We start from the raw sequence: 144,179 nt of genomic DNA, 5'->3' as shown, positions 1-144,179 counted from the left end.
TCTGGGCACGACTGCCCTGAACATACACAAGAAATACAGATTCCCCTGGATTTTACACTCACAGCTCTTATCAGTTAATTGTTTATCGTTTATACAATGCAATTCTATAATCTGTTTGTAAAGATGCAAACATATGATTGCACAATTTATATGCCTTTTCTTTTTGAGATTTTTTTTGGCCTTAGCGCAAAAGTAAGTGTTCTGTTTAAAATTGACCTGTTTATTGGGATTCAAGGGTCAGACACAGCACGTATTTTTCATGGGTTAAGAAACAGAAAGGATTCGAAGACAGTGGCTGTGGAGACTGATGAGGAGTAAAGTGACGTCCCCAATGTCTCCTTGACAGACAGAATAAAATAAAATGCAGTGAAAGAAACAGAATATATTCAGAAGAAGGAATTGCAAGTGACGATGTAAACAAAACAGCATCATTTCAAATGGAATGGCTGAACAGTGATGGTGTGTGTGCATCTGTGTGTCTGTGTGTGTGTGTGTGTCTGTGTGTGAGTATGTAGATAGATAAGATTGTTCATATGTGTGCAAAACATTCAGAATGAACGAGAGACATACTTAACAAAAATGATGCATGTGATGTACAAAATTTATAAAATACTAATATGTTATGTAATCTTCAGCTGAGATGTTATGTTCCCCTACTCTCAACGCACCGTCTGCCTCCTGCCTCCTTCTGGCATTACCTGATCTAATCTTTCATTCTTATCGGATGGATGTTATAAATTCCTGCTTCTGGTGTTCCAACTTGCTTCAGTTAATCCATTTTCTACCAGGAAACATATACTGGGTTCTGTCAACAGTTGGTGCCTGTCATATTGATGGAGATAAAGGTTCTGGCATCAAACCCAGGATTTCAACAGATTAATCTGTTACACATACACTGTACAAAGGACCATAGCACAAAGGAATTATCAAACCAAATACGGAAGCACATCTACTTCTATCAATCATGTAGACTTCCCTATTTTTACCTCTCCACGTCTATATTCTCTCTCTCTGTCTCTATCTTTCCGTCTAGTTAATAAGTCCTCCAATCGTTCTTCGTGTCCCATTTCTCAAACCTCCCTCCTTCAGTTTACATCTATTTCTCACTTTTGGATGAGATGGCTTATAATTGAGTAATGTAACTAAAAAGACATGAGGGTGGCGTTGGCCAGAGTTAGTTGGAAGGGGAGGTGAGCACGGGAATATGGTGAAGCAGCAATGACAGGAGTTTCTGGAAATAATTCAGGAGCACGTCAGAAATTCATCCCAAGTAAGAAGAAAGATATTCAGCGGAAGACAAGTCAGCTGTGCGTGATAATGTACTCTGGGACAGCATAAAAGTAAAAGAAAATGCGCACAATGTGGTGAAGATTATTGGGAATTTAGACGATTACGAAGCCTATAAATTCCAGCGCGGATAACTAAGAACAGCAAATGGGAGGAGAGGGTGAAATACGAAATTACGCTTGTTAATCATGTAAAAGAACATTGAAAGAGATTTTTAGATATATAACAAGGAAGACAAGGAGTAAAGAGCAAACAGAGGAATATTGGAAAATGAAGCTTGAATAGTTACGGGAAGCAATGGAATGGCAGAGGAATTGAATACATTGCAACAGTCTTCACGGTGGAAGACACCAGCAAAATGTCAGAACTTCAAGACAGTCAGAGTTTAGAGGTGAGTATAGTGACCACCAGTAAGGAGAAGGAGCTGGGGAACATGAAGTTGGATCAATCAGTGAGACCAGTTGGAGAACAGCCCGTAGTTGTAAATAGATTCCGAAGGTGATTGTGGATGCATTGCTGGTGATTTTTCAGGAAACATTGGAGTGAGGGAGGACTGGCAAATGTAAGGAGAGACGGACACAGAAGACTAGAAATTACAAATGGCCAGGCAAGTTGAAACTGTTGTATAAAATGACTTAATGAATCCTTACGTTTATGAATAGATGCGTGGAGTATAAGAACAAGGAAGTTCTAAAGTATATTGGACGTGGTGTGATTAAGCTACAGCATAACAATAGTGAAATTTACAATACTATTGCAAACAGCAGACTTGAAAGTACAGTTAAAACAAAGGAAATCATTTCGAAGCGGACAGGAGCATTCGTGACAAAGAGGCTGTTTCCTTGACCCTGTAGTGAGAATGTTGAGATAAGCTTGTCAGTAAGCAGACTAAAATAAAATGTATAGAAAGCACAAAAAAAATCTATTGCTGCAGATATAGCAATACACAGCAGGTCAGACAGCATCCATGGAACAGGAAAGTCAACGTTTCAGGCTGGAAGACTTCATCAGGATTGGTCCGGGGGAAGGGGAGCCGGGAAGAAAATAGAGGGAGAGGCGTGGAGCTGGGGGAATGGTAGATGGGATGACGATAGGGGATGCAATAGGGGGAATAATGTGATTGGTCAGTGGGAAGGGTGCAGCGGATATGCGAATAGAAATATGGACAGCTTAGGTCAGGTAAGGGAAGGGGAACATGGAATAAGGCTGTGGGTGGAGAGTTCTGAAGCCAGTGAAGTCAATATTGAGACCAGTGAACTGTAAGCACTCAAGCTGAAAGATCAGGTTCTGTTCCCTAGTTTCTATTTGGCCTCACTCTGACAGTGGAGGAGGCCAAGGATGGATCTGTCGCTGGATGAGCAAGGTTGAGAGTGGGGGGGGTGTGGTGAGGGAACAATTGAATGGCAACTGGAATGTAGGGTTGGTTAAGCGTGCAGCGAGCAGCTGCTCCATGAATATGTCCCTGAATCTCCCTTTGGTCTCCCTGATAGAGAGGAGACCACATCGGGAGTTGGAGGCGTGCTTGGTGGTGCAGGATCAGGCTCTGTATGGAGCACCAGTGCTCCAAACACAACAACCAACCCGACGTTCTAGTTAACTTCCATTTCAATTCCCCCTTCAACTCTTCCGGGGACATGCCCGTCCTTAGCCTGTCCATTGTCAGAGGAACACCACCTGAGAGTCTACCTTTGAAGCTGATACCCAATGGCCTCAATATTGACTGCAGAAGCTTCAAAATCCCTCCACACGCAGCCTTATCCCCTGTCCCTTCTCCCTGACCAGACCCACCTGTCCATCTTCTCACTCACATATCTGCTCCATCCTTCCCAATGGCCAATCACAGTAACCTCATACCTACATGTATACACCACCATCATACCTACCCTTCACCCTTCCATATCCCATCACTCCTTTTCTGGGCTCCCCTCCCCCTCGCCAGTCCTGACGAAAGGTCCAATATCAAAATATTGCCTTTTTGCTCCTCTCATTCTGTCTGGTCTGCTGTGTTTATCCAGCTCCAAGTTTATTAAATCTGGCCTCTCGCACCTGTAGTACTTACTGTCTCCAAGTTGTGGAACTATGTCGTCTACATGTAAGAAGAAATACATTTGGACATTTGAAAAGATCGCTGACTCATTCCTCATTTCTTAACAACCCAACACACACCTTCCAGATGAAGCAGCATTTCACTTGTAATCTTTCAATCCTGTCTCCTGTCATTGCTGCTCACAATTCAGTCTCCTTTAAATTGGGGAAACCAAACAGAGACTGCATTGAGGAACACTTCCACTCTGTCTGTAGGAAGAGCCCTGACCCTCTCATTGTTTCCCATTTTAATAACCTACCTTGCTCTCATGCTAACATTTCAGTCCAGGGCAGCTGCAATGTTCCAATGAAGCACAACCCAGGCTCGAGTAACACCTCACATTTTACTTTTGTACGTTACAGTCTGTAGGAGTTTGTATTCAATTCCATAACTTCACAACATGACGTCATTATGGCTGTACTCAAATCTTCATACATTTCTTCTCTTGGTCTCCCAATGAACTTGCCCTGTTTGTCAATCTTTTGTCTTGCACTCAATTAAGGAACCCAATTCCCCCCTTTACAATCTAATGTATGCTCATTTCCATAACTGTGTTAAAATGAAGACAGTTGTGGTAACTGGACCCAAAGTGCTCTCCGACTGACACTTCAGTCACTTAGCCGACCTCGTTTTCTGAGGGGAGGTCTCGTGTTGCATCCGCCTGAGTAGCATAGAGCCCTCTACATCTTGATTTAGGAAACCTTCTTAGACATTTGGACAAATTCCACCCCGTATGGTCCTTTTACACTCTGGGTGACCTAGTCAATCCATGGGAAGTTAAAATCTCAATCCAGTACGACTCTATTATTTTTATAGGTACCTGCAATCTCACTACGCATTTTTTCCTCTCGTACCCGCTGGCTATTTGGTGGTCTAGAACACCATCCCAGCAGACTGACCATCCCCTTTTTGTTTCTAACTTTTAAAAATATTGCCTCATTTGAGTACCGCTTAACAATATCGTCTCTTGGCATTGTTTTTAATGTCCTCCCTAATCAAAGGGACAACTCCCCCTCCTCACTTACTTGTCCTTCTGTCATGCCTGTAGCTTTTGTATCCTGGAACTCTGAGCTACAAATCCTGCCCTTCTCTCAGCCATGTTTCTGTTCTGGCTATAATATCCCAGTCCCCAGAGCTAATCCATGGTCTGAACTTGTCTGCCTTACCAGTCAGGCCTCATGAGTTGAAATGAATGCCGTTTAAACCACAAGTATTTTCCTTCCCTATGCAGTGTCCCAGATATCCTGGATAGGAAATTTGCTCTCGATGGCTGATGTATTTTTCCCTGACTAGTTGATAGCCCCTAGCTTATTTAGAGTCTCAACTCCCTGCCAAACTAGCTTAAATCCTGCCAGGTAACACTAGCAAATCTCCTCCCAGGGATACTGGTGCCGCTCTGCTTCCAGTGCAAACCATCTCCCTGGTACAGGTCACCTCTACCCCAGAAGAGATCCCAAAGACCTAAGAACTGGAAACCCTGCACCCTACACCAGCTCCTCAGCCACACATCCATCTGACCGATCATTCTATTTCTAGCCTTACTGGCGCGTGGACTGGGAGTCATCTGGAGATCATTAACGTTAATAACCTTTTTTAAAAGCTTCTTACCTAACTCCCTGTACTTATTTCACAGGGGCCTATCCCTTTGTCTACCTCGGTCACGTGGGCCGATGTGCACAATGTCCTCTGGATGTTCACCCTCCCCCTTCAGAATGTTCAGTAACCGCTCAGAGACATCTTTGACCCTGGTACCTGGGAGGCAGCACACCATCCTGGGGTCCCTTCTGCAGCCACACAGTCTTCTGTCTGTCCCCCTCAAAACTGAGTCTCCCATAAGTATTGCGATCATAAGAGAGGATCTGGTAAACATAGACTGGGAGGAACTCCCTGCAGTTGGTCCATGCTAGGAAAGTGGAGTATTTTAAAGTGATGCAGTGAGAATGCAAGGCCAGTGTGCTCCTTGAAGAGTGAATAGTAAAGGCAGCAAGTCCAGGGAATACTGATCAAGTGATATCGTGAGTTTGATAAAGAAAATACAGTGCAATACAATCAGGTGAAGCCCTTCACAAGTATAGAGAGTGCAAGGGGATTGTGGCAAACGAGGGAAAAACAATAGTCATGAAATATATTTGGCAGACACGATTGTGGAAGAGCCACAAGTATTTTATCAGCATCGTGAGAGTAAGAGGATTCCCAGCGAAAGAGGGAGGCCTGTGAGTAACCAAAAGGACAAACTGTGCATGGAGCCAGAGGAAGTAGGCGAGGTCTTCAATGAATACTTCCAATCTGTATTCACACAGGACGAAGACATTGTAACCAGGGATTTCAGTTGGGATGCTGAGGTTCCAGAATATGTTAAGATCAATAAGGAGGAGGTATTAAATGTTTTCACAGGCATAAAGGTGGAGAAATCCCCAGTACCCAATGAAAAGTATCCCAGGCTGCTATGGGAGGTAAGGGGGGAGATTGCTGGGGTCCCGGCGGATGTATGTAATACTTTGCTGGCCACAGGTGAAGTACTGAATGACTGGAGGATCGCGAATGTGGTTCCTTTGTTCAAGAAGGGAAGCAGGGATAGGCCAGGTAATTACAGAGCAGATAGTCTGACAGCAGGGGGAGGTAAATTATTGGGAACAATTCTGAGGGACAGGTTTAATCAATAACTGGAAAGACAGCGATCGATTAGTGATAGTCAGCATGGATTTGGAAGAGGAAGATAACGTCTGATGAACTCAGCTGAGATTTCTTTGAAATTACGATTGAAGATATTGATGAGGGCTGTGCAGATGATGTGGTTTACATGGAGTTCATTAAGGCCTTTGACAAGGTCCCACGTGGAAGGCTGGTCCAGAAGGGAAGAGTCCATGGCTTCAAAGGCAGGTTGGGAAATTAGATCCAAAATTGTTGGAGGGTTGGTTTTCTGATTGAAAGCCTTTGCCCAGCGGGTGTATCACAGGGATCTGTGCAGTAACCATTGCTGTTCCTTATGGGCATTAATCACTCCGATGTGAAGCAGAAGGTATCATTAGGAGGTTTGTAGATGACATGAAATGTGAGGGCGTTGAACACATTGAGGGGGATGGTCTCAGGCTACAGTCTGAACAGTGAGGCTGGGACAGAATTTCAAGAGAGTCATTTCAATTGACAAGGCAGGGATGAACACAGCAGGCAATGCGGGAAAACGCATCAATTAAGCTGCATCTACTTTAATGTAAAAGGCCTAACAGGTTATACAGATGAACGCACGGCATGGATGGGAGCATGGGATAGGGATATCACAGGAATTACAGATACACAGCTGAGAGTGCAGGGCAGGACAGGCAGCTCAATGTTCCCAGGACAGATGCTACAGGAAGGATAGAAGGGTAGGCAAGAGAGGAGGGGGTTTGGAGTTTTTGATCAGTGAAAACATCACTGCAGCACTGAGAGAGGATATTCCTGGGGATCGCCCAGTGAAGCTGTATTAGTGGAACTGAGAAATTATACTGAATGATCAGTTTGATATGACGGTACTACAGTCAGTGGGAAATTGAGCAGCAAATATGCTGGAGATCTCAGATATCTGTAATAATGATAGGGCTGTAATGGTCGGGGATTTTAACTTTCTAAACCTAGACTGGTATTGCCAGAGTCTTCACAGCTTGGATAGAAGAAATTTGTTCAGTGTGTTCTAGAAAACTGTCTCAGGCAGTATGTAACTGGTCCGACTGGAGGAAAGGATAAAAACTGACCTCCCTTCGGGAAACAAGGGGGGAAGGGGCTGAAGAGTTCTTAGGGGAGCACTTTGGCAAAGTCACCACAATTCTATTAGTTTGAAAATAGCGATGGAAAAGGACTGGCCTGGTCCACAAGTTAAAGATCAAATCTGGCCTTGCCCCAGTCCAGAAGGTATTCGGCAAGACTGTCCAAAAGTTGATTCGTGGAGGCTATTTGAAAGTAAAGAGACGTCGGGCAAGTGGGATTCTTTCAAAAGAGAGATAAATTAAGATTTCAGGGACAGCATATTTCTGTTAGTATGAAGGACAATGCTGACACAAGTGGGAAACACTGGATGACTTGGGATATTGATGTTCTGAGCTGAAAATGTGTTGCTGGAAAAGCGCAGCCGGTCAGGCAGCATCCAAGTAACAGGAGAATCGATGTTTCGGGCATAAGCCCTTCTTCAGGGATATTGAGGTTCTGGTCAAGACAAAAGGGGGCACATGTCCTATATAGCCAGCTGGATTAAGTCAATCCCTTGAAGAACATTGTGGGTGTGGTAATACTCTTAATTGGGAAACCATGAGGGCTTAAAGGGGAACTGACAGCTTTGGCAGATAAGGTTCAGGAAAATCCAAAGAGATTCTACAAGTATATTAACAACAGAAGATTAACTCGAGACAGAATGTGACCCCTGAAAGATCAATGAAGCCACCCGTGTGTGAACCCACAGGAAATGGGTGAGATCCGAAACAAAAATTTCAAGTCAGAACTTACTGTGGAAAAAACACTGGGAAAGCAGGGAACTAAACAGTGATGTTTTCAAAAGAGTCTGCATTGACGAACAGGAGGTGATGAAGGTTTTAAAACGCATTAAAATTAGACAACTCCCAGGGAACTAATCAAATTCATCCCAGGACATTAGGGCAAGTTAGGGAAGAAACTTACAAAGATATTTTTATCACTGACAGCCACGTTTGGTGAGCTGGGAGCCTGGAGGGTGGCTAATGTTATACCAGCATTTAGGAAAGGCTGGGAGGGAAAGCCAGGGACATAAACACCAATTAGCTTGATGTCAGTGATGTCAATGTTGTTGGAAGCGATTCCGCGGGACAGGAGTCACATGCATTTGGAAAGGCAATGATTCATTAGGGATAGTCAGCATAGCTTTTGCCTACAAAGGGGTGTCTCTCAAATTTGGTAGAGTTTGTTGAAGAGGTGACCAAGGAGATGGATGAAGACAGAGCAGTAGATGTTATCTATCCTGACTTCAGCAAGGCCTTAGACAGGGTTTAGCCTCGTGCACTGGTTAGTAAGATTAGATCACATGGGATCAGGGAGAGCAAGCCAAACAAACACAAATGAGCTTGATAGTAGGAGACAGACGATGGTGGGAGAGGGTTGTTGTGCAGACTTGGGGCCTCTGATCAGCGATGTGCCATGAGGATCGGTGCAGGGTCCATACATGTGTATTATTGACATAAACGAGAATATATGAATTAGTGTTAGCATGTTTGTGGATAGTAAAATACGTGTTATAGTGGTCAATGAATATAGTTATCAAAGTTGATCTTAACCAACTGAGCCGTGGGTCAAGAAATGAAAGGTGGAGTTGAATTCAGGTGTTGGAATTTGTTAAGACAAACCAGGGAGGACTGACACAGTTAATGGCAGTGCTCTGTTCAGTGTTGTCTAACGGAGAGAACCCAAGGGGTACAGTTACATTGTTCCTTGGATGTGGCTTCACACGTGGAGAAACAGAGAGGCTGGAGAAGCTGGAAAGCAAAACAGGGCGGTGACATAGCTTTGGCAGATAAAGTTAAGGAGAATTCAAAGAGATTCTACAGCACACAAGTACAAAAAAGCAATTCGAGAGAGACAATAGAGCCCCTCAAAGATCAAGAAGGCCATCCCTGCCTGGAACCACGGGAGATGGGCGCGACCTGAAATGAATATTTCATATCAGAACATACTGTGGACAAAGACCAGGAAACAAAGGGAGAGAAACAATGATGTCTTGAAAAGAGTCCCCATTACAGAAGAGGTGGTGCTGGAGATCTTAGAACACAAAGGTAGAGAATGCCTGAGGTCCTGAACAAGTGTATGCCACAATATTGTGGCAATGTCGCAGCGGGGACCAAGGCAGAGATATTTGTATCATTATCCTTCGTATTTCCCTTGGGCGGAGGTGGCTGAGAGGTGACCTTATAAAGGTTTATAAAACCATGAGGGGTATACTTAATGTGAATAGTAAAGGTTTCTAAACCAGGGTAGGGGAATCAATTACTAGAGGGCAGAAATATGAGGTGAGAGAAGAAATACATAAAAGTGACCAGAGGAGAACATTTCCACATAGAGAATGGTGCATGTGTGGAATGAGCGTCTGGGGAAGGGGTAGAGAAAAGTAAAATTGCAACATGGAAAAGGCATTTGGGCAGATATAGGAGAAGAGAAGTTTGAAGGGATATGGACCAAACACATGCAAATGCGACTCGTTCATGAACAGTAGTCAGCATGGACTAGTTGCATGGAAGGATAATAAATGCAGTACATTTCAAATATGGGGAGGGACAATAGGGAAGGTGGAGGTTAAAGGGACAGGCACTGTTGTAGGAGTTACAAATTATTGAAGACACTGGTCCACGAGACATGGAATATGTACAGTGTTGGAGGGGGAACACAGAACAGAAAGATCCCAGGCAGCTTTCCCACCCACTCATAGGAAGCCTGCTTTCCCCTCTGTTGTCCTGATGCTCACTAAGACGTCACAGGCATGGATTGATAACTGTGACACTCCTGATACTGTCTCAGAACAACAAAACTTTCAATAGACGTGGTGATTGAGCTTGGGGTGTGTCTGTACACTGCTCCCCCTCCAGCACTGTTAGCTGATGTTTGGAGCCCTCTCGCTGCTCTGTGCACTGTGAGTGATCTTACCTCAGTGCAGGGTTTATTGAAGGCTCCAGATCTCCCTGCCCTTTGTCTCTCTGCCTGACCAACCATCTTCAACGTGGTGATGGATGGGACACCCAGCAGCTGGGAAATCTATTGAGTCAGGACCTTCCTGAGTACCTACAGGAGACAGAGAAATAGACGGAATGGGAAATTAGACTGATGCAGTGAGGGTTACACATGGAGAATAGTACTGTATCCCACGGAGATCTGGAAAATCCCAGTCTCCATCCCTGGCCTGTGCAGAATTCTGTTGGCTCAGAATCTGGAGTAGCTGTCAGAGTGAGAGACACTGACAGAGGTAACAATGAGACCCACACAGTGAGGGATACTACATGGAGAGAGACTGAGTGCAGGAAGGTATCAGGAACAAACAATCATGAAGGAAAACAGTTTTAGCTTCATGATACACTGGTATCAGTGTTCAGGGATAAATAGCCTGTGAGCAGACAAAGTAATGGCCTAGTGATATTGTTGCCAGAGCATGTATCCCAAACCTCAGCTAATGTTCAGGAGAGGCAGGTTTGAACCACCTTATCTGAAATGGTGGAATTTGAAATAAATTATTTTTAAAATAGTAATTGACCATCTAGAAATACCAATACTGATGTACAATAAATCCAAACACTTGTCATTCAGAGAAGGACATCTGCCCACCCTCAGATGGTCTGCACGACATAGCCACAGCAAAGTGTTTGCCTCCCAATTGCCCTCTGAAATGGCCGAGCAAGCTACTCAGCTCAAGGGCAGCTAGGGCTGGGCAAGAAAGGCTTGTCAGCCAGAGACACCCACATCCCATACCTGTTTTAATAAATAATCCATTAGGATGGGGTCCCACTGGAACTGAGCTGGGACCAGTGTCCAGGCCAATCATGTCGGTAGGTTTATGGACAGGGCTTTAAACTGAAAGAGGGTTCAGGTGAAAGGAGCTTTCCAAATCCAAATAGAAAAGATGACGCATGTGAACAGCACGGGGATGTGGCTGAAGACAAGCAGAAAGGTACAGGAAGGGACAGATTTTAACTAAAACTGTGTATCAGTGAATCGATTTGTGACAGGAAATTGTGGGAAAGAGTAAATTATCTTTTTTTTGGAATGGACAAAGTCTCTTCAGCAAGGCAGACTGATGTGTGATAAAGAGATAAAAGAGATTTAGACACCAGGGAGACATGGTTACAAGACGAACAACAGTTGGAACATAAATATTCAATGATTCACAACCTTGTGGAAACTCAGGCAAAATGGGTAATGCTAACAATAATGGATAACAAAGGTATTACAGAGAAAGCATTTGGCATCAGATCATGAAGTAGAGTCAGTCTGAATGTAAATTCCGGTTACTACTTGCGACGGACACAAGCGGCAGATCAGTTTTCGGCTACTTAACAACATTTCATTGCTCATCATTTGCATGAAAGAGGAACTCATTGGAATTTTTAATGAAGGCATTGTGATAATTTAGTGAAACTTGAGTATTCATATAATCTTGGCAATCATACTGGCAAGAGTGATATTCGAAGAAGAGATTGTGGAATTTTTTTTCAGTGTTTCTTTGAATAACACATTATGCAACTAGCTAGAGACGTCACAATCTCAGTGCGACCGTTGTGTCATGAAACTTAGTGAGTAATGCCACTTGGGGAGATCCTCTGGGAAATTGTGTAAAGTGCAGTTTAAAGAAATACAAAGTTTTAAAGTGAATCACAGTAAGGACAAGCTACATCTGGAAACAAAAACAGCCAATTACATGAGTTTGAGAGGAGACCTGACCAAGGTAAACAGGCTAAACAGACTGAAATATGTGTCTGTAAATGAACAGTGGAAAACATTTGAAGGAACAGTGTAAAACATTCAACGAAAGGACGTTCCATTGAAATAGAAAATCCTCAGCAAATAATTCCCACCCATCCCTCACTCAGGACAGAATGGATCATATCAGATTATGAGGCTCGACGATTACCACAAAGTACTTAAAATCCTGAAATGAGAGAGAGTTTAAGCAGTAAGTTTTAAAGGGATTGCAAAGGGTCTGCTAGCAGGGAGGAGGGCAATGGGAAAGGGAATCATTGTCAGGGTTTAATGACACAATAGGAACAGGGAGAGGTGACAGTGCTGGAGGTGGTGAGAGAGTGGTCCGGGCCTGAACAGTGTGACAAAGCCAGCTGCAGCAGGAGGAGTTTGCAAAGGTAGGGAGGGACGAATGAATTTTTATTTATTTATTCATGGGATGAGGGTGATTGGACCAGCATTCTTTGCCCTACTGCTAATTACCCAGAGGGTAGCTCAGAGTCAGACATACTGCTGTGGGTCTGGAATCACATGTCAGCCAGACCAGGTTGGAATGTCAGATGCCCTTCCCTAAAAGAAGCTAAGTGAACCAGATGAGTTCTTCCTACTGATCAACAATGCTTTTATGGAGGCCGCACTAATGTCCTGTACAGATACAACATGACATCCTAAATCCTACTCTCAATGCTTTGCCCTATGAAGATAACCATCCCAAACACCTGCTTCACCAGCCTGTCTACCAGTATCGCCCACTCTCAAGAAACTGTCTACCTGCATCCCTGGGTCTCTGATTGACAACACTACCCAGTGCCCGAACATTAACTGTACAAGTCCCGCCCTGGTTTGTTTCACCAAAATGTAACACTTCACATTTATCTAATTAAACTTCATCTGCTATTCTTCAGCCCACTATTCCAGCAGTACTGTTCATCTATTGTTTCATAGATAATCTTGTTCACTGTCCACATCACCAGCAATTTCAGTGTCACCCAAAATCCTTACTTACCAGGAAACCAATATTCCCATCCAAACCATTTATCCAAATGACAAACAACAGGTGACCCACTACACCACTGGTCACATGCCTCCAGTCAGAAACACAACATGTCTCCCATCACCCTCTGTCTCCTACCATCAACCCCAATTTTGTAACCAGTTTCCTCTCTCCTCCTGGATGCCGTATTCTTTTACAATGGTCGAGGCTTATTACCCAGTTTACCACACGGAATGGAGAACACTGAACAGTACAGTACAAAACCCTTCGGCCATGATGCCATGCCAACCTTTTATCCGTGTGTAAGTTCAAACTAACCTACATACCCTTCATTTTACTGCCATCCATGTGCCTATCCAAGAGTCTATTAAATGTCCCTCATGTATCTGACTCTCCTACCACCGCTGGCAGTGCATTCCAACCACGCAACACTCTTTGTAAAGAACCTTCCTCTGAAATTTCTCCTTACCCATCCACCAATCACCTTAAAATTATTTATGCCCACTGACAATAGCCATTTATGCCATGGTATAAAGAAGTCTCTCACTATTCACTCTATGTCTCACATCATCTTGATCACCTCTACCAAGTCGCCCCTCATCCTTCTTCACTTCAATGACAAAAGGCTTACCTCCCTGAACGTTTCTTCGTAAGACATGCTCTCCAGTACAGGCAACATTCTGGTAAATCTCCAATTTACCCTCCATAAAGCTTCCACATCCTTCCTGTAATGAGGGGATCAGAACTGAACACAATATTCCAAGTGGGGTCTAACCATGGCTCTATAGAGGTGCAGCATAACCTCACACTTGAAAACCCAATCCCCCAGCAATTGAAAGGCAATACAACATATTCCTTCTCAACAACCCTATCAGCTTGGATGGCAACTTTGAGGGATAGATGGATGTGGAACCCAAGATCTCTCTGTTCCACAACACTACCAAGCATTCTGCCTTTAACCCTGTATTCTGCATTCAAGTTAGACTTTCCAAAATGAATCATTTCACACATTTCCAAATTAAACTCCATCTGCCACTTCTCAGTCCAGCTCCGCATTCTGGCAATATACTGCTGCAACCTACAACAGACCTCCACACTATCCACCACTCCACCAACCTCCATGTCATTGGCAAAATTACTAACCCATTCTTCCATAACCACATTCAAGTTTTTTATAAAAAGAATCACAAAGAGCAGAGTTCCTGCAACCGATCCCTGCAGAACACCACTGGTCACTGAGCTCCATGCTGAATGCTTCCCATCTATCATTACACTCTGTCTTCTCTGAGGCAGGATTCCATATCCAGACAGACAGGTTTCCTGTATCCCATGCCTCTGTATTTTCTGAATGAGCCTTAAATGTGTTTTGTCACAATCTCGAAGGATTCAATAAGATTTGTGAGGCATGACATGTCCCTTTCAAAGCCATGCTGACTATCTCTAATCAAGCTATGGTTTTCTACGGAGTCATAAAGCCGCTCTCTCAGAGTCCTCTCCAATAAATTGCATACCACAGACATAAGAAAGTGGAGGTCTGTAATTCCCAGGATTAGCCATATTCCCTTTCTTGAACAAGGGAGCAACATGTGCCGCCCTCCAATCATCTGGTATGACTCTGTGGGTGCAAAGTTGAAAAGTGTGGTGGTGGAAAAACACAGCAGGCCAGGCAGCATCCGAGGAGTTGGAGAATCGACGTTTCGGACATAAGCTCTTCTTCAAGCCCTTTCTCCTAGTGTGGGTCCAAAGGTCATCGCCAAATGCAATCCCTTCCCTCGCAGTAACTTTGGGCATATCTGGTCTTGTCCAATAGACTTATCTATCTTTAAGTTTTACACAATCCTCAGCACATCCTCCTTCTCAACATCAACCTGTTCACATATATCAGTCCTTTTCACGCTTCCTCACAAATGACAAAGTCCCTCTTAGTAGTGAATACTGAAGCAAAGTATTCATTAAGGTCCTCCCCTACCTCCTGTGACTCCAGGCACATGTTCCCTCCACTATGCCTGACCGGCCCTACCCTCACGCTGACCATCCTCTTGTTTCTCACATAAGTGGACAATGCCTTACGCTTTTCCTTAATCCTTCCCAAAAAAAAGATTTTTCATGTCCCATTCTAGCTGTCCTAAGTCCATTCTTCAGTTCCTTCCTGGCTACCTTCAGAGAGTCCGCAAAGTGTGGAAACTGGCCATTTGGCCCAACAACTCCATACGGACCTTCTGAAGAACATCCCGCCCAAAACCATTCCCCCACCCTACTATTCTCCATTTACCCTGACTAATGTGTCAATCCTGCACATCCCTGTATACTATGGGTAATTTACCATGGCTGAGTCACATAATCTGCACATCTTTGGGTGGAAACTGGAGCACTTGGAGGAACCCTACACAGACATAGGGAGAACGTGTAAACTCCACACAGACAGTCGCCCGGGACTGGAATCGAAATCGGGTCCCTGCTGCTATAAGGCAGCCGTGCTAACCATTGAGCCATCGTGCCGCCCTCATATAACCCTCTCGAGGTCTAACGATCCTAGCGTCCTCAACCTTAAGTAAGCGTCGTTCTTCCTCTTGACTAGAAGTTCTACATCCCTTTGAACCGTGTTAAATGTTTCGCTAAAATCCACGTGGACAATGTTCACTGCTCTGCCTTCATCTATCTCTTGGCCACCTCCTCGAAGAGTCAATCCAGTTTGTGAAACACGGTTTTCCACTCACAAAGCCATGCTGACTATCTCTAATCAGCCCGAGCCTTTCCAAATATATGTAGCTCCTTTCTCTCAGAATCTCCTCCAACAACTACCCCATCACTGGGCTCACGGGGCTGTAATTTCCTGGCTTTTCCCTGCAATCCTTTAGTGATGGAACAGCATTCGCCGCCCTCCAGTCTTTCGGCACATCACTGCGTCTGTTGATAATATAAATTAAAATATCTCTGTTAGTAATACTACAATCTCTTCCCTAGCTTCCAACAATATTCTCAGATCGACCTCATGAGCTACTAAGAATAGATCTACCTTTACTTGTTTTAATATTCCAGCACTTTCTCTTCTCTGTTGAGGATTCTTTCCAAGACATCACTATTTATTTCCCCAAGTTCCCGAGCTTCCATGTCTTTCGCAACAGTAAATACTGACAAGACTATTTTTTCGTTTCATATCTCACCAACCTACTCTGGTTCCACACATAGGCAACCATATTTAAGGGGCCCTATTCTCTACCAAGTTACTCTTTAACCCTTATTGAAACTTACACAAAGGCTTCTGAAAATTCAAATAAACCATATTCTCCGTACCAACACCATCCCCCCCCCCCAACATACTTATCTATTCTGCCATTTATATTCACACCAACAAATAAATCCAACAAGCTCAATAACAAATTCTCTTTTATAAAATGTGTTTCTAAGGGTCCAGTCATTTTTTTTATTGATATGTCGTTTCTTACTCATTTCAGCATGCTCCTGACTTACTGTCAGGCTAACAGTATTGGTTTTTAGACTGGAAACATAAAGGGTTGTGGGAGTTCTTGTTTATCAATCTGAAAAAATGTAGCTTACAGGGTCATCAAGTAATAGGGAAGGCAAATCAAATGCTGCCATTTATTACAAAGGGACTGGAGTCTAAATATAGGGAGGTCTTACTAAAACGATGCAATGTACAAGTCAGACTACACCGAGAATATTGTGAACAGTGTGTGTACCCGAAGGAAATATATTCTTGTATCAGAGGCAGGCCAGAGAAAGTTCACTCGGGTGATGTTGGAAATGGAGGGATTATATAATAAGAGGTAGAGTAGAATAAGAATGAACCCATTGAAGTTGAGAAAAATTAGAGAGAAACTGAAGGAAACATGCAAGATTCTGAAGTGCTTTGACCGGTTAAATGCTGGGAATGTAGAAAAAAGAACAGTGCAGCAATAGGCCCTTTGGCCCACCTTGATATCATTCTCAACTCACCCCATCTGTATGTACATGGTCCATGTCCCTCTATTCTCTGGCTGTTCATGTTTCTGTCGAAATGTCACTTCAAAACTTTACTCACATTTCTGATTCTCTGACCTCGCTTGGCAACTTCCATTCTCTTCCAACCCCAACCTCACTATCTAACCGGAAGACAAGGGAGGCGCGGTAGTAGTTTGGCACACCGACCTTTAGACCACTGAGGCTGAACGCCAGCTCGCAGACACCTCCTCCTACTTGCCCCTTGACCATGACCCCACCTCCCACCACCAAACCATCATCTCCCAGACCATTCATAACCTCATCACCTCAGGGACTCTCCCATCCACCGGCTCCAACCTCATAGTCCCACAACCCCGCACCGCCCACTTCTACCTCCTGCCCAAAATCCACAAACCTGACTGCCCCGGCCGACCCACTGTCTCCGCTTGCTCCTGCCCCACCGAGCTCATCTCTGCATACCTCGACACGGTCCTGTGCTCCTTAGTCCAATAACTCCCCACCTACGTTCGGGACACCTCACACGCCCTCTACCTCCTCCAGGAATTTCGCTTCCTCGGTACCCAGCACCTTATCTTCACCATGGACATCCAGTCCCTGTACACCTCCATCCCCCATCACGAAGGCCACAAAGCCCTCTGCTTCTTCCTTTCCCGCCGTACCAACCAGTACCCTTCCACTGACACCCTCCTTTGACTGACTGAACTGGACCTCACCCTGAACAACTTCTCTTTCGAATCCTCCCTCTTCCTCCAAACCAAAGGAGTAGCCATGGGCACCCGCATGGATTCCAGCTATGCCTGCCTCTTCGTAGGATATGTGGAACAGTCCACCTTCCGCAGCTACACTGGCACCACCCCCACCTTTTCGTCCACTATATCGATGACTGTATCGGTGCTGCCTCGTGCTCCCACGAGGAGGTTGAACAGTTCATCCACTTTACCAACACCTTCCACCCCGACCTCAAATTCACCTGGACCGTCTCAGATTCCTCCCTCCACTTCCTGGACCTTTCCATTTCTATCTCGGGCGACTGAATCAACACGGACATTTACTATAAACCGACCGACTCCTATACCTATGCAGACTACACCTCCTCCCACCCTGCCCCCTGTAAAAACACCATCCCATATTCCCAATTCCTTTGTCTCCGCCGCATCTGCTCCCAGGAGGACCAGTTCCAATACCGTACAACCCAGATGGCCTCCTTCTTCAAAGACCGCAATTTCCCCCAGACGTGATCGACAATGACCTCCACCGCATCTCCTCCACTTCCCGCTCCTCCGCCCTTGAGCCCCGCCTCTCCAATTGCCACCAGGACAGACCCCCACTGGTCCTCACCTACCACCCCACCAACCTCCACATACATCGTATCATCCGCCGTCATTTCCGCCACTCCAAATGGGCCCCACCACCAGGGATATATTTCCCTCCCCTCCGCTATCAGTGCTCCGAAAAGACCACTCCCTCCGTGACTCCCGCGTCAGGTCCACACACCCCATCAACCCAACCTCCACTCCCGGCACCTTCCCCAGCAACCGCAAGAAATGCAAAACTTGCGCCCACACCTCCCCCTTTACTACTCTCCAAGGCCCCATAGGATCCTTCCATATCCGCCACAAATTCACCTGCACCTCCTTACACATCATTTATAGCCTCCGCTGCACCCGATGTGGCCTCCTCTATATTGGGGAGACAGGCCGCCTACTTGCGGAACGTTTCAGAGAACACCTCTGGGACACCCGGACCAACCAACCCAACCACCCCGTGACACAACACTTCAACTCCCCCTCCCACTCCACCAAGGACATGCAGGTCCTTCGACTCCTCCATCGCCAGACCATAGCAACACGATGGTTGGAGGAAGAGCACCTCATCTTCCACCTAGGAACCCTCCAACCACAAGGGATGAACTCAGATTTCTCCAGTTTCCTCATTTCCCCTCCCTCCACCTTGTCTCAGTCAAATCTCTCGAACACAGCACCGCCTTCCTAACCTGCAATCCTCTTCCTGACCTCTCCGCCCCCACCCCCACTCCGGTCTATCACCCTCACCTTGACCTCCTTCCAACTATCGCAATTCCAACGCCCCTCCCCCAAGTCCCTCCTCCCTACCTTTTATCTTAGCCTGCTTGGCACACTCTCCTCATTCCTGAAGAAGGGCTCATGCCCGAAACGTCGATTCTCGTGCTCCTTGGATGCTGCCTGACCTGCTGCACTTTTCCAGCAACACATTTTCAGCTCTGATCTCCAGCATCTGCAGTCCTCACTTTCTCCTCGAAAACTTCCACTCTCTGTAAAAAAAACTTGCCTCACGCACCTCATTTAAACTTTCTCTTTCTCACCTTAAACATCTGCGCTCTAGTATTTTAAACTTACACATTGGAAAAGAGATTCTGACTATCCACATTATCTGTCCCTGTCCTAACGTTATATCCCTGTACCTGGTCACCTGTCAGCCTCTGATAGTGTCACAAAGCATTCCAACTTTGTTTAATTTCCTCTTAACACCTAACACATCCTTAAAAACATAAAACAGGTAACATGCTGATAAACCCCTTTTGTACCCTCTCCAAAGCCTCCCCATCCTCCCTATTGTGTGGAGATGACAACTGCACCCAGTGCTCCAAATGTGGCCAAACAGAAATTTTGTACAATTCCATCATCAGATGCAACCCACTATACCTAACGTTGTGACCGATGAAGGCCAGTGTTCGATTTGCCTTCTTTCCCATCTGAAACACTTCTGTTGCCATTTTCAGGGAGTTACTGACTTGCACGAAGATCCTTCTGTATATCAATGTCCCTCAGTATCCTAACTTTCTTCTTGACTTTGACATCATCTCACACTTGTCCAGATTAAACTCAATTTGCCATTTCTCTGCACATCTTTCCAACTGATCTGTAACCTCCTGCAACCTTGGATCGCCTTATTAATCCCAACTCCACCAATTTTCATTTCATCTGCAATAATTATATTTGTCACTCCCTTTCATTTCAATTGTGAGAGAATCTGTAACCAGAGGGCAGAAAGCCCCAGCAAGGGCTCACCCATATAAGATGGAGATGAGGAGGAATGTCTTCACTCAGAGGATAGTGACTCTGTGGGAATTCCTGACTGCAGGGGGCTGCCGAGGCTGCGCCCTTAAGAATATTTACAGCAGAGATGGTCAGATTTTAATTAAACAGAGAAACAAGAATTTTGTAGAAAAGGCAGGTAAATAGAGTAGAGGATCATCAGATCAACCATGATCTGACTGAAGGGCAGAGCATACGCAATGGGCCAAATGGCCTAATTGCGCTCCTACATCTCGTGGTCTGAACTCAAACTCAGTATGTCTTGCATAACATTATAGGTCTCTGCTCAGAAAACCCCTTTATAATGGCATTATTGGATATTTATTATTACACAGCATTTGATCTACACAAGACAATTTTTTTGATGGTTTCTTGATATGATGTTACAGAAAACCATCTCGTATACAATTCAGGAATCCATCCATTACAGCCCTGATACTCATTAGTGATCCAGTCGGGATGGAGACCACTGTCACACACAGTCACTGTACTGCCTTTGCTACAAGTACATTCAGTGTCCTGACTGTAACCACATTTGCATTACCATCACTGGTTGGTGCATATAAAAGAATTCCTGCTAATGATTGCTGCTGCTTGCTTATTCTCAGCTCCACTCAACTGGACTCCAACTTTTGATCATCAGATCCACATAATGTCTCATTAATGCATTAACCTCATCCTTTCTTCACAAGTTGTTGATGTTTTGCCTCGTCTACCTCTTACGACTAGATTGGGTGGGGATATCTGGTCGGCATGGATGAGTTGGACTGAAGGATCTGTTTCCATGCTGTACATCTCATTGATTTTATGACTCAACCCCACAACACTTCAATATTCCCTTCCCAGCGATGGTGATTCTGCAGCTACATCTCCGGAATGACAGTTCCATCATATCTGTTCACTGTCATTCCATCTGCCTTATGGCGAATACAGGGAGTCATTCCTCAGTAGTGGGGGGGGGGGGGGTTGAACAGATGGGTAAAGGTTACAGAGATAGGCTTACATGGGATCGAGGCTGTTAGAGTTAAATAGAGTTACATCTGGTCAAGAATGTCAGTGGGACAAACGAGTTTGGAGATTGAAGCAATTCACAGAGATAATGGGAGCTGGATTAGATTCTAGAGATAGGGATGGATGTAGAGAGAGGCAGGCAGTTCGAAAGGCAGAGACAGTGGGTGTTTCAGGGAGAAGTGTATTGTATATACTATCAGAGATATGGAACGTTGTAGTGACGGAAGACATTTACAGTTATAAGGATGCTTCCAGGTTCTGAAGGCTACACAGATAGGAAGGAAATGAAGGATGCCAGGTTACTGGGTTAGGGAGAGTTACACAAATGGGGAAGATTGCACAAACTGAAAGAGGTTCCTGTGGTCAGGAGGGTTGAGGGGTGGGGGGGAGTGGGAGGTTTAAATAGGTTAAGATCGAAGAATTAGAGAAGGATAAGGAGGTTAAAGATGGATGTATGGATTGGGTGAGCTGACATTGAAAGTGAGTCTTATGGGAACTGTAGAGTCACAAAGATTGGGGTTTGTACTAAGATCGGGAAATCGTCAGGGATTCCAAGGGATTACCCAACAAGTGAAGATTAAAGGGGCTGCATAGATTGGGATGTTGTCAGGACTGGAAGAGGTTACACAGAAAGGGAGGGCTTTAAGGGCTGTAGATGTTTATGGAGATAGTGGCAGGGCTGAAGCAGTTTGCAGTGACATAAAAACTTTTAGGACAGTACTAAGATACACTTAGTACTTACGTTAGTGCAATAATGGGAAGCTTAATAGGACTGGAGGAGCGAAGAAAGATACAGACAGCAGTGGTGGCTGCAGATGTTAACGGATTATAGAGAGAGTTCCAGGTTAGAGAGAGTGTGGGCTTCAGATTATGGCAGCCATTGTACGAAGTGGAATAGCCTTGGAAAATGGCGAGTTTGCAACTATAGAAGGTGCTGAAGGAACTGGAAGTGGTAAAAAAATGTAGGGATGGTTGTGGAAGCAGTTGGTGGTTAGAGATAGGGAGCATTGCAGAAACTGCAGGGGATCATACAGACAGGGGATTTCTAAGAGCAGGGGAAAGTTACAGAAATCGACAAAGTACAGTGTCTGAAGAGGGTTCAGCAACCAGGAGGTTTCAAGGTGCAGGACAAAGTTACAAAGACTGGGACAGCTCTAGGGATTGGAGGAGCAAAGATAGGGAGGGCTTTCAACCCTGTAGGATAGTATGTTACAGAGATGGGGAGAATTTCACAACTAAAGGGAGTTAGAAAGATCATGAGGATTTGAGGTTATTGCAGCAGCTTTAACTGTATAGTTTCTCCAGAGGTATGGAGGGTTGTGGAGACTTGAACAGGTGACATAGATGGGGAGGGTTTAAGAATAAGGAGGACATTTCAGACAAACTGAAGGATGTAGGGATGGAACATGGTGAGTGTCACAGTGGCAATTACAGCAGCTCATGAATATAACAAATAACTCGTGTAGTGATAAGGGGAGCACATTAAAGGTATAAAGATTTGTAATGTCTGAAGGAGATTATATGCACAGCAAGGGGATTAGGGACTACTAGAGTTTACAGAGACTGAGTCTGGTTGAGAGGGGAAGAGTTTATTGGCATCATTAGGATTGTAGAGACTAAATCCCATGATAGGGACGGTAGAACTGGATGGTATCCACAGCCATGGAGAATGTTAACAGGTGGAGGAGGTTCCTAAGGTCAGGATTCCTTGGGAGATTTCACATATAGTTAGATTCTCTGGTAGGAGCCTGACATAGTTACAAAGACAGGGAGGCAGTTCAGGTCTGGAAGTGATTACACAGATCTGGACAGCTCCATGGACAGAATAATTTTTCACAGATAAGGAAGGGTTGGAGGAGTTGGCGAAGTTTACCCAGATAGGGACGGATGGAGAAGTTAAAGGCAAATGCATTGACATGGCGGGTGGTATTGGTAGAAGGAGCTTACAGGGATAGACAGGACTGTCAGGGTTTACAGGAATGAAGGAATTTAGTATCTACAGGAGAAGTTTAGGGATTAGGGTGTTAGGGGTTAGAGAAACTGACAGAGACAGAGAGCATTGTGTGGACTGGAGGAGATTCCAAACAGAGGAAGAATTATCGGGACTGGAGGATATTACAAAGGTCACAAATACAGCATGTGCCAGGATTAATGCCTTGGACCTCCTGTGCTGTCTCAATGAGGACCGTACAGCAGAGGGGAAAGCAGGACCCTCACAAGATGGTGGGATTGTAGCCTTGAATGTAGCTGTTCCTTGCCCAGCATTGTGTCTAATACCTCTATCTGTCAGCCATGTTTCTGTTATGCTGGTATATTCCAGTCCACAGAGCCAATCCATGCTCTGAGCTCATCTGCCTTACCAGTCAGGTCTCGTGCGTTGCCAGTCAGCCAACCTTCCCCCCACCCTCAACCAAGGGATGCTGATTTCCCTCTGGTTCAAGTCCAACCCGCGCCCCCCATTGACAGGTCACCTCTACCACAGAAGAGATCTCAATGATCCAAGAACTGCCCCCGACATCTGCTTCTCAGCCACACATCCATCTGGCCTATCTTTCTATGTCTATCCTCACTGGCACATGGCACAGGGAGTAATCTGGAGATCACTACCTTTGAGGTCCGGCTTTTCAACTTTTTACCTAACGCCCGATACTCATTGCACAGGACCCCATCACTTTGTCTACCTCTGTTATGTGGACCGATGTGCACAATGACCTCTGGCTGTTCGCCTCCCCCTTCAGAATGTTCAGTAACCGCGTAGAGACATCCTTGACCCTGGTACCTGGGAGGCAGCACACAATCCTGGGGTCTCTTCTGCAGCCACACAGTCTCCTGTCTGTCCCGCTCACAACTGAGTCTCCAATAATGAGACAGGAAGTGGCAAACAGAGACTGGCTGGAACTATCTGCAGTTACGGCTATATGTGGAAAGTGGAATATGTTAAAGTGAAACAGTGAGAATCCATGGCCAGTTTGTTAATAAAGTGGGAATGACAAAGGCAGCAAGTCCAGTGAATACTGATCAAGTGATATTGTGAGTTTGATAAAGAACAGACAGTGCAATAAAATCAGGTGAAGTCATTCACAAGTATAGAGAGGGCAAGGGGTCCTTAAAAAATAAGGGGCAAGCAATGGCCATGAAATATCCTTGGTAGACAGTATTAAGGAAAAGCTAGCAGATATTTTGTGTCTATAGTCAGAGGAGTCCCAGCTAAAGACTGCATCCTGCTGGAAACCAAAGGGACAATCTGTGTATGGAGCCAAAGGAAGTAGGTGATGTCTTCAATGAATACTTCCCATCTGTGTTCACACAGGAGAAAGGATTGTAGCAGGGGATTTCTGTTGATATGGTGAGGTTCGAGAATATGTTAAAATCAATAAGGAGGAGGTATTAAATGTTTTCACAGGGAATTTCACTGGAGAAATTCCCAGTGCCCAATGAAATGTATCCCAGGCTGTTATGCGAGGAAAGGGAGGAGATTTCTAGGGCCCTGGCGTATATATTTAATACTTTGCTGGCCACAGGTGAAGTGCTGAATGAGTGGAGGATCGCTAATGTGGTTCCTTTGTTCAAGAAGGGCAGCAGGGATAGGCCAGGTAATTACAGAGCAGATAGTCTGGCAGCAATGGGAGGGAAATTATTGGAAACAATTCTGAGGGACAGAATGAATCAATAATTGGAAAGGCAGGAAACAATTAGGGATAGTCAGCACGGATTTGGTAAAGGAAGATTCTGTCTGATAAATTCAGCTGAGTTTTCTTTGAAATCACGAATAACAATATTGAAGATGGCTCTGCAGATGATGTGGATTCATTGGAGTTCACTATGGCCTTTGACAAGGTCCCACATGGAAGGCTGGTCCAACAGACCAATGGGATCCAAGGCAAGTTGGTAAATTGGATTCACAATTGGTGGAGTGTTGATTTTGTGTTTGAAATTCTTTCATCAGTGGGTATACCACAGGGATCTGTGCAGGTGCCATTGCCGTTTGTATGTACATGAATACCTTGGATGTGAAAGCAGAAGGGGTCATTATCCAGTGTGCAGATGACATGAAAAGTGAATGTGTTGCCCACAGTGAAGGGGATAGTTTCAGGCTACTATCTGAAGGTTGAGGCTGGGACAGAATTTCAAGAGAGTCATTTAAATAGACAAGGCAGGCAAGAGCACAGCAGGCAATGAGAGAAAACTGATCAATTAAACAACTTTATTTCAACATAACAGGCCTAACAGGAAAGGCAAATGAACTTGGTGCATGCACGGGTACATGGGACTGAGACACCATAGATATTACAGAAATACAGCTGAGGGAGGGACAGGATTGATAGCTCTATGTTCCAGGGTACAGATTCTACAGGATGGAGAGAACAGGAGTGAGAGAGGAGGAGGATTGGAGTTTTTGATCAGTGAAACATCACTGCAGCACTTAGCGAGGATATTCCTGGGGATCGCCCAGTGATGCTGTAATGGTGGAAATGAGAAATGAGAATTGGTCATCACTTTGATATGACTGCACTACAGGCCGTCAATAGTCAGCGGGAAAAGGAGTAGCAAATATGTCGGGAGATCTCAGATATCTGTAAGAATGATAGCGTTGTAATGGTCGGGGTTTTTAACTTTCTAAACTTAGACTTGGACTGCCAGAGTGTTCAGAGCTTGGATGGGAGGGATTTGTTAGGCATGTTCAACAAAACTGTCCCAGTCAGAATGTCAATGGTCGGACAGCAGGAAGGGGTATAACCTGACCTTCGCTTGGGAAACAAGGGAGGGAAAGGGACTGAGGTGTTCATGGGGAAACACATCGGCAAATTCACAACAGTCGTATTAGTTTGAAAATAGCAATGGAAAAGAACATGGTTGGATCACAAGTTATTGATCAAAACTGGCCCTGCCTGAATCCAGAAGGTACTAGTCAAGAGCAATTAACAATTGATTGTGGAGTCTATTTGCAAGTAAAGGGACGTCAGGCAGATGGGAAGCTTTCAAACTTGAGATAAAATGAGAGTTCAGGCCAGCATATTCCTGTTAGTGTGAAGGACAATGCTGATACAAGTAAGAAACACTGAATGACTGGAGATGTTGAGGTTGACATCAAGAGAAATGGAGCACATGACACATATAGCCAGCTGGGTTAAAGGAATCCATTGAAGAACATTGCGGGTGGAGGAATACATTTAAGTGGGAATTCAGGAGGGCCCAAAGGGAACCACAGAAAGCTCTGGCAGATCAAACTGAGGAAAATATAAGTATATTAAGAACAGAAGATTAAATACGGACAGAATATGGTTCCTTAATGATCAATGGGGCCAACCAAGTGTGGAACCAGAGGAGATGGCTGAGATCCTAAATGAAAATTTCACGTTTCAACTTACTGTAAAGAAAGACTGGCAAAGTCAGGGAAATAAACAGTGATGTCTTCAAAAGAGTCCACATTACAGAACAGGAGGTACTGGAGGTTTTAAAATGCATAAAAGGTAGACGAATCCCTGGGAACCAATCAGGTACATCCCTGGATAATGTGGGAAGCTCAGGAAGAAATTGTGGTGTCCCGGAAAGAGTTTTTTTCTATCACTGACAGCCACGGGTGATGAGCTGGAAGCCTGGAGTGTGGCTGATGTTGTGCCAATATTTAGGAAAGTCTGCAGGGGAAAGCCAGGGACATAAACACCAATTATCTTGATGTCAGTGGTGCGTAAGTTGTTGGGAGTGATTCTGCTGAACAGGAGTTACATGCATTTACAAAGCAAGGATTAATTGGGGATAGTCAGCACAGCTTTGGAGTATTACATAGAATTCTGATCATCCTGATTTAGGAAGCATTATCTGAAATTGTAATTGGAGCAAAGATTGACGAAGATGTTACTGATGCTGGAGAGTTGGCAGAATCCGAGAATCTGGATAAGCTGGAAAGCAACATGAGGTAACGAGATTGCTTTGGCCGATAAGGTTAAGGAGAATGCAAAGAGTTTTCCATAGCATACAAGGACAAAAAAACAAATGGAGAGACAATGGGGCCACTCAAAGATCAGTGAGGCCATCCATATGTGGAACCACAGGAGATGGGCGCGACCCTAAATGAATACTTCATGTCAGAACGCACTGTGGAAAAAGACTAAGAAACAAAGGGAAAGAAATAATGATGTCTTGAAAATAGTTCCCATTACAGAACAGGTAGCGCTGGAGGTCTTAGAACACAAAGATAGAGAAAGCCCCAGGTCCTGAACAAGTGTATCCCAGAACATTGTGGCAAAGTAGTGGCAGGGACAGGAACAGAGATGTTTCTATCATTGTCCTTCGTATTCCATTGGGCGTAGGTGGCTGAGGGGTAATCGTATAAAGGTTTAGAAAACCTTGAGGGATACAGGTAAGTTGATTAGCCAACATCTTTACCTCAGGGTAGTGGAGTCCATAACTAGATGGGATTGAAGTGCATAAGGAGGACGTGTTAGCAATTCTGCAAACTGTAAAGATAGCTAAGTCCCCTGGGCTGGATAGGATTTATCCTCGTATTCTTTGCGAAGCCAGGAAGGAGATTGCTAAGTCATTGGCTTTGATCTTTATGTTGTCATTGTCTACAGGAATAGTGCCAGAAGGCTGGAGGATAGCAAATGTCCCTTTGTCCAAGAAGGGAAGCAGAGAAAACCCTGGTAACTATACGAGCTGTGAGCCTTACTTTGATTCTGGATGAAGTGTTGGAAAGGCTTATAAGAAATAGGATTTATAACCATCTGGAGATGAATAAGTTGATAAGGGATAGTCAACACGGTCGAGCATCGCAAACCGCTGAGATCTTTGAGAAGGTGACCAATGAGGTGGATCAGGGTAAAGCAGTTGATGTAGTGTTTTGGATGACAGTAAGGCTTGTTTGTTAAGTTTGTTAAGGCTCCCCATGGTAAGCTATTGCAGACAATACAGAGGCATGGGATTGTGGGTAATTTCACAGTTGGGATCAGAAATTGGCTCAATGAAAGAAGACAGAGAGTAGTGGTTGATGGGAAATATACATCCTGGAATTCAGTTCCTAGTGGGGTAACGCCACGATGTGTTTTGGATCCACTGTTGCTTGTCATTGAAGGATGAGTGAAGTTGCGGATTACATTAAGGTTGGTAGAGTTGTGCATAGTGATGCAGGATGTTGTAGGTAACAGAGAGGCAGAGATAAACTGCAGAGCTAAACTGAGAGTTCTCAAATGGAGTTTAATATGGAAAAGTGTGAGGTGATTCACTTTGGAAGGAGTAACAAGAACACAGAGTACTGGGCTAATGGTAAGATTCTTGATAGTGTCGGTGAACAGAGAGATCTATGTGTCTATGTACATTGATCCCTGAAAATTGTCACTCAGGTTGATAAGTTTGTTCAGAAGGCATTCGGTGTGTTAGCTTTTATTGGTAGATGGATTGAGTTTCGGATCAATGAGATCATGCTGCAGCTGTACAAAACTGGAGTATTGGTTACAGTTCAGGTCACTACATTTCAGCAAGGATGTGTAAGCTTTGGAAAGGGTTCAGAGGAGATTTACTAGGATGTCACTTGGTCTGGAGGGAAGGTCTTACAAGGAAAGGCTGAGGGACTTGAAGCTGTTTTCGTTCGAGAGAAAACATTTGAGGCAAATTAATTGAGGCATATAGGATAAGCACAGGGTGAGATGGGTTGAGAGGCTTTTTCCTCGGAAGGCAATGCCTTGCATGAGGAGAGATAGCTTTAAATTGAGGGGAGATAATTGTAGGACAGATGTCCGAGGTAGCTTCTTAACTCAGAGAGTAGTAGGGGGCGTGGAACGCACTGTCTGCAACAGTAGTAGACTCACCAACTTTAAGGGTATTTAAATGGTCGTTGTATAGGCATATGGACGATAATGGAATAGTGTTGGTTAGATGGGCTTCAGATTGGTTCCAGAAGTTGGCACAACATTGAGGGCCGAAGGGCCTGTAGTGCGCTTACATGTTCTATGGCCTAGAGGGCATAAATATGAGGTGAGAGAGGAAAGACTTTAAAGCAATTGGAGAACATTTTTAACACAGAGAATGGTGCAGGTGTGGAATGAGCTTCCAGGGGAAGTGGTGGAGAGAAGTCGAATAACAATATGTAAAAGACATTTGGGTAGGCACATGGAGAGGAGAAGGTTTGAAGGGATATGGTTTAAATGTAGAGAAACGTGTCTCATTCAGGGACTCTTGTTAGCATGGAGTGGTTGGATCGAAAGAACTGTTTCCGTGCTGCATGCCTCTGTCTCCAGTTATTGGAGGAGGAGACTACCGAGATAAAGCATGTTGTAGACACTGAAGCAAGTTACAGAGATAGGGATGGTTGGCTGGAATGCAGTATGTTTCAAATATGTGGCGAGACTATCGGGAAGGGAGGAGGTTACAGAGATAGGAAATGTTATAGGAATTAAAAATTATTAAAGACACTGGACCACAAGACATGGCACAGATACAGTGTTGCAGAGTACTGAGTCTTAGTACAACTGAACTTATTGTAGGGGTGGTGATTGAGCCTGGGGTGTGTCTGTACTGTGCTACCCCTCCAGCACTGTATCAATGTCATGTCTTGTTCACAGATGTTTGGAGCCCTCTCATAGTTCTTTCCTCTATGCACTGTGAGCGATCTTACCTCACTACAGGATTTATTGAAGGCTCCAGATCTCTTTTCCCTTTGTCTGTCTCTGGCTGACTAACTGTGTTCAATGTGGTGATGGACGATCCACCCCGCAGCTAGCAAGACTATTGAGTCAGAACGTTCCTGAATACATACAGGAGACAGAGGAATAGACACAATGGGAAATTATACTGATGTAGTGAGGGTTACACAGGGAGAATGGCATTGGGCCCCACAGAGATCTGGAAAATGGAGCGATATTAAGAAAGAGCACCAGATTGCTGGAAGATGTCAGGATCACACAATTGTGTCGGAAGAATGGGTTTAGCTTCATGATGCACTGGTATCAGTGCTCAGGGATGAGCACCCAGTGAGCAGGTGAAGTGATGGCCTAGTGATATTATTGCTACAGAATGTATCCAAAACCTCAGCTAATGTTCAGGGGAGGCAGGTTTGAATCCCACCATCTGAAATTGCGACATTTGAAATCAATAGTTTCAAAAATAATAATAATCCATAAATAAGTATGAGCCCATTGCTGTTGGACAAAAAACCCAAACACTTGTCCTTTCGAGAAGGACATCTGCCCATCCTCACGTGGTCTGCACGACATCCCCACAGCAAAGTGTTTGCCTCTCAAAGACCCTCTGAAATGGCCGAGCACGTTACTCAGTTCAAGGGCAGCTAGGGATGGGCAAGAAATGCTGGTCAGCCAGGGACACCAACATCCCATAACTGATTTAATAAATAATCCATTAGGATGGTCCCACGGGAATATGCTGGGAGCAGTGTACTGGCCAATCATGTCGGCAGGTTTATGGACATGGCTTTCAACTGACAGAGAGGATGCAGGGACAGGGTACAGGTGAAAGGAGCTTTCCAAATCCAAAGAGAAAAGGTGAAGCATCAGAACAGCATGGGGATGTGACTGAACTCAAGCAGAAAGGAACAGGATGGGACAAAGTTTAACTAAAACTGTACATCAGTGAATAGATTTGTGACAGAAAATTGTAGGAAAGAGTAAGTTATGTTTTTTTAATGGATAATGTCGCTGTAATAAGGTAGATGATTTAAGACTCAGAGATAAAAGAGATTTAGACACCAGAGAGACATGCTTCCAGGGCGAACAAAAGTATTCAATGGATCACAACCTTGTGGAAACTCAGGCAAAATGGGTTACACTAACAATAATGGTTAACAAAAAATTACAGAGAAAGCATTTGACCTCAGATCATGAAGTAGAGTCTGCCTGAATGTAAATTCTGGCTACTACTTGCCAAGGACTCAAGCAGCAGAACAGTTTTAGCCACCGAACAGCATTCCATTGTTCATCCCTGCAGTACACAGGAGCTCATTGGAATTTTTGATAAAGGCATAATGATAATTCAGTGAAACTTCAAAATTCGTATAATCTGGGACAATCACCCTGACAAGAGTGATATTGCAAGAGGAGTTTGGAGAATTTTTTTCAATATTTCTTTGAATAAAACATTGTACAACTGGGTCGGGATGTAACTATCTCAGACCCACCGTTGCGCGATGAAACCTCGTGAATGCTTAATTTCACCTGGAGAGATCCTCCGGCAAATTGTGATAAAGTGCAGATTTAAGGAATATAACATCTTAAAGTGAATCACAGAAAGGATAAGCTGCATCTAAAAACAAAAATAGCCAATTACATGAGTTTGAGAGGATAACTGACCAAGATAAACAGGCTAAACAGTCTGAAATATGTGTCTGTAAATGAATAATGGAAATCATTTGAAGGAAAAGTGTAAAACACTGAACAAAAGGACATTCCATTGAAACAGACAAAACCTCAGCAAGAAATCCCCACTGGTCCCTCACTCAGGACAAAATGGATTATATTTGATTATGAGGCTGAGAAGGTCACCAAAACTACTTAAAATCCTGAACTGACAGAGTGTTTTAGGAGTAAGTATTAAAGGGGTTGCAAAGGGTCTGCTAGCAGGAGGAGGACAGTGGGACGGGAAATCATTGTCACGGTTTATTGGCACAATAGGAACAGAGAGAGGTGAAGATGCTGGAGGTGGTGAGAATGTTACAGAGAGTGGTCAGGGCCTAAACAAAGCCAGTACGGTACGTTGCAGCTGGAGGGGTTTGCAGAGGTAGGGATGGACATAAGCATTTTATTTATTCATTCATGGAATGTGGGTGTCACTGCCTGGACCAGCATACATTGCCCCAATGGTAATTATCCAGAGGGTAGCTCAGAGTCAGACATACTGCTGTGGGTCTGGAGTTACATGTTAGCCAGACCAGGTTAGAATGTCACATGTCCTTCCCTAAAGGATGTAAGTGAACCAGATGAGTTCTTCCTACTGATCAACAATGCTTTTATGGTGGCTGCACCAATGTCTTGTACAGCCACACCATGACATCCCAACACCTACTCTCAATGCTCTACCCAATGAAGGTAACCATCCCAAACGTCAGCTTCACCAGCCTGTCTACCTGTGACACCACTTTCAAAGAAATGTGTACCTGCATCCCTGGGTCTCTGACTGACAACATTACCCAGGGTCCGAGCATTAACTGTACAGGTCCCACCCTGTTTTTTTCACCACAAAAGAACACTTCACCTTTATCTAATTAAACTCCATCTGCTATTCTTTATCCCTCTATCCCAACAGTACTGTTCATCCTGTTGTATCGCAGATAACCTTCTTCACTGTCCACTTTACCACCAATATCAGTGTCACCCAAAAAAAGCTTACTTACCACAAAACCAATACTCCCATCCAAACCATTTATCCAAATGTCAAAAAACAGTGGACCCTCTACACCGCTGGTCACATGCCTCCAGTCAGAAAAACAACATGTCTCCCATCACCCTCTATCTCCTACCATCCAGCCAATTTTATATCCAGTTGACTAGCTCCTCCAGAATGTCATATCCTTTTACATTGATCTGAGCTTATTACCCAGTTTACCACATGGAAAGTAGAACACAGAACTGTACAGCACAAGACCCTTCGGCCATGATGCCATGCCAATCTTTTATCCGAATGTAAGATCAAACTCACCTACATATCCTTCATTTTACTGCCATTGATGTGCCTATCCAGAAGTATATTAAATGTTCCAAATGCATCGAATTTTACTGCCACTGCTGGCAGTGAATTCCACTCACCCACCACTCTAAATGTAACAAACCTACCTCTGAAATCTCCCCTTAACTACTGGCTAATCACCTTAACATTAGACCCCCTAGTTATGTCAAGGTAAAAAATGTCTCTCAATATTCACTCTCTCTGTGCCGCTCATCATCTTGTTCACCTCTACCAAGTCACCCCTCTCCCTTCTTCACTCCAATGAGAAAAGCCTTAGCTCCCTCAACCTCTCTTCAGAAGACATGCCCTCCAGTACAGGCAGCATCCTGGTAAATCTCCTCTTTACCCTCTCTAACCTTCCACATCCTTGCTGTAATGAGGGGACCAGAACTGAACACAATATTCCAAGAGTGGTCTAACAAGAGCTCTATAGAGCTGCAGCATAACCTCACAGCTTTAAAACTCAATCCCCACACGAATGAAATCCCACACAATATATTCTTTCTTAACAAGGCTCTCAGCTTGGGTGACAACGTTGAGGGATCGAGGGACTTGGAACCCAAGATCCCTCTGTTCCTCCACACTGCCCAAGGATCATACCTTTAACCCTGCATTCTGCTTTACAAATTCAACCTTCCAAAATGAATGACTTCACACTTTTCCAGATTGAACTCCATCTGCTACTTCTCAGCCCAGCTCTACATCCTGTCATTGTCTGTTGCAACCTATAACAGCCCTCCACACTATCAACCACTCCACCAACCCTCGTTTCATTGGCAAACTTTCTAACCCACTCTTCCACTCACACATCCAAGTCATTCCTAAACACACAAAGAGATCAGCCCCGGTAACCTCTCCCTGCAGAAAGCCACTCGTCACTGAGCTCCAGGGTGAATGCTTTCCATCTATCATCACCATCTGTCTTCTGTGGGCGAGTAATCCTGTATCCAGACAGACAGGTTCCCCTGTATCCCATGCCTCCGTACTTTCTGAATGAGCCATAAAAGTGTTTTGTCACATTCTCAATAGGTTCAATAAGATTTGTGAGGCATGATCTGCCCCTTACAAAACCATACTATCTCTAATCAAACGATGGTTTTCTACGGAGTCATAAATCCGCTCTCTCAGAGTCCTCTCCAATCATCTGCACACCACGGACAGAAGACTGACAGGTCTGTAATTCCCAGGATTATCCCTATTCCCTTTCCTGAACAAGGGAATAACATTTGCCAACCTCGAATCATCTCGTACGACTCCAGTAGACAGTGAAGATGCAAAGATCATCGCTAAGTGTGCAGCAATCTCGCCGCTCGCTTCCTGGAGTAACTTTGGGTTCATCCAGTCTGGTTCAGTGACTTATCTATCCTTGTGTTTTACAAAATTCTCAGCACATCCTCCTTCTTAACATCCACCTGTTCACATATATCAGCCTGTTTCACGCTGTCCTCACAAATAACAAGGTCCCTCTCAGCAGTGAATACTGAGGCATAGTATTCATTAAGGACCTCCCCTACCTCCTGTGACTCCAGGCACAAGTTCCCTCCACTATCCCTACCCTCACTCTTGTCATCCTCGTCTTCCTCCCATAATTGGAGAATGCCTTACGGTTTTCCTTAATCCTTCCCAACAAAGCTTTTTCATGCCCTCTTCTAGTTGTCCTACGTCCATTCCTCAGTTCCTTCCTGGTATCTCCAGGGATTCACTACAGTGTGGAAACGGGCCATTTGGTCGAACACCTCCATATCAACCCTCCAAACAGTGCAGCACCTAGAACCATCCCACCAACCTAATTCTCTCCATTTGCCCTGACTAATGCGCCGAACCTACACATTCGTGAACTCTATGGGTAATGTAGTATGGCTGTGTCACCTAACATGTACATCCTTGGGCTGTGGGGGGAAAATAGAGCACGTGGAGGAAACCAACGCAGAAACAGGGAGAATGTGCAAACTCCACACAGACTGTCGCCTGAGGCTGGAATCGAAATAGAGTCCGTGGTGCTATGAGGTCACAGTGCTAACCACTGAGCCATCGTGCTGCTCCATGTTACCCTCTAGAAACCTGTCTGATTCTTGCATCCTCAACCTTAAATAAGCTTCCTTCTTCCTCATGGCTAGATGTTCTACATCCCTTTGAACCTTGTTAAATGCTTCGCTAAAGTCCACGTGGACAATGTTCACTGCTCTGCCTTCATCTCTCTCTTGGCCACCTCATCGAAGAGTCAATCCGGTTTGTGAAACAAGGTTTCCCACTCACAAAGTCATGCTGACCGTCTTGAATCAGCCCTTGCCTTTCCAAATATACATAGCTCCTTTCTTTCAGAATCTCCTCCAACAACTTCCCCAACACTGGGCTCACGGGGCTGTAATTTCCTGGCTTTTCCATCATATCTGTTCACTATCATTCCACCTGCCTTATGGCGACTGCAGGGAGTCATTCCTCAGTAGTGGGTGTTTGAACGGATGTGGAGAGGTTACAGCGACAGGGAGGCCTACAGGGGCTCAAGAATGTTAGAATTAAACAGATTTACATCTGGACAAGAATGTCAGTGGGCCAAAGATGTTTGGGAATTGGAGGAATTTACAATGATAGAGGGAGCTGGGATAGATTCTGGAGATGGGGTAGGGATGAATGTAGGGAGAGGCAGGCAGATTGAGAGGCACAGACAGGGGATGTTTCGGGAGAAGAGTATTGTATATACTAACAGAGATATGGAAGGTTGTCGTGACTGAAGATGTTTACAGATATAAGAAGGCTTCAAGATTCTGGAGGCTACAGAGATAGGAAGGCAATGGAGAATGCCAGGTTACTGGGTTGGAGACAGTTATACAGATAGGGAAGGTTGCACAAACTGAAAGAGGGTCCTGTGCTCGGGAGGGGTTTGGAGTTGGGAACTAGGGTGAAATTTTAAAAGATTAACATCGAAGAATTGGAGAACGATAAGGAGATTACAAATTTGTCCATAGCTAAGGAAGGGTTGTAGGAGCTGGAGAAGATTACATAGGTAGGGACCGATGGAAAGGTTAAAGACACATACATTGACAGGGAGGGTGGTATTGGTAGGAGGAGCTTACAGGGATAAACAGGACAGTCGGGGTTTACAGGGATGAAGGAATTTAGTATCTACTGGAGAAGTTTAGGAATTAGGTTGTTAGGGATTGGAGAACCTGATAAAGACAGAGACAGAGAGAATGGTGTGGACGAGAGGAGATTCCAAACAGAGGAAGGATTATTGGGACTGGAGGATATTACAGAGATCACGAATACAGCATGGGCCAGGATTGATGCCTGTGATCCCCTGTACTGTCTCAGAGAGGACCAGCACAGCAGAGGTGAAAGCAGGACCCTCACAAGCTGGTGGGAATGAAGCCTAGAATATTGCTGCTCCTTGCCCAGCACTATACCTGTGTCCTGTCTTCCAGGTCTGAATACAGAAGGCCACTAACTCCTCCATGTGCTGTTTACTGTGAGTGATCTTACCAGCTGCAGGATTTACTGAAGGCTGCAGATCTCCCTCTCCATCTCGCTCTGGCTGACGAAGCGTCTTCAATGAGGTGATGGATGAGACAGGAGTTAGGAATATCCTGATTAACTGCATGAGACAGAGAAATAGACAGAATGGGAAATTAGATTGATGCAATGAGGATAACTCGTGCAGAGTGGCACAGAGTTCAGCAGAGATCTGGAAAATCCCAGTCTCCATCCCTGGCCTGTGCTGCTGCGGCTCTCTGGTTTGGAGAATTCTGTTGATTCAGGATCTCAGACCAGCAGTAAGAGGGAGAAACACTGACAGAGGCAGCAAATTGACCTACACATCGAGGGATACTACATGGAGAGATACTGGGTGATACTACCAGAGTGCAGGAAGGTATCAGGATCACACAATCGTGTCAGAAGACGTGGTTCTGATGCAGTGGGAACTGCTCCCAGTCCTCAGGAAGGAGTCAGCCATTATATTGGGATGGGCTCCACTGGAACTGTGCCCTTGTCAATCAAATTGCTTTAAAATGACACAGATGAGGAGGGACAGGGCTTAGGATAAAGGAAATTCCCTAATCCAAAGAGAAAGCTTGAAATATTGGAAAAACATGGAGATGTGGCTAAAGACAAACAGGAAGAAACAGGAAGGGACTGAGTTTAACTGAAATTAGGTTTGTGACAGGAAATTGTGGTAAAAATTACTGTTTCTTAATTTGTGATGTCTATCTACTCGCCATCACGGAGACATGGTCACAGGGTTAACACAAAGATGGTCATCAATATTCACAGCCACACAACATTGTGGAAAACCTGAACCAGAAGGGCACCAATATCCTGGGGGGTAGGTTTGCCAGCACTCTTCGGGGGGGTGTTTAAACTAATTTGGCAGGGGGATGGGATACAGACTTGTAGTCCAGCAAGTAGGCTAGCTGTTTGTCAGGATGTCCAAGAATGTAGGGAGGCTGTGAAGAAGGTAGCACTGACAGGGAATACTTGCGGACACAGAGATGGGTTCAAGTGCGTATACTTCAACGCAAGGAGTATCAGAAATAAGGTGGGTGAACTTAAGGAGTGGATCGGTACCTGGGACTACGATGTTGCGGCCATCACGGAAAGGTGATTAGAAGAGGGACAGGAATGGTTGTTGGAGGTTCCTGGTTACAGATGTTTCAGTAAGATTAGGGAGGGTGGTAAAAAAAGGAGGGGGTGGCTTTGCTAATTAGAAATGGTATAACGGCTGCAGAAAGTCAGTTCGAGGGGGATCTGCCTTTGGAGGTAGTATGGGCTGAAGTCAGAAATAGGAAAGGTGCAGTCACCTTGTTGAGTATTTACTATAGTCCCCCCAATAGTAGCAGAGATGTGGAGAAACAGATTGGGAAACAGATTTTGAAAAGATGCAGAAGCCACAGGGTAGTAGTCATGGGCGATTTCAACTTCCCAAATATTGATTGGAAGCTCTTTAGATCAAGTAGATTGGATGGGGTGGTGTTTGCGCAGTGTGTCCAGGAAGCTTTTCTAACTCAGTATGTAGATTGTCCGAACAGAGGGGAGGCCATATTGGATTTGGTACTCGATAATGAACCGGAACAAGTGATGGGCTTGTTAGTGGGTGAACATTTTGGTGATGGTGACCACAATTCTGTGACTTTCACGTTGGTTAGGGAGAGAGATAGGTGCGTGCAACAGGGTAGGTTTTACAATTTAGGGAAGGGTAATTACGATGCTGTAAGACAGGATCTGAGGAGCGTAAGTTGGGAGCATAGGCTGTCAGGGAAGGATGTCGTGGAAATGTGGAACTTTTTCAAGGAACAGATACGACGTGTCCTTGATATGTATGTACCTGTCAAGCAGGAAATAAATGGTCGTGAGATGGAACCTTGGTTGACGAGGGAGGTTGAATGTCTTATAAAGAGGAAGAAGGAGGCTTACATAAGGTTGAGGAAACAGGGTTCAGACAGAGCAATGGAGGGATACAGGATAGCCAGAAGGGACCTGAAGAAAGGGTTAGGAGAGCTAAGAGAGGGCATGAAATACCTTTGGCGGATAAGATCAAGTATAACTCAAGGCATTTTATGCGTATGTGAGAAGCATGAGAATGACGAGAACGAGGGTGGGTCCGATCAAGGACAGTAGTGGGAGACGGTGTGTTGAGTCGGAAGAGATAGGAGAGGTCTTGATTGAGAACTTTTCTTCAGTATTTACGAACGAGAGTGACCGTATTGTTGAAGAGGAGAGTGTGAAACGGACTGATAAGCTAGAGGAGATACTTGTTAGGAAGGAAGATGTGTTGGACATTTTGAACAACTTGAGGATAGACAAGTCCCCCGGGCCTGACGGGATATATTCTAGGATTATGTGGGAAGCAAGAGAGGAAATTTCAGTACCGTTGGCAATGATCTTTTCGTCTTCACTGTCAACGGGGGTGGTACCAGGGGACTGGAGAGTGGCGAATGTTGTGCCCCTGTTCAAAAAAGGGAATAAGGATAACCCCGGGAATTACAGCCCAGTTAGTCTTACTTCTGTGGTAGGCAAAGTAATGGAAAGGGTACTGAGGGATAGGATTTATGAGTATCTGGAAAGACACTGCTTGATTCTGGACAGCCAGCACGAATTTGTGAAGGGTAGGTCTTGCCTTACAAGTCTTATTGAATTCTTTGAGGAGGTGACCAAGCATGTGGATGAAGGTAGAGCAGTGGATGTAGAATACATGGATTTTAGTAAGGCGTTTGATAAGGTTCCCCGTGGTAGGCTTATGCGGAAATTCAGGAGGCATGGGATAGATGGAAATTTGGCCAATTGGATAGAAAACTGGCTAACCGATCGAAGTCAGAGAGTGGTGGTGGATGGCAAATATTCAGCCTGGAGCCCAGTTACAAGTGGAGTTCCGCAGGGATCAGTTCTGGGTCCTCTGCTGTTTGTAATTTTTATTAATGACTTGGATGAGGGAGTCGAAGGGTGGATCAGTAAATTTGCAGATGATACGAAGATTGGTGCAGTTATGGATAGTGAGGAGGGCTGTTGTCGGCTGCAAAGAGATATGATGCAGAGCTGGGCTGAGGAGTGGCAGATGGAGTTCAACCCTGCCAAGTGTGAGGTTGTCCATTTTGGAAAGACAAATAAGAATGCGGAATACAGGGTTAACGGTAGGGTTCTTAGTGAGGTGGAGGAACAGAGGGATCTTGGGGTCTATGTTCATAGATCTTTGAAAGTTGCCACTCAGGTGGATAGAGCTTGTAAGAAGGCCTATGGTGTATTAGTGTTCATTAGCAGAGGGATTGAATTCAAGAGTCGTGAAGTGATGTTGCAACTGTACAGGACTTTGGTTAGCCCACATTTGGAGTACTGTGTGCAGTTCTGGTCACCTCACTTTAGGAAAGATGTGGAAGCTTTGGAGAGGGTGCAGAGAAGATTTACCAGGATGTTGCCTGGAATGGAGAATAGGTCGTACGAGGATAGGTTGAGAGTGCTAGGCCTTTTCTCGTTGGAACGGCGAAGGATGAGGGGTGACTTGATAGAGGTTTATAAGATGATCAGATGAATAGATAGAGAAGACAGTCAGAAACTTTTTCCCCGGGTGCAACAGAGTTTTACAAAGGGACATAAATTTAAGGTGAATGGTGGAAGGTATAGGGGAGATGTCAGGGGTGGGTTCTTTACCCAGAGAGTGGCGGGGGCATGGAATGCGCTGCCTGTGGGAGTGGTAGAGTCAGAATCCTTGGTGACCTTTATGCGGCAATTGGATAGGTACATGGATGGGTGCTTAAGCTAGGTCCAATGTTCGGCACAACATCGTGGGCCGAAGGGCCTGTTCTGTGCTGTATTGTTCTATGTTCTATGTTCTAAAACCAGACAGAATGGGAAGCAGGATGGGGGAGTCCCACAGTTTGGGATAACAATTGGGATTACCAGGAAAATATGTGGCCTCAGATTATCAAACAATAGGAAACCAAATTCTGAGTAATAAGTGTCAGAACTCAAAACTGGAATGATAGTGTTAAGACCCTTTCACAGCATTCCATTGTTAGACACTGCATTAACAGGGAATAATTGGAATTTGTAAGAAAGGAACTGGGATAATTGTGAGTGAATTCAATCTTCCTATCTCACTATCTCATTGGTGATGGGTCACAGCTGAGGCTGACTCTCTCCCACTCTCAGGGGGAGTCTGTAGGTGGCTGTACAGACTCTGTTACACTTGGGGCAGAAGGTGGCCGTGGGAAGGGGGTGGGTGGGGCGTTGGTGTGACAGCAAGCTTCTTGTGCTGTTTCCTCCTGGGTTCCCATTTTCACCACAGCAAGTCTCAAGGTGCTCGACACCTACCCAATGCTCCTCGCCTACTTTAGAAGATCTTGGCCAAGTAATTCCCAGGATTTACCAGATTTGATTAAGAGATGAAAAAAACGATCAATTCTAAAGTACCCAATGTTTAGAAATGTGGACGCATTTGTTAAAGAGATCGCTAAGGAGTCTCCGAGCAGGAGTGCAGTAGGAAGAGGACACATTGTCAGCGTTTAATCAGGTGATAGTAACAGGGAGAATTAAAGGTGCTGGAGGTGGTGAGAGTGTTGCTGAGAGTGCCCAGGGCCTAAACAGTGTTACAAAACCAGTACGAATTGCTACAGCTGTTTGCTGAGATAGGGAGGGTCATGCATTTCATTGATTCATTCATGACCTGAGAATGTCACCGGTTCGACCAGCATACATTGCCCCACTGCTAATTGCCCAGAGGCAGCTCAGAGTCAGCCATGTTTCTGTGAGTCTGGAGTCACATGTGAGCCAGATCAGGTATGAATGTCAGATGTCCCTCCCTAAAGGACATATGTGAACAAGTTGCGCTTTTCCAGATAATCAACAATGCTTATATGCTGGCATCACTAATGTCCTGTACGAATACAACATGACATCCCAACTCCTGCTCTCAATGCTCTCCCCAATGAAGGTAACCTCCTCAAACGCCTGCATCAACAGCCCGTCTACCTGTGACGCCACTTTCAAAGAACTGTCTACCTGCATCCCTGGGTCACTGATCGACAACACTACTCAGGGCCAGAACATTAACTATACAAGTCCAACCTGGTCTGCTTTACCAGAATGCAACATCGTGCATTTCTCCGCCTGCTATTCCTAACATCATTGGCCCAGCAGTACTGTTGATCCCATTGTACACTTAGATAACCCTCTTTGCTGTCCACTATTCCATCAATTTCAGTGTCACTCACAAACTTGATAACCATGATTCCTCTTTTCTCATCCAAACCATTTATATAAATGATGCACAACAGTGACCCAGCACCGAACCCCATGGCACACCGTTGGTCATAGGCCTGCAGTTTGAGCAGCAACCCTCTATGAACATGTTCTGTCTCCTACAGTCAATCTGTTTTGTATCCAGTTGGTGAGCGCTCCCTGGTTATGTGTGATCTCAACTTATTAATCAGTCTGCCATGCAGAACCTTGTCAAATACCTTGGTAAAGTTCATGTGGACATCGTGTACTGCTCTGCTTTGATCTGTCACTTGTCTACTTCCATTGTCCTTTCTCTCAGAATTTCCTCCATCGACTTACCCACCTCCGCCATCAGTCTCATGGGTCTGTCGTGGCTGTCGATGATAAAAATATCTCTGCGATGAGCCTTGTAATTTCCTCCCTAGCTTCTCACATGACGCTGGGATACATCTGATCATATCCCTTGGTTTAATGAACTTTTTTTTGCATTTTAAGACATCCAACACCTCCTATTCTCCAATGTGAACTTTGTTCAAGACATCACTATGTATTTTCCAAAATTCTCGAGCTTCCATATCTTTCTCCATAATAAATCCTGAAACAAAATATTTGTTTCGGATCTTTCCCGTCAGCAGTGATTCCACACAGACAGCCTCATTGACCTTTCAGGGGCTCTATTCTCTCCGTCGTTATAATTTAGCCCTTGTTGAAACTTGTCAAAATGCTTCTGAAAGTTAAAATATCCCCCTACCGCTACTTGCCTCCCCCACCCTTATCTATTCTGCCATTCATGGTCACACCAATCCAACGGCGTTAAAAATATTCCCCTTTTGTAAAATCACGTGTTGCCCAATGTTTCTGAGAGTCTATTTATTGTTTATTGCTGTATCCTTTACAATACTCTCCAGCATGTTCCCGACTTACTGTCAGGCTAACACCGTTTGGTTTCAGACTGACTGCACAAAGGGTTTTGGGAATCCTTGTGAATCAACCTGAAAACGGTAGCTTACAGGATCAGCAGGTCATAGAGAAGGCAAATCAAATGCTGCCATTTATTACAAAGGGAATGGAGTCTAAAAATAGGGAGGTCTTGCTAAAACGATGCAAGGTACAAGTCAGACCACACCAAGATTATAATGAACAGTATGAGTGCCCTATGGAAAGACATTCTTGTGTTGGAGGCAGGCCAGGGAAGGTTCACTCGGCTGATCCTGGAGATGGCGGGATTTTCCAATGAGAAGAGGTGGAGTAGATTGACCTTGAACCCATTAGGGTTTTGAAGAATGGGAGAGAAATTGAATGAAACATCTAGGATTCTGAGGGGCTTTGACAGGGTGGATGCCGTGAAGTTAGAAACGAGAACAGTACAGCAGAGTAATAGGCCCTTCGGCCCACCATGGCTGTGCTGACCATGTTGCTTTCTGAACTAATATCATCTGCCTGCACATGGTCCATATCCCTCTATTCTCTGCCTGTTCATGTTTCTGTCTAAATGCCACTTCATAACTTTATTCTCACTGCCACCTCTCCCACCTCCTGAGCAGCTTCCACCCTCTCAGTACAGAAAACCAGCTTCATTCATCTCACTTAAAATTTCTCACTCTCACCTTAAACCGATGCGCCCTAGTATTTGATATTTCTACATTGGAAGAAGAATTCCAACTATCCACACTATTCACCTCTCTCCTAATGCTATATAACTGTACCAGGTCACCCCTCAGCCTCCGAGACTCACGCAAAATAATCTAACTATGTCCAAGCTCCTTATAGTGAACACATTCTGATCCAGGCAACATTCTGGTAACCCCCTGTTACACCCTGCCCAAAGTCTCCACATCCTTCCTGTAGTGTGGCGATGAGAACTACATGCAACATTCCAGATATGGCCGAATGAAGTTTCAATCAGTCACAACATGACATGCAAACGTCTGAACTCAATACTGTGACCAATGAAAGGAAGAATACCACACTCTTCCTTTACTACCACATCCTGCTGTGTTTTTATTTGAAGGGAGCTACGGATTTGCATCCAAGGTCATCTGTTTATCAATGTTTATCAATGTTTCCAATTAGTGTTGTTCCCGCTTCCATTTGACTTCATAAATGCATTACTTCACACTTGTCCCGATCAAATTCGGTTTGCCATTTCTGTGCCCAGAGTTCCAGTAGTTCCACTGCTGCAATCTTTAACAATCTTCTTCACTATCTTTAATTCACCTAACTTCCCCTAAACGTTACATGCCTTTCCAAATGTCATCTGCAAAATTCCTTATTAAACTGCTAACCTATTCATCTTAATCACAGAGATAAATTACAAACAGAAATCGCAGCACTGATCCTTGTGAAACTCCATTGGCTACAGACCTCCAATCCGAAATTCACTCCTCCACATTCCTCTGTTTACTATCACCAAGAAAATGTTGTATCCAACTTATCAACCACCATGGATTCCATGGATTGTGGTTTGATCTTCCAGGTCTCCCTTGCTATTTCTCACCTCCACCCAAAGTGACTCTAAATTTTGATTGCCAGATTAAACTGGCTCTCACTGATCCACTGACTGTATCCTTACCTAACAACTGGACCTTGATTGGCGATTTGCTGATGCTGCTGAAACCCTTCAATAATCACATCCTATGCATGGTTATTCGGCAGCCACGTCTCCATAATCATAGTTCGTATCATATCTGTTCACTACACGTAATGCTGTCATTCAATCTGCCTGTTGCAAATGCAGGGCGCGTTTTGCTGAAAGTGGGTCTTTGAGGGATGGAGAGAGATCACAAAGTTAGAGAGACATTTGGGGGCTGGACAGGGTGAAGGATAGTTACAGGTGCTAGAGAAAGTTCGCAGGTAATAAGATTTATTGTTTGGAGGAAATTACAGAATAGAGCCGATTTGAATAGATTCCAGATAGGGATTTGTGTCGAATTGTGGCTCGTTATAGGGATTACGTTGAGCAGGGTGTAGAATCATTCACAGGATACGAGGATGTGGTGCATTTAACAACAGGTAAGAGGGATAGGGATGATGGTATGGACTGGAGAATATTACAGGAATAGGGAAATTGGTATAGCCTCCAGAATATTAAACGGACAGTAAGGATGGTATGCATAGGAGAATGTTACAGGCATAGGGTGGATAATATGGACTGGAGAATGTTACAGGGATAGGGAGTAAGTTGTGGACTGTAGAATTTGACAGAGTTAGGGAGTGTTGTATGGACTAGACAATGTTCCAGGGATAGGGAGGGAGTTATGGACTGGAGAAAGTTAGAGGGAAAGCTGGTTTTAAGCACTGGAAGATATTTCAGTGAGCGTGAGTGTTGTGCATGTACGAAAATATGATAGGGATAGGGAGGTCTGTTGAGACTGGAGGAGGTTACAGTCATAGAAAGGGTTGAGAGAGACTTGAGTCGCTAATGAGCAAAGGATAGGCTGCAGCGTGTGTGGAGCTGTTTACAGGTAGAAAGGAGAATATAATGGCCTCAAAACAGTCACACCAATACATAGGTATGTAGGAAATGAAGGATTTAAAGAGATTACACAGACCAGGAGTGTTGTACACAAAGAACAAAGAAAATTTACAGCCCAGGAACAGACCCTTTGCCATTCAAGCCTGAGCCAGTCCAAATCTACTGTCTAACCTGTCGCCCAATTCCTAAGCATATGTATCCCTTTGCTCCCCACCTACTCATGCATCTGTCCAGACGCATCTTAAATGAATCTACCGTGCCTGCCTCTACCACCTCTGCTAGCAACGCATTCCTGACAACCACCACCCTCTGTGTGAAGTACTTGCCGCGTGTATCCCCCTTAAACTTTCCACCTCTCACCTTGAAATCGTGACCGCTTGTTATTGAATCCTTCACCCTGGGAAAAAGCTTGTCTCTATCCACTGTGTCTACACCCTTCATGATTTTGTGATACACAGTGGAGGAGAACACACTGATAGGGATGGTTTTACAGACTAATTAATGTTACAAAATAATGGGGGTTGCAACGGTGAGAGCAGATTTCAGCAAGTTGGAGGATATAGACCTGAAGAAGGTTACACACATAGCAATAGATTTAGGGTCTGGTGGGGGCTACACAGTAAAGGAGTTGGAGTGACTAGAGACATTTACACAGATAGGGAGAGTACTTGTGGTCGGCAGAACTCACAAAAACAGGGAGGATTGTAGGGTGTGAAGGACATTACAGGAATGAGAAGTGATGTATCAACTTAATGGTGTACACAGGCAGGAAAGTTTGTAAGGTTTGGAGCAGCTCATCATGATAGAGAGGCGCATGGAGAAATGAGATGTTATACAATTTCGGAAGTTTGAATTTACTGCAAGCAGTCCGAGACCATGGCAGTGTTGTAAGGTCTGGTGGAGGTTGCACCGTTTGGGAGGATTACAGGGACTTGATGATGTTGTACATGGAAGTAGGGTTGTCAGGACTGAAGCTGGGAACAGAGATAGAGAGTACAGCAGGTGATTACAGAGATATATAGGGTAGTGGTCTCTGGTGGAGGTTCCATGTTGATGGCTGTTTTGTGGAACTGCAGGACCTTGCAGATATTGACAGATTTGAAGGGGCTGGAGTGGTATACAGAGGCATGGAGAAATGTAGTGACTGGAGAATACAGAGATGGTGAGGGCTGTAGGAGATGGAATGATTTGATTGGACTGTAGAAGCTGGAGGGGTTCATACACACAAGGAGGATTGTAGGAGTGTGAGGAGTTTACAGAGATAGGGAGGTTGGAGCATTCTCAGGACTTATTGGTTTGGAGCACTGTCCAGACTGAGGGAGGTTTCAGAATGAGGGAGGGGTAGAGCAAAAGGAAACAGTCGCAGAGAATAGAGGAACATAATCATGTCACTTCGGTGCTGTGTCACTGACGGTCATCAGGAGGACAGTTGTCATTAAAATGTACAGATCCTCAGGAAAATGGGCAGGGTGGATGCTGAAAGGATGCCCACTTCCCCTTATGGGAGAGAGACAAACAAGCAGAAATGTTTGACCAAAATGGAGAGTGTGGGCGTTATCATATTTCTCAGTGGCCCAAACCTACTTCCATACAGATCAAAGCAAGGCAATGCAATAACAAAGAGCAAGGTCGTTTGGGGCTGCAGGAGATACGAGACGAAGGCCAGGTTGGAAGGGCTGGACAGCGTGAGAGAGAAGGGAGTGTTCAACAGCTGGAAGGGTTTACAGGGTGTGGACACTGTCAGGACTGGAGAACATGACACGCTCACTCATGAGAGGGAGGTAACGATATGGGTACAAGGTCAAACACAGCAGGAGGATCCCAAGCTCCATACCTGTTATTTACTCAGGGAACTGCTCTCACCCAGTCTGGTGCCACGGCCCACATACAAACACCATGAGGTTTCCCAGCTCCTGGTGCTCAGGGCCCAGTGCACTCACCCCCTTACGGGGTCGGTGAGGTTTTTACACAGTTATACATTCTCCTAGCCGACATAAACTGGTAAATACACACTCTCCCATGAAAAGACCATCTGCACTCAGATTCCTTGGTTACACAATCATCTGAGTGGCAGTCTGCAGAAAACAACAGAAAAAAACAAAATCCCATTGCATGGGTCAGGATTAAAGGTAAAAATTTCATTTTCTCAAAATGGAAACTTCCCAATCCTGCATCTCACGCAACTGCCACTTAAAAATATTAAAATAAAGAACATTCCAAATGAAGGCTTCCATGAGGTGAGCTCTGTCAGTTACATAGATCAGGAGGTTACCAGATGCACGGAGAGTGCTGTGTACCAGAGCCGCACCAGGTCAGTGTCAGGCACACAGGCAGAATGGGTAAATAGATTCACATCTTAACTCACATCTCCCAGCCTGGGAATCTAAAACTGTGCCCAGAAATTCTGGTAAAGATGTTCAGAATAAGGACATTACGATCAGTCCAATGGTTCAGTCAAAAAAGATCTGTGGTTCAAATTGTAACATTCTTCAGGTTCCACAACCCATTCTCGATCCCATCCTGCAGGTTCTATGAATCATGCTATCTCTAACCTCCTGCAGGATCCACGTCCCTTCTTACATTAGTACCACCCTCCAGGTTTGGCAGCCCGTCCTACCTCTATAACATGGACTGGACTCTACAAATCTTCCATCCTCTGCGGTGTTCCCCAGAAAGGCACTGGAACAAGTTGGATGTTATGGAGAAAGAGCGATATCAGGACTGGAGGGTTTTGCAGATATTAGGAACATTGCAGTGACTAAAAGAGGCTTCGGTAATTTTGAGGGTTGATGCTCATAAAGGAGGTCAGAGAGCTAAGGAGAATTGGAGGGACTTGAAGAAGTTTCACAGTTTGAGTGTTGTTGGGACTGGAGGAATTTACCAAATAGGGCGGGTTTAAAACTGGAGGATTCTGCAGAAAACCTTCATAGGTTAGAGTAGGACAGAAGATTAGCACAACATCGCGGGCTGAAGTGCCTGCACTCTGCTGTACTGTTCCATGTTCTAAATAGGGAGGGTTACAACGGCAGGAAGAGATTTAAGAAAGCTGGAGAGGATGGGATCTGAAGGAAGAGACACAAATAGGAAGGGTTGCTAGGATTGTCGGAGCCTACAGAGACAGCAATGGTCTGATCTGGAGCAGATGGCCCAGACTGGGAGGGTTGTGGGGACTGGAGGTGGTTTCGCAGGAAGGGAAGGCCATAAAGCCACAGGGTGCTACAAAAATGTGGAGAGCTAGAGGGCCTTCAGCGGTTTCATGGAGATGGGCAAGTTGGGAGGATGGATCACTTTACAGGGATAAGGATGTTGTTAGGTTGGGGAGATTTACACAGATAGGGAGTGCTTAGGGAACGGAGCAGATGACAGAGGTAAAGACGTTTGTACAGACTGGAAGAATATACAGACATATGGAGGGTAGTCGTGACAGTAGATGTTTATAGATACAGGAAGGCTGTGCAGGTTATATCAACATGGAGGATGTGGAATCGGACAGATTTTTCAGGAGATAACGAGCAATTTTGGTTGGAGACAGTTTCACAGATAAAGGAGCATTAGTAATCCCTTACAATTTGGTCAAAGTGGGAAAGGTTGTAGGGGAGGATGACGTTTACACAGATAGGGTTGTAAGAGCTGGAGAAGGTTATAGAGATGGGTGGATAGATAGAGAGACTGGAGGAGCTTGTATTGACAGGGTGTGTGCTGGCGACGGTTGGATGTCACACAGATAGGGAATCTTATAGGAGCTGGATTGGGAGAGTCACAGGCATTGGAGCGGGTTCTACAGATCGGAATGCTGCAGGGACCTGAGAGGATTGTAGGGTCTTCACAGATTGATTGTGTCAATCAGTCTGGTGAGCTAGGTAAGGTAGATTCGGAAAGCTTAAATCCAATGTATACCATCTTCATTTTCCAGACCAGAACTTCAATATCCCTCATAAGTCACGAATCCCTAAACCTGCCAGCTTTTCCCTTCACTCTAACAGGGAAATGTTTGTCCTGGATTCTTAATATCACACTTTTAAAAGGCTCCCATTTGCAATCATTCATTTTCCTTCAAACAGACTCACCCAGTTGACGGTAGCATGATGTGGAGGAGCCGGTGGTGACTGGGATGGACAAAGTTAAAAATCACACAACACCAGCTTCCAGTCCAGCAGGTTTATTCGGAGGCACTAGGTTTCAGAGCGCTGCTTCATCAGGTGGTTGTGGAGCACAATCATAAGGCACAGAATTTATAGCGGGAGAAAGTGAGGGCTGTAGATGCTGGAGATCAGAGCTGAAAATCTGTTGCTGGAAAAGTGCAGCAGGTCAGGCAGCATCCAGGGAACAGGAGAATCGACGTTTCGGGCATAAGCCTGATTCCTGAAGAAGGGCTTATGCCCGAAACGTCGATTCTCCTGTTCCTTGGATGCTGCCTGACCTGCTGCTCTTTTCTAGCAACACATTTTCAGCACAGAATTTATAGCAACAGGTTTGCAGTGTCATGGAATGTAATACCAAACAAATTTAGTTTAAGTTTTCATATTTTAGTATGATCACCTGCACTTTGAAAGCTGGTGCTGTGAGATAAACCTGTTGGACTATAACCGGGTTTTGTGTTATTTTTAGTTCACCCAATCGATGTCTGCTCGATCCTGCCTAATGGCCCCAAACCTGGCCCTACTCCAGTTTCATACCTTAATCTGTGGACCTGTCTGATCCTTTTCCATAACTATGTTAAAACTAAGACAGTTGTGGTCACTGGACCCAAAGTGCTCTCTGACTGACACTTCAGTCACTTGCCCGACCACGTTTTCTGAGGGGACGTTCAGTCTTGCACCCGCCTGAGTAGAGTTAGGCCTTGTTAAAGCTACAATTTGCTTTAGGAAACTTTCTTGGACACATTTGGCAAACTGCACTCCGACCGGGTCTTTTACTCTCTGGGTCGCTCAGTCAATACTGGGAAAATTAAATTCTCCAACCAATACTACTCTATTATTCCGACAAGTATCTCCAATCTCTCTATACATCAGTTCCTCGAGTACCTGCTGGCTATTTGGGGGTCTATAATACCATCCCAACAGAGTGACCACCCCTGTTTTGTTTCTAAATTCTAAGCATGTGGCCTCATTTGATGACTCTTTAAGAATATCCTCTCTAATCACTGTTGTTATGTCCTCCCTTATCAAAAGGACAACTCCCCTCCTCACTTACTTGTCCTTCTGTCACGCCTGTAGTTTCTTAATCCTGGAACACAGAGCTGCCAGTCCGGCCCTTCTCTCAGCCATGTTTCAGTTATGGCTATAATATCCCAGTCCCCAGAGCCAATCCATGCTCTGAGCTCATCTACCTCACCAGTCAAGCCTCATGCATTGAAATAAATGAAATTTAAACCTGAAGTCTTTTCCCTCCCTCGTCTGTGCCCCTGGACGTCCTGAGTAGGAAAGTTGCTCTCGATGGTGAATGTATTTTCCGCTGACTTTTCGATGTTCCCTCTCTTAGTCAGAGTCCCAACCTCCTGCCAACCCAGTTTAAACCTTCCAGGGTAACTTGAGCAAATCTCCCTGCAGTAATACTGGTGCCCCTCTGGTTCAAGTCTAACCCATCCACCCCAATTCCCCCCCCCCTTATACAGGTCACCTCTACCCCAGAAGAGATCCCAATGATTCAAGAACTGAAAACCCTGCCCCCGCCAACAGCTCCTCAGGCATACATCCACCCCCCGGCCTATCTTTCTATGTCTATCCACACTGGGGCATGTGGCACTAGGAGTAATCTAGAGATCACTGCCCTTGAGGTCGTGCTTTTTAACTTCTTACCTAACGCCTGATACTCATTTCATAGGATCCGATCCCATTGTGTTCATGAAGAGGGAGTAGTGAAGGCAGCAAGTCAAGCGAATACAGATCAAGCGATATCGTGAGTTTGATGAAGAAAACATAGTGCAATAAAACCAGGTGAAGCCATTCACAAGGATAGGGAGTGCAACGGGGTCCTTAGAAATGGCTGTGAAAAATCCTTGTCAGATACTATGAAGGAAAAGCCATAAGGTACTTTGTCAGAATAGTTAGAATAAAAGGGTAACTGAGGAAAGGGTGAGGCCGAATAGAAAGCAAAGAAACAATCTGTGCATGGAGCCAGAGGAAGTGGGTGAGGTCTTCAATGAATACTTCCCATCTGTATTCATGCAGGAGAAAGGCATTGTAGCCGGGGATTTCAGACGGGAAGGTGAGGTTCTATAACATGTTAAGACCAATAAGGAGGAGTTACTAAATATTTTCAAAGGCATAAAAAGGTGGAGAACTCCCCAGTGTCCAGTGAATGTATTCCAGGCTGCTATGGGAAGTAAGAGAGGAGATTGATGGGCCCTGGTGGATATGTTTAATGCTTTGCTGGCAACAGGTCAAGTGTCGAATGACTGGAGGATCGCTAATGTGGTTCATTTGTTCAAGAAGGGCAGCAGGGATAGGCCAGGTAATTATAGAGCAGATAGTCTGACAGCAGGAGGGAGGGAAATTATTGGATACCACCCTGAGGATGAATCGATACTTGCAATTGCAAGGATCAACTCGGATTAGTCATCATGGATTTGATAAAGGAAGATACTGTCGGAGGAATTCAGTTTAGTTTTTTTAAAATGGTGTCTAAAAATACCGAAGGGGGCCGTGCAGATGATGTGGGTTACATGGAGTCATTAAGGCCTTTGACAAGTTCCCACATGGAAGGCTGGTCCAAAACGAAAGAGCCCATGGGATCCAAGACAAGTTGGTAATTTGGATACAAAATTGGTGGATAATCTTTTTCGTGTTTTAAATTGTTTCATCAGCGGGTGTACCACAGGGATCTGTGCAGGAACGATCGCTGGTTATTCTGTGGAATAATGACTCTGAAGTGAAAGCAGAAGATATCTTTAGTCGGTTTGCAAATGACATGAAAGGTGAAGATGTTGTTCAGAGTGAGGGGGATGGTCTCAGGCTACAGTCTGATGACGATCAGATGATAATCTGAGCAGAGTTTAGTTCTGATCAATGTGAGGTCATATCCTGTGGGAGGTACGATAAGCGAAGGACAGACATAATGAGTGTTCGGACCTTGTGGAGTGCTGAGGAACACAGGGACCTGAGTGGACAACCCAAAGATCCCTGAAGGTGTCAGCACAGGTGGACCGGGTGGGGAAGACACCTGAACTGGGAGCGGGAGGGACCCACATCCTGATGGGGTGAATTGCTGGAGCTGCTAGATAGGATATAATATAATCTGGCAGGGTGCTGTATCTTAAACAGTCGTAAGGTCAGAAAGAAGACTGAGGCTGGTACACAAGTTAAAGAGAGCCATTTCGAGAGATAAGGCAGGCAAGAATATAGCAGGGAATGGGGGAAAACTGATGATTAAACTGCATTTATTTCAATGCAAGGAGCCTGACAGCTAAGGAAGGTGAAATTAGGGCATGGATTGGAACATGAAACTGGGATATTAGTTATTACAGAAACACAGCTGAGGGAGGAGCAGGACTGGCAGTTCATTGTTTCAAGGTAGAGACACCACAGGAAGCATTGAATAAGAGGCAAGAGAGGACGCGTGGTGATGTGTTTTGATTGCATGACTCATTCCAGCAGTACTTAGAGAGGATATTTCTGTGGGATCAACCATTGAAGCTATGTTAGTGGAACTGAGAAATAAGAATGGGTCATCACTTCGATTTGATTGTCCTACTAATCCCTAATAACTAATCCCTATCCCCTGAGGAACAAATATGTCGGGAAATCTCAAATGTCAATCATAATAATAGGGCTGTTATGGTAGGGGTTTTTTAACTTTCCACCTTAAAACAGGACTGCCAGTGTCCAGCGTTTGCAAGGGAGGAATTTGGTAATTGATTTCCAGAAAACTTGCAATCAATATATAAATGGCCTGAAAACAGAATTGGGCAAAACCTGACCTCCCTTTGGGAAACAAGGTCGGGAAAGGGACTGAGGTGTTAGTGGGAAAGCATTTTGCCAAAGTGACCACAGTTCTAGTAGTTTGGAAACAGCTATGGAAGAGTACAAGCCTGGTCCACAAGTTCAAATTATAAAATGGGGCTAGCCCAATCTTGATCGCATTAACCAGGACCTTTCAAAATGTGATTGCAGAGTCTATTTACAGGGAAAGGGAAGTCTGGCAAGTGAGAATATTTTAAAAGTGAGTTAAATTGAGCGATCAGCGCCAGCATGTTCCTGTTTGTGTGCAGGTCAATGCTGACAGCATTCGGAAACACTGGCTGTCTATTGAGGGTCTGGTCAAGGAAAAGGGGGCACATGTCAGGTATAGCCAGCTGGATCAAGGGAATCCCGGAGGATCACAGGGACTGTAGGATGGACATCAGGAATGTAGAAAGGGGACATGAAATCACCTCGGCAAAGAAGGATGAGTAAAATCCAAAACTGATTTTAGATAATATAGAAACAATAAGAGTAAACGATTAACTCGGGACAAAGTAGGGGCCCTTAAAGATCAATGAAGCCGTCGATGTGCATGACTTTTGGATATGGCTAAGATCCTAAACAACTTGTTCATTCTAGGACTAACTGTGCACCAAGACTGGGGAACTCAGATTACTACGTTTCAACACAATTGGAGTACTCTGTGCAATTCTAGTCTCCCTGCTGTCAGAAGGATGTTGTGAACTTGAAAGGGTTTAGAAAAGATTAATAAGATGTTTCCAGGGTTGTTACTGAAGAGGTTGGGGCTATTTTCCCTGGAGCATCGGAGACTGAGGGGTGAACCTACAGACATTTATATAAACATGTTTATATACATTTACACCTTCACCTAACACTATGGGCAATTTAGCATGGCCAATTCACCTAACCTGCACATTTTAGACTTGGGAGGAAACTGGAACACCCGGAGGAAACCCACACAGATACGGAGAGAATGTGCAAACTCCACACAGACAGTTGGCTGAGGCAAGAATTGAAGCCAGGTCTACTGGTACTCTTAGGCAGCAGTGCTAACCACTGTGCCATCGTGCCAGCCCAAGCAGGGGAGTGGAGAAAATCCTGGTAGTTATAGACTTGTGAGCCTTACTTTGATTCTGGGTAAACTGTTGGAAAGGCTTGTAGGGGATAGGATTTATAATCATCTGGAGATGAGTGAGTTGATTAGGGATAGTCAAAATGGTTTTGTGAGGGGCAGGTCGTGCTCTCACAAACCTTATTGAGTTCTTTAAGAAGGTGAACAAAGAGATAGATGAGAATAAAGCAGTTGATGTGGTGAACATGTATTTCAGTAAGGCGTTTGTTAAGGTTTCCCATGGTAGGCTATTGCCAATAATACGGAGGCATGGGATTGTGGGTGATTTGGCAGTTTGGATCAGAAATTGGTGCACTGAAAGAAGGCAGAGGGTAGTGGTTGATGGGAAATATCGATCCTGGAGTTCTGTTACTGGTGGGTACTTCCAGGATGTGTTTTGGATACACTGTTGCTGTCAATTATATAAATGGCCTGAATGAGGGCATTGAAGGATGGGTTAGTAAATTTGCGGAAGATATCAAGGTCGGTAGAGTTGTGGATAGTGACGAAGGGTGTTGTAGGTTACAGAAAGGCTTAGATAAGCTGCACAGCTGGACTGAAAGTTTGCAAATGGAAAGGTGTGAGGCGATTCACTCTGGAGGGAGTAACAGGAACACAGGGTTCTGAGATAATGGTAAGATTGTTGGTAGTGTAGATGAACAGAGAGATCTCTATGTCCATGTACAGAGATCATTAAAAGTTTCCACTCAGGTTTATGGGTTTTTTAAGAAGGCATTCAGTGTGTGAGCTTGTCTTGGTAGAGGGATTGAGTTTCTGAACCATTAGATCATGCTGCAGCTGTACAAACTTCTGAGTGTGGCCACATTTGTTCACACTGCATTACCGGATGGATGTGTAAGTTTAGAAATGATTCAGAGGAGATTTACTAGGAAGTTACCTGGTATGGAGGGAAGGTCTTATGAGGAAAGGCTGAGGGACTTTAAGGTGTTTTTGTTCAAAAGAATGTGTTTGAGGTCAATTAATTGAGACATATAAGATAATCAGCAGGTGAGAGGAGTTGGACAGTGAGAGCCTTTTCTCTTGGATGGCGATGCCTACCACAAGGGGAGATAGCTTTACATTGAGGTAGATATTAACATGAATAAATAGATATGGGACAGATGCCAGAGGTAGGTTTTTTTACTCAGATTAGTCGTGGCATGGAATGCATTGCCTGCAACAGTGGTAGACTCGCCAACTTTAAGGTCATTTAAACGGTCATTGGATAGACATATGGACAAGAGTTGGAATAGTGTTGGTTACTTGGGCTTCAGATTGGTTCCACACGTTGGTGCAAAATCGAAAGCCGAAGGGTCTGTAATGCGCTGTCATGTTCTGTGTTCCAGTGAGCAAAAATATGAGATGGGAGAGGAAAGACTTAAAAGCGATTTTAGGAGAAAAGTTTCCACACAGAGGATGGTGCAGTTATGGAATAAACTTTCAGGGAAAGTGGTAGAGAAATGTTCAATTTGGGGGGAGGAGAAGTTTGAAGGGATACGGGTCAAATGCAGGGAAACGCGACTCATTCATGGACTCTGGTCAGCATGGACTAGTTTGGTTGAAGGAAAGGTTTCCGTGCTGCATGGCTCGGTCTCCAGTTATTGGAGGAGGAGACTACCGAGATAAGGAATGTTGTGGACACTGAAGCAATTTACAGCGATAGTGACGGTAGTCTGGAATTCAGTACATTTCAAATATGTGGAGGGACAATCGGGCTAGGAGGTTACAGAGATAGGAACTGTTATAGGAGTTACAAATTATTGAAGACACTGGTGAATAAGCCATGCCATAGATACAGTGTTGCAGATTAGTGAGTCTTAGTACAACAGAACTTACAGCAGGAGTAGTGATTGAGCGTGTGGTATGTGTGAACTGTGCTCCCCATCTAGCACTGTATCTGTGTCATGTCCTGTTAGCCGATATTTGGAGCGCTCTCATTGCTCTCTGCTCTGTGCACTGTGAGTGATCTTACCTCACTGCAGGATTTATTGAAGGCTCCAGGTCTCCCTACCCTTTGTCTCTCTGGCTGACCAACCATCTTCAATGTGGTGATGGACGAGACACCCAGCAGCTGGGAAGTCTACTGAGTCAGGACCTTCCTGAGTACCTACAGGAGACAGAGAGATAGACAGAATGGGAAATTACACTGATACATTGACGATTAAAAATGGCACTGTGTACCACCACAGAGACTTGGAGAATCCCAGTCTCCATCCCTGGAGTGGAGAATTCTGTTGGCTCAGGATCTGGTGTAGCTTCAATAGAGAGAGAGCGAGAGAGAGAGCGAGAGAGAGCGAGAGCGAGAGAGAGCGAGAGCGAGCGCGAGCGAGAGCGAGAGCGAGAGAGAAAGTAAGTGAGAGAGAGAGAAAGAAAGAGAGAGCGAGAGAGAGCAAGCGAGAGAGAGCAAGCGAGAGAGAGAGAGCGAGAGAGCGAGAGCGAGAGTGAGAGCGAGAGCGAGAGCGAGAGCGAGCGAGCGAGAGCGAGAGAGAGCGAGCGAGAGAGAGCGAGAGCGAGAGCGAAAGTAAGTGAGAGAGAGAGAAAGAAAGAGAGAGAGCGCGCGAGAGAGAGAGAGAGAGAGAGAGCGCGAGAGAGCGCGCGAGAGAGAGAGAGAGAGAGCGAGAGAGAGAGAGAGAGAGAGAGCGCGAGAGAGCGCGCGAGAGAGAGAGAGAGAGAGCGAGAGAGAGAGCGAGAGAGAGAGAGAGAGAGAAAGAGAGAGAGAGAAAGAGCGAAATACTAAGTGATATCACCAGAGTACTGGAAGATATCAGGATCACATAATTGTGTTGGAAGAACAGGTTTCGCTTCATCATGCACTGGTATAACCGGTCAGGAATGAGCAACCTGTGAGCAGGCGAAGTGATGGCTGAGTGGTATTATTGCTAGAGCATGTATCCCAAACCTCAGCTAATGTTCAAGGAGGACGGTTGGAATCCCACCATCTGAAATGGTGGAATTTGAAATCAATAATTTTAAAAATAGTAATTAACAAACCACAAATAAGTATGAGACCATTGCTGATGTACAAAAAACCCAAGCACTTGTCCTTTCGAGAAAGACATCTGCCCATCGTCACGTGGTCTGCACGACATCCCCACAGCAAAGTGTTTGCCTCTCAAAGACCCTCTGAAATGGCCGAGCAAGCAACTCAGATCAAGGGCAGCTAGGGATGGGCAAGAAAGGCTGGTCAGCCAGAGACACCCACATCCCATGCCTGATTTAATAAATAATCCATTAGGATGGTCCCACTGGAAATGTGCTGGGACCAGTGTCCTGGCCGATTATGTCGGTAGGTTTATGGACAGGGCTGAAAATGTGTTGCTGGAGAAGCGCAGCAGGTCAGGCAGCATCCAGGGAACAGGAGAATCAATGTTTCAGGAATAAGCCCTTCTTCAGGAATCTTATGCCCGAAACGTCGATTCTCCTGTTCCCTGGATGCTGCCTGACCTGCTGCGCTTCTCCAGCAACACATTTTCAGCTCTGATCTCCAGCATCTGCAGACCTCACTTTCTCCTTATGGACAGGGCTTTCAACTGACAGAGAGGATGCAGGGACAGGCTTCAGGTGAAAGGAGCTTTCTAAATCCAGAGAGAAAACGTGGAGCAGTGGAACAGTATGGGAATGTGGCTGAAGACAAACAGAACGGAACAGGATAGGGCAGAGTTTAACTAAAATTGTACATCAGCGAATAGATTTGTGACAGAAAATTGTGGGAAAGAGTAAGTTGTGTTTTTTTCTGAATGGACAATGTCGCTGTAATAAGGAAGATGGATTTGAGACACAGAGATAAAAGAGATTTAGACAGCTGGGAGACATGAATACAGGATGAACAAAAATACTCAGTGATTCACCACCTTGTGCAAACTCAGGCAAAACGGACAACGCAAACAATAATGGATAACAAAGGCATTACAGAGAAAGCATTTGGCCTCAGATCATGAAGTAGATTCAGTCTGAATGTAAATTCTGGCTACTACTTGCCAAGGACACAAGTAACAGAACAGTTTTAGCAACCGAACAGCTTTTAATTGCTCATCACTTCATTACACAGGAACTCATTGACATTTTTTTAAAAAGGGCATTGTGATAATTTTGCAAAACTTCAATACTTGTATAATCGGGGACAATCACACGGACAACATTGATATTGGAAGAGGATTTCGGACAATTTTTTTTTCAGTGTTTCTTTGAAAACCACATTGTGCAACTGTTAAGGGACATAACTATTGCAGAGCGACCGTGTAATGAAACTTAGTGAATGAGTAATGTCACCTGCAGAGATCCTTCGGGAAATTGTGATAAAGAGCAGTTTAAAGAAATATAAAGTTTTAAAGTGAATCACAGAAAGGACAAGCTACAACTAGAAACAAAAAATAGCCAATTACATGAGTTTGAGAGGAGAACTGACCAAGGTAAACAGGCTAAACAGACTGAAATATGTGGCTGGAAACGAACAGTGGAGAACATTTGAAGGAACAGTGTAAATCACAACAGAAGGTCATTCGATTGAAACAGTAAAAACCTCAGCAAGAAATTCCCACTGATCCCTTACTCAGGACAAAAGGAATCATACAAGGTCATGAGGCTGAGAAGATCACCAAAAAGTACTTAAAATCCTGAAATGAGAGTGTGTTTTAGGAGTAAATGTTAATGCATTGCAATGGGTCTGCTCGCAGGAGGAGGGCTGTGGGAAGGGGAGCCACGGTCAGGGTTCATTGACACGATAGGAACAGGGAGAGGTGAAGGTGCTGGAGGTGGTCAGAGTGTTACAGAGAGAGTGGTCAGGGTGTTACAAAGCCAGGACGGATTGCTACCGCTGGAGGGGTTTGCAGAGGTAGGGAGGGACATAGGTATTTTTATTTATTCATTCATGGGATGTGGGTGTCACTGCCTGGAACAACGTTCTTTGACGCCTCTGCTAATTACCCAGAGGGTAGCTCAGAGTCAGCCATATTGCTGTGGGTCTGGAGTCATATGTCGGCCAGACCAGGTTTGAATATTTGATGTCCTTCCCTCAAGGAGGTTAGTGAACTAGATGAGTTCTTCCTACTGATCAACAATGTTTTAATGGTGGCCCCACCAATGTCTTCTACAGCCACAACATGACATCCCAACTCTTACTCTTAATGCCATCCCCAATGAAGGTAACCACCCCAAACGCCTGCTTCACCAGCCTGTCTACCTGTGACACCACATTCAAAGAACTGTGTACCTGGGTCACTGGGTCACTGACTGACAACACGACCCAGGGCCCGAACATTAACGGTACAAGTCCCACCCTGGTTTGTTTCACCAAAATGGAACACCTCACATTTATTTAATTAAACTCCGTCTGCTATTCTTCAGCTCACTATCCCAGCAGGATTGTTCATCCTGTTGTATCACAGATAACCTTCTTCACTGTCCACTTTACCACCAATGTCAGCGTCACCAAAAAACCTTACTTACCAGGAAACCAATATTCCCATCCAATCCATTTATCCAAATAACAAACAACAGGGGACCCACTACACCGCTGGTCACATTCCTCCAGTCAGAAAAACAACATGTATCCCATCACCCTGTGTCTCCTTCCATCAGGCCAATTTTGTATCCAGTTCCCTCGTTCCTCCTGAATGCCATATCCTTTTTGCAATGAACTGAGCTTATTACCCAGTTTACCAGACAGAAGATAGAACACAGAACAGTCCAGCCCAAGACCCTTCGGCCATGATTTCATGCCAACCTGTTATCCAACTGTAAGATCAAACTAACCGACATACCCTTCTTTTTACTATTATCCATCTGTCTATCCAAGAGTCTATTAAATGTTTCGAAAGTATCTAATTTTACTATCACCATTGGCAGTGCATTCCAACCACCTACCATTCTCTATGCTCTTATCCATCCTCCAATCACCTTAAAATTATGCCGCCTTGTAATAGCCATTTATTCCGTAGGAGGAAATGTCTCTGACTATTCACTCACTCTGTGCCCCGCATCACCTTGTTCACGGAACAGGAGAATCGACATTTCGGGCATAAGACCTTCTTCAGGATTCCTGAAGAAGGGCTTATGCCCGAAACGTCGATTCTCCTGTTCCCTGGATGCTGCCTGACCTGCTGCGCTGTTCCAGCAACACATTTTCAGCTCTGATCTCCAGCATCTGCAGACCTCACTTTCTCCATCACCTTGTTCACCTCTACCAGTTCACCTTACCCCCTTCTTCACTCCCATGAGAAAAGCCTTAGCTCCCTCAAACTTTCTTCGTAAGAACTGCCCTCCATTCCAGGCAGCATTCTGGTACATCTCCTGTGTACACTCTCTAAAACTTGCACATCCTTTCTGTAAACAGGGGACCAGAACTGAACACAATATTCCAAGTGTGGTCTCACCAGGACCCTATAAAGATGCAGTAAAACCTTACGGCTCTTAAAATCAATCCCCTTCTAAGGAAAGCCAACACAACATATGCCTTTTTAACAACCCTACCAACGTGCGTGGCGATTTTGGGGGATCTATGGACACGGACCCCATGGTCTCTCTGTTCCTCCGCACTGCCAAGTATTCTGCCTTTCACCCTGTATTCTGTATTCAAATTCGACCTTCCAGAATGAATCACTTCACACTTTTCCAGATTGGACTCCATCTGCCACTTCCAGCCCAGCTCTGCGTCCTGTCAATGTCCCATTGCAACCTACAACAGCCCTCCACATTCCCCACCACTCTACCAACCTTCACGTGATTGGCAAACTTACTAACCCACTCTACAACATTCACATCCAAGTCATTTACAAAAATCACAAAGAGCAGAGTCCCAGAGCCGATTGTTACAGAACACCACTGGTCACTGAGCTCCAGGCTCAATACTGTCCATCTACTGCCACCCTCTGTCTTCTCTGGGCCATCCAATCCTGTATCCAGACAGACAGATTTCCCTGTATCCCAATCATCCTTTTTTGAATGATCCATCAACGTATTCTGTCATATCCTCAAAGAATTCAATAAGATTTGTGAGGCATGACTTGACCCCTCACAAACCCATGCTGACTGTCACTAATTTAACTATGGTTTTCCAAGTAGTCATAAATCCTGTCTTTAGGGTCCTCGTCAATAATCTGCACACCACAGACATTAGACCAAATCTGTAATCCCCAGAATTCTACCTCCGTAACATGGCCTGGACTCTACAAATCTTCTCTCCTCTGCCATGTTCACCAGAAGGGCACTGGAGGGTGGCACCCGTTACAGAGATAGGGAGGGATATCAGGACAGGACGATTTTGCAGACATTAGGAGGGTTGCAGTACCAAAGGGAGGCTTCAGTAGTTGTGAGGTTTCATGGTGATGAAGGCATTTGAGGAGGGAGGGAGGGAGGATTGTAGGGAAATGAGAGGTTTCACAGTTTAGTTGCTTTGTTAGGACTGTAAGAGATTCCTGAGCTGGGGAGGGTGTAAGCATTGGTGGATATTACATAAACATGTGGTTTTAGTTGCAATGCATGAAGAGGATGCAGAAAACTGGAGAGTATGGAGTCTGAACAAGGTTACACAAATGGGAAGAGTTGGCAGGAGTGCAGGTGTTTACAGAGACAGCAATGGTCTGATCTGGAGCAGAGGACCCAGAGTGGGAGGGACGTGGGGACTGGAGGTGGTTTGACAGGGAGGGAGGACCATAGGCCCCTAGGAGGTTACAGAAATGTGGAGAGCTGTAGGGCTGACGGGTTCATGGAGTTGGGAATGTTGGGAGGGATAGAGAAGTTTACAGGGCTAAGGATGTTTGTAGGACAGGGCTGGATTACACAGACAGTGACTGTTTCAGGGAACTGACCAGATTACAGAGATAAAGAGGTTTGCATCATCTGGCGGAACAAACAGAGATATGGAGGGTTATCGTGACTGAAGATGTTTACAGATATAGGGAGGCTTAGGTTCTAGGGGTTATTTAAACATGGAGGCTGTGGAATCTGGATTGGTTTTTGAGAGATTGGGGTAGCAAGTTTGGTTGGAGACAGTTTCACAGATAAGAGAGCATTGCACAAACAGGAGGAAGTTCCTGCGGTAGGGGAGGTTCGAGTGGAGAGTGATGTTTAAACAGATAGGGGTAAGAGCTGGAGAAGGTTATGGAGATGGGTAAATGGATGGAGATACAGGAGGAGCTCACATTGACAGGGTGGGTGATAGTGTTTCAAGGTGGAGATGCTACAGGAAGGATCGAAGGGGAGGCAAGAGAGGACGTGTGGTGGTGGGGTTTTCATTGCATGAATCATTTCATCAGTACCTAGAGAGGATATTCCTGTAGGATCACCCAGTGACGCTATGTTAGTGGAACTGAGAAATAAGAATGGGTCATCACTCTGACACGATTGTCCTACTGACCACGAATACTCCGTGGCAGACTGAGGAACAAACATATCAGGAGATCTCAAATATCAATCATATTAATAGGGCTGTTATGGTTGGGGTTTTTAAACTTTCCAAACCTAGACTGGGACTGCCAGTGTTCAGTGTTTGCAAGGGAGGAATTTGGTAATTGTGTTCCAGAAAACTCCCAATCAATATGTAAATGGCCTGAAAAGAGAAAGGGGCAAAACCTGACCTCCCCTTGGGAAACAAGGTAGGAAAAGGGACTGAGGTGTGAGTGGGAAAGCATTTTGCCAAAGTGACTCAAGTCTATTAGTTTGAAAATAGCCATGGAAAAGGACAGGGCTGGTCCACAGGTTCAAGTTATAAAATGGGGCCAGACTAATCTTGATAATATTAGCCAGGAACTCTCAAAAGGTGATTGGGAGTCTATTTGCAGGGAAAGGGAAGTCTGGCAAGTGAGAATATTTTAAAACTGAGATAAATTGAGCGATCACCACCAGCATGTTCCTGTTTATGTGCAGGCCAATGCTGACAGCACTAGAAAACATTGGCTGTCTCTTGAGGATCTGGTCAAGGAAAAGGGGGCTCATGTCAGGTATAGCCCGCTGGATCAAGGGAATCCCTAAGGATCACAGGGACTTCAGGAATATACTTTGGGTAGAAATCAGGAATGCAGAAAGGGTACATGAAATAGTCTCAGCAGAGAATGATAAGGAGAATCCAAAAGTGATTGTATAAATATATTAAGAGTAAAAGAGTAACTCGAGACAAAATAGTGTCCCTTAAAGATCAAGGAGACTATTGGTGTGTGGAACCGCAGGATATGGCTAAGACCTTAAACACATTTTTTACTCCAGAACTTATTGTGGACAAAGACTGGGGAACTCAGGGAACAAGAGTAATACGTTAGACCACATTTGGAGTTCTCTGCAATTCCAGTATCCCCGCTATAGGAAGGATGTTGTGAAAGTTGAAAATGTTCAGAAAAGATTAACAAGATGTTGCCAGGATTGTTGCTGAATAAGCTGGGGTTATTTTCCCTGGAGCATCGGAGACTGAGTGGTGATCTGACAGAGGTTTATATAAACATGAGGGGTATGGATTGGGTAAACAGTCAAGGTCTTTTCCCAAGAGTTGGAGAGTCTAAATCTAGAGGACATAGGTTTAAGGTTGAAGGGGAAAGGTTTAAATGGCACTGAAGGGACAGCTCTTTTATGCACACGCTGATGTATGTATGGAATGAGCTGAGAGAGAAAGTAGCAGATACTGATACTATGACAACATTTAAAATGTATCTGGATGGGTATATGAATAATAAGGGTTTAGAGGTACATGGGCCAAATGCTGGTAAATGGGATGGATTTATTTAGATCTTCTGGTCAGCATTGATGAGTTGGACCAAAGGGTCTGTTTCCATGCTGCCCATCTCTAAAAAGAGTGCATGTTATAGAAGAGGTGGTGCTGGAGATTTTACAGGAATGGAAAGCCCCAGGACCTGATTAAGTGTATCACAGGACATTGTGGGATGGTAGGGAAGAAATTGTGGAGCAGCGAGCAAAGCGATTTGTACCATTGATAGCCATGTGTGATGTGCTGGACAGACTGGAGGGTAGTATAGTGGGCAGTGAAGGAGGGTTTTTGAGATTACAAAGCGATCTTGATGAAATGGGTGAATGGGCTGAAAAACTGTAGATGGTATTCAATCTGAATAAATGCGAGGTAGTGCACTTGGTAAAACAAACAAGGGTAGAGCTTATACAATTAATGTTCGGGCCTCGGTTAGTGTTTTAGTGCAGAGGGACCTCCGGGTTCAGGTACATAAATCGTGAAGCTTGCATCACAGGATGGATAAGCCAGTGCTTCGCACGCCTGACTATTGCTCAGTCCATTGAGTGGAGGATTTGGGACGTCATGCTGAGATTGTGCAGACATTTTTGAGGCCTCTTCTGCAATACTCTGTCCAGTTCTGGTCGCCCAGTTATAGGGAGGATATTATAAAGCTGCAGGATGTTCAGCAGAGATTTACCAGGACATTGTTGGACATGATTGGCTTGAGTTCTGAAAAATAGCTGGATAGGCTGAGTCTTTTTTCACTGGAGCCTGGAGTTTGAGATGTGATGTTATAAAAGTTTATTTTAAAAAATGAGATATAGATCGATTGAATGGTAGTTGCCTTTTCCGTAGGATGGGGGAGTCTCAAGAGGAGGGACCACATTTTTAAGGTTAGAAGAGAGAGATGTTAAAAAAAAGACATGGGGTGTTTTGGTTGTGGAATGATCTTCCTGAGGAATGGTGGACGTGGTTACAATTACAAAGTTGAAAAGACAGAGATAGTAAACAAATATTTTGCATCAGTTTTTGCTGGGGAAAATGATATGGAAGATATAGAATGTAGGGAAATAGATGGTGAAACCTTGCAAAATGTCCATATTACAGAGGAGCAGGTGCTGGATGTCTTGAAATGCATAAAGGTGGATACATTCCCAGGACCTGATCAGGTGTACCCTCGAACTCTGTGGGAAGTTAGAGAAGTGATTGCTGGGCCTCTTGCTGAGATATTTGTATCATCGATAGTCACAGTTGAGGTGTCGGAAGACTGGAAGAAGTATCAAAGAGGATTGAAGAGGGCTGACCGGTAGATGTGATCTATATGGACTTCAGTAAGGCATTCGACAAGGTTCCCCATGGGAGACTGATTAACAAGATTCTATCTCATGGAATACAGGGAGAACTAGCTATTTGGATACAGAACTGGCTCAAAGGTAGAAGACAGAGGGTGGTGTTGGAGGTTTGCTTATCAGACTGGAGGTCTGTTTCCAGTGGAGTGCCACAAGGATTGGGCCTAAGAATGGTGAATAGCGAAGGGTAAGGGAGTCCAAAACTCGAGAGTACAAACGGGACGTGAGAGAGCAAAGATTTAAAGAGGGAGCTGAGGGGCAACATTATCCACAGAGGATGGTGCACAGACAGAGCAGACTGCCAGGGGAACATGGGAGAAACAAGAACAATTACAGCATGGAAAAGACATTTGGGCAGGTACATGGAGGGGAGAAGGTTTGAAGAGCTAAGGGCCAAACGCAGGCAAATGAGACTCATTCATTATAGGAAACATGGAGAGCATTGATGAGTTGTACCACAGGTTCTGTTTCTGTGCTGTATCACTCTGTATCCAGTTAAAGAGGATTACAGTACCGAAATAAAGCATGTTGTAGACGCTGAAGCAATTTATAGCGATAAGGAGGGTAGTCTGGAATGCAGTACATTTCAAATATGTGGAGGACTATCGGGAAGGGAGGTAGTTACAGGGACAGGAACTGTTATAGGAGTTAAAAATTACTGAAGACACTGTTGCACAAGCCATGCCATAGGCACAGAGTTGCAGAGTAGTGAGTCTTAGCACAGTGATGGAGGGAGGACACAGAACAGAAAGATCCCAGGCAGCATTCCCAACCTCTCGTCAGAGGCCTGCTTGCCCCTCTGTTGTCCTGATGCTCACTAAGACAGCACAGGCCTGGATTGATAACTATGCACTCCCCATCCTGTCTCAGTGCAACATAAAATAAAGTAGAGGTGGTGATTGAGTCTGGGGTGTGTCTGTACTGTACTGCGCTCCCCCTCCAGCACTGTATCTATGTCATGTCCTGTTAGCGATGTTTGGAGCCCTCTCATTACTCCCTGCTCTGTGCACTGTGAGTGATCTTACCTCACTGCAGGATTTATTGAAGACTCCACATCGCCCTTCCGTTTGCCTCTCGGGCTGACCAATCATCTTCAATGAGGTGTTGGACGAGACCCCCAGAACTTCCTAAATACCTACAGGAGACAGAGAGATAGACAGAATAGAAAATTAGACTGATGCAGTGAGGGTTACACATGGAGAATGGAAATGAACCCCACAGCTATCTGGAAAGTCCCACTCCATCCCTGGGTTGTGCTGTTGCATTTCTCTGGAGTGGAGAATTCTGTTGGCTCAGGATCTGGAGTAACTGGAAGAGCGGGAGGCGCTGACAGAGGCAGCAATTCGACCCACACAGTGAGGGATACCACATGGACAGAGACTGAGTGATATCACCAGAGTGCTGCAAGACTTCAGGATCACACAGTCATGTTGGAAGAATGGGTTTAGCTTCATGATGCTCTAGTATCAGTGCTCAGGGATGAGCAACCAGTGAGCAGGTGAAGTCATGGCCAAGTGGTATTATTGCTAGAACATGTATCCAAAACCTCAGCTAATGTTCAGGGGAAGAGGGTTTGAATCCCACCATCAGAAATGGTGGAGTTTGAAATTAATAATTTTAAAAATAGTAATTAACAATCCATAAATAAATACGAAACCATTGCTGATGTGCAAAAAAACCAAATACTTGTCCTTTAGATAAGGACATCTCCTCACGTGGTCTACACGATGTACTCACAGCAAAGTGTTTGCCTCTCAATTACCCTCTGAAATGGCCGAGCAAGTTACTTAGCTCGAAGGCAGCTAGGGCTGGAAAAGAAAGGCTGGTCAGCCAGAGGCACCCACATCCCATACCCGATTTAATAAATAGTCCATTAGGATGGTCCCACTGGAACTGTACTGGAACCGTACTGGAACCAGTGTCCTGGCCAATCATGTCGGTAGGTTTATGGGACAGGGCTTTAAACTGACACAGAGGATGCTGGGACAGGGTTCAGGTGAAACGAGCTTTCCAAATGCAAAGAGAAAAGGTGAAGTGTGGGAGCAGCGTGGGAATATGACTGAAGACAAGCAGAAAGGAACAGGATGGGACAGAGTTTAACTACACCAGGGAATGTACATCAGGGAATAGGGCTGTGACAGGAAATTATGGAAAATAGTAAATTATGTTTTTTTTGGAATGGATAATGTCTCTTCAATAAGGTAGATTCATTTGTGACACAGAGATAAAAGGGATTTAGACACCAGAGAGACATGCGTACAGGGCGAACAAAAGGTGGGCATAAATATTCAATGGTTCACCACCTTGTGCAAACTCAGGCAAAATGGGCAACGCTAACAATAATGGATAACAAAGGCATTACAGAGAAATCATTTGGCCTCAGATCATGAAGTAGAGTCAGTCTGAATGTAAATTCTGGCTACTACTTTCCAAGGACACAAGCAGCAGAACCGTTTTAGGCCAGCGAACTGCATTCCATTGCTCATCACTGCATTACACAGGAACTCACTGGAATTTTTTAACAAAGGCATTGTGATAATTTTGGAAAACTTCAATATTTCCATAATCTGGGACAGTCACACTGACAATAGTGATATTGGAAGAGGAGTTCAGAAAAAGTTTTTGTCGGTTTTTTTTTGAATAACAAATTGTGCAACTGGCTAGGGACATAGCTATCTCAGAGTGACCGATGTGTGATGAAACTTAGTGGATGAGTAATGTCACCTGGAGAGATCCTCAGGGAAATGGTGATAAAGTGCAGTTTAAAGAAATATAAAGTTTTAAAGTGAACCACAGAAAGGACAAGCTACAACTAGAAACAAAAACAGCCAATTACACGGGTTTGAGATGAGACCTGACCAAGGTAAAGAGGCGAAACAGACTGAAATATGGGCCTGTAAATGAACAGTTTGAAGGAAGAGTAAATCACTCAACAAAAGAACATTCCATCGAAACAGAAAATCTCAGCAAGAAATTCCCTCCGGCCCCTCACTCAGGACAAAATGGATCATATTAGATTATGAGGCTTAGAAGATCACCAAAAAGTACTTAAAATCCTGAAGCGAGAAAATGTTTTTGGAGTAAGTGTTAAAGGGATTGCAAAGGGTCTGCTCGCAGGAGTTGGGCAGTGGGAAGGGGAATCAGTGTAAGGGTTTAATGTCACAAAAGGAACAGGGAGAGGTGAAGGTGCTGGAGGTGGTGAGAGTGTTACAGAGAGTGGACAGGATCTGAACGGTGTTACAAAGCTAGTACGGATTGCTGCAGCCGGAGGTGTTTGCAGAGATAGGGAGGGATACATGTATTTTTATTTATTCATTCATGAGATGTGGGTGTCACTGCTAATTACACAGAGGACAGCTCAGAGTCAGTCATACTGCAATGGGTCTGGAGTCACATATTAGCCAGGCCAGGTTAGAATGTCAGATTTTCTACACAAAAGGAGGTCAGTGAACCAGATGAGTTCTTCCCACTGATCAACAATGCTTTTATGGTGGCCTCACCAATGTCTTGTACAGATACAATATGTCGTCCCAACTCCTACTCTTAATGCTCTGCCCAGTGAAGGAAACCATCCCAAACGCCTTCTTCACCAGCCTGTCTGTGACACCACTTTTAAAGAACTGTTTACCTGGGTCACTGGGTCACTTACTGACAACACGACCCAGGGCTCTAACATTAACTGTACAAGTCCCACCCTGGTTTGTTTCACCAAAATGGAACACTTCACCTTTATCTAATTAAACTCCATCAGCTATTCTTCAGCCCACTATCCCAGCAGTACTGTTCATCCTGTTGTATCATAGATAACCTTCATCACTGTCCAGTTTACCACCAATTTCAGTGTCACCCAAAAAACTTAACTTACTTAACAATATTCCCATCCAAACCATTTATCCAAATAACAAACAACAGGGGACCCACCCCACTGCTGGTCACATGTCGCCAGTCAGAAAGACAATATGTCTCCCATCACCCTCAGTCTCCTACCATCTAGCCCAATTTTCTGTCCAGTTGACTACCTCCTCCTGAACGTCATAACCTTTTACACTGATCTGAGCTTATTACCCAGCTTTCCATACGACACGTAGAACACAGAACAGTACGGAACAAGACCCTTCGGTCATGATGAAATGCCAATCTTTTATCCGACCGTAAGATTAAAAAAAAGTGGCAGATAGAGTTTAATTCAGATAAATGCGAGCTGCGGCATTTTGGGAAAGTAAATTTTAGCAAGACTTACACACTTAATGGTAAGGTCCTAGGGAGTGTTGCTGAACCATGCGACCTTGGGGTTCAGGTTCATACCACCTTGAAAGTGGAGTCGCAGGTAGATAGGATAGTGAAGAAGGTGTTTGGTATGCTTTCGTTTATTGGTCTGAGTATTGAGTACAGGAGTTGGGAGGTCATGCTGCAACTGTACAGCACATTGGTTAGGCCACTGTTGTAATATTGCGTGCAATTCTGGTCTCCTTACTTTTGGAAAGATGTTGGGAAACTTGAAAGCGTTCAGAAAAGATTTACAAGTATGTTGCCAGGGTTGGAGGAGTTGAGCTATAGGGAGGGGCTGAACTGGCTGGGGCGTTTTTCATTGGAGTGTCGGAGGCTGAGGGGTGACCTTACAGAGGTTTACAAAATTATGAAGGGCATGGATAGGGTAAATAGACAAAGTATTTTCCCTGTGGTTGGGAAGTCCATAGGTTTAGGATAAGAGGGGAAAGACATAAAAGAGACCAAAGGGGCAACTTTTTCCACACAGTGTGTGGTACGTGTATGGAATGAGCTGCCAGAAGAAGTGGTGAAGGCTGGTACAATTGCAACATTTAAGAGGTATATGAATATGAAAGGTTTGGAGGGATATGGACCAGGTGCTGGCAGGTGGGATTTGATTGGTTTGGGATATCTGGTCGGCTTGGACGGGTTGGACTGAAGTGTCTGTTTCCATGCTGTACACCTCTATGACTCGAACTTCCGTTCCCTTCATTTTTTTTATCATCCATGTGCCTATCCAGAAGTATATTAAATGTCCCGAATGCATCTAATTTTACTGCCACCGCTGGCAGTGCATTCCACATACACCACTCTATATGTAATGAACCTACCTCTGAGATCTCCCCTTAACCATCTGCTAATCACCGGAAAATTATAACCCCTTGTAATAGCTATTTATGTCAAGGTAAAAAAATCTCTCTATTCACTCTATCTATGACTTTCATCACCTTGTTCACCTCTGCCAAGTCACCCCTCATCCTTCTTCACTTCAACGAGAAAAGCCTTAGCTCCCTCAACCTTTCTTCATAAGACATGCTCTCCAGTACAGGCAGCATCCTGGTAAATCTCCTCTTTACCCTCTCTAAAACTTACACATCCTTCCTGTAATGAAGGGACCAGAACTGAACACAATATTCCAACTGAGGTCTAACCAGGGCTCTATAGAGCTGCAACATAACCTCTCGGCTTTAAAACTCAATCCCCAAACTAATGAAATCCCATACAATATATTCCTTCTTAACAAGCCGATTAGCTTGGGTGGCAACTTTGAGGGAACTATGGATCTGTTCCTCCACACTGCCAAGGATCCTACCATTAACCAGGAATTCTGCATTCAAATTCAATCTTCTAAAATTAACGACTTCACACTTTTCCAGATTGAACTCCATCTGCTACTTCTCAGCGTCTTGTCAATGCCCCATTGCAACCTACAACAGCCCCACACACTATCAACCACTCCACCAACCTTTGTGTCATTGGGAAACTTACGAACCGACTCTTCCATTCACATATTCAACTTATTCATAAAATCACAAAGAGCAGAGGTCCTGTAACCACTCCCTGCAGAAAACCACTGGTCACTGAGCTCCAGGATGAATGGTTTTCTATCTATCATCGCCCTCTGTCTTCTGTGGGCCAGTAATCCCGTATCCAGACAGACAGGTTTCCCTGTATCCCATGCCTCCATATTTTCTGAATGAGCCATAAAGGTGTTTCATCACATTCTAAAAAGATTCAATAAGACTTGTAAGGCATGACCTGCCCCTGACAAAACCATGCTGACTATCTCCAATCAAACTATGGTTTCCCAAAGAATAATAAATCCTATCTCTCAGAGTCCTCTCCAATAATCTGCACACCACAGACATAAGACTGACAGGTGTGCAATTCCCAGGATTATCCCTATTCCCTTTCCTGAACAAGGGAATCATAGTTTCCTGCCTCCAATCATCTGGTCCGACTCCAGTGGACATTGAGGGTGCAAAGGTCATCACCCAGGTGTGCAGCAATCCATTCCCTCGCTTCGTGTAGTAACTTTGGACACATCCAGTCTGGCTCAGTGACTTATATTTTACAAAATTCTCAGTACATTCTCCTTCTTAACATCCACCTGTTCACGTACATCAGCCTGTTTCACACGGCTCTCACAAACGACAAGACCCTTCTCAGCCGTGAATACTGAGACATAGTATTCATTAAGGACCTCCCCTACCTCCTGTGACTCCAGGCACAAGTTCCTTCCACTACCCCAGATTGGCCTTATCCTCACTCATGCCTTGCTCTTGTTCCTCCCATAAGTGGAGAATACCTTATGGTTTTCCTTAATCCTTCCCAACAATGCTTTTTCACATTCCCTTCTAGTTGCCCTAAGTCCATTCCACGGTTCCTTCCTGGTATCTTGAGAGAATCCCTACTGTGTGGAAATGGGCCATTTTGCCCAACACCTCCATACCAACCTTCCAAACAGTATCCAACCCAGCCCCATTCCCCACCCTATTACTCTCCATTTGCCCTGACTAATGCACCACACCTGCACATCCGTGAACACTATGGTTAATTTAGCATGGCTGAGCCACATAATCTGCACATTTTTGGGCTGTGGGGGGAAACCAGAGCACCTGGAGGAAAACCACGCAGACACTGGAAGAATGTGCAAACACCCCACAGACAGTCGCCTGAGGCTGTAATCGAAATGGAGTCCATGGTGCTATGAGGTAGCAGTGCTAACCACTGAGACACCTTGCCACCCAATGCAACTCTCTGGAGCCCTGTCTGATCCTTGCTTCCTCGAACTTAAGTAAACTTCCTCCTTCCTCTTGACTCGATGCTAAAGTCCATGTGGACAACGTTGACTGCTCTGCCTTCATCTATCTTTGGCCACCTCCTCGAAGAGTCAATCCGGTTTGTGCAACATAGTTTTCCACTCACAAAGCCCTGCTGACCATCTCGAATCAGCCCTTGCCTTTGTAAATTTAAGGAGCACCTTTCTCACAGAATCTCCTCCAACAACTTCCCTATCACTGGGGTCACTGAGCTGTAATTTCCTGGCTTTTCCCTGCAGCCCTTAAGTGATGGAACAGCATTAGCCGCCCTCCAGTCTTCCAACACCTCACTGTGTCTGTTGATAATATAAATATTTCTGTTAGAAACACTGCAATCTCTTCCCTCGCTTCTCACAATATTCTAGCACAGATCTAATGAGCTGCTGAGGATTGATCTACCTTGATTTGTTTTAAGATTCCAGCACTTTCTCTTCTCTGTTGAGGATTCTTTCCAAGACATCACTATTTATTTCCCCACGTTCCCGAGCTTCCATGTCTTTCGCCACAGTAAATACTGACAAAACTATTTTGTCTAATATCTGACTCATCTCCTCTGGTTCCACACATGGGTGACCTTATTTATCTTTAAGGGGGCCTATTCTCTACCAAGTGACTCTTTAGCCCTTATTGAAACTTGCGTAAAGGCTTCTGATAATTCAAATACACCATATCCCCCGTACCACCACACCCTCCTACACCATTACAATTCTGCCACTTATATTCACACCAACAAATTAAATGCAACAGGCTCAAAAACAAATTCTCTTTTAATCAATTGGCTTTCTAAGTGGCCAGTTATTGTATATTGACATAGCCTTTCTAACAATTTCAGTATGTTCCCGACTTACTGTCAGGCTAACACTATTTGGTTTCAGACTGACAGCAGAAAGGGTTGTGGGAGATCTTGTTTATCAATCTGAAAAAGGTAGCTCACAGGGTCAGCAGGTAATAGAGATGGCAAATAAAATGCTGACATTTATTACAGAGGGAATGGAGTCTAAAATTAGGCAGGTCTAGCTAAAACTATGCAAGGTACAAGTCAGACCCACCTCGAATATCATGAACAGTGTGAGTGCCCGCAGGAAAGATATTTTTGAATTGGAGGCAGGTCAGAGAAGGTTCACTCGGCTGATCCTGGGAATGGAGGGACTTTCTAATGAGAAGAGGTGGAGTAGGTTGAGGTTGAACCCATTGAAGTTTAGATAATGAGAGAGAAATGGAATGAAACATCCAAAATTCTGAGGGGGTCTGATCAGGCAGATGCTGGGAAGTTAGTAAATAGAACAGTAGAGCACAGCAACAGGCCCTTCGGCCCACCATGTCTATGCTGTCCAAGATACTATTCTAACTCATACCATCTGCTTGCACATGGTCCATATCCCTCTATTCTCTGCCTGTTCATGTTTCTGTCTAAATCCCACTTCAAAACTTTACTTGCATTTCTGCTTCTACGATCTCAATCAGTAACATCCACTCCACGTAAAAAAAACTTGCTTCACACATCTCGTTTAAACTTCCTCTTTCTCACCTTAAACTTATGCGCTCCAGTATTTGAAACTTACACATTGGAAAAGAGATACTGACTATCTACATTATTTATCCCTGTCCTAACGTTATATCCCTATACTTGGTCACCTGTCAGCCTCTGATACTCTCACGAAACTATCCAACTTTGTTTAATTTCCTCTTAAACCTAACACACCCTTAAAAACCCTAAAACACAGGTAACGTGCTGATAAATCCCTTTTGCACCCCTTCCAAAGCCTCCCCATCCTCCCTATTGTGTGGAGGTGAGAACTGCACACAATACTCCAAATGTGGCCAAACAAACGTCTTATAGAATCACAGCATCAGATGCAAACCACTATACCCAACATTGTGACTGATGAAGGCCAGTGCTCCATTTGCTTTCTTTCCCATCTGAAATACTTCTGTTGCCATTTTCTGGGAGTTACTGACTTGCACCAAGATCCTCCTGTATATCAATATCCCTCAGTATGCTAACGTTCTTATTGAATTTGACATCATCTCACGCTTGTCCAGATTAAACTCAATTTGCCATTTCTGTCTATCTCTCCAACTGTTCTGTAACCTCCTGCAGATGTTAATGAATCAGGGAAACAAGGGTTTTGTGGAAAAGGCAGGAAAGTAGAGTTGAACAGTATCAGATCAACCATGATCTGATTGAAGGACAGAGCATAGTCAATGGGCCAAATGGCTTCATTCCCCTCCTACATCTCATGATCTGAGCACAAATTCATTATATCTTGCATAATATTATGGGTCTCTGCTCACAAAACTCCTTTATAATGGAATTATTGGATATTTATTAGTACACAGCATTTGATCTACAAATATGATGATGTTATAGAAAACCACCTCACATACAATCCAGGATTCTATCCGTTACAGCACTGATACTCATTGCTGTATCAGTCGGCATGGAGACCATGTCACACACAGTTACTGTACTGCCCTTGCCATTAGTACATACAGTCCTGACTGTAACCATATTGACATTCCCATCACTGTCTGGTGCTTACAAAAGAATTCCTGCTAATGGTTGCTGCTGCTTGCTTATTCTCAGCTCCACTTTTGATATTCAGATCCACATGACTGTCTCATTAATACATTAACCTCATCCTTCCTTCACAAGTTGTTGGCTTTTTGCCTAGTCTGCCTATTGGGACTAGATTGGGTTGGGATATCTGCTCAGCATGAATGGATTGGACCGAAGGGTTGGTTACCATGCTGCACTCTATAACTCTATCCCAACAACCCTTCAGTATTCACCTCCCAGTCATGGTCATTCTGCAGCTAAATCTCCGGATGACAGTTCCATCATATCTGTTCACTGTCATTCCATCTGCCTTATGGCGAATACAGGGAGTCATTCCTCAGTAGTGGGGGGTTAAACAGATTGGTAGAGGTTACAGAGACAGGGAGGCTTCCAGGGACTCGAGGCTGTTCGAGTTAAACAGAGTTACATCTGGTCAAGAATGTCAGTGGGACAAAGGGGTTTGGGGATTGGAGGAATTTACAGAGATAGAGGGAGCTGGATTAGATTCTGGAGATAGGGATAGGGATGGATGTAGGGAGAGGCAGACAGTCGGAGAGGCACAGACGGGGTGTGTTTCCGGGAGAAGTGTATTGTGAATACTAACAGACATATGGAAGATTGTAGTGACTGAAACGTTTACAGTTATAACAAGGCTTCTCGGTTCTGAAGGTTACAGAGATCGGAAGGCAATGGAGAATGCCAGTGTGCTGGGATGGAGACAGTTATACAGATGGGGAGGGTTGCACAAACTGAAGGAGGTTCCTGTGGTCGCGAGGGGTATGGTGTCGGGAATGAGGGTGAAATTTAACAAGATAAAGATCAAAGAATTGGAGAAGGATAAGGAGATTACAAATTTTTCACAGCAAAGGAAGGGTTGTAGGAGCTGGAGAAGATTACATAGATAGGGACCGATGGAGAGGTTAAAGACAAATACATTGACATGGAGGGTGGCATTGGTGGGAGGATCTTACAGGGATAGACAGGACTGTCAGGGTTTACCAGGATGAAGGAATTTAGTATCTACTGCAGAAGTTTAGGAATTAGGGTGTTAGGGATTGGAGAACCTGACAGAGACAGAGAGAATGGTGTGGACTAGAGGAGATTCCAGACAGAGGTAGGATTATCGGGACTGGAGGATATTACAGTGATCACGAACACAGAATGGGCCAGGATTGATGCCTGCGATCCCCTGTGCTGTCGCATCGAGGACCAGTACAGCAGAGGTGAAAGCAGGACCCTCACAAGATGGTGGGAATGAAGCCTAGAATGTTGCTGTTCCTTGCCCAGATCTGTGTCTAAGTCCTGTCTTCCAGGTCTTAATAAAGACATCTCCTCCTTCCACCCTGTGCTGTATACTGTGAGCGATCTTACCGGCTGCAGGATTTACTGAAGGCTCCAGATGTCCCTCTCCATCCCTCTCTGGCTGACCAACCAGCTTTAATGAGGTGATGGATGAGACAGGAGTTAGGAAGATCCTGATTACCTGCATGAGACAGAAATAGACAGAATGGGAAATTAGACTGATGCAGTGAGGATAACACATGCAGAGTTGCACAGAGTCCAGCAGCGATCTCGAAAATCCCAATCTCCATCCCTTGCCCGTACTGCTGCATCTCTCTGCAGTGGACAATTCTGTTGACTCAGGGTCTCAGACCATCTGTAAGAGGGAGAAATGCTGACAAAGGCAGCAAATAGACTGACACAGCGAGGGATGCCACATGGAGAGATACTGAGTGATATCACATAATTAGACACTACATTAACAGGGAATTGTTTGAATTTGTAACAAAGGCACTGGGATAATTGTGAGGGGATTCAACCTTCCTATCTCATCATCTCTTTGGCGGTGGGTCACAGACGAGGCTGACTCTCTCCCACTCCTGGGCGGTGCGGGTCCTGAGTTGACTGTACAGAACGATGTTGCCTTTCACAGGTTCTGTTACACTTGGAGCAGAAGGTGGCCATGGGAAGGGGGAGTGGAGCGTTGGTGTGGCAGCGTGCTCCTTGTGTTATTTTCTCCTGGATTCTCATTTTCCCCACTGAAAGTCTCGAGGTGCTCGACACCTTCCCAATGCTCATTCCCCACTTCGGACGGTCTTGGCCCAGGACTTAAAGGATTTGATTAAGAGATGAAAAAAAACCTATCAATTCTGAAGAAGCCAACGTTTAGAAGTGTGGACGCATTGGTTAAAGAGATCGCTAGGTAGTCTCCAAACAGGAGTGCAGTAGGAAGAGGAAACATCAGCGTTTAATCAGATGGTCAGAACAGGGAGAATTGAAGGTGCTGGAGGTGGTGAGAGTGTTACAGAGAGGGGCAAAGGCCTGAACAATGTTACAAAGCCAGTACGAATTGCTGCAGCTAGAGCTGTTTGCAGAGGTAGGGATGGACATCTGTATTTTCATTGATTCATTCATGGCCTGAGGAAGTCACCGGATGGACCAGCATACATTACCCCACTGCTAATTGCCCAGAGGCAGCTCAGAGTCAGCTATATTGCTGTGGGACTGGAGTCACATGTGAGCCAGACCAGGTAAGAATGCCAGGTGTCCCTCTCTGAAGGACATACGTGAACAAGTTGATTTTTACCAGATAATCAACAATGCTTATACAGTGGCCTCACTAATGTCCTGTACAGATACACCATGACATCCCAATTCCTACTCTCAATGCTCTGCCCAATGAAGGGTAACCATCTCAAACGCCTCCTTCACCAGCCTGTCTACCTGTGACGCTACTTTCAAAAAACTGTGTACCTGCGTCCCTGGGTCACTGACAACAGTATCCAGGGCCCGAACATTAATTGTACAAGTCCAGCCTGGTCTGCTTTATCACAATACAACATCTTGCATTTCTCCACCTGTTATTTCTAACCTCACTGGCCCAGCAGTATTGTTGCTCCCTTTGTACTCTTCGATAACCCTCTTCACTGTCCACATTATCACCAATTTCAGTCTCACTCACAAACTTGCTAACCATGGCTTCTGTATTATCATCCAAACTGTTTACATAAATGATGCACAACAGTGACACAGCACCGAACCCCACGGCACACTGTTAGTTACATGCCTGCAGTTTAAGCAGTAACCCTCTATGATCATGCTCCGTCTCCTACCGTCAATCCTGTTTTGCATCCAGTTGGTGAGCGCTCCCTGGCTATGTCTGATCTCAACTTACTAACCAGTCTGCCATGCAGAACCTTGCCAAAGGCCTTGATAAAGTTCATGTGGACATCGTGTACTGCTCTGCTTTGATCTCTCACTTGTCTACCTCCACACTCACATTTGAGGCATGATTTCCCGTGCACAAAGCCATGCTGACGATCGTAAATCTGTCCTTACCTTTCCAAAGGCATGATGATCATTCCCCTCAGAATCTCCTCCAACAACTTACCACCCCTGCATCAGTCTGCCTGGCCTGTAGTGGCTGTTGATGATGCAAATATCTCTGCAAGGGGCCCTGCAATTTTCTCCCTCGCTTCTCACAAGGCGCTGGGATACATCTGATCATGTCCCAAGGTTTTATCTAACTTATTGCATTTTAAGACATCCAGCACCTCCTGTTCTCCTGCACTCTTTTCAAGACATCCCTATGTATTTTCCTAAGTTCCCGAGCTTCCATATCTTTCTCCGTAGTAAATCCGAACACAAAATATTTGTTCAGTATCCCACCCATCAGCAGTGATTCCACACAGACAGCCTCATTGACATTTCAGGGGCCCTATTCTCTCCCGAGATAATTTTTAGCCTTGGTTGGAACTTGTCAAAATGCTTCTAAAATTTCAAATATACCTCTACCGCAACTAGCCTCCCTCAACCTTATCTATTTTGCCATTTAAGGTCACACCAAAATATAGAATCCAACAGATTTAAATATATTCCCCTTTTATAAAATCATACATCTCCCATTGTTTCTACACATCCAGTTATCATTTATTGTCATATCCTTTATAACACATTCCAGCACGTTCCCGACTCACTGTCAGGCTAACACCGTTTGGTTTCAGACTGACTGCACAAAGGGTTTTGGGAATCCTTGTGAATCAATCTGAAACAGGTAGCTTACATGGTCAGCAGGTCATAGAGAAGGCAAATCAAATGCTGCCATTTATTACAAAGGGAATGGATTCTAAAAATAAGGAGGTCTTGCTAAAACGATGCAAGGTACATATCAGACCACACCTAGATGATAATGAACAGTATGTGATCTGTAAGGAAAGACATTCTTGTATTGGGGGCAGGCCAGGGAAGGTTCACTCGGCTGATCCTGGAGATGGCGGGATTTTCCAATGAGAAGAGGTGGAGTAGATTGCCCTTGAAACTATTGGGGTTTTGAAGAATGGGAGAGAAATTCAATGAAACGTCCAGGATTCGGAGGGGCTTTGACAGGTTAGATGTCGTTAAGTTAGAAAATCGAAAAGTACAGCAGAGTAATAGGCCCTTCGGCCCACCATGGCTGTGCTGACCATGATGCTATTCTAAACTAATCCCATCTGCCTGCACATGGGCGATATCCCTCTATTCTCTGCCTGTTCATGTTTCTGTCTAAATGCCCTTCAAATGTTTGCTCTCGTTGCCACCTCTCCCACCTCCTGAGCAGCTTCTACCCTCTTGATAAAGACAACTGGCCTCATTCATCTCACTTAAAACTTCTCACTCTCACCTTAAACCGAGGCGCCCTAGTATTTGACATTTCTACATTGGAAGGAGGATTCCGACTATCCACACTATTCACGCCTCTCCTAATGCAATATACCTGTACCCGGTCACACCTTAGTCTCTGATACTCACGCAAAACAATCCAACTGCGTCCAACCTCCTTACAGTAAACACATTCTCATCCAGGCAATATTCTGCCAACCCTCTGTTGCAACCTCCCCAAAACCTCCACATCCTTGTTGTGGTGTGTCGATGAGAACAACACGCAACCTTCCAAACATGGCCGAATGAAGTTTCATTCAGTCACAACATGACATGCAAACCTCTGTACTCAATACTGTGACCAATAAAGGTAAGCCTACCATACTCCTCCTTTACCACCACATCCTACTGTGTTGTTATATTTCGGGTGCTATGGATTTGGATCCAATGTCTCTCTGTTTATCAATGTTTCCAATTAGTCAATTAGTGCACTTCTCTCTTCCATTTGACTTCATAGATGCATCACTTCACACTTGTCCCGATGAAATTCAATTTGCCACATCTCTGCCCAACGTTCCAGCTGATCAACACACTGCTGCAACCTTGAACACTCTTCCTCACTATCCACAATTCCCCTAACTATCCCTAATCATTACATGCCTTTCCAAATGCCGTCTGCAAAATTACCAATCAAACTGCTGACCTTTCCATCTGAATCTCCGATATAAATTACACACAGACACCGCAGCACTGATCCTTGTGAAACACCATTGACCACAGACGTCCAATCAGAATTCACCACTCCACATGCCTCTGTCTACTATCACCAAGAAAATATTGTATCCAACTTACAAACGAGCATGGATTGTGATTTGATCTTCCAGATCCCCCTTGCTATTTGGAAGCTGTCCATTCAAAATGACTAAATTTTGATTCCCAGATTAAATTGGCTGTCTCACTAATGCACTGACTGCATCCTTTCTTCACAACAAAACGGGACCTTGTTTGGTTGTTTGCTGCCCCTGCCTAAATCCCTATAATCCCTCAATAATCACATTGCTGTCATGATCATTCTGCAGCCACCCCTCCACAATAACAGTTCGATCATATCTGTTCCCTTCAGTTAATGCTGTCATTCCATCTGCCTTGTTGCAAATGCATGGCGCGTGTCACCGAGAGAGGGCCTTTGAGGGATGGATAGAGGTCACAGAGTGGGAGAGATGTTTGGGGGTGCGACAATGTTGCAGGGTTAAACATAGTTACAGTTGCTACAGAGTGTCCACAGGAGAAAACATTTTATTGTTTGGAGGAAGTTAGAGAGATAAAGCGTCTTTGATTAGATTCCAGAGATAGGGATGTATGTAGGGTTGTGGCTCGTTACATGGGCTATGTTGAGCAGGGCGTAGAAACATTCACAGCATTCCAGGATGTGGCACATCTAACAACAGTTATGGGATCTGGAGAATATCACAGTGATAGGGAGGATGGTATGGACTGGAGAATATTACAGGGAAAGGGAGGGTATGGACTGGAGAATGTTGCAAGCACATGGAAGATGATATAAGCTGGAGAATGCTGCAGCAATAGAGAGGAGTATATGGACTGGAGGATGTTGCACGGACAGGGATGAAGTTGTAGACTGGCTACAGTTAGAAGGAGAGATAAATTTATGCACTGGAAGGTATGTCAGAGAGAGTGAGTGGTGTGCATGCTGCAAGATACGACAGGGGTAGGGAAGCTTGTAGAGACTAGAGGAGAGAGTGATAGAGAGTCTTGTGAGAGACCAGATTCACTTATGAGCATAGGATGTGCTACAGTGAGCAAAGCCTTTTGCAGATATAAATGAGGATGCAATGGCCACAAAGCAGTCATACCTATAGATAGGTAAATAGGAACTGAAGGAAATGAAGAGATTACACAGGCTAGGAGTGTTGTATGCAGTGGAGGAGATTAACCTGAAAGGAAAGTTTTAGACACTCAACAATGTTAGGAAATAATGGGAGTTCCAATGGTGATAGCAGGTTTCAACAATTCGGAGGATATAGACCTGAAGGAGCGTTGACAGATAGCGATGGTACAGTAAAAAGAATTGTAGTGGCTTCTGTTTCATAAGCAATCCATAAGCACTTACAATAGCCTATTTGACATGTGCATTATCTCTCGACCATTTATCAGACAGCGCTGCAAATATTTCACTGGCTCTGCCTACCAGCTTAGACTGAACTAGCATTACCCAGAAGACCTCGGGCCACTCTACCTGTCTATGCAATTTTTCAAATGAAATACAGAGTTCCTTGACAGTAGAGTCACAGGTAGTTAGGATAGCGAAGAAGGCGCTTGGTGTGCATTCATTTATTGGTCAGAGTATTGAGTACAGAAGTTGGGAGGTCATGTTGCGGCTGTACAAGACAGTGGTTAGGCTACTTTTGGAATGCTGTATGCAACTCTGCTCTACTTCCGATCGGATGGATTTTGTGAAACTTGAAAGGGATCAGAAAAGATTTACATCAATGTTGCCAGGGATGAGCTATAGGGAGAGTTTGAACAGGTGATGTTTGTTTTTCCTGGAGAGTTGGAGGCGGAGGGTGACCTCATAGAGGTTTATAAAATCAAGAGGGGCATGGAAAGGGTAAATAGACAAAGTCTTTCTCCTGGGGTGTGCGAGTCCAGAATTATAGGGTGAGGTTTAGGGTGAGAGTAGAAAATATAAAAGATAAAAAGGGGCAACTTTTTCACACAGAGGATAGTACGTGTTTGGAATGAGCTGCCAGAGGAAGTGGTGGAGGCAAGTACAACTGCAACCGTTAAAAGGCATCTGGATAGGTATATGAATAGGAAGGGTTTCGAGGGAGATGGGCCGGGTGCTAGCAGGTGGGACTGATCTGCAGAATGTGACCATGAATGGGTTATGGAACCTGGAGGATGTTATGATTTGAACCACAGGTAATGTTTGATTGGATCTTTCAGCCAATCTTACAGATGGTCCAATTGCAACACTTAAGAAGCATTTGGATGGATATATGAATAGAAAGGATTTGGAGGGATATAGACCAGGTACTGGCAGGTTGGACTAGATTGGGTTGGAATATCCTGTCGACATGGCTCAGTTGGAATGAAGGGTCTGTTTCCATGCTGTACATCTCTATGACTGTAAGATCGGCTGAATTGTCCAATCAAAAACTACCTGTGGTTCAAATCATAATATCCTCCAGGTTCCACAAGCCATCCCCGTCCCATCCTGCAGGTTCAATGAATCCCGGAACCTCTAACCTTCTGCAAGTCCCACGTCCCTTTCGAAATTTGTACCATCCTCCAGGTTCTGCAGCCCTTCATACCTTGTAACATGGCCCAGACTCTCCAACTCCTCCTTCCTTTGCAATGTTCCCCAGAAGGGCACTGGAGGATGGTGGGGGTTACAGAGATATGGAGCGACATCAGGATGGGAGGATTTTGCAGACATTAGGAATATATGGACTTGAGGAGGTTTCACAATTTATGAGTGTTGTAGGGACTGGAGGAACTTACAAAGATAGGGAGAGTTTTAGTTTGGAGGATTCTGCAGAAAACATTTACGTGGTTAAAGGCAGAATTCCTAGCAGCGTGCAGGAACAAAGGGATCCTGTATCCCTCAGGTTACCACCCAAGGTGACAGGCTGTTAAGAAGGCGGATGGTGTGTTGGCTTTCATTAACAGGGGGATTGAGTTTAAGAGATGTGAGATTTTGCTGCAGCTGTACAGAACCCCAGTTAGACCACACTTCGAATACTGTGAACAGTTCTGTTCGCTTCATTATAGGGAGGACGTGGAAGCTTTAAAGACAGTGCAGAGGAGATTGCGCAGGATGCTGCCTGGACTGGATGGCATGCCCATAGAAGGTAGTTTGTGGAAGCTAGGGCTTTTCTGATCACAGCGAAGGAGGAAGAATGGTGACATGATAGAGGTGTACAAGGGAATGAGAGGCATAGATAGAGTGGATAACCAGAGACTACTTCCCATGGCGAAATGGCTATCACAAGGGGACATAAGTTTAAGGTAATTGGCAGAAGGTTTAGCTTAGATATCAGAGGGATATGGGCCAGGTGCTGGCAGGTAGGACTAGATTGGGTTGTGATATCCTGTCGGCATGGAAGGGACTGGTACGTTATTTACACAGAGTGTGGTGCGTGCTTGGAATGGACTGCCAGCCATGGTAGTAGATTCAGACACGTTACAGACATCTAAGCAACTCTTGGATAGGCACATTAATGATAGTAATGTGTAAGGTATGTAGGTTCGTTTCATCTTCAGAGTAGGATAATAGGTCAGCACAATATTGAGGGCTGAAGGGCTTGTACTGGAATGTGCTATTCCATGTTCTAATAGCAAGAGTTATGGTGGCAGCAAGAGGTTTCGGGAAGCGGGAGAGGATGCGATCTGAATGAAGTGACACAAACAGGAGGCAGATGACCAGACTGCAAGAATTGTGGGGACTGGAGGTGCTTTCACAGGGAGGGAGGAGCATAGAGCCACAGGAGGTTACAGAAATGAGGAGAGCTATCGGGCCTACAGGAGTTCATGGAGATGGGGAGGTTGGGAGGAATGGAGCAGTTTACAGGGATAAGGATGTTGGTAGGATGGGGTGTTTTACACAGACAGGAATGTTTCAGGTGAATGGAGCTGAGTACAGAGATAAAGTGGGTTGTACAGATTGGAAAAACAAATAGACGTATGGAGGGTAGTCGTGACTGAAGATGTTTATAGACACAGGAAGGCTTAGGTTCTGCAGGTTATTTAGATAAAGGGGGTGTGGAATCAGACAAATTCTCCAAGTGATAAAGACAGCAACTTTGATTGGAGACAGTTTCACAGATTAGGGAGCATTAGTAACCTCCTCCAGTTTGGTCAGAGTGGGAAGGGTTGTAGGGGAGGGTGATGTTTACACATGTAAGAACTGGAGAATATTATGGAAATGAGTAGATGGATGGAGACACTGGAGGAGCTTACATTGACAGGGTGGGTGCTGGCAATGAAAAGATATCACATAGATAGTGGGTCTTGTAGGAAATGTATTGAAAGAGTCACAGGCATTGGAATTACTTCTGCAGATTGGGAGTATTACAGGGACTGAGAGGGTCTCCACAGATTGATCATGTCTTTAAGAATATGTAGATACGGAAATCTTAAACCCAACGCATGCAGTCTTCATTTCAAGACCAGAGCCTTATTATACCTCATCAGCCAAGGATCCCTAAACCTGCCAGCTTTTCCCTTTATCCCAATGGGGCATACGGGTCCTGGATTCTTGATACCACACTTTGAAAAGCCTCCCATTTGCCAGTTGTTCCTTTTCCTTCAAACAGACTCACCCTCGATTGGAATCATAATATGGAGGTGCCGGTGTCGGACTGGGGGTGGACAAAGTTAAAAATCACCCAACACTCGGTTCCAGTCCAAAAGGTTTATTTGAAAGCCCGAGCTGTCAGAGCACTGCTTCTTCATCAGGTGGTTGTGGAGCACAATCCTAAGGTACAGAATTTATAGCAACATGATGGCAGTGTCATGGAATAGAATATCAAACAAATTTAGTTTAAGCCTTTCATCTGTTACAGTGATGACCAGCGCTTCCAAAGCGAGTTGGATTATAGCTGGGCATTGTGCAATTTTAAATTCACGGCATTGACGCTGGCCAGACCCTGCAGAATGCCCCCAAACCTGGCCCTGTTCCAGTTTTCCTCTTCAATCTGTGGACCTGCTGATCTTTTTCCATAACTATGTTAAAATGAAGACAGTTGTGGGCACTGGACCCGAAGTGCTCTCCGAATGACACTTAGTCACTTGCCCGACCTCGTTTTCTGAGGGGAGGTCCAGTGTTTCACCTGCCTGGGTAGAGTAGGGCCCTCTGCATATTGATTTAGGAACCTTCCTTGGACACATTTGAAAAATTGCCCTCCGTCCAGTTGTTTTTTATACTCGAGGTGGCCCAGTCAATACAGGGAATATTAAAATCTCCAGCCTGCACTCCTCTATTATTCCTATAGTTATCTGCAATCTCTCTACACATCTGCTCCTCTGGTATCTGTTGGGTCTACAACAGTCTACAATACAGTCCCAACAAAGTGACCACCCCTCTCTTTTTTCTAACTTCTAACCATGTGGAATTTTAAATGAATATATGTTTTAAAAATTGGTATTAACAATCCATAAATAAGTATTGATAAAAATCCAAACACTTGACCTTCAGAGAAAGACAACAGTTCACTCTCATGTGGTCTGCACAACATACCCACAGCAAAGTGTTTGTCTCTCAATTACCCTGTGAATTGGATGAGCCAGCTGCTTAGCTCAAGGGCAGCAAGGGATGGGCAAGAAAGGCTAGTCAGCCACAGACACCCACATCCCATACCTGATTTTTAAAAAATTCCATTCAGATTGGTCCCAGCACAGTTCCAGTGGAACAATGTCCTGGCCAATTACGTTGGTAGATTTATGGACATGGTTTTAAACTGACAGAGAGGATGCAGGGACAGGCTTCAGGTGAAAGGAGCTTTCCAAATCCAAAGAGAAAACGTGAAGCATCAGAGCAGCATGGGAATGTGACCGAAGACACAGAAAGGAACAGGATGGGACAAAGTTTAACTAAAACTGTACATCAGCAAATCCATTTGTGACAGGAAATTGTGGGAACGAGTAAATTATGTTTTTTATTAATGGACAAAGTCTCTGCAACAAGGTAGATGGATTTGTGACACAGAGATAAAAGAGATTTAGACACCCGAGAGATGTGGTTACTGGGCGAACAAAAGGTGGAACATAAATATTCAATGTGTCACAGCCTTATGCAAACTCAGGCAAAATTGGCAACGCTAACAATAATGGGTAAGAAAGACAGTATAGAGAAAGTATTTGGTCTCAGATCATGAAGTAGAGTCAGCCTGAATGTAAATTCTGGCTACTACTTGCCAAGGACACAAGCAGCAGAACAGTTTTAGACCACCAAACAGCATTTCATGGCTCGTCACTGCAATAAATAGGAATTCATTGGAATTTTTAATACAGGCATGGTGAACTTTTAGTGAAATGTCAATATTTGCAAAGTCTGGGACAATCACACTGACAACAGTGATATTGGAAGAGGAGTTCAGAGAATTTTTTTCAGTGTTTCTTAGAATAACACATTGTGCAACTGGCGAGGGACGTAACTGTCTCAGAGCGACTGTTGTGTGATAAAACATAGTGAATGAGTAATGTCACCTGGAGAGATCCTCTGGGAAATTGTAATAAAGTGCAGTTTAAAGAAATATAAAGTTTTAAAGTGAATCACAGAAAGGACAACTAGAAACAAAAATAGCCAATTACATGGGTTTGAGAGGAGAACTGACCAAGGTAAACAGGCTAAACAGACTGAAATATGTGTCTGGAAATGTACAGTGGAAAACATTTGAAGGAAGAGTGTAAAACACTCAACAAAAGGACATTCCACAGAAAGAGATTAAAACTCAGCAAGAAATCCCCACCAGTCCTTCACTCGGGACAAAATGGATCATATTAGATTATGAGGCTGAGAAGATCAGCACAAAGTACTTAAAATCCTGAAGTGAGAGAGAGTTTTAGGAGTAAGTTTTAAAGGGATTGCAATGGGTCTGCTCGCAGGAGGAGGGCAGTGGGAAGGGGAATCGTTGTCAAGGTTTATTGACACGATAGGAACAGGGAAAGATGAAGGTGCTGGAGGTAGTGAGAGAGTTACAGAGAGTGGTCAGGGCCTGAACAGTGTTACAAAGCCAGTACGAATTGCTGCAGCTGGAGGGGTTTGCAGAGGTAGGGAGAGACATATGTATTTTTATTTATTCATTCATGGGATGTGGGTGTCACTGCCTGAACCAGCATTCTTGACCCCATGCTAATTATCCAGAGATTGTTGGGGGCCTGGTGGATATATTTAATACTTTGCTGGACATAGGTGAAGTGCTGAATGACTGGAGGATCGCTAGTGTGGTTCCTTTGTTCAAGAAGGGCAGCAGGGGAAGGCCAGGTAATTACAGAGCAGATAGTCTGACAGCAGGGGGAGGGATATTATTGGAAACAATTGTGAGGATGAATCAACACTTGCAAAGGTAAGGATCAACTCGGTTTAGTCATCACGGATTTGGCAGAGGAAGATACTGTCTGAGGAATTCAGTTCAGTTTTTTCGAAATTGTGCTTAAGTATATTGATGAGGGCTGTGCAGATGATGTGGTTTACACGGACTTGAATAAGTCCTTTGACAAGATGCAAAATGGAAGGCTGGTCCAAAAGGACTGGGTTCCAAGGCAAGTTGGCAAATTGTATGCAAAATTGGTGGATAGAATACTTTCACCAGCTGGTGTACCACAGAGATCTGAGCAGGAACCATTGAACATTAATAACTTCGATGTGAAAGCAGAAGGTATCAAGAGTAGGTTTGCAGATGACATGAAAGGTGAGGGTGTTGTTCACAGTGAGGAGGATGGTCTCTGTCTGCAGTCCGATGTCGATCGGATGATAATATGAGCAGAGTTTAGTTCTGATTGAAGTGAGGTAATACTCTGTGGGAGGTACGATAAACGAAAGACAGACATAATGAACGGTAGGTCCTTGCGGAGTACTGAGGAATACAGGGACCTTGGTGGACAAGTCCATAGATCCCTGAAGGTGTCAGCACAGGGAGACAGGGTGGAAAAGGCACCTCAACTGGGAGTGGGAGAAGGACCCATATCCTTATGGGGTGAATTGCTAGAGATGCTTGAGAGGATATAACCTAGTCTGGCAGGGTGTTGGACCTTAAACAGTCGTAAGGCCAGAAAGAAGATAGAGGCTGGTACACGAGTTAAAGACAGCAATTTCAGCAGACAAGGCAGGCAAGAACATAGCATGGAATGGGGGAAAACTGATGATTAAACTGCATTTATTTCAATACAAGGGGCCAGACAGCTAAGGAAGATGAAGTCAGGGCATGAATTGGAACATGGGACTGGGATATTATAGTTATTACAGAAACACAGCTGAGGGAGGGGTAGGACTGGCAGTTCATTGTTTCAAGGTGGAGATGCTACAGGAAGGGGAGGCAAGAGAGGACGTGTGGTGGTGGGTTTTGATTGCATGAATCATCACAGCAGTACTTCGAGAGGATATTCCTGTGGGATCGCCCAGTGAAGCTATGTTAGTGGAACAGAGAAATAAGAATGGGTCATCACTTTGACACGACCGTAATGCTGACCCAGAATAATCTGTGGCAGACTGAGGAACAAATATCTCACGACATCTTAAATATCAACCATAATAATAGGGCTGTTATGGTAGGGGTTTTTAAACTTTCCAAACTGAGACTGGGACTGCCAGTGTTCAGCGTTTGCAAGGGAGGAATTTGGTAATTGTGTTCCAGAAAACTCCCAATCAATATGTAAATGGCCTGAAAAGAGAAAGGGGCAAAACCTGACCTCCCCTTGAGAATTAAGGTAGGGAAAGGGACTGAGATGTGAGTGGGAAAGCGTTTTGCCCAAGGGACCACAGTTCTAGTAGTTTGAAAACAGCTTTGGAAAAGGACAGGCCTGGCCCACAAGTGCAAGTTATAAAATGGGGCCTGACCAATCTTGATCGTATTCGCCAGGTACTTTCAAAATGGGATTGGGGAAGGGAATTATTTACAGGGAAAGGGAAGTTTGGCAAGTGAGAATATTTTAAAAGTGAGATAAACTGATCGATCAGCGCCAGCATGTTCCTGTTTGTGTGTACGTCAATGCTGACAGCATTCAGAAACACTGGCTGTCTATTGAGGGGCTGGTCAAGGAAAAGGGGGCAACATGTCAGGTATAGCCAGCTGGATCTAGGGAATCCCTGAGGATATACAGGGGCTGTAGGAATACACTTTGAGTAGAAAACAGGAATGGAGAAAGGCTAAATGAAACAGCCTCAGCAGGGAAGGAAGGGGGAATTCAAAAGTGATTGTATCAGTATATTAAGAGTGCATAAGTAACTCAGGACAAAATAGTGTCCATTAAAGATCAATGAGGCCATCGATGTTTGGAACTGCAGGATATTTGCTGAGATCGTAAACTATTTTGTCACTCCAGAACTTACTGTGGAGAAAGACGGGGGAACTCAGGGAACAAGAGTAATACGTTAGACCACAATTGGAGTACTCTGCAATTCCAGTCTCTCTGCTACAGGAAGGATGTTGTGAAACTTGAAAGGGCTCAGAAAAGATTAACAGGATATTGCCCGGGTTGTTGCTGAATAAGCTGGGGTTACTGTCACTGCAGAATCGGAGACTGAGGGATGACCTTATAGAGGTTTATATAAACATGAGGGGCATGGATAGGGTAAGCATTCAAGGCCTTTTCCCAGAAGTTGGGGAGTCCAAACCTAGAGGGCATAAGTTTAAGGTTAGAGGTGAACGGTTTACAGAGGGACTGAAGGGACAGCTTCTTCACATACATGATGATGTGTGTATGGAAGGAGCTGAGAGAGAAAGTAATGGAGACTGATACAATTACAACATTTAAAAGGTATCTGGATGGGCATCTGAATAGTAAGGGTGTAGACGTATATGGGCCAAATGCTGGAAAAGGGAATGGATTTAATTAGATCTTCTGGTAAGCCTGGACGAGTTGGGGACCGAAGGGTCCGTTTCTATGCTGCATATCGCTATGACTTGAAAACAGCGCATGTTATAAAAGAGGTGGTGCTGGAGGTTTTAAAACACAAAGCTATGGCAAGTTCCAGAACCTGATTAAGTGTATCACAGGTCACTGTGGGATGTTAGGGAAGAAATGGTGGAGCCTCAAGCAAAGGTATATGTACTACTGACAGCCATGTGTGATGGGCTGGCAGGCTGGAGGGTGGCATCATGGACAGTGAAGGATGTTTTCTGAGATTACAAAGGGATCTTGATGAAGAGAGTGAATGGGCTGAAAAACTAGAGATGGAATTCAATACGAGGTAATGCATTTTGTAAAACAAACAAGGGTAGAGCTTATACAATTAATGTTAAGGCTTCGGTTAGTGTTTTAGAGCAGAGGGACATCCGGGTTCAGGTACATAATTCTTGAAGCTTCAATCACAGGATGGATAAGACAGTGCTTTGCATGCCTGACTATTGCTTAGTCCATTGAGTGGAGGATTTGGGACGTCATGTTGAGATTGCACAGATATTTGTTAGGCCTGTTCTGCACTACTCTGTCCATTTCTGGTTGCCCAGTTAACAGGGAGGATATTATTAAGCTGCAGGGCATTCAGAAGAAATTTACCAGAATATTGCTGGGTATGGAAGGCTTGAGTTCTGAAAAATGGCTGGACAGGCTGAGTCTTTTTTCACTGGAGCCTGGAGGTTCAGACATGATGCTATAAAGTTTATGAAAAAATGAGGTATATAGATCAATTTAATGGTAGTTGCCTTTCCCTCAGGATGGGGGAGTCTCAAGAGGAGGGGCCACATTTTTAAGGTTAGAGGAGAGAGATGTTCAAAGAAAAAGATATGGGGCAATTTGCTACACAGAGGATGGTTTGAGTGTGGAATGGACTTCCTGAGAAAGGGGTTGATGTGGGTGCAATTACAACATTTAAAAGATATTTGGATAAACAGGTGAATAGGGAAGGGTTGGAGTGAAGTGGGCCAGCAACAGGCAGCTGGGAAGAGTTTAGTTGTAGATTATGGTGGGTATCAGCTGAAGGGTCAGTTTCCATGCTGTATGGCTCTATGACAAGAATATGGTTTTATTCCATTATTGAAGAAAGGATCAGGGCTGGGTCCACTGATGTGCATCATCTACATAAACAATTTGGTTGAAAATATAAGAGTGATTGTGCGACAGCTTGTTGATGATCAAATGAATGGTGTCGTGGGCAGTAAATACGGTTATCAAAGGGGATCGTGACCAACTGGGCCAGTGGGCCAAGGAATGAAAGATGGAGTTTAATTCAGCTGTTGGAGTTTGTTAAGACAAACACAGTTAATGGAAGGGCTCTGGCCAGGGTTGAACAGAGAGAGAAAGACCAGGGTGTGCACGTTACATTGTTCCTCGGAAGTGGCGTACCAGGTGGACAGGGTGGGGAAAGTGACATTTGGCACATTTGCCAACATTGGCCTGCACTTTATTACATACATTGGAGATATTTGTAATATTGTCCTAAATATTTCCCTTGGGCAGAGGAGGCCACAGGGTGACCCTAAGAATTGTGAATAATGAAGCGTAGGTGAGTCCAAACTAGAGGGTATAAACAGGAGGTGAGAGAGCAAGGATTTAAAGAGGGAGCTGAGGGAGAACATTATCCACAGAGGATGGTGCACAGACGGAACGGACAGCCAAGGGCACATGGGAGAAACAAGAACAATTGCAGCATGGAAAAGGGGAGGTATATTGAGAGGAGAAGGATTGATGAGATAAGGGCCAAACGCAGGCAAATGAGACACGTTCAGTTTGGGTAACATGGGCAGCATTGAGGAGTTGGAGAAAGTGAGGTCTGCAGATGCTGGAGATCAGAGCTGAAAATGTGTTGCTGGAAAAGCGCAGCAGGTCAGGCAGCATCCGGGGAACAGGAGAATTGACGTTTCGGGCATACGCCCTTCTTCAGGAATGAGGAAAGATGGTCCAGCAGGCTAAGATAAAAAGTAGGGAGGAGGGACTTGGGGGAGGGGCGTCGGAAATGTGATAGGTGGAAAGAGGTAAAGGTGAGGGTGATAGGTCAGACTGGGGTGGGGTCGGAGAGGACAGGAAGAAGATTGCAAGTTAGGAAGGTGGTGCTGAGTTCGATGGATTTGACTGAGACAAGGTGGGGGGAGGGGAAATGAGGAAACTGGTGAAATCCGAGTTCATCCCTTGTGGTTGGAGGGTTCCTAGGCGGAAGATGAGGCGCTCTTCCTCCAACCGTCGTGTTGTTGTGGTCTGGCGATGGAGGAGTCCAAAGACCTGCATATCCTTGGTGGTGTGGGAGGGGGAGTTGAAGTGTTGAGCCACAGGGTGGTTGGGTTGGTTGGTCCAGGTGTCCCAGAGGTGTTCTCTGAAATGCTCCGCAAGTAGGCGGCCTGTCTCCCCAATATAGAGGAGGCCACATCGGGTGCAGAGGATGCAATAGATGATATGTGTGGAGGTGCAGGTGAATCTGTGGCGGATATGGAAGTTTCCTTTGGGGCCTTGGAGGGAGGTGAGGGGGGAGGTGTGGGCGCAAGTCTTGTACCTCCTGCGGTTGCAGGGGAAGGTGCCGGTGGTAGGTGAGGACCAGTGGGGTTCTGTCCTGGTGGCGGTTGGAGGGGCAGGGTTCAAGGGCGGAGCCCCCTGCCCCCTGTACTACACCTCCTCCCACCCTGCCCCCTGTAAAAATGCCATCCCATTCTCCCAATTCCTTCGTCTCCACCGCATCTGCTCCCAGGAGGACCCGTTCCAAAAACGTACAAACCAGATGGCCTCCTTCTTCAAGGACCGCAATTTCCCTCCCCCCCCCGACGTGGTCGACGATGCTCTCCACCGCATGTCTTCCACTTCCCGCTCCTCCGCCCTTGAGCCACGCCCCTCCAACCGCCTTCAGGACAGAACCCCACTGGTCCTCACCTACCACCGGCACCTTCCCCTGCAACCGCAGGAGGTACAAGACTTGCGCCCATACCTCCCCCCTCACCTCCCTCCAAGGCCCCAAAGGAAATTTCCATATCCGCCACAGATTCACCTGCACCTCCACACACATCATCTATTGCATCCTCTGCACCCGATGTGGCCTCCTCTATATTGGGGAGACAGGCCGCCTACTTGCGGAGCGTTTCAGAGAACACCTCGGGGACACCCGGACCAACGAACCCAACCACCCTGTGGCTCAACACTTCAACTCCCCCTCCCACTCCACCAAGGATATGCAGGTCTTTGGACTCCTCCATCGCCAGACCATAACAACACGACGGTTGGAGGAAGAGCGCCTCATCTTCCGCCTAGGAACCCTCCAACCACAAGGGATGAACTCGGATTTCACCAGTTTCCTCATTTCCCCTCCCCAGACCTTGTCTCAGTCAAATCCATCGAATTCAGCACCGCCTTCCTAACCTGCAATCTTCTTCCTGACCTCTCCACCCCCACCCCAGTCTGACCTATCACCCTCACCTTTACCTCTTTCCACCTATCACATTTCCGACGCCCCTCTCCCAAGTCCCTCCTCCCTATCTTTTATCTTAGCCTGCTGGACAAACTTTCCTCATTCCTGAAGAAGGGCTTATGCCCGAAACGTCGATTCTCCTGTTCCCTGAATGCTGCCTGACCTGCTGCGCTTTTCCAGCAACACATTTTCAGCATTGAGGAGTTGGACCCCAGGTTCTGTTTCCGTTCTGTATCACTCTGTATCCAGTTAAAGAGGATTACAGTACCGAAATAAAGCATGTTGTAGACACTGAAGCAAGTAACAGCGATAGGGATGGTAATCTGGAATACAGTGTGTTTCAAATATGTGGAGGAACTATCGGGAATGGAGCAGGTTACAGGGACAATTACTGTTATACGAGTTAAAAATGACTGAAGACACTGGTGCAGAAGCCATGCCATAGATACAGTGTTGCAGAGTAAGGGTCTTAGTACAGTATTGGAGGGAGAACAGAGAACAGAAATATCCCAGGCAGCATTCCCAACTTCTCGTCGGAGGCCTGCTTTAACCACTGTTGTACTCATGCTCACTACGGCAGCGCAGGCCTGGATTGATAACACTGAACTCCCGATGCTGTCTCAGTGCAACATAAGTTAAAGTAGATGTGGTGATTGAGCATGGCGTGTGTCTATACTGTGTTCCCCATCCAGCACTGTATCTATATCATGTCTTGTTAGCCAATGTTTGGAGCGCTCTCATTGCTCTCTGCTCTGTGCACTGTGAGTGATCTTACCTCACTGCAGGATTTATTGAAGGCTCCAGATCTCCCTGCCCTTTGTCTCTCTGGCTGACCAACCATCTTCAATGGGGTGATGGATGAGACACACAGAAGTTGGGAAGTCTATTGAGTCAGCAACTTCCTGAGTACCTACAGGAGACAGTGAAATAGACGGAATGGGAAATTAGATTGATGCAGTGAGGGTTACACAAGGAGAATGGAAATGAGCCCCACAGAGATCTGAAAAATCCCAGTCTCCATCCCTGGCCTGTGCTGTTGCGTCTCTTTGGAGTGGAGAATTCTGTTGGCTCAGGATCTGGAGTAACTGCAAGAGACAGACAGTGACAGAGGCAGCAATTGGACGCACATAGTGAGGGATACCACATGGAGAGAGACTAAGTGATATCACTGGAGTGCTGGAAGACTTCAGGATCACACAGTCATGTTGAAAGAATGGTTTAGCTTCATGTGTCAGTGGTCAGGGATGAGCAACCAGTGAGCAGGTGAAGTGATGGCCTAGTAACATTATTGTTAGGGCATTTATCCAAAACCTCAGCTAACGTTCAGGGGAGGCAGGTTTGAATCCCATCATAAGATAAGGTGGAATTTAAAATCAATAATTTTTAAAATAGCAATTAACAATCCATAAACAAATACGAAATCATTGCTGATGTACAAAAATCCCAATCCCTTAGATTAGATTCCATACAGTGTGGAAACAGGCCTTTCGGCCCAAGAGTAACCCACTCAGACCATCTCCCTCGACCTAATGCACCTAACATTATGGGCAATTTAGCATGGCCAATTCGCCTGACCTGCTCGTCGTGGGACTGTGGGAGGAAACCGGAGCATCCGGAGGCAATTCACGCAGACACGGGGAGAATGTGCAAACTCCACACAGTCGCCCGGAGCTGGAATCGAACTTGGGACCCTGGTGTTGTGAGGCAGGAGTGCTAATCACTGAGCCACTGTACTGCCCACTTGTCCTTTCGACAACAAGATCTGATCATCCTCACATGGTCTGCACGACATACCCACAGCAAAGTGTTTGCCTCTCAATTGCTCTCTGAAATGGCCAAGCATGCTACTCAGCTCATGGGCTGCTAGGGCTGGGCAATAAAGGCTGGTCAACCAGAGACACCCACATCCCCTACCTGATTTATAAAAATATCCAATAGGATGGTCCCACTGGAGCCGTGCTGGGACCAGTGTCCTGGCCAATCATGTCAGTAGGTTTAAGGACAGGGCTTTAAACTGACAGAGAGGATGCTGGGACAGGGTCCAGGTGAAAGCAGCTTTCCAAATCCAAAGAGAAAAGGTGAAGCATCGGAACAGTAAGGGGATGTGACTAAAGGCAAACAGAAAGGAACAGGATGGGACAGCGATTAACTAAAACTGTACATCAGTGAATAGGTTTGTGACAGGAAATTGTGGGAAAGAGGAAATTATGTTCTTTTTTGAATGGACGAAGTCTTATCAATAAGGCAAATGGATTTGTGACACTGAGATAGAAGAGGTTTAGACACCAGAGAGATATGGTTACAGGGTGAACAAAAGGTGGACATAAATACTCAATGGATCACAACCTTGCGGAAACTCAGGCAAAATGGGTAAAACTAAGAAAGGCATCGCACGGAAAGCATTTGACCTCAGATCATGAAGTAGAATCAGTCCGAATGTAAATTCTGGCTACTACACAAGCAGCAGAACAGTTTTAGCCACCAAACAGCATTCCGTTGCTCATAACTGCATGACACAGGAACTCATTGGAATTTTTTTTAACAAACACATTGTGATAATTTTGGGGAACATCAATATTCACAAAATGTGGGACAGTCACACTGGCAAGAGTGATATTGGAAGAGGAGTTCAGAGAATTAGTTTTCAGTGTTTCTTTGAATAACACATTGTGCAACTGGCTAAGGACAGAACTATCTCAGAGCGACCATTGTGTGATGAAACTTCGTGAATGAGTAATGTCACCTGGAGAGATCCTCTGGGAAATTGTGATAAAGTGCAATTTAAAGAAATATAAAGTTTTGAAGTGAATCACAGAAAGGACAAGCTACAACTAGAAACAAAAATAACCAATAACCATGGGTTTGAGAGGAGAACTGACCAAGGCAAACAGGCTAAACAGACTGAAATATGTGCCTGTCAATGAACAGTGGAAAACATTTGAAGGAGCAGTGTGAAACACTCAACAAAAGGACATTCCACTGAAACTGACAAATCCTCAGCAAGAAATCCCCATCGGTCCCACACTCAAGTAAAAATGATCATATTAGATTATTGGGCTGAGAGGATCACCAAAAAGTACTTAAAATCCTGAAGTGAGAGAATGTTTTAGGAGTAAGTTTTAAAGAGATTGCAAAGGGTCTGCTCGCAGGAGGAGGTCAGATGGAAGAGGGAATAATTGTCAAGGTTTTATGTCACAAAAGGAACCGGGAGAGGTGAAGGTGCTGGAGGTGGTAAGAGTGTTACAGAGAGGGGTCAGGGCCTGAACGGTGTTACAAAGCCAGTCTGAATTTCTGCAGCTGGAGGGGTTTGCAGAGGTAGGGAGGGACATGTGTATTTTTATTTATTCATTCATGGGATGAGGATGTCACTGATTGGACCAACATTCTTTGCCCCACTGCTAATGACCCAGAGTATAGCACAGAGTCAGCCATATTGCTGTGGGTCTGGTGTCACGTGCAGGCCAGACCAGGTTAGAATGTCAGATGTTCTTCTCTAAAGGACATAAGTGAACCAGATGAGTACTTCCTCTACTGGTCAACAATGCTTTTATGGTGGCCTCACCAATGTCTTGTACAGATACAACATGACATCCCAACTCTTACTCTCAATGCTCTGCCCAAAGAAGGTAACCATCCCAAACGCCTGCTTCACCAACCTGTCAACCTGTGAGACCACTTACAACAAACTGTGTACCTGCATTCCTGGGTCTCTGACTGACAACACTACCCAGGGCCTGAACATTAACTGTACAAGTCCCACCCTGGTTTGTTTCACCAAAATGGAACACCTCACATTTATCTAATTAAACTCCATCTGCTATTCTTCAGCTCACTATCCCAGTGTACTATTCGTCCTGTTGTATCATAGATAACTTTCTTCACTGTTCACTTTACCAACAATTTCAGTGTCACTCAAAAAACTTATTTACCACAAAACCAATATTCCCATCCAAACCATTAATCCAAATGACAAACAACAGGGGACCCACTTCACCGCTGGTCACATGTCTCCAGTCAGAAAGGCAACATGCCTCCCATCACCCACTGTCTCCTACCATCAAGCAAATTTTGTATCCAGTTGACTAGCTCCTCCTGAATGCCATATCCTTTTTACACTGATCTGAACTTATTACCCAGTTTACCATACAGAACGTAGAACACAGAACAGTACAGCACAAGACCCTTCGGCCATGATGCCATGCCCATCTTTTACCCAACTAAGATCAAACTAACTTACATACCCTTCATTTTGCTATCATCCATGTGCCTATCTAAGAGTCTGTTAAAATGTCCCATTACACCCACCCACCACTCTCTATGTAAAGAACCTACATCTGAAATCTCCCCTTACCCATCCTCCAATCACCTTATAATTATGCCCCCCTTGTACCATGTATGCCATGGGATAAAGAGGTCTCTCACTGTTCACTCTATCTTTGCCTCACACCATCTTGTTCACTTCTACCAAATCACACAACACTCTTCTTCACTCCAATGAGAAAAGCCTCAGCTCTCTCAACCTTTCTTCATAAGACATGCCCTCCAGACCCAGGTCGTATCCTGGTAAATCTCCTCTTTACCCTCTCTAAAGCTTCCACATCCATCCTGTAATGAAGGGATCAAAACTGAACACAATATTCTAATCGGGATCTAAACAGGGCTGTATAGAACTGCAGCATGACCTCATGGCTTTAAAACTCAATCCCCCAGCTAATGAAAGCCAATACAACATATTCTTTCTTAACAACACTACCAGCTTAGTGGCAAATTTGACGGATCTCTGTTCATGAAATCCAAGATCCATCTGTTCCTCCACACTATTCAGTATTCTGCCTTTACCCCTGTATTCTGCATTCAAGTCTCACCTTCCAAAATGCATCACTTCACACTTTTCCAGATTTGACTTCATCTGCCACTTCTCAGCCCAGCTCTACATCCTGTCAATGTCCCATTGCAACCTCCAGCAGACATCCAAACTATTCACACTCCACCAACCTTCGTGTCATTGGCAAACTTACTTACCCGCTCTTCCACTCACACATCCAAGTCATTCATAAAATCACAAAGAACAGAGATTTTTTGACCTCTCCCTGCAGAAAACCACTGGTCACTGAGCTCCAGGCTGAATGATTTCAATCTGTCATCACCCTGTCTTCTATGGGCCAGGAATTCTGTATCCAGACATGCAGTTTCCCTGTATCCCATGCTCTGTACTTTCTCAATGAGCCATAAATGTGTTTTGTCACATTCTCAAAGGATTCAACAAGATTTGTGAGGCATGACCTGTCCCTTACAAAGTCATGTTGACTTTCTCTAATCAAACTATGGTTTTCTAAGGAATCATAAACCCTGTATCTCAGAGTCTCCAATAATCTGCACATCACAGACAGAAGACTGACAGGTCTGTGATTCCCAGGATTATCTCTATTCCCTTTCTTGAACAAGGCATGGCTGATTCACATAACCTGCACATCTTTGGGCTGTGGGTGGAAACCGGAGCACCTGTCGGAAACCCACACAGACATGGAGAGAATGTGCAAACTCCACGCAGACAGTGGCCTGGGGCTGGATTTGAAATCGCGTCCCTAGTGCTGTGAGGCAGCAGTGCTAACCACTGAGCCACCGTGCTGCCCCATGTAACTCTCTAGAGCCCTGCTTCTGATCCTTGGTTCCTCAAACTTAAGTTAGCTTCCTTCTTCCTCTTGACTAGATGTTCTACATCCCTTGGAACCTTGTCAAATGCTTTGCTGAAGTTCATGTGGACAACGCTGACTGCTCTGCCTTCATCTATCTCTTGGTCAACTCCTCGAAGAGTCAATCCGGTTTGTGAAACACGGTTTCCCACTCACAAAGCCATGCTGACTATCTCTAATCAGCCCTTGCCTTTCCAAATGTACGTAGCTCCTTTCTCTCAGAATCGCCTCCAACAACTTCCCAGCACTGGCTCACGGGGCTGTGATTTCCTGGCTTTTCCCTGCAGACCTTAAGTGATGGAATAGCATTAGCCACCCTCCAGTCTTCCGGTAACTCATTGTGTCTGTTGATAATATAAATATCTCTGTTAGGGACACTGCAATCTCTTCCCTAGCTTCCCATGAATATTCAAGGATAGACCTAATAAGCGACTGAGGATTGATCTACCTTTATTTGTTTTAAGATTCCAGCACTTATTCTTCTCTGTTGAGGATTCTTTCCAAGACATCGCTATTTATTTCCCCAAGTTCCTGAGCTTCCATGTCTTTCTCCACAGTAAATTCTGACAACACGATTTTGTCTAATATCTCACCTACCTCCTGATAGTTAAGGTGCCCTATTCTCTACCAAGTTACTCTTTATCCCTTATTGAAACTTGTGTAAAGGTTTCTGAAAATTCAAATAAACCGTATCCTCGGTACAACCACTCCTACATCCGTATCTATTCTGCTATTTATATTCACACCAATAAAAATAAAATCCAACAGGCTCAAAAACACATTCTCTTTTTCTTAAAAGTGTTTCTAAGGGTCCAGTTCATTGACATATCCTTTCAAACATATTTCAGCTCCCGACTTACTATCAGGCTAACACTGTTTGGTTTCAGACTGGCAGCAGAAAGGGTTATGGGAGTTCGTGTTTATCAATATGGAAAAGGTAGCTTACAGTTTCAACAGGAAATAGATGTTTTGGAAATAAGGAGGGTCGTGGGGACTGAAGGACATTATGGAGAAAGGGAGTGATGTGGGGATTGTATGAGGTTATGCATGTAGAGAATGCAGTGGTGATTGAAGAACATTATGGAGATAGGGAGTGCTGTGGGGCCTGAAAGGGGCCAAAGAGATCTGCAGGGCTGTTGGGCCTGAAGGAGGTTGCAAAGATCAGGATTAGATTAGATTACTTACAGTGTGAAAACAGGCCCTTCGGCCCAACAAGTCCACACCAACACGCCGAAGCGCAACCCACCCATTCCCCTACATTTACCCCTTCACCTAACACTATGGGCAATTTAGCATGGCCAATTCACCTGACCTGCACATCTTTGGACTGTGGGAGGAAACCGGTGCACCCGGAGGAAACCCACGCAGACACGGGGAGAATGTGCAAACTCCATACAGTCAGTCGCCTGAGTTGGGAATTGAACCCGGGTCTCTGGCGCTGTGAAGCAGGAGGATCATGGGGATTGAAGGAGGTTGCTCTGAATGGTAAGTCCGTTGGGTCAGGATGAGATTATGGAGATAGGGAGGGGGGGTGGGGCCTTTTGGAGGTTGTGGAGTTAGGGAGGTTTATGGGGAATGATTCAGGTTACATGGATAGGAAGAGTCGTGGGGACTGAAGGAGTTTATGGAGATGGGGAGGACTGTGGGGACTGAAGGAGGTTATATAGATTGTAAGTTTATAGAGAAGCACAGGAAAGAAGAGCAGGTATCGGCCATTTGACCAGAGTCGGTCCCACCATTCAATATGATCACTACTGATCATCTCACCCAGTACAGTATTCCTGCTTTCACACCTTACTCTGATATTATAGTGACTACTGGCATTTCGTGATACAGCGGGCTGTAGTAACTGGGACGGGGGTGGGGGTGTGGGTGGGGGGTGTCTTACAGAGATAGGGAGGGTTGTGAAAGCTGGGACAGGTGACAGATACTGGATAGGTTTTAGGAATAGGAGGACTTTACAGGGATTTGGAGGAATGCAGGGATGGGACGTGATAACAATCACAGGGAGGATTTTGGGAGCTCGATCGAGACGGGTACAGCTGAGAACAGAAGTGAGTCAAACATTCAGGACAGGCAGGGACGAGGTAGGACTAATAAATTAAACTAATAAATTAAATTTATTTCAATGCAAGGGGCCTAACAGGGAAGGCAGATTAACTCAGGGCATGGTTAGGAACATGGGACTGGGTTATCATCGTAATTACAGAAACATGGCTCAGTGATGGGCAGGACTGGCAGCTTAATGTTCCAGGATACAAATGCTACAGGAAGGATAGAAAGGGAGGCAAGAGAGGAGGGGGAGTGACATTTTTGATAAGGGATAGCATTACAGCTGTGCTGAGGGATAATATTCCCAGAAATACATCCAGGGAAGTTATTTGTGTGGAACTGAGAAATAAGAAAGGAAAGATCATCTTATTGGGATTGTATTATAGACCCCCCAATAGTCAGAGGGAAATTGAGAAACAAACTTGTAAGGAGATCTCAACCATCTGTAAGAATAATCGGGTAGGTATGGTAGGGGCTTTTAACTTTCCAAACATTGACTGGGACTGCCATAGTGTAAAAGGTTTAGATGGAGAGGAATTTCTTAAGTGTGTACAAGACAATTTTCTTATTTAGTATGTGGATGGACCTACTAGAGAAGGTGCAAAACTTGACCAACTCTTAGGAAATAAGGCAGGGCAGGTCAGTGAGGTGTCAGTGGGGGAGCACTTTGGGGCCAGCGACCATAATTCTATTTGTTTTTAAATAGTGATGGAAAAGGATAGACCAGATCTAAAAGTTCTAAATTGGAGAAAAGCCAATTTTGACGGTATTAGGCAAGAACTTTTGAAAGCTGATTGGAGGCAGATGTTCGCAGCTAAAGGGAGGGCTGGAAAATGGGAAGCCTTCAGAAATGAGATAACAAGAATCCAGAGAAAGTATATTCCTGTCAGGGTGAAAGGGAAGGCTGGTAAGTATTGGGAATTCTGGATGACTAAATAAATTGAGTGTTTGGTTCAGAAAAAGGAGGAAACATATGGCAGGTATAGACAGGATAGATCGAGTGAATCCTTAGAAGAGTATAAAGGAAGTAGGAGTATACTTAAGAAGGAAATCAGGAGGGCAAAACGCAGACATGAGATAGGTCTGACAAAGAGAATTAAGGAGAATGCAAAGGGTTTTTACAAATATATTAAGGAAAAAAGGGTAACTAGGGAGAGAATAGGGCCCCACAAAGATCAACAAGGCGGCCTTTGTGTGGAGCCGCAGAAAATGGGGGAGATACTAAATGAATATTTTGCATCAGCATTTACTGTGGAAAAAGCATATGGAAGATATAGACTGTAGGGAAATAGATGGTGACATTGTGCAAAATGTCCAGATATACAGAGGAAGTAGACTGGATGTCTTGAAATGGTTAAAGGTGAATAAACCCCCAGGAACTGATCAGGTTTTCCCCAAGAACTCTGTGGGAAACTTGAAAAGTGATTGCTGGGCCTCTTGCTGAGGTATTTGTATCATCGATCGTCACAGGTGAGATGCCGGAAGACTGGAGGTTGGCAAATGTGGTGCCACTGTTTAAGAAGGGCGGTAAAGACAAGCCAGGGAACTATAGACCGGTGAGCCTGAACTCAGTGGTGGGCAAGTTGTTGGAGGGAATCCTGAGGGACAAGATGTACATGTATTTGGAAAGGCAAGGACTGATTAGTAATAGTCGACATGGCTTTGTGTGTGGGAAAACATGTCTCACAAACTTGATTGAGTTTTTTGAAGAAGTAACAAAGAAGATTGAGGAGGGCAGAATGATAGATGTGATCCATATGGACTTCAGTAAGGCGTTCGACAAGGTTCCCCATGGGAGACTGATTAGCAAGGTTAGAACTCATGGAATACAGGGAGAACTGACCATTTGGATACAGAACTGGCTCAAAGGTAAAAGACAGAGGGTGGTGGTGGAGGGTTGTTTTTCAGACTGGAGGCCTGTGAGCAGTGCAGTGCCACAAGGATCGGTGCTGGGCCCTCTACTTTTTGTCATTTACATAAATGATTTGGATGCGAGCATAAGAGGTATAGTTAGTAAGTTTACAGATGACACCAACATTGGAGGTGTAGTGGACAGCGAAGAGGATTAGAACAGGATCTGGACCAGATGGGCCAATGGGCTAACTTGCAGATGGAGTTTAATTCAGATAAATGCGATGTGCTGCATTTTGGGAAAGCAAATCTTAGCAGGACTTATACACGTAATGGTAAGGTCCTAGGGAGTATTGCTGATCAAAGAGACTTTGGAGTGAAAGTTCATAGCTCCTTGAAAGTAGAGTCGCAGGAAGATAGGATAGTGAAGGCGGCATTTGGTATGCTTTCCTTTATTGGTCAGAGTATTCAGTACAGGAGATGGGAGGTCATGTTGCGGCTGTACAGGACATTGGTTTGGCCACTGTTGGAATATTTTATGCAATTCCGGTCTCCTTGCTATCGGAAGAATTGTTGTGAAACTTGAAAGGGTTCAGAAAAGATTTACAAGGATGTTGCCAGGATTGGAGGACTTGAGCTACAGGGGGAGGCCGAACAGGCTGGGGCGGTTTTCCTTGGAGTGTCAGAGGCTGAGGGGTGACCTTATAGAGGTTTACAAAATTATGAGGGGCATGGATAGGATAAATAGACAAAGTCTTTTCCCTGGGGTCGGGGAGTCCAGAACTCGAGGGCATAGGTTGAGTTTGAGAGAGGAAAGATATAAAAGAGACCTAAGTGGCAACGTTTTCACGCAGAGGGTGGTACGTGTATGGAATGAGCTGCCAGAGGATGTGGTGGAGGATGGTACAATTGCAACATTTAAGAGGCATTTTGATGGGCAAATGAATGGAAAGGGATTGGAGGAATATGGGTTGGGTGCTGGCAGGTGGGACTAGATTGGGTTGGGATATCTGGTTGGCATGGACGGGTTGGACCGAAGGGTCTGTTTCCGTGCTGTACATCTCTATGACTCTATCACTCAGGTTATAGAAATAAACTGTGTGGTCGCGTCTGGAGGAGGTTAAAGGTATAAAGGTTTGTATTTACCGAAGGAAATGACATCAATCGGGACCAGCAGAGTTTACAGTGACTGAGTGCGTTTTAGAGACAGGAAGAGTTCATAGTCATCATTAGAAATGCAGAAACTAATTTATGAGAGAAGCAGAGTCACTCTGCTTTTTGCCCAGAGACAAGGAGGAGTCCAACAGCTGGAGGAGGTTACTAAGGTACAGAGCTTTTTTGTTGTCGTGACGGGAAGGTTACAGAGATCATGAAGGTAGTAGGAGTTCAAAAAAGTCACAAAGACAGGGAGGTTTTTCAGGTCTGCAAAGGACGACCCTGACGAGGATGGCTTAAGGAACTGAAGAGTTGTTTTTCTTCAGTTAAGGAGAGATGTGACAGAACCCGGGATTAAAGGCAAAGGCAGAAACTTGGAGAGTTTTACTGATATGAGGAGCTTACAGGGATAAGCAGGATTGCAGGGGCTGATAGAGATAGGGGAAGTGGTATCGATGAAACAGACAATGGAGAAACTGACAGACAGAGGGAGGGTTCTGTGGAAGAGATTAATTTACAGACAAGATGGTGATAATGAAGCCTGAAATTTTTCTCATGTTCCTTGCCCAGCATTGTTCCTACATCATGCCCTCAGGGTCTGAATTAAAGTCCACTAACTCCTCCCTGTGCTGTTTACTGTGAGTGATCTTACCGGCTGCAGGATTTACTGAAGGCTCCAGATCTCACTCTCCATCTCTCTGGCTGACCCACTGTCTTCAATGTGGTGATGGACGAGACAGGAATTGAGAATTCTGCTGAGCCAGGGACATCAGGAATACCGACTGGAGACAGAGAAGTAGACAGAATGGGAAATTAGACTAATGCAATGAAGGTTACACATGGAGAATGGCACTGAGTCCCACAGAGATCTGGAAATTCCCAGTCTCCATCCATGGCTTGTGCAGTTGCTTCCCTCTGGAATGGAGAATGCTATTGGCTCAGGATCTGGAATAGCTGGAAGAGTGAGAGACACCGACAGAGGCAGCAATTAGACTGTCGCAGTGAGGGATACCACAAGGAGAGAGACAATGATATCAGCAGAGTGCAGGAATGTATCAGGATCACACAATGGTATTATCAGAAGTGGTTCTGACCAGTGAGCACTGCTACCAGTACTCAGGGAGGACTGAGCTCTTTTCTTGGGATAGGCTCCCCTGGTACCAGATTATGCAGTGTGTTATAAATGGACACAGATGAGGAGGGGGACAGGTCTCAGGTGAATGGAAATTCCCAAGTCCAAAGAGAAAGGTTGAAATATTGGAACATCATGGAGATGTGAATGAAGACCAAAAGAAAGAAACAGTAAGGGACTGAGTTTAATTAAAATACGACATTGTCAAACAGATTTGTGACAGGAAATTATTGGTTAAAATAAAGTAAATGCCATTTCCGCCCCTCACAATTCCTCACACAACACAAGTGACATCACTTCCGACCCTCACATCATCGCTGATGTCACTCACTCAGTGACTCCCACCCCACTGCCACCACTTCTGCCCCCACCAACGCCACTCATCTGCATTCTGCTGACACCACCCCCAGGTCCCACCGTCACCATCCCTGCCCCCAGAACCCTGAGGGGAATACTACCCCTGCTCATGACTCCATCCCCATTCCCCCTAACACCACACCCACTCCAGTTACAGGCTCATCGCCTCTCCTCCCTCTACACCTACGCCTCGTCCCAGCTCCCAGTCCTGCCGAGATTTCACCATTCCCTCTGACCTCCCCCTCACTGGGGACGAATGATCAGTCATCAGCAAAGGACTCACCTTTATCCCCCTCCGTCCAGACATCAATGAATTTAATACACGCCGTGACATCGAACACTTCTTCCACAACCTCCGCCTCAGAGCTTACTTTTACAATGAAGACTCCCGCCTATTTTCTGAGGACCCCTTTGCCGGCCTCCAATACACTCCACCCACCTGGACACCTCGCGCTGGCCTATTATCTGCCTTCGATTTCTTCATTTCCAACTTCCACCGAGACATTAACCGCCTCAACCTATCTACCCCCTCCCCCACTCCAACCTCTCACCCTCACAACGTGCAGCTCTCCACTTCCTCTGCTCCAATACCGACCTCACCATCAAACCAGCAGGTAAAGGGGGTGCTGTGGTAGTCTGGACACTGACCTTTACACCGCTGAAGCCATGATGCCAACTCGAAGATACCTCCTCCTACCACCCCCTCTACCATGACCCACCTCCCATCACCAAACCGTCATCTCCCAGAGCATACATAACCTCATCACCTCAGGAGGAGATCTCCCACCCACAGCTTCCAACCTCATTGTCCGGGATGCCCCACTGCCCGGTTCTACCTCCTTCCCAAGATCCACAAGCCTGAACACCCTGGCCGACCCATTGTCTCAGCATGCTCCTACCCCACCGAACTCATGTCTACCTACCTCGACATTGTCCTATCCCCAGTCCAGGAACTACCCACATTCGTTCGAGACACCACTCACACCCTCCACTCCTCCAAGACTTCTGTTTCCCTGGCCCCCAACGCCTCATCTTCACAATAGATATCCAATCCCTCTACACCTCCCTCCACCATGACCAGGACCTTCTTCATCTCCAGACGTCCCCAACAGTACCCTTCCACCGATACTCTCATTCGTTTAGCTGAACTTGTCCTCACCCTTAACAAATTTTCATTCAAATCCTCCCACTTCCTCCAGACCAAAGGGGTAGCCAGGGGTAGTATGGGTCCCAGCTGTGCCTGTCTCTTTGTTGGCTACACAGAACAGTCCATATTCCGTAGTTACAATGGCACCACTCCCCACGTCTTCCTCCGCAACATTGATGACTGCATTGGCGCCACCTCGTGCTCCCGCGAGGAGGTTGAGCAATTCATCAACTTCACCAACACATTCCACCCTGACCTTAAATTTACCTGGACCATCTCTGATACCTCCCTCTCCTTCCTGGACCTCTCCATCCCCATTAATGATAACCGACTTGACACTGACATTTTTTACAAACCTATCGATTCCCACAGCTACCTAGATTACACATGTTCCCACCCTACCGCCTGCAAAATTCCCAACTCCTGTTCCCAATTCTTCCGCCTCCGCCGTACCTGCTCCCAGGAGGGCCAGTTCCACCACAGAACACACAAGATGGCCCCCTTCTTTAGAGACCGCAATTTCCCTTCCCACGTGGTTAAAGATGCCCTCCAACGCATCTCGTCCACATCCCGCACCTCCACCCTCAGACCCCAGCCCTCCAACCATAACAAGGACAGAACGCCCCTGGTGCTCACCTTCCACCCCACCAACCTTCGCATAAAACAAATCATCCGCCGATATTTCCGCCACCTCCACACGGACCCCACCACCAGGGATAGATTTCCCTCCCCACCCCTCTCCACTTTCCGCAAAGACCATTCCCTCCGTGACTACCTGGTCAGTTCCACGCCCCCAAAATACCACCCTCCCTCCAGGCACCTTCTGCCACTGCAGGAATTGCAAAACCTGCGCGCACACCTTCTCCCTCACCACCATCCAAGGCCGCAAAGGAGCCTTCCACATCCAAAGTTTTACCTGCACATCCACCAATATCATTTATTGTATCCGTTGCTCCCGATGTGATCTCCTCTACACTGGGGAGACTGGACACCTCCTAGCAGAGCACTTTAGGGAACATCTCTGCTACACCCGCACCAATCAACCCCACCGCCCTGTGCCCCAACATTTCAACTCCCCCTCCCACTCTGCCGAGGACATGCAGGTCCTGTGCTTCCTCCACCACCACTTCCTCACCACCCAACGTCTGGAGGAAGAACGCCTCACCTTCCGGCTCGGAACACTTCAACCCCAGGGCATCAATGTGGTCTTCACCAGTTTCCTCAATTCCCCTTCCCCCATCTCACCCCCCCTCCAGCCTTCCAGCTCAGCACCACACTCATGACCTATCTCCCTTCCCACCTATCCATTCCACCCTCCTCTCTGACCTATCACCCCCATCCGCACTCACCCATTGTACTCTTTGCAACCTTCCTCCATCCTCCACTTTGACCTATCACCTTCTTCCCCACCCCATTCACCTATTGTGCTCTATGCTACTTTCTCCCCATCTCCACTCCCCTCTCATTTATCTCCCCACTCTGCTGGCTCCCGGCATCTGTTCCTGATAAAGGAAATGTCAATTTTCCTGCTCCTGGGATGCTGCCTCACTTGCTGAGCTTTTCCAGCACCACTCTAATCTAGACTCTGGTTTCCAGCATCTGTAGTCCTTGTTTTTACCTTATTGGAGGAGCAGACTACCGAGGTAAGGCATGTTGCAGACACTGAAGCAAGTTACAGCGATAGGGCTGGTAGTCTGGAATGCAGTACATTTCAAGTATGTGGAGGGAGTATCGGGAAGGGAGGAGGTTACAGCGATAGGACCTGTTATAGGAATTAAATATTATTGAAGACACTGGACCACAAGACATGCCATAGATACACTGTTGCAGAGTAGTGAGTTTTAATATGACAGAACTTACATTGGGGTGGTGATTGAGCCTGGGGTCTGTGTGTGTGTGTACTGTGCTCCCCTCCAGCACTGTATCTATGTCATGTTGTGTTAACAGAGGTTTGGAGCCCTCTCATTGTTCTTTGCTCTGTGCACTGTGGGTGACCTTACTTCACGACAGGATTTATTGAAGGATCCAGATCTCCTTTCCCTTTGTCTCTCTCTGGCAGACCAACTGCGTTCCATGTGGTGATGGACGATCCACCCAGCAGCTGGGAAGGCTATTGAGTCAGGACTTTCCTGAGTAACTACAGGAGACAGAGAAATAGACAGAATGGGAAATAAAACAGATGCAGTGAGGGTTACACATGGAGAATGGCACTGATTTCCATAGAGGTCTGGAAAATGGAGCGATATTAAGTAATAGTCCCAGATTGCTGGAAGGTGTCAGGATCACACAATTGTGTCGGAAGAATGGGTTTAGCTTCATGATGCCCTGGTATCAGTGCTCAGGGATGAGCACCCAGTGAGCAGGCGAAGTGATGGTTGAGTGGTATTATTGCGAGAGAATGTATCCAAAACCTCAGCTCATGTTCAGGGGAGGCAGGATTGAATCCCGCCATCTGAAAAGGAGACATTTGAAATCAATAATTTTAAAAATAATAATTAACAATCCACAAATAAGTATGAAACCATTACTGATGTACAACAAATCCAAACACTTCTCCTTTAGAGAAGGACATCTGCCCATTGTGACGTGGCCTGCCCGACATCCCCAGAGCAAAGTGTTTGCCTCTCAATAACCATCTGAAATGGCCGAGCACGTTACTCAGTTCAAGGGCTTCTAGGACTGGGCAAGAAAGGCTGGTCAGCCAGAGACTCACATCCCATACCTGATTTTTTTAAAAAAATCTATTAGGATAGTCCCCCTGGAACTGTGCTGGGACCAATGTCATGACCAATCATGTCCCTAGGTTTATGGACAGGGCATTAAACTGACAGAGAGGATGCAGGTGAAAGGAGCTTTCCAAATCCAAAGGGAAAAGGTGAAGCAATGAAACTGAATGGGAATGTGACTGAAGACAAGCAGAAAGGAACAGAATGGGACAGAGTTGAACTAAAATTGTACATCAGCAAATAGATTTGTGACAGAAAATTGTGGTAGAGAGTATATAATGTTTTTTTTTTAATGGACAACGTTGCTGCAAAAAGCTCAATGGATTTGTGACACAGAGATAAAAGAGATTTAGACACCAGGGAGACATGGATACAGGGTGAACAAAAATATTCAGTGGTTCGTAATCTTGTGCAAACTCAGGCAAAATGGGCAACACTAACAATAATGGTTAACAAAGGCATTACAGAGAAAGCATTTGGCCTCAGATCATGAAGTAGCGTCAGTCTGAATGTGAATACTTGCTACTACTTGCCAAGGAAACAAGCAGCAGAACAGTTTTAGCCACTGAACAGCATTTCATTGCTCATCACTGCATTACACAGTAACTCATTGGATTTTTTTAACAAAGGCATTGTGATAAGTTTGGAAAACTTCAATATTTGTATAATCTGGGACAATCACACGGTCAATATTAATATTGGAAGAGGATCTTGGTTAATTTTTTTCTCAGTGTTTCTTTGAAAAACACATTGTGCAACTGTTAAGGGACATAACTATCGCAGAGCGACCGTGTAATGAAACTTAGTGAATGAGTAATGTCACCTGCAGAGATCCTTCGGGAAATTGTGATAAAGTGCAGTTTAAATAAATTTAAAGTATTAAAGTGAATCACAGAAAGGACAAGCTACAACTAGAAACAAAAATAGCCAATGACATGAGTTTGAGATGAAAACTGACCAAGGGAAACAGGCGAAACAGACTGAAAAATGGACAGTGGAAAACATTTGAAGGGACAATGCAACATACTCAACAAAAGGACAATCAATTGAAACAGTAAAAACCTCAGCAAGAAATTCCCACTGGTCCCTCACTCAGGACAAAAGGAATCATACTAGGTCATGAGGCTGAGAAGATCACCAAAAAGTACTTAAAATCCTGAAGTGAGAGAATGTTTTAGGAGTAAATGTTAATGGATTGCAATGGGTCTGCTCGCAGGAGGAGGGTTGTGGGAAGGGGAGCCACGGTCAGGGTTCATTGACACAATAGGAACAGGGAGAGGTGAAGGTGCTGGAGGTGGTGAGAGTGTTACAGAGAGTGGTCAGGGTGTTACAAAGCCAGGACGGATTGCTACAGCTGGAGGGGTTTGCAGAGGTAGGGAGGGACATAGGTATTTTTATTTATTCATTCATGGGATGTGGGTGTCACTGCCTGGAACAACGTTCTTTGACCCCACTGCTAATTACCCAGAGGGCAGCTCAGAGTCAGCCATATTGCTATGGGTGTGTAGTCAAATGTCGGCCAGACCAGGTTAGAATATTTGATGTCCTTCCCCAATGGAGGTTAGTGAACTAGATGAGTTCTTCCTACTAATCAACAATGTTTTAATGGTGGCCTCACCAATGTCTTTTCCAGCCACAACATGACATCCCAACTCTTACTCTTAACGCTCTCCCGAATGAAGGTAACCATCCCAAAGACCTGCTTCACCAGCCTGTCTACCTGTGACACCACTTTCAAAGAACTGTCTACCTGCATCCCTGGGTCACTGACTGACAACACGACCCAGGGCCCGAACATTAACTGTACAAGTCCCACCCTGGTTTGTTTCACCAAAATGGAACACCTCACCTTTATCTAATTAAACTCCATCTGCTATTCTTCAGCTCACTATCCCAGCAGGACTGTTCATCCTGTTGTATCATAGATAACCTTCTTCACTGTCCACATTGCCACCAATTTCAGTGTCACCCAAAACAATTACTTACCAGGAAACCAATATTCCCATCCAAACCATTTATCCAAATGACAACCACCAGTGGACCCCCTACACCGCTGGTCACATACCTCCAGTCGGAAAAACAACATGTCTCCCACCACTCTCTGTCTACAACCATCAAGCAAATGTTGTATCCTGTTCACTAGCTTCTCCTGAATGCCATATCCTTTTTGCAATGATCTGAGCTTATTACCCAGTTTACCAGGCAGAACATAGAACACAGAACAGTTCAGCCCAAGAACCTTCAGCAATGATTTCATGCCAACCTTTTACCCGACTGTAAGATCAAACTAACCTACATACCCTTCGTTTTACTATTATCCATGTGTCTGTCCAAGAGTCTATTAAATGTCCCAGATGTCTCTAATGTTACTATCACCATTGGCAGTCCATCCAACCACCTACCATTCTCTATCCTCTTATCCATCCTCTATTCACCTTAAAATTACACCCCCTTGTAATAGCCATTTATGCCATAGGAGGAAAAGTCTCTGACTATTCACTCACTCTGTGCCTCTCATCATCTTGTTCACCTCCACAAAGTCACCCCGCCCCCTTCTTCACTCCAATGAAAAAGGCCTTAGCTCCCTCAACCTTTCCTCGTAAGAACTGCCCTCCATTCCAGGCAGCATCCTGGTAAATCTCATGGGTACGCTCTCTAAAACGTGCACAGCCTTCCTGTAAACAGGGGACCAGAACTGAACACAATATTCCAAGTGTGGTTTCACCAGGACGCTATAAAGATGCAGTAAAACCTCACGGCTCTTACAGTCAATCCCCTTTCTAAGGGGAGCTAACACAACATATGCCTTTTTAACAACCCTACCAACGTGTGTGGCAATTTTGAGGGATCGATGGATAAGGACCCCATGATCTCTCTGTTCCTCCGCACTGCCAAGTATTCTGCCTTTCACCCTGTATTCAAATTTGACCTTCCAGAATGAATCACTTCACACTTTTCCAGATTGGACTCCATCTGCCACTTCCAGCCCATCTCTGCGTCCTGTCAATGTCTCATTGCAACCTACAACAGCCCTCCACATTACCCATCACTCCACCAACCTTCATGTTATTGGCAAACTTACTAACCCACTCTCCAACATTCACATCCAAGTCATTTACAAAAATCACAAAGAGCAGAGTCCCAGAGCCGATTGTTACAGAACACCACTGGTCACTGAGCTCCAGGCTCAATACTGTCCATCTGCTGCCACCCTCTGTCTTCTCTAGGCCATCTAATCCTGTATCCAGACAGACAGACTTCCCTGTATCCCAATTTTCCTTCTTTTCTGAATGAGCCATCAACATATTCTGCCATAGCCTCAAAGAATTCAATAAGGTTTGTGAGGCATGACCTGACCCCTCACAAACCCATGCTGACTGTCTCTAATTTAACTATGCTTTTCCAGGTAGTCATAAATCCTGTCTTTAGTGTCCTCGCCAATAATCTGCACTTCACAGACATTCGACCAAATCTGTAATTCCCAGAATTCTCCCTCCGTAACATGGCTCTGACTTTACAAATCTTCCCTCCTCTGCCATGTTCCCCAGAGGGCACTGCAGGGTGGTGGGGGTTACAAAGTCAGGGAGGGATATCAGGACAGGAGGATGTTGCAGACATTAGGAGGAGGGTTGCAGTACCAAAAGGAGGCTTCAGTAATTGTGAGGTTTCATGGTGATGAAGACATTTGAGGAGGGAGGGAGAGAGGGAGTATTGTAGGGAAATGAGAGGTTTCACAGTTTAGGTGTTTTGTTAGGGCTGCAAGTGGTTACTGAGTTGGGGAGGGTGTAAGCACTGGTGAATATTACATAAACATGTGGTTTTGGTTGCAATGCAGAAAGAGGATTCAGGAAGCTGGAGAGTATGGGGTCTGAACGAGGTTACACAAATGGGAAGAGTTGTCAGGAGTGGAGGTGTTTACAGAGACAGCAATGGTCTGATCTGGAGCAGAGGACCCAGATTGGGAGGGATGTGGGGACTGGAGGTGGTTCCACAGGGAGGGAGGACCATAGACCCACAGGAGGTTACAGAAATGTAGAGAGCTGTAGGGCTGACGGGCTCATGGAGATGGGAATGTTGGGAGGGATGGAGATGTTTACAGGGATCACGATGTTTGTGTTTTTGGAGAAGGTTACAATGATACAGACAGTGTTAGGGAGTGTTTAGTGGACTACAGAGGAGGTCAGAGAGAATGTATTATAGGGAGTGGAGGAGATTACAGACACAGAGATGACTGTCGGGTTGAAAAGAGCTTCTACAGGTCCTCTGTGCTGTAAGGCTGGAGGGAGGTTATAACAGTGAGTGTTGCCAAGACTTAATTACTTCACTGATATAGAGCAGGTCTCAGCACGTAACTGTCAAAGGGAAGATTTAGATTAGATTAGATTACTTACAGTGTGGAAACAGGCCCTTTGGCCCAACAAGTCCACACCGCCCCACCGAAGCGCAACCCACCCATGCCCCTACATTTACCCCTTACCTAACACTACGGGCAATTTAGCATGGCCAATTCACCTGACCTGCACATCTTTGGACTGTGGGAGGAAACCGGAGCACCCGGAGGAAACCCACGCAGACACGGGGAGAACGTGCAAACTCCACACAGTCAGTCGCCTGAGGCGGTGTATTGAACCCGGGTCTCTGGCGCTGTGAAGCAGCAGTGCTAACCACTGTGCCACCGTGCCGCCCACAAAGTTGAGACAGTCCAGATGAGTTTTCACATGTTTATGGGAGTTTCAAGAGGGAACAATGATTGGGAGTGCTGTACCAAATGGTAATAGTTATAGGGAGGGTTCGAAAAGCAGGAAGAGGTGACAGACATATCGATCTTTGCAAGGACTGGAGAAGCTTACATCGCCAAGGAGTGTTTTAGAGTCTGGAGGAGATGACAGTGTTAAGGAGAATATTGGGGATAAGGCCAGGTGTAGGAGACGGGGATGGATGACAGGGCTGGACAATAACCTGAACAGAATCGCCATCGTGTGGAGCCAGGCCATTCGGCCCAACCAGTACATTCCAAACCTCTGAAGAGCATCTGACCCAGATCCACCCCTTGACCTGTACATTAAACCCTGCATTTCTCGTGGTGAACTTACTTAAACCACACATTCCTGAAAACCACAGTCAATTTATGATGGCCAATCCACTGATAGTGCAAATATTGGACACACACACACACACACAGCAAGGGAGCGACACACAAACACACATAGTGAGGGAGATACCCACAGACACACAGCGAGGGAAGGACATGCACTCACACACAGTGAGGGGGATACACGCAGACACACAGAGAGGAAGGGACACACACGCAAATCGGGGAGGGACTCACGCAGTGAGGGAGGGACACGCACACATAAAGCAAGGGAGGGACACGCACACACGTAGCAAGGCTGGGTAACACACACATACAGCGAGGGAGGGACAAACACACACACACACACACACACACACAGAGCGAGGGAGGGACACGCACTCACACAGCGAGGGAGGGACACGCACTCACACAGCGAGGGAGGGACACGCACTCACACAGCGAGGGAGGGACACGCACTCACACAGCGAGGGAGGGACACGGACACACATAGCAAAGGGGGGGCATGCATACGCACACAGTGAGGGGGATACACGCAGACACACAGTGAGGGAAGGACATACACACACACACACACACACACACACACACAGCGAGGGAGGGACACACACACAGCGAGGGAGGGATACACACAGACACGCAGCGAAGGGGAACACATAGACACAGCGAGGGAGGGACACGCGCACACACAGCGAGGGAGGGACACGCACAGACACGCAGCGAAGACACACACACACACACACACACACCCACACACACTGAGGGAAGGACATGCACACAGCGAGGGAGGGACAAACACACACACTTACGGGGAGGGGAATACACGCAGACACACAGTGAGGGAGGGACACGCACATACACTGCAAGGGAGGGACATGTACACACTGTGAAGGAGGGACAAACACACACATGTCGAGGGGGAGGGCATGTGTACAGAAATTGAGAGGGGGCACACACACACAGCGAGAGGGGACACACAGACATGGCAAGGGTGGGACACACGCACACAGCAAGGTGGTCACGCAATCACACACTCAAGGGACGGACACACACACAAAGCGAGGGAGGGATATACACAAACACACAGAGCGAGAGAGGGCCACGCACATAAACAGCAAGGGAGGGATATGCACACACACAGGGAAGGAGTGACACGCAGACACACGGCGAGGGGGAGGGCATGTGCACAGAAATTGAGAGGGGGCACACACACACAGCGAGAGGGGACACGCACAGACATGGCGAGGGAGGGGCACACGCACACACAGCAAGGGGGGACAGGCACTCACACAGCGAGGGGCGATGTGGACACACAATGGTGGGGATATGCACAAAGAGTAAGGGAGGGACACACACACAAGGTACGGACACACACTCACAGAGCGACGGAGTGACACGCGCACACACATGCACAAAGCGAGGGAGGGACACGCACACATACACGCAGACACACAGCAAGGGAGGGACACACACACAATGTGGGAGTGACACACATATACACACACACGCAGCGAAGGAAGGACACTCACATACACTGTAAAAGGGTCACACAAACTCACAGCAAGAGGGGACACGCACACACAGCGAGGGAGGGACACGCACATGCTCAAGCACACAAACACAGACACACAGCGAGGGAGGGACACGCACACACATAGCCAGGGAGGGACATGGACACACGCAAAAACACACACACACACACAGAGCAAGAGAGGGACACGGGCACAAACAGCGAGAGGGAGACACATGCACACAGAGTGAGGGAGGGCCACACACACACACGCACAGCAAGACTAGCACACATACACACACACACACACATACAGGGAAGGAAACTGACACATAAACAGTGAGGGAGGGACACACATGCATACACACACACACAGCACGAAGGAAGGACACTCACATACACTGCAAGAGGGACACACATACTCACAGCAAGAGGGGGACACGTACACACAGCGAGGGAAGAACACGCACATGCGCAAGCACACAAACACAGACACACAGCGAGAGAGGGGGACGCACACACACAGCCAGTGAGGGACATGGACACACACACACACACACACACACAGACAGCAAGACAGGGACACGCGCACACACAGCGAGGAGGAGACACATGCGCACACAGCGAGGGAAGGCCACACACACACGCACAGCAAGAGGGGGACACACACACATAGAGCAAGGGGGTAACGTACACATACACAGCGAGGGAAGAACACGCACACACACAGCAAGGGAGGGACACGCACACACAGACAGCGAGGGAGGGACACGCACACACAACAGAGCGAGGGAGGGACACACATGCACACAGACAGAGCGAGGGAGGGACACACATGCACACAGACAGAGCGAGGGAGGGACACACATGCACACACCGACAGCGAGGGAGGGACACGCGCATGAGGAAGCACACAAACACAGACACACACAGTGAGAGGGACACACACACACACAGATACAGCGAGGGGTGACACGCACACACACACCGAGGGAGGGGGACACACACACAGCAAGGAGGGAGACACACACACAGCGAGGAGGGACACACACGCGCGCGCACACACACACACACAAACACACACACTCACTCACTGAGGAAAGAACACGCACACACAGCGAGGAAGGGACATACACACACATACAAACACTCAGAACAAGGGAGGGACACGCAAACACAGCGAGGGAAGGACATGCACACACAGCAAGGGAGGAACATACACAAACACACAAAGCGAGGGAGGGACACGCTCATACACAGCAGAGGGAAGGAGGGACAAGCACACACACGGCGAATTGAGAGGGGACACGCACACACAGCGAGAGGGGACATGCACTCACACAGTGAGGAGGATATACACAAAGTGCAATGGAGGGATACACACACACACATACACAAGAGGTACACACTCACACAAAGAGCGAGGGAGTGACACGCACGCACACAGCCAGAGGGATACACACACACACATACACAGAGCAAGGGAGAGACACGCACATGCGCAGGCACACAAACAGAAACACACACAGCGAGAGAGAGACACGCGCACACACAGCCAGGGAGGGACATGCACACACAGCGAGGGAGAGTTAGACACAAACACACGCACAGAGCAAGAGAGGGCTACGCGCACACACAACGAGGTGGAGACACATGCACACGCAGTGAGGGAGGGTCACGCACAGCAAGAGGGACACACACCCACCCACACACAGCAAGTAGGGGAAACTCACACATACACAGAGAGGGAGGGACACACACACACACACACACACACACACACAGAGCAAGGGAGGGACGAACACTCACACAGATACAGTGAGGGGGGCACGTGCACACACAGTGAGGGAGGGACGGACACATACACACAGATACAGCGAAGGGGGATACGCACACACACAGCGAGGAGGATGCGCACACACACAGCGAGGGAGGGAGACACACTTTTACACACACACACACACGGAAGGAGGGACAAGCACACACACGGCGAGGGGGAGGGCATGTATACAGGAATTGAGAGGGGATACGCACACACAGTGAGAGGGGACATGCACTCACAGTGAGGGAGGGACACGCACACACAGCGAGGGGGGACATGCAATCACACAGTGAGGGGGATGTACACAATGTGCAATGGAGGGACACACACACACACATACACAAGGGATGCACACACACACAAAGAGCGAGGAGTGACACACGCGCACACAGCCAGAGGGATACACACACACAAAGCAAGGGTGGGACATGCGCATACACTGCAAGAGACACACACACACACAGATACAGTGAGGGGGGGCACGTACACACACACACACACACACACACAGACACAGTGAGGGAGGGACGGACACACACACACAGATACAGCGAAGGGGGATACGCACACACACAGCAAGGAGGACCCGCACACTCACAGCGTGGGAGGGAGACACACTTTTACACACACACCCACACAGAGAGGGATGAAGTCACACACACACACAGCGAGGGGGGACATGCACACAGAGCGAGAGAGAGAGACACATACACACAACATGAGGGAGTGACACACACGCAACCAGCGAGTGAGGGACACGCAGCGAAGGGGACACACACAAAAACATACTGTGAAGGTGTGACACATACACACACATAATGAGGAAAGGACATATTACACAGCGAGACACACACAGCAAGGGAGGGACTTGCTGAAACATGCAGAGAGGGAGAAACACGCACACGCAGAGAGAGGGAGGGACACGTGCACACACAGCGAGGGATGGACACGCCCACACAGCGAGGGAGGGACACACACAGCAAGGGAGTGAAACATGTACACACACACACACACAAAACGAGGGAAGGTCATACACAAACACACACAGCGAGGGAGGGGCACTCACATGCGCAAGCACACAAACACAGGCACACAGCAAGAGAGAGACACACAAATACACGGCAAGGGAGGGACACGCACACATACAGACAGCGAGGGAGGGCCACGCACACACAGGGCAAGGGGGGAAACTCACACACACACAGTGAGGGAGGGCCACGCACACACAGGGCAAGGGGGGAAACTCACACACACACAGTGAGGGAGGGACACGCACACATAAAGACAGCAAGGCTGGGACCACACAAACACACACACACAAAGCGAAGGAGGGACACACACAGAGCGAGGCGGCGACACATGCACACACAACGAGGGAAGGCCACAGACACACACACACACACACACACACACACAGCGAGGGAGCCACACGTGCATGTGGAAGCACACAAACACAGACACACACTGCAACGGGGGACATGCACACACAGCGAGGGAGGGACACGCACACACACAGCGAGGGAGGGACACGCGCACACACAGCAAGGGAGGGACACGCGCACACACAGCAAGGGAGGGACACGCGCACACACAGCAAGGGAGGGACACGCGCACACAGTGAGAGGGGACATGCACTCACACAGTGAGGGAGTGACATGCAATCACACAGTGAGGGGGATATACACAAAGTGCAATGGAGGGACACAAACACACACACACACACACACACACATGATGCACACACACACAAAGAGCGAGGAGTGACACGCACACACACAGCCAGAGGGACACACACACACAAAGCGAGAGTGGGACATACGCATACACTGCAAGAGGGACACACACACACACAGAGGAAGGGAGGGACACGCACGTGCACAAGCACACAAACAGAAACACACACAGCGAGAGAGAGAGACACACACACACAGCGAGAGAGAGACACGGGCACACACAGCCAGGGAGGGACACGCACACAGACACACACACACACAGAGCAAGAGAGGGACACTCGCAAACACAGCGAGGGTGAGACACATGCACACACAGCTAGGGAGGGCCACGCACGCACGCGCACAGCAAGAAGGACACACACATACAGGAAGAGAGGGACACGCGCACACACAGCCAGGGAGGGACATGCACACACAGCGAGGGAGAGTTAGACACAAACACACGCACAGAGCAAGAGAGGGATACGCGCACACACATCGAGGTGGAGACACATGCACACGCAGCAAGGGAGGCCACGCACATCAAGAGGGACACACACCCACCCACACACAGCAAGTAGGGGAAACCCACACATACACAGCGAGGGAGGGACACACACACACACACACACACACACACACACACACAGCGAGGGAGGGACACACACACACACACACACACACACAGCGAGGGAGGGACGGACACACACACACAGATACAGCGAAGGGGGATATGCACACACACAGTGAGGAGGACGCGCACACTCTCAACGTGGGAGGGAGACACACTTTTACACACACACACACACACACACACACACACGGAAGGAGGGACAAGCACACACACGGCGAGGGGGAGGGCATGTATACAGGAATTGAGAGAGGACACGCACACACAGCGAGGGGGGGCATGCAATCACACAGTGAGGGGGATATACACAAAGTGCAATGGAGGGACACACACACACACATACACAAGGGATGCACACACACACAAAGAGTGAGGAGTGACACACGCACACACAGCCAGAGGGATACGCACACACAAAGCGAGGGTGGGACATGCGCATACACTGCAAGAGACACACACACACACAGATACAGTGAGGGGGGGGCACGTACACACGCACACACACACTCACACAGTGAGGGAGGGACACGCACACACAGCGAGGGGGGACATGCAATCATACAATAAGGGGGATATACACAATGTGCAATGGAGGGACACACACACATACACAAGGGATGCACACACACACACAAAGAGCAAGGGAGTGACACGCGCACACACAGCCAGAGGGATACACACACACAAAGCGAGGGTGGGACATGCGCATACACTGCAAGAGACACACACACACACACAGCAAGGGAGGGACACGCGCATGCGCAAGCACACAAACAGAAACACACAATGCGAGAGAGAGAGACACACACAGCGAGAGAGGGACATGCGCACACACAGCCAGGGAGACACACACACACACACACACACACAGAGCGAGGGAAGGACGAACACTCACACACAGATACAGTGAGGGGGGGCACGTACACACACACACACAGCGAGAGAGGGACGGACACACACACATAGATACAGCGAAGGGGGATACGCACACACACAGCGAGGAGGACCCGCACACTCACAGCGTGGGAGGGAGAGACACTTTTACACACACACACACACACGGAGGAACACGCACGTAAACACACACACAGAGCGAGGGAGGGATACGCACACACACAGCGAGAGAGAGAAATATACATACAACGCGATGGAGTGACACACACTCAAACAGCGAGTGAGGGACACGCAGTGAAGGGGGGACACACAAACACAGAGTGAGGATGTGACATGTACACACACACAGCGAGCGAGGGACTTGCTGAGACATGCAGCGAGGGAGGGATGCGTGCACACACAGCGAGGGAGGGATGCGTGCGCACACAGCGAGGGAGGGACGCGCGCGCACATAGCGAGGGAGGGACAAGCACACACAGCGAGGGAGGGACAAGCACACACAGCGAGGGAGGGACACACACCCACACGGCGAGGGGGAGGGCATTTGCACAGAAATTGAGAGGGACACACGCACACACAGCGAGAGAGGATATGCACAGGCACAGCGAGGGAGGGACACACACACACACAGCATGGGGGGATATGCACTCACTGAGGGGAGATGCGCACATACAGTGCGGGGGATATACACAAAGAGCAAGGGAGGGACACACACACACACAAGGGAGGGTCACACACACAGCAAGGGAGTGACACGTGCACACACAGTGAGAGATGGACATGCGCACACAGCGAGGGAAGGACACACACATACACAGCAAGGGAAGGACACGTGCACACACACACACACACACACACACACACACACACACACACACAGAGGGAGGGATGAAGACACACACACACAGAGGGAGGGGGGACATGCACACACAGAGCAAGAGGGAGACACATACACACATTGTGAGGGAGTGACACACACGCAACCAGCGAGTGAGGGACACGCAGCGAAGGGGGACACACACAAACACACACACACACACACAGTGAGGGAGGGACACGCATACACAGCAAGGGAAAGACATGCGCACACACACAGCGAGGGAGGGTTATACACAAATGCACACAGCGAGGGAGGGGCAGTCACATGCACTGCAAGAGTGACACACATACTCACAGCAAGAGGGGACACACACACACAGCGAGGGAGGGGCACTCACATGCGCAAGCACACAAACACAGGCACATAGCGAGAGAGAGACACACAAACACACGGCAAGGGAGGGACACGCACACGCACAGACAGACAGTGAGGGTGGGAGCACACACACAGAGACTGAGGGAGAGACACACACACATACACAGCGAGGGAGGGCCACGTGCACACACGCACACCAAGACGAACACACACACAGGGAAAGGGGGGAAACTCACACATACAGACAGCGAGGGTGGGACCACACAAACACACACACACAAAGCGAAGGAGGGGCACACACACACACAGTGAGGGAGGGACACCCACACTCACACCGAGGGAGGGACATGCACGCACACAGCGAGGGAGGGACACGCGCGCACACACAGCGAGGGAGGGACACACGCGCGCACACACAGCGAGGGAGGGACACACGCGCACACACAGCGAGGGAGGGACACGCGCGCACACACCGAGGGAGGGACACGCGCGCACACACCGAGGGAGGGACACGCGCGCACACAGCGAGGGAGGGACACGCGCGCACACAGCGAGGGAGGGACACGCGCGCACACACCGAGGGAGGGACACGCGCGCACACACCGAGGGAGGGACACGCGCGCACACACCGAGGGAGGGACACGCGCGCACACACCGAGGGAGGGACACGCGCGCACACACCGAGGGAGGGACACGCGCGCACACACCGAGGGAGGGACACGCGCGCACACACCGAGGGAGGGACACGCGCGCACACACCGAGGGAGGGACACGCGCGCACAAACCGAGGGAGGGACACGCGCGCACACACCGAGGGAGGGACACGCGCGCACACACCGAGGGAGGGACACGCGCACACACACAGCAAGGGAGGGACACCCGCGCACACAGCAAGGGAGGGACACCCGCGCACACAGCAAGGGAGGGACACGCGCGCACACAGCAAGGGAGGGACACCCGCGCACACAGCGAGGGAGGGACATGCGCGCACACACAGCGAGGGAGGGACACGCGTGCACACAGCAAGGGAGGGACACGCGCGCACACAGCAAGGGAGGGACACGCGCGCACACAGCAAGGGAGGGACGCGCGCGCGCACAGCAAGGGAGGGACACGCGCGCACACAGCGAGGGAGGGACACCCGCGCACACAGCAAGGGAGGGACACCCGCGCACACAGCGAGGGAGGGACATGCGCGCACACACAGCGAGGGAGGGACACGCGCGCACACAGCAAGGGAGGGACGCGCGCGCGCACAGCAAGGGAGGGACACGCGCGCACACAGCGAGGGAGGGACACGCGCGCACACAGCAAGGGAGGGACACGCACGCACACACAGCGAGGGAGGGACACGCGCACACACAGCCAGGGAGGGACATGCGCGCACACACAGCGAGGGAGGGACACGCGTGCACACAGCAAGGGAGGGACACGCGCGCACACAGCAAGGGAGGGACACGCGCGCACACAGCAAGGGAGGGACGCGCGCGCGCACAGCAAGGGAGGGACACGCGCGCACACAGCTAGGGAGGGACACGCGCGCGCACACAGCTAGGGAGGGACACGCGCGCACACAGCGAGGGAGGGACACGCGCGCACACAGCGAGGGAGGGACACGTGCGCACACAGCGAGGGAGGGACACGTGCGCACACAGCAAGGGAGGGACACGCGCACACACACAGCAAGGGAGGGACACGCGCACGCACACACACAGCAAGGGAGTGACACTCGCGCACACAGCAAGGGAGGGACACGCGCGCACACAGCAACGGAGGGACACGCGCGCACACACAGCGAGGGAGGGACACGCGCGCACACAGCCAGGGAGGGACGCGCGCGCACACAGCCAGGGAGGGACACGCGCGCGCACACAGCCAGGGAGGGACACGCGCGCGCACACAGCCAGGGAGGGACACGCGCGCACACAGCCAGGGAGGGACACGCGCGCACACAGCCAGGGAGGGACACGCGCGCACACAGCCAGGGAGGGACACGTGCGCACACAGCCAGGGAGGGACACGCGCGCACACAGCCAGGGAGGGACACGCGCACACACAGCGAGGGAGGGACACGCGCGCACACACAGCGAGGGAGGGACACGCGCGCACACAGCAAGGGAGGGACACGCGCGCACACAGCAAGGGAGGGACATGCACGCACACAGCAAGGGAGGGACACACGCGCGCACACAGCCAGGGAGGGACACGCGCGCACACAGCCAGGGAGGGACACGCGCGCACACAGCCAGGGAGGGACACGCGCGCACACACAGCGAGGGAGGGACACGCACGCACACAGCATGGGAGGGACACGCGCACACACAGCAAGGGAGAGACATGCGCGCACACAGCTAGGGAGGGACACGCACATATAGTGGGGGAGTGACATGTGCATGAGGAAGCACACAAACACAGATATATACAGCGAGAGGGGGACACGCACACACAGCCAGGGAGGAACACATGCACACACAGAGAGGGAGGGCCACGCACACACACGCACACCAAGAGGGACACACACACACAGAGCAAGGGGGGGGGGGAACTCACACATACAGTGAGGGAGGGACACGCACATACACAGCAAGGGAAGGACACGCGCACACACATACATAGTGAGGGGGGACACGCACACACACACACACAGAGCAAGGGAGAGAAGGACATGCACACACAGCGTGGGAGGGACACGCACACACAGCAAGGGGGGGACATGCACTCACACACGCACAGCAAGAGGCACACACACACACACACGGGGACGAACTGACACATACACAGCAAGGGAGACACACGCACACAGAGAGAGCGAGGGTGGGACCGCACACACACACACACAGAGCGAGGGAGGGACACATACAGACACAGCGAGGGAAGGACACACACGCGCGTGCACACACAGCGAGAGGGGGCCCCCACACACAGAGCGAGGGGGGACACGCACGCTCACAGCAAGGGAGTGAGACACACACACACACACAGCGAGGAGGGGGACGCACACTCCCAGCAAGGGAGGGAGACACACTCTCACACACAGAGTGAAGGAGGGATACGCACACACTCAGCGAGTGAGAAACACGCAGCAAAGGGGGGACACACAAACACAATGAGAGAGTGTGACATGTACACACGAGAGGAAGGGAATCATACACGCACAGCAAGCGAGAGATGCGCGCACACATACACACAGCGAGGGAAGAACACACACAGCAAGCGAGGGACACACACAGCGAGCGAGGGACACACACAGCGAGCGATAGACATGCACACGCACAGCAAGGGAGGGATACGCACACACAGCGAGGGAGGGACGCACACACACATCAAGCAAGGGACACACACAGAGCAAGGGAGGGACACACACAGAGCGAGGGAGGGAGGGACACACATTCACACAGCGAGGGAGGAACATGCACACACACACACACACACACACACACACACACACACACAGGGAAGGAGGGACAAGCACACACACGGCGAGGGGCAGGGCATGTGCACAGAAAGTGAGGGGGGCACGCACACACAGGGAGAGGGGACGCACACAGACACGGCGAGGGAGGGACACACGCACACACAGCAAGGGAGGATATGCACTTTCACAGTGAGGGAGGAACACACACAGAGCTAGGGAGTGACATGCGCACACACAGCAAGAGACACACACACACACAAAGCAAGGGAGGGACACGCACACATACACACAGTTAAGGGGATATACGCAGACACACAGCAAGACACACACACAAAGCGAGGGAGGGACACTCACATACACATCAAGAGGGACACATACTCACAGCAAGGGGGGGCACGCGCGCGTGCGCGCACACACACACACACAGAGCAAGGGAGAGAAGGACATGCACACACAGCTTGGGAGGGACACGCACACACAGCAAGGGGGGACATGCACTCACACACGCACAGCAAGAGGCACACACACACACACGGGGGGGGGAACTGACACATACACAGCAAGGGAGGCACACGCACACACAGACAGCGAGAGTGGGACCGCGCACACACACACACACACACAGAGCGAGGGAGGGACACATACAGACACAGCGAGGGAAGGACACACACGCGCGCGCACACACACAGCGAGGGGGGGCGCGCGCGCACACACACAGCGAGGGGGGACACGCGCGCACGCACACAGCGAGGGGGGACACGCGCGCGCACACACACAGCGAGGGGGGACACGCGCGCGCACACACACAGCGAGGGGGGACACGCGCGCGCACACACACAGCGAGGGGGACGCGCGCACACACACACAGCGAGGGGGGACGCGCACACACACACAGCGAGGGGGGACGCGCGCACACACACAGCGAGGGGGGACGCGCGCACACACACAGCGAGGGGGTTCGCGCGCACGCACACAGCGAGGGGGGACGCGCGCACGCACACAGCGAGGGGGGACGCGCGCACGCACACAGCGAAGGGGGACGCGCGCACACACACAGCGAGGGGGGACGCGCGCACACACACAGCGAGGGGGGACGCGCGCACACACACAGCGAGGGGGGACGCGCGCACACACACAGCGAGGGGGGACGCGCGCACACACACAGCGAGGGGGGACGCGCGCACACACACAGCGAGGGGGGACGCGCGCACACACACAGCGAGGGGGGACGCGCGCACACACACAGCGAGGGGGGACGCGCGCACACACACAGCGAGGGGGGACGCGCGCACACACACAGCGAGGGAGGGACACACACACACACAGCGAGGGAACGACATACACACACAGCGAGGGAACGACATACACACACAGCGATGGAACGACATACACACACAGCGAGGGAACGACATACACACACAGCGAGGGAACGACATACACACACAGCGAGGGAACGACATACACACACAGCGATGGAACGACATACACACACAGCGAGGGAGGGACACACACACACACAGCGAGGGAGGGACACACACACACACAGCGAGGGGGACACACACACACACACACAGCGAGGGAGGGACATACACACACACACACACACACACAGCGAGGGAGGGACACACACACACACAGCGAGGGGGGCCACACACACACAGCGAGGGGGGGACACACACACACACACACAGCGAGGGGGACACACACACACACACACAGCGAGGGGGACACACACACACACACACAGCGAGGGGGACACACACACACACACACAGCGAGGGGGACACACACACACACACACAGCGAGGGGGACACACACACACAGCGAGGTTGGGACATGTGCTCAGAAAGCGAGAGGACGCGCACACGCACACACACACACACACACACACACAGTGAGGGAGGGACATGCTCACACACAGCGAGGGAAGGGGACACACACACACAAACACAGAACAATGGAGGGACACGTGCACACACAGTGATGTGTCTCCTCGGACGTGTAATCGTCCAGCTCTCACTCCAGTCTGCTCCCTCACAGGGTCACCGTCTCTGTGACTCCCAGGTATAACTAGGCCTCGATCCTCAGTGCTGATTTATATTCTCCCAGGTGTGAGTCAGCCTCATGCTCCTGCTCCAAGTTGTTCCCTCACACGGTCACTCCCTCTGTGACTCGGTGCTGATTTCGAGCTTCCTGCTCCGCTTTTTATCCAAATCCAAGTCCCAGTCGGCCTTGACCCTCGCTGCTGATGTATATTCTCCCGCTCTGTGCTGCACTCGCTCAGGGTCTCTCCCCTTGTGACTCCCAGGTAATGGTCGGCATCAAGCCTCAGCTGAGATTTATAACATCCCATTCCGCACTGCTCTCTTACAGGATCGCCGCTGTGCCTGGAAGACAGTGGGAAAGAGGAGGATTAGACAGAGCAGAGGGTGTTACAGTGATTGAGGGAGCTGTAGGGGGTGAAACAGGTTGTCTGGGGAGCTCGGTAGACCTGCAGTAAAAAAAGAAAGTTACTGGAAGATACAGCGAGAGTTGCAGACACTGAAGAAGGCAAAGGAAATAGAGACATGGTGGCTTGTTGTTCATGACGGAGCTTTGTAGAGTCTAAAGTCTTCAAAGTTTGGGAGAAGATTTGTAGCACGGGTGCTCGTTGTTGTGGTTCTGTTCGCCAAGTTGGGAATTTGTGTTGCAGACGTTTCGTCCCCTGTCTAGGTCACATCCTCAGGGAGCCTCCTGTGAAGCGCTTCTGTTATCTTTCCTCCGGCAACTATAGTGATTTGCATCTGCCGTTTCCAGTTGTCAGTTCCAGCTGTCCGCTGCAGTGGCCGGTATATTGGGTCCAGGTCGATGTGCTTATTGATTGAAACTGTGGATGAGTGCCATGCCTCTAGGAATTCCCTGGCTGTTCTCGGTTTGGCTTGTCCTATAATAGTAGTGTTGTCCCAGTCGAACTCACGTTGCTTGTCATCTGCGTGCGTGGCTACTAAGGATAACTGGTCGAGTAGTTTCGTGGCTAGTTGCTGTTCATGGATGTGGATCGTTAGCTGTCTTCCTGTATGTCCTATGTAGTGTTTTGTGCAGTCCTTGCATGGGATTTTGTACACTATGTTGGTTTTGCTCATGCTGGGTGTCAGGTCCTTCGTCCTGGTGAGTTGTTGTCTGAGAGTGGCTGTTGGTTTGTGTGCTGTTATGAGTCCTAGTGGTCGCAGTAGTCTGGCTGTCAGTTCGGAAATGTTCTTGATGTATGGTAGTGTGGCTAGTCCTTTGGGTCGTGGCATGTCTTCATTCCGTTGTGTTTCCCTGAGGCATCTGTGGATAAAATTGCATGGAGTTTGACCCCACCCCACAGCTCACAATAGGATAAACAACACAGTGAGAAACCTACAAAAAAAAAAACGTACAGATAACCAGGTTTGACCAACAGAGAATGAAAACTGTTTTCAACAACACCCTCAGATTCTATGGCCTACCTAAAGTGCACAAACCAGACATCCCACTCAGATCCATAGTATCACTACCCGGGACACCATCACACAAACTGGCTAAAGAACTACAGCAGAAACTGAAACAAATGATCAGCGGATCCAGACACTTTGTACAGTCAACACAGGAATTCTTGAACATCATCAGAAATATACACATCGACAAGGAAAAACATGGTCTCATTCGATGTAACAGCACTGTTCACCTCTATCGACAAAACCCTAGCCAGAGAAACCATAGCCAACCTGCTGGACATACAGAACAAAAAAACAGGACGTTGAACTATCAACAAAGACGACATACTCAAACTACTGGACCTGTGCCTCACAACACACTTCACATTCAACAACCAAATATATGAACAAATCACCAGCACACCCATGGGCTCACCCATCTCTGGACTCATAGCAGAAGCGGTAATGCAAAGATTAGAACAGTCTTACTGCAAATTCAACCCAAACTCTGGGTCAGATATGTGGATGACACCTTTGTAATCATTAAAAAACACAGAAATAGAGAACACACACTGGATCATCAACGCCACACTCACAGGAATCCGATTCACTAGAGAGGAAGAAAAGGACAACCAACTCCCATTCCTAGACGTGAGGGTACAGAGAACACCGAACGGAGAATTCACCACAAAGGTATACAGGAAAGCCACACACACAGACCAAGTCCTGAACTACGAAAGCAACCACCCCAACACACACAAAAGAAGTTGCATCAAGACACTATTAAAAAGGGCCACAACACACTGCAGTACACCAGAATTGCAAAAAGAGGAAGAAGAACACCTCTACAATGTATTCGCCAAAAACGGATAACCCCGCAATTTCATTAGGGATTGTCTGTATGGATTTGCTAGATGACTGTCCTCTGATATTGATGAGGGCAGTGCAGATGATGTGGTTTATAGGGAGTTCATTAAGGTCTTTGACAAGGTCCCACACGGAAGGCTGGTCCAAAAGGGAAGAGCCCATGGGATCCAAGGTAAGTTGGCAAATTGGCTCCACAATTGGTGGAGGGTTGGTTTTGTGATTGAAAGCCTTTGCCCAGCGGGTGTACCACAGGGACCTGTGCAGGAGCCATTGCTGGTCATTATGGACATTAATCACTCAGATGTGAAAGCAGAAGGTAACATTAGCAGGTTTGCAGATGACATGAAAGGTGAGGATGTTGTCCAAGTGAGGGGGATGGTCCCAGGCTACAATCTGATATCGATCACATGATCAACTGAGCAGAGTAATGTCAGACAGAGTTTACTTCTGATTACTGTGAGGTAATGTACTGCGGGAGTTCTAATAAATGAATGATATACATCATGAATGGTAGGTCCTCCTGGAGTACTGAGGAACACAGGGAACTTGGTGGGCAAGTCCCTGGATGTCTGAAGGTGTCAGCACAGGTAGACAGGGTGGGAAATACACCTGAACTGGGAGCAGGAGGGGGACTACATCCTGGTGGGGAGCGTTGCTGGAGCTGCTCGAGAGGATTGAAACTTGTCTGGCAGGGCTGTGTGACCCCAAAGAGTCGTAAGGCCAGAAAGAAAGTTGTGGCTGGTACAAATGTTCAAGAGAGGAATATAAGTAGACAAGGCAGGCAAGAACAAAGCAGACAATTAGGGAAAACTGGTGGATTAAACTGCAGTTATTTCAATGCAAAGGGCCAGACAGATAAGGAAGATGAACCCAGAGCATGGATGGGAACATGGGATTGGGATACCATAGGTATTACAGAGACACAGCTGAGGGAGCAACAGAACCAGCAGCTCAATGTTCCGGAGACAGATGCTACAAGAATGATAGAACAGGAGGCAAAACAGGAGGAGAGTCGGTGGTTTTGATTGGGGGAAACATCCCAGGAGTACCTCGAGGGAGTATTCATGCAGGATCGCCCCGTTAAGCGATATCTGTGGAACTGAGAAATAAAAATTGGTCATTAGTTTTCTATGGTCGTACTACAGTGATAGGCAATGAGAGATGAAGGAGCAAATATGTCAGGAGATTTTAGATATCTCTTTGAATAATAGGGTTGTAATGATAGGGGATCTATACCGTTCCAAACCTGGACTTGGATTGCTACTAAGTTAAGCATTTGGATGGAAGGAATTTGTTAAGTGTGTTCCGAAAACTCCCAGTCATTATGTAAGTGGCCCAACTGGAGAATGGGGCTAAACCTGACTTCCCCTTGGGAAACAAGGTCGGGAAAAGGGACTGAGGTGTTAGTGGGGGAGCACTTTGGAAAGTTACCAGAATTGTATTAGTTTGAAAATAGCGATGGAAAAGGACAGGCCTGGTCCACAAGTTCAAGTTATTCAATGGAGCAAGATAGCATTAGACATGAATTTTTAAAGTAGATCTGGGGAGGCTATTTGCAGATAAAGGGAAGTCTGGCAAGTAGGAATATTTTAAAACCGAGATAAAAGGAGCGTTCAGCGCCAGCGTGTTCCTGTTAGTGTGCAGCTCAATGCTGACTAAATTAGGAAACACTGGCTGAGTTTCGAGGCTGTGGTCAAGAAAAAATGGGGTCACATGTCAGATATAACTGGCTGACTCAAGGGGATCCCTTCAGGAGCATCGGGGCTGTAGAAATACACTTAGGACGGAAATCATGTCAAAAGGGGACACGAGATAGCTTTGGCAGAGAAAGTTAAGGAGAATCCAAAGAGACTCTACAAGTGTATTAAGAGCAAAAGAAGAGCGCGGGACAAACCCGGTATCCTTAATGATCAATGAAGCCAACGATGTGTGAAACTACAAGATCCAAAACAAATATTTCACTTTGGAACTTATTGTGGATAAAGACTGGGGCGCTCAGGGAACTAAACAGTGTTTGGCCTGACCACTATTGGAATACTGTGCAATCTGGTCTCAATGCCATCGGAAGGATGTTGTGGAACATGAAAGGGTTCAGAAGAAATGACCAAAGATGTTGCCAGGGTTGGAGGGCTTGCGCTTCAGGGAGAAGCCTGAAAAGGCTGGGGCTGTTTTCAGTTGAACATGGGAGGCTGAGGAGTTAATCGATAAAAGGTGTTTAAAATGATGACGGTCATCGACAGGGTCAATAGACAAGGTCATTTCCCCAGGCGAGGGAAACTTTTCAAAGGGATCTAAAGGACAACTGGCTCCCGCAGAGTGGATGGAATAAGCTGCCGGAGCAAATAGGGGAGGCTGATAGAAATACATTTAAAAGGCATGTGGATGGGTGTATGAATAGCAAGGGTTCAGAGGGATATTGGCAAAATTGTGGCAAATGCGACTAGAAACGCCATGCAGGAGGTAGTCCGAAGGGCCTGTTTCCGTGCGGTACATCTCTATGACTCAAAGTCTTGAAATTAGTCCACATTATAGAAAAGGAGATGCTGGAGGGTTTAAAACACAAAGGTAGAAAAATCCCCAGGACCTGATCAAACGGATCTCAGGACATTGTGGGAAGCTGGTGAAGAAATTGTAGGGTCCCTAGCAGAGATACTTGTACCATAGAGAGCTATGTGTGATAGGCTGATAGACTGGAGGGTGGCATTGTGGACAGTGAAGAAGGTTTTCTGAGATTACAAAGGGATCCTGATGAAATGTGTGAATGGCTGAAAAACTGTAGATGGAGTTCAATCTGAATAAATGCGAGGTAATGCATTTGGTACAACAAACACGTGCAGGGCTTATACAATTAATGGCAAGACCTTCGGTAGTATTGTAGATCAGAGGGACCTCAGGGTTCAGCTACATAATTCTTTGAAGTTTGCAACATGGAGAGACAGGATAGTTTATAAAAAGGTGTTTGCCTCACTTGCTTTCATCGCTCAGTCCTTTGGATATAGGCGTTGGAAGTCACATTGAGATTATATAGGCCATTGATGAGTCCTCTTCTGGAATACTGTGTCCAGTTCTGGTCACCCAGTTATAGGAAGGATATTATTAAGCTGGGAAGAGTTGGGAGAAGGTTTATTGGGATGTGGCTGGGTACGAAAGGCTTCAGTATAAAGAAAGGCTGAAGAGGTTGGTATTTTTCACTGAAACCTGAATGTTGACAGATGACCTCATAGAAGTTTATAAAATCATGAGGAGGATAGATAGAGTTATGAGAGTTGTCTTTTCCCATGGACAGGGGGGGTTTCAAGACAAGGCACTACATTTTTACGTTAGAGGAGAGACATATAAAATAAAAGGCATGAGAGGTACATTGTTACACAGAGGGTGGGTTGTGTGTGAAATGAACTTCCCAAGGAAGGGGTGAACATGGGGACAAATACAATGTTCAAAAGACATTTGGATTAGTACAGGAATAGGAAAGGTTTGAAGGGATATGATCCAGGAACAGGCAGGTGGGATGAGATCTGTTTTAGAGTATGGTTAGCGTTAACCGAACAGTGTGGTATGACTCTCTGACTATGATTATAATGTTGTGTCATCAATTAGGAAAGGCTGCAAGAGAAAGCCAGGGAACTACAGACTGATGAGCGAGACATCAGGGTGGGTCAGTTGTTGGAGGTCATTCTGAGAGGTAGGCCTTACATGCATTTGGAAAGATAAGGCCTGTTTACGGACAGCCAGCATGGCTTTGTGCGTGGGATAACATGTCCCACAAACTTGACTGGAGTTTGCTCAAGATGTGACCAAAAAGATAGATGAAAGCAGAGCAACAGACATTGTTTCTGGCTTCTGCAAACCCTTCTTCAGGATGTAGCATGATACATTGGTTAGTAAGGGGAGATCACAAGGGATCAGGGAGAGCTAGCCAACTGGATACAAAATGGAATGACAGTGGGAGACAGAGGGTGGTGGGAGAGGGTTGTTGTTCAGACTGGAGGCCTCTGACCAGCAGTGTTCTGTAAGGATTGTGCACCACTTACATAAACAATTTGAGTGAAAATATAGGAGTCCCTGTTAATATGTTTATAGATATCAAGATTAGTGGAAAAGTGGGCAGGGAATATAGTTATCGAAGGGGATGTTAATCAACTGGGCCAAGGAATGAAAGATGGAGTTTAATTCAGGTGTTAGATTTAGTTCAGACAAACTAGGGAGGACTAACGCAGTTAATGGTTGGGCCCTGGACAGTGTTGTAGAAAAGGGAGAGACAAAGGGGTGCAGTTACATTGTTCCTTGTACTGGCATCACGGGGCGACAGGGTGTTGAAAGCAGCAATTGGCACACTTGTCTTCGTTGGTCAGAGCATTGAGTACATGAGTTGGAGATATTGGTAACACTGTCGTCAATATTTCTCCTGGGCAGAGGAGGCCACGGGGTGACCTTATAAAGGTTTATGAAACCATGTAGGATCTAAGTAAGGTGAAAAGCCAAGGGTAGGTGAGTCCAAAGCTAGAGGCATAAACGTGAGGTGAGAGAGCAAGGATTTAAAGAGGGAGCTGAGGGGCAACATTATCCACAGAGGATGGTGCATAGACGGAACGGGCCGCCAGAGGAAATGGTAAAAACAAGTACAATTACAACATGGAAAAGACACTCGGGCAGGTACGTGGAGAGGAGAAGGTTTGAAGGGATATGAGCCAAACACAGGCAAACGCGACTCATTCCATTTAGGAAACCTCGGCCGAAGAGTCATGCCGCACAGAAACAGACCCGATGTCTCTAGTTATTGGAGGAGGAGACTATTGAGACAAGGCATGTTGTAGAGACTGAAGCAAGTTACAGCAATATGGATGGTCATCTGGACTGGAGGTTTCAAATATGCAAAATAATTGGTGAGAGGGGAGGAGATGACAGAGATAGGAACTGTTATAGGAGTTAGAATGATTGAAGACACTGGTCCTCAATACAAGCCATTGATACAGTGTTGGAGAGGGAATAGGGAACAGAAAGATCCCAGGCAGCATTACCACCGTCTCGTGGGAGGCCTGCTTTCCCCTCAGTTGTTCTGATGCTCCCTAAGAAAGCACAGGCCTGGACTGATAACTGGGAACTCCCGATGCTGTCTCATTACAATAAAACTTGCAGCAGGTGTGGTGATTGAGCCTGGGTTGTGTTTGTACTGTGCTCCCCCTCCAGCACTTTCTCTATGTCATGTCTAGATAGCTGATGTTTGGATCCCCCTTATTACTTTCTGCTCTGTGCACTGGAATGATCTTACCTGGCAGCAGGATTTATTGAAGACTCCCGACCTCCCTGACTTTGTCTTTCTGGCTGACCAACCATCGTCCCAACCAGCAGTTGGCAAGTCTATTGAGTCAGGAACTCCATGAGTACCTGTAGAAGACACAGAAACAGGCAGAATGGGAAATTAGACTAATGCTTTGAGGGTTACACACATAGAATGGCACTGAGCCCACAGAGATCTGGAAAATCCCAGTCTCCATTCCTGACCTGTGCTGCCTCATCTCTCTGGAGTGGAGAATTCTGTTGGCTCATGATCTGGAGTAACTTCAAGAGTGAGAGACGCTGACAGAGGCAGCAATTAGACCCACATAGTGAGGGATACCACATGGAGAGGTACTGAGTCACATCACCAGAGTGCTGGGTCAAACAATTGTGCAGGAAGAAAGGGTCTTGATTCATGTTGCACTGGGATATACAAACTGTGAGCAGGCGAAGTGATGGCCTAGTGGCATTACTGTGTGACAATTTATCCAGAAACTCAGCAAGTGTTCTCTGGACACAGGTCCAAATCCCACCATTGCACATGATTGAATGTGAAGTAAATACTTCAAAAACGATGTAATTAAAAACCTGTAAGTGAGTATTAAACAATTGCTGATGTTAAGAAAAATCCATCGGGTGCATTCCTGTCTTTAGTGAAGTAATCTAAGATGGGACTGGGATATCACAGGAATTACAGAAACACCAGCTGAGGGAGGGACAGGACAGGCAGCTCACTGTCCCAAGGGACAGATGCTGCAGGAAGGACAGAAGGGGAGCTGAGAGAGGAGGAGAGCTGCTGGTTCTGACTGGGTGAACCATCCCAGCAGGACTGAGAGAGGATATTCCTGCGGGACCGCCCAGTGATGCTGTGTCCGTGCGATTAATCAGTAACAATGGGTCTTCCCTTTCCTCTGATTGTTCTCCAGACCCCGAGAGCCCCGCCCTCCTGCACCTTGACCTTCTCAAGATGGCGGCCCCCAGGCCCGCGCTCCCTCTTCCCTCAAACAAATGAGGGCCCCTTCCCTGATCAGAGACCGCCGCCTCCTTACCCGGGCCTGGAGGGTCTTTATCGAGTTATTTTTAACCTGTATCCAGGACCTGTGAAATCTCTCCGCTCCTTTCTCCCAGCAAGGCTCCCACACACCGGCTCTGAGCGCCGCTCTCTGAAGCCGATCGCAGCCGCTGTCGGAGAAAGCAGCTCCTTGTCTCTCTCTCTCTGTGCCCTGATCAATGTGACACTGCGCATGCTCCACATAGAAACCAAACTGCGCGTGCGTCTGAGATTACCGGTGAGTTTATAGAGAATATTCATATCGGCATAGGATCATGGGTGAAATATTAGTCATTAACAATTGCTCGTTCAAGTTAGAGCCATTGCGATGTTTACTATGTAAATAGATTGTTTGGTCCCAACTTAACCATACCGGCAGGTATGTAAATTGCCAATCGTTCTGGGAGTTCTGAAAATAAATTTCTTACTCGAGTTGTCTAAACCGACCTGTGAATTATTCACGCCGATCTGTGAATTATTCTCAGCTCGTCCCCTACACTATTGCAAAATCACCCATGTGTTTATCTAAGGATTGTTTAAATCTCCCTAATATACGTTATCAGATTTACATCTCAACTATTTCTTAAAAATCTCACATTGATTCATGGGAGAGGTTTAATGCTCCACTATGTGGTGAGAATGATCAATTCTGCAAAATAGTTTGCTTTCTGACCAATCGTGAAGCGTTCACTCCCCGAGAATGCTTTGGCCCCGGTCCTCACTCACTCTGGTTTGACGACCGGCCGCTGCTCGGTCCTCCTGTTCCGCCCCTTCCTCCCAATTGCAGAGTTGATTCAGGCGTGACTCAGCAGGCTAAGGGACAAGGGAAGTTAGAGTCGATGCCTTGTGATGTGGTGAAAATATCCCGAATCTTGGATCGAGAGGCCTAAGTTCATTTGTGCAGGTGTGTGTAATAACGACTTTATTAAGAAAAAAAACAAGGGAAGGCAGAAACAGAGTAAAAACAATAGAACATGCAAACAATGTGGTGGGGCTCTCAATGCTCTGGTGATTTTAGTCTTTACCATGTGTTTCAGGGCCCCAGGCCATCCCAGTACACACTGTGCCACTCCTCCTTGTGCACAGCCAGATACCACTATCGTGGGGCAAAATGATGTGGTCGGGTACAGATTCTGGTGCTGGAAGAGCACAGCAGTTCAGGGAGCATCCGAGGAGCAGTTAAATCGACGTTTCAGGCAAAAGCCCTTTATCAGGAATAAAGGCAGAGAGCCTGAAGCGTGGAGAGATAAGCTAGAGGAGGGTAGGGGTGGGGAGAAAGTAGCATAGAGTACAATAGGTGAGTGGGGGAGGGGGATGAAGGTGATAGGTCGGGGGGAGGGGGGAGTGGATAGGTGGAAAAGAAGATAGACAGGGAGGACAAGTCAGGACAAGTCACGGGGACAGTGCTGAGCTTGAAGTTTGGAACTGGGGTGGAGGAAGGGGAAATGAGGAAACTGTTGAAGTCCACATTGATGCCTTAGGGTTGAAGTGTTGCGAGGCGGAAGACGAGGCGTTCTTCCTCCAGGTGTCTGGTGGTGAGGGAGCGGTGGTGAAGGAGGCACAGGACCTCCATGTCCTCGGCAGAGTGGGAGGGAGAGTTGAAATGTTGGGCCACAGGGCGGTCAGCTTGATTGGTGCGGATGTCCCGGAGATATTCTGTAAAGCGCTCTGCTAGGAGGTGTCCAGTCTCCCCAATGTAGAGGAGACCGCATTGGGAGAAACGGATACAATAAATGATATTAGTGGATGTGCAGGTAAAACTTTGATGGATGTGGAAGGTTCCTTTAGGGCCTTGGATAGAGGTGAGGGAGGAGGTGTGGACACAGGATTTGCAATTCCTGCGGTGGCAGGGGAAGGTGCCAGGTTGGGAGGGTGGTTTGTTAGGGGGGGGGGGGGGGCGTGGACCTGACCAGGTAGTCACGGAGGGAACGGTCTTTGCGGAATGTGGAAAGGGGTGGGGAGGGAAATATATCCCTGGTGGTGGGGTCTTTTGGAGGTGGCGGAACTGTCGGCGGATGATTTGGTTTATGCAAAGGTTGGTGGGGTGGAAGGTAAGCACAAGGGGCGTTCTGTCCTTGTTACGGTTGGAGTGGTGGGGTCTGAGGGCAGAGGCGCGGGATGTGGACGAGGTGCGTTGGAGGGCACCTTTAACCACGTGGGAAGGGAAATTGTTGTCTCTAAAGAAGGAGGCTACCTGGTGTGTTATGTCGTCAAACTGATCCTCCTGGGAGCAGATACGGCAGAGGCGGAGGAATTGGGATACGGGATGGCATTTTTGCAAGAGGTAGAGTGGGGAGAGGTGTAATCCAGGTAGCTGTGGGAGTCAGTAGGTGTGTAAAAAATGCCAGTGTCAAGTCGGTCGTCATTAATGGAGATGGAGAGGTCCAGAAAGGGGAGGGAGGTGTCAGAGATAATCCAGGTAAATTTAAGGTCAGGGTGGAATGTGTTGGTGAAGTTGATGAATTGCTCAACCTCCTCGCAGGTGCACGAGGTGGCACCAATGCAGTCATCAATGTAGCGGAGGAAGAGGTGGGGAGTGGTGCCGGTATAATTACGGAAGATCGACTATTCTACGTAGCCAACAAAGAGACAGGCATAGCTGGGGCCCATACGTGTTCCCATGACTACCCCTTTGTTCTGGACGAAGTGGGAGGATTCGAAGGACAAATTAAGGGTGAGGACCAGTTCGGCCAAACGAATGAGAGTGTCAGTGGAAGGGTACTGTTGGGGACATCGGGAGAGGTAAAAACGGAGGGCTTGGAGGCCCTGGTCATGGCGGATGGAGGTGTAGAGGGATTGGATATCCATGGTGAAGATGAGGCGTTGGGTGCCGGAGAAACGGAAGTCTTGGAGGAGGTGGAGGGCGCAGGTGGTGTCTCAAATGTATGTGGGGAGTTCCTAGACTAGGGGGAATAGGACAGTGTCAAGGTAGGTAGAAATGAGTTCAGTGGGGCAGGAGCATGCTGAGACAATGGGTTGTCCAGAGTGGTCAGGCTTGTGGATCTTGGGAAGGAGGTAGAACCGGGTAGTGCGGGGTTCCCGGACTATGAGGTTAGATGCTGTGGGTGGGAGATCTCGAGGTTATGAGGTTCTGTATGGTCTGGGAGATGATGGTTTGGTGATGGGGGTGGGGTCATGATCGAGGGGGCAGTAGGAAGAGGTGTGCTCAAGTTGGCGTTTGGCTTCAGCGGTTTAGAGGTCAGTGTGTCAGACTACCACTGCGCCCCCTTGATCTGCTGGCTTGATGGTGAGGTTGGGATTGGAGGGCTGCGCGTTGTGAGGGTGAGAGGTTGGAGTGGGGGAGGGGGGTAGACAGGTTGAGGCGGTTAATGTCCTGGTGGCAGTTAGAAATGAAGTGGTCGAGGGCAGGTAATAGGCCAGCGCGGGGTGTCCAGGTGGATGCAGTGTGTTGGAGGTGGGCGAAGGGGTCCTCGAAAGGTGGGCGGGAGTCCTGATTGTGAAAGTAAGCTCGGAGGCAGTGTAAGAAGTGTTCGACGACACAGCGTGTATTAAATTCATTGATGCGTGGACGGAGGGGGATGAAGGTGAGGTCTTTGCTGAGGACTGACCGTTCGTCCTCAGTGAGGGGAAGGCCTGGAAGGATGGTGAACACTCGGCAGGGCTGGGAGCTGGGATCTGGTGTGGGTGTGGAGCTGGGAGTGGGAGCGGAGCCCGTAACTGGAGTGGGGGGAATGGGGGTGGAGTCATGAGCAGGGTTCCACCCCATTCCCCCTATGCTGACATCATCATCCTAGGAAAAATACTTCCACTGTCTACCTTTCTAATCCTCTGATCATCTTGTATGTCTCTATCAAATCCCCTCTAGCCTTATTCTTGCCAATGAGAAGAGTTTCAAGTCTCTCAGTCTCTCAGTTCTCTGTCAGGCTGAACATCCCTTCACATAGGTTTCCAAGTGGACACATGGAGCAAGCGATTACATGGATTCTGGGGATTGAGGGACAGATTTCCCTCCTGCTGGGCTAGAGTTCTGGCCAAGGTAATGAACGTGAATTTCAGACATTTTGAAACTTACTCTCCAGACCAGGCAACATTCTGGTAAATCTCCTCTGCACCTTTTCCAATGTTTCCAGATCCTTCTGGAAATATGGGCACCAGAACTGAACACAATATTCCAAGTGTGGCTGCACCAGCATTTTGTATAGTTGCAGTATGGTATTTCAACTTCGGAACTCAATCCCACCACGAATGAAACCTAACACACCGTATGCCTTCTTAACAACACTATCAACCTGGGTGGCAACTTTCAGGGATCTATGTACATGGACTCAAAGATCCCTCTGCACACCACACGACCAAGAATCTTTCCATTGACCCAGTATTCAGCCTTCCTGTCATTCTTCTAAAAGTGCATCACCTCACATTTAGTTGCATTGAACTCTATTTGCCACCTCTCAGCCCAATTCTGCAGTTTATCCAAGTCCCCTTGCAACCTGTAACATTCTTCCACACTGTCCACTACTACACTGACTTTAGTGTCGTCTGCAAATTTCCTAATCAATTCACCTATATCTGCAGTGGTCCCAAAACAGATCCTGGTGGCACGTGACTAGTAACTGGACTCCAGGCTGAATATTTTCCAACAACCATCATTTGCTGCCTTCTTTCAGAAAGCAAGTTTCTCATCCAAACTGCTAAATCGCCCTCAATTCTATGCCTCTGCATTTTCTCCAACAGCTTACCACGTGGAACCTTGTCAAAGGCTTTACTTTTGTCCATGTATACCACGTCAAATGCCCTACCCTCATCTACAAGCTTCTCAAAAAAACTCAATGAGGTTTGTGAGACATGACCTGCCCTTGACAAAACCAAGTTGACTATTTGAAATCAAATTGATGTTTGCCAGATTATTATAAATCTTATCTCTCATAATCCTTTCCTAAACCATTCCTACAACAGAAGTAAGGCTCACTGGTCTATAATTATCTGGGGCATCTCTACACCCTTCTTGAACAAGGGCACAACATTTGCAATCTTCCAGTACTCTGGTACCAAATCTACAGACAATGACAACTCAAATATCCAAGCCAAAGGCTATGCTACCTTCTCCCTAGATTCCCAGAGAATCCTCGGATAAATCCCATCCAGCCCAGGAGACTTGTCTATTTTCACTTCTTCCAGCATTGATAACACCTGTTCGTAACTAACCTCGATCCTTTCTAGTCTAATATCTCATACCTCATTCTCCTCCACTACAATATTCTCCTTTTCCTGAGTGAAGACCGATGTGAAATGTTCATTTAGCATCTCTCCGATCTCCACAGGGTCAACACTCATCTTCCCATTCTGTCTGTGATTGGCCCTATTCCTACGCTAATCATCTTTTTTATTCCTTACATACCTATAGAAAGCTTTAGGGTTCTCCTTTATTCTATTTGTTAGAGACTGCTCATGTCCTCTCTTTGCTCTTTTTAACTCTCTCTTTAAATCCTTCTCAGCTGATCTGTAATTCTCCATCGCCTCATCTGAACCAGCTTGCCTCATCAACACCTAAGCCTCCCTCTTCTTCGTAACAAGAGATACGGTTTCCGCAGTAAACCACGGTTCCCTTACCTTATCACTTCCTCCTGCCTGACAGGGACATACCTATCAAGGACACGCAATATCTGTTCCTTAAACCAGCTCCACATTTCCATTGTCTGCATCCCCTGCATTTTGCTACCCCATTCTGTGCATCTAATTCTTGCCTAATAGCATTATAATTGCCCTTGCCCCATCAATAATTCTTGACCTGTGGCATGTAATTATTCCTTTCTATCAATAAACAACACTTAACTGAATTATAGTCACTCTCTCCAAAGTGCTCGCCTACAACTAAATCAAACACCTAGTCTGGTCCATTACCAAGGACCAGATCCAATGTGGCCTCCCCTCTGTCAGCCCTTCAACATACTGTGTCAGGAAACTCTCCTGTACACATTGGATAAAAACTGATTCATCCGACGTATTAGAGTTATAGTGTTTCCAGTCAATTTTGGGGAAGTTAAAGTCCCCCATAATGACCACCCTGTTACTTTCACTCCTATCCAGAATAATTTTGCTAATCCTCTCTTCCACTTCCCTGGAACTCTGCGGAGGCCTATAAAAAAAAACTCCAAGCAGTGTGACCTCTCCTCTCCTGATTCCAACCTCAGCCCACAATACGTCAGAAGACTAGTCCTCATCAAAAGTTCTCTCAGCCACCGTTCTACTCTCCTCGACTAACATGACATGCATGGACCCATTGCAGTGCTTCAAACTCCATGAGGCAGCCATACTCTCTGACAGAATCAGTCTGGTACCTCCTCTATCCTTAAGACCTTATGCACTGCCTGTGCTCCTCCATTTCCCCTTTGCATGTTCCCTTTCCAACACACCCCACCTGCAGCACTCCACGAATGGTGCTGTCAAGGGCAGATGTCTGTGGAATACCCTCCCTAACCTTCTCTATCCTCCTTTAAGATGTATTTTAAAATCATTCTCTTTAATCAACGTTTTGATCATCCATGAAGCACCTTAGGAAATTTGCCATTGTGAAAGTTCCATACAATGCAAGTAGTTGTTATTGCTGTACATTAGGAGAAACAGGAATGATGCATTCAAAATTCTAACAAGGAAGTCACTGACAGGTGTAGTGTGCAGGCCACCAAATAATAACATCACATTGGGATGGGCAATAAACAAAGAAATAACTATTGCCTGTAAAAATGGTATGGCTATTATCATGGGTGATTTTAATCTACATGTAGATTGATCGAACCAGCTCAGTCAGGGTAGCCTTGAGTTTATTAAGTGTATCCATGATAGTTTTCTTGAACAGTATGAAGTGGAACTGACAATGGAGCAAACTATCCAGTATCTGGCCCTGTGCAATGAGACAGGAATAATTAATTACCTCAGAGTTAGGGATCCTCTTGAAAGAAGTGATCACTGTATGGTTGAATTTAGAATACATATGGAGAGTGTGAAGATAAAATCTAATACCTCGGTCCTGTACTTGAACACGGGGAACTACAGTAGAATGAGGGAGAACCCGGGATAAAGTAGACTGGAAACAAAGATTTTATGGTGGGACAGTTGATGAGCAGCGGAGGATTTTCAAAGACATTTTACAAAGTGCTCAGCAAAGGTATATTCCAGTGAAAAGGAAAGATTGTAAGAAAAGGCATACTCTGCGATGGGTACCTGAGGAAAGCGAACAAACTGAAAGAGAAGGCATGCAAAATGGCCAAAACAGCCTGAAACTAGAACTGGGAAAACTTTAAATGTCGACAGAAAGCCAGAGAAGAGGTATAAAGAAACGTAAGATAGAACATGAGAAAAATAAACTAGCATAGACTGTAAAGACAGATAGCAAACGTTTATATAAGCATATATAACGAGAATAGAGTGGCTAAAGTAAATTTTGGTCTTTGGAAAATGAGAAGAAGCAGTTAGTTATGGAATATCACAGTGGAGGACACTAATATCCTGCCAATAATTAACAAAGGGACAACAATAGGTGAGGATTTAGAAACTATCATTATGACAGAACAGCTAGTGTTGGACTGTTGGAGGTAATTGAGCTAATGATAGAAAAGTCTCCTGAACCTAATGTATCCCAGGGTACTAAACGAGATGCCAGGAGCAGTAGCAAATGTGCTGGCAGTAATTTTCCAATATTCGCTGGACTCTGAGGCAGTCCCAGCAGATTGGAAGGCAGCAAAAGTGACGCCACTGTTTTAAAAAGGTTGACAAAATATGGGGAATTATACACCAGTTAGCTTTTTCTCTGAATTGGGAAAGATATTGGGTCTATTATCAAGGAAGAAATAGCAGGGAATCTCAATAGAAATTGTTCCATTGGACAGACACAGAATGGGTTCATGAAGGGCAGGTCATACTCGAGAAATCGTTTGGAATTCTATGAAGACAGTTCGAGCAAGTTGGACAACGGGGACCCCGTGGATGCGGTGTACCTGTATTTTCAAAAGGTCTTCAAAAAGGTGCTGTGCAAGAGGCTGTTGCATAATATAAGGGAGCATGGTATTAGGGGTAGATTATTAGCA

At 46.6% G+C, this 144,179-nt stretch overlaps 2 long non-coding RNA genes across 2 annotated transcripts; both read right to left on the bottom strand.

Moving 5' to 3' along the window:
- Positions 1–36,004: 36,004 nt before the first annotated feature.
- LOC148138604 (uncharacterized) lies at positions 36,005–84,448 on the bottom strand. Its single transcript, XR_015753918.1, has 5 exons — positions 84,392–84,448; positions 75,780–75,891; positions 65,783–65,892; positions 55,711–55,845; positions 36,005–36,116 (listed from the first exon to the last, which is right to left on the bottom strand). It is a non-coding gene; the product is annotated as an uncharacterized LOC148138604 (long non-coding RNA).
- Positions 84,449–84,458: 10 nt separating this feature from the next.
- Positions 84,459–127,616, bottom strand: LOC148138603 (uncharacterized). The gene is made up of 5 exons (XR_015753917.1): positions 127,482–127,616; positions 108,505–108,956; positions 104,521–104,650; positions 93,893–94,027; positions 84,459–84,546 (listed from the first exon to the last, which is right to left on the bottom strand). It is a non-coding gene; the product is annotated as an uncharacterized LOC148138603 (long non-coding RNA).
- Positions 127,617–144,179: the final 16,563 nt, after the last annotated feature.

The sequence above is a fragment of the Chiloscyllium plagiosum genome, unplaced genomic scaffold (assembly GCF_037043375.1).
Source record: "Chiloscyllium plagiosum isolate Xiang-an unplaced genomic scaffold, Cpla_swu_hap1 HiC_scaffold_40, whole genome shotgun sequence".
Classification (NCBI taxonomy): domain Eukaryota; kingdom Metazoa; phylum Chordata; class Chondrichthyes; order Orectolobiformes; family Hemiscylliidae; genus Chiloscyllium; species Chiloscyllium plagiosum.
Note: the sequence above shows the minus strand (reverse complement) of the source record. Positions and strands in the feature narration are given on the sequence as shown.